The sequence below is a fragment of the Pleurodeles waltl genome, chromosome 3_1 (assembly GCF_031143425.1).
Source record: "Pleurodeles waltl isolate 20211129_DDA chromosome 3_1, aPleWal1.hap1.20221129, whole genome shotgun sequence".
In the NCBI taxonomy this organism is placed as follows: domain Eukaryota; kingdom Metazoa; phylum Chordata; class Amphibia; order Caudata; family Salamandridae; genus Pleurodeles; species Pleurodeles waltl.
Genome location: NC_090440.1, coordinates 1,395,500,777 through 1,395,644,955, shown reverse-complemented (window position 1 = coordinate 1,395,644,955; position 144,179 = coordinate 1,395,500,777).

The following is a 144,179-nucleotide window of genomic DNA, read 5'->3' as shown; positions in this document are numbered from 1 at the left end:
CCAGGCCTGGCCCAGGATGGCAGAACAAAGAACTTCCTCTGAGAGAGGGTGTGACACCCTCTCCCTTTGGAAAATGGTGTGAAGGCAGGGGAGGAGTAGCCTCCCCCAGCCTCTGGAAATGCTTTCTTGGGCACAGATGTGCCCAATTCTGCATAAGCCAGTCTACACCGGTTCAGGGACCCCTTAGCCCCTGCTCTGGCGCGAAACTGGACAAAGGAAAGGGGAGTGACCACTCCCCTGACCTGCACCTCCCCTGGGAGGTGTCCAGAGCTCCTCCAGTGTGCTCCAGACCTCTGCCATCTTGGAAACAGAGGTGCTGCTGGCACACTGGACTGCTCTGAGTGGCCAGTGCCACCAGGTGACGTCAGAGACTCCTGCTGATAGGCTCCTTCAGGTGTTAGTAGCCTATCCTCTCTCCTAGGTAGCCAAACCCTCTTTTCTGGCTATTTAGGGTCTCTGTCTCTGGGGAAACTTCAGATAACGAATGCAAGAGCTCATCGAGTTCCTCTGCATCTCTCTCTTCACCTTCTGATAAGGAATCGACTGCTGACCGCGCTGGAAGCCTGCAACCCTGCAACATAGTAGCAAAGACGACTACTGCAACTCTGTAACGCTGATCCTGCCGCCTTCTCGACTGTTTTCCTGCTTGTGCATGCTGTGGGGGTAGTCTGCCTCCTCTCTGCACCAGAAGCTCCGAAGAAATCTCCCGTGGGTCGACGGAATCTTCCCCCTGCAACCGCAGGCACCAAAAAGCTGCATTACCGGTCCCTTGGGTCTCCTCTCAGCACGACGAGCGAGGTCCCTCGAATCCAGCAACTCTGTCCAAGTGACCCCCACAGTCCAGTGACTCTTCAGTCCAAGTTTGGTGGAGGTAAGTCCTTGCCTCACCTCGCTGGGCTGCATTGCTGGGAACCGCGACTTTGCAGCTACTCCGGCCCCTGTGCACTTCCGGCGGAAATCCTTTGTGCACAGCCAAGCCTGAGTCCACGGCACTCAAATCTGCATTGCACGACTTTCTAAGTTGGTCTCCGGCGACGTGGGACTCCTTTGTGCAACTTCGGCGAGCACCATTTCACGCATCCTTGTAGTGCCTGTTTCTGGCACTTTTCCGGGTGCTACCTGCTTCAGTGCGAGCTCTTTGTCTTGCTCGACGTCCCTTCTGTCCTCAGGTCCAATTTGCGACCTCCTGGTCCCTCCTGGGCCCCAGCAGCGTCCAAAAACGCCAAATGCACGATTTGCAGCTAGCAAGGCTTGTTGGCGTCCTTTCGGCGGGAAAACACTTTTTGCACGACTCTCCAAGGCGAGAGGGATCCGTCCACCAAAGGGGAAGTCTCTAGCCCTTTTCGTTCCTGCAGAAACCTCAGCTTCTTCTGTCCAGTAGAAGCTTCTTTGCACCCGCAGCTGGCATTTCCTGGGCATCTGCCCATCTCCGACTTGCTTGTGACTTTTGGACTTGGTCCCCTTGTTCCACAGGTACCCTAGATTGGAAATCCACAGTTGTTGCATTGCTGGTTTGTGTCCTTCCTGCATTATTCCTCTAACACGACTACTTTGTCCTTAGGGGAACTTTAGTGCACTTTGCACTCACTTTTCAGGGTCTTGGGGAGGGTTATTTTTCTAACTCTCACTATTTTCTAATAGTCCCAGCGACCCTCTACAAGGTCACATAGGTTTGGGGTCCATTCGTGGTTCGCATTCCACTTTTGGAGTATATGGTTTGTGTTGCCCCTATCCCTATGTTTCCCCATTGCATCCTATTGTAACTATACATTGTTTGCACTGTTTTCTAAGACTATACTGCATATTTTTGCTATTGTGTATATATATCTTGTGTATATTTCCTATCCTCTCACTGAGGGTACACTCTAAGATACTTTGGCATATTGTCATAAAAATAAAGTACCTTTATTTTTAGTATAACTGTGTATTGTGTTTTCTTATGATATTGTGCATATGACACTAAGTGGTACTGTAGTAGCTTCACACGTCTCCTAGTTCAGCCTAAGCTGCTCTGCTAAGCTACCATTATCTATCAGCCTAAGCTGCTAGACACCCTATACACTAATAAGGGATAACTGGGCCTGGTGCAAGGTGCAAGTACCCCTTGGTACTCACTACAAGCCAGTCCATCCTCCTACATTGGTTGTGCAGTGGTGGGATAAGTGCTTGAGACTACTTACCACTCTTGTCATTGTACTTTTCATAAGAGAAAAATATACAAAACAAGGTCAGTGTATATACACATAGCCAAAAAGTTTTGCATTTCCTCTTTTCACTCTTTTCTAAGTGCTGAAAAGTACCTCTAAACTTTCAAAAAAGTTCTTAAAAGTTTAAAAAGTTTTTTTCTGTCTTTCCAAAAAGTTCTGAAAACTTTTTTTTCTTTTTCTATCACTTTAACTCTCTCTAAAAATGTCTGGCACAGGCCAAAATGTTGATCTGTCCAAACTTGCATATGACAACCTTAGCTGGAAAAGAGCAAGGAGTCTCTGTATAGAGAGAGGTTTGAGTGTAGGGAAGAATCCTTCCTTGGAACTGTTACTTAACATGCTTAGAGAACAGGATAAGGCCATAGGTGCCTCATCTGTTGAAAAAATACCTAATAGTTCCCAATCTGATTCAGGGACTCCCCCAGGAAAAGATTCAGGAAAAAAACTTCCTAGCCTGCCCATTACTAGACAATCTAGCATAGATGGTAATGATGATGAGCCACACCATATAAATAGTGTTGTCTCACATCATAGCAAAAGCATTTATTCTCACCATACTGGTAGTAATGTTTCTGTTAACCAAGCTGTTAGGGTGGCTTCTGTAAGGGACAGGTCTCCTTCTGTTCATTCCCATCATAGCTCTGTTTCTAGGAATGTCCTTCCCACCAACCCTGATGACAGAATGTTAGAGAGGGAACTCAATAAGTTGAGGGTGGAACAAACCAGACTGAAGCTTAAAAAGCAACAGCTGGATTTGGATAGACAGTCTTTTGAATTAGAGAAGGAAAGACAGAAGTTGGGTTTAGATACCCATGGTGGCAGCAGCAGTATTCCCCATAGTCATCCTGCAAAAGAGCATGATTCCAGGAATCTGCACAAGATAGTTCCCCCTTATAAGGAGGGGGATGACATTAACAAGTGGTTTGCTGCACTTGAGAGGGCCTGTGTTGTACAGGATGTCCCTCAAAGGCAGTGGGCTGCTATCCTATGGCTATCATTTAGTGGAAAAGGTAGGGATAGGCTCCTTACTGTGAAAGAAAATGATGCTAATAATTTCCAAGTTCTTAAGAATGCACTCCTGGATGGTTATGGCTTAACCACTGAACAGTACAGGATAAAGTTCAGAGAGACCAAAAAGGAGTCTTCACAAGACTGGGTTGATTTTATTGACCATTCAGGAGGGGTGGTTACATGGCAGTAAAGTTACTGATTATGACAGCCTGTATAACTTAATCCTGAGAGAGCATATTCTTAATAATTGTGTGTCTGATTTGTTGCACCAGTACTTGGTGGACTCTGATCTGACCTCTCCCCAAGAATTGGGAAAGAAGGCAGACAAATGGGTCAGAACAAGAGTGAACAGAAAAGTTCATACAGGGGGTGACAAAGATGGCAACAAAAAGAAGGATGGTAAGTCTTCTGACAAGGGTGGGGACAAATCTAAAAATGAGTCTTCATCAGGCCCACAAAAACACTCTGGTGGGGGTGGTGGGTCCAAATCCTCCTTTAATCAGAACAAGGGAAAGAAACCATGGTGCTATTTATGTAAAATAAAAGGCCATTGGACAACAGATCCCAGTTGTCCAAAGAAAGGCACCACAGCTCCTACCACTACAACCCCTACTGCTACACCTAGTATCCCTACTAATAGCAGTGGTGGTGGGAGCAAACCTACTAATAGCCAATCCAAGGGAGTAGCTGGGCTCACTATTGGTAACTTAGTTGGGGTTGGTCTGATTAGGGAGACCACAGAGGCTACATTAGTCTCTGAAGGGGCTATTGATTTAGCCACTTTGGTTGCTTGCCCCCATAACTTGGAGAAGTACAAGCAACTAACCCTAATAAATGGTGTTGAGGTCCAGGCCTACAGGGACACAGGTGCCAGTGTCACAATGGTGATTGAGAAACTGGTGCACCCTGAACAACACATACTTGGACACCAGTACCAAGTAACCGATGCTCACAACATAACACAAAGCCACCCCATGGCTGTTGTAAATCTCAACTGGGGGGGGTAACTGGTCCAAAGAAAGTTGTGGTAGCTTCAGATTTACCTGTAGACTGTCTATTAAGGAATGATTTGGAGACATCAGCTTGGTCAGATGTGGAGTTGGAGGCCCATGCAGCAATGCTGGGCATCCCAGGGCATATTTTTGCTTTGACAAGGGCTCAGGCCAAAAAGCAAAAAGAACAGGGAAGCTTGGATCCTGGAACAATGGACCAAGTGCTCCCTAAAGCTAGGGCTAGTAGAAGCAAACCACTTCCTACTATCCCTCCCTCTACAGTGGATTCTACTTCTGAGGAAGAAGAATTCCCTCCCTGTGCAGAACCTACACCAGAGGAGCTGGAAGCAGACACTGCTGAGCTTTTGGGTGAAGGGGGGCCTGCCAGAGAGGAGCTGAGTGTGGCACGGCAAACCTGTCCCACATTAGAGGGTCTCAGACAGCAAGCTGTCAAACAGGCTAATGGGGATGTCAGTGACTCTCACAGAGTTTACTGGGAGGACAACCTCTTGTACACTGAGCATAGGGATCCTAAACCTGGAGCTGCCAGGAGATTAGTGATTCCTCAGGAGTACAGAAAGTTCCTCCTAACACTGGCACATGACATTCCCTTAGCTGGGCATCTAGGACAAATGAAAACTTGGGACAGGCTTGTTCCCCTGTTTCATTGGCCTAGGATGTCTGAGGACACAAAGGAATTTTGTAAGTCCTGTGAAACCTGTCAAGCCAGTGGCAAGACAGGTGGCACCCCAAAGGCACCCCTTATCCCACTGCCTGTGGTTGGGGTTCCCTTTGAAAGGGTAGGGGTTGACATAGTTGGCCCCCTTGACCCTCCTACTGCTTCAGGCAATAGGTTTATCTTGGTGGTAGTGGACCATGCCACAAGATATCCTGAAGCTATTCCTTTAAGGACCACTACAGCTCCTGCAGTGGCAAAGGCCCTCCTGGGAATATTTTCCAGGGTGGGCTTCCCAAAGGAAGTAGTATCAGACAGAGGAAGCAATTTCATGTCTGCATACTTAAAGGCCATGTGGAAGGAGTGTGGTGTAACGTACAAGTTCACAACACCCTATCATCCACAAACAAATGGACTGGTGGAGAGATTTAATAAAACTCTCAAAGGCATGATTATGGGTCTCCCTGAAAAACTCCGCAGGAGATGGGATATCCTTCTACCATGCCTCCTTTTTGCCTACAGGGAGGTACCCCAGAAAGGAGTGGGCTTCAGCCCCTTTGAACTTCTTTTTGGACACCCTGTTAGGGGTCCACTCACACTTGTAAAGGAGGGTTGGGAACAACCTTTAAAAGCTCCTAAGCAGAATATTGTGGATTATGTACTTGGCCTCAGATCAAGGATGGCTGAGTACATGAAAAAGGCCAGTAAAAACCTTCAGGCCAGCCAAGAGCTCCAGAAGCAATGGCATGATCAGAAGGCTGTTTTGGTTCAGTACCAACCAGGGCAGAAAGTGTGGATCTTGGAGCCTGTGGCCCCAAGAGCACTCCAAGATAAATGGAGTGGTCCCCACACAATTGTTGAAAAAAAGGGAGAAGTCACCTATTTGGTTGACTTAGGCACTGCCAGGAGTCCCCTTAGGGTGCTCCATGTCAACCGCCTGAAACCCTACTATGACAGGGCTGATCTCACCCTGCTCATGGCAACTGATGAGGGACAGGAAGAAGACAGTGATCCTCTACCTGATCTCTTCTCTTCCACAGAACAAGATGCTCTTGTGGAAGGTGTAGTTTTGGCTGATTGTCTTACTGCTGAGCAGAAAGACAATTGCATAAATCTCCTAGATCAATTCTCTGAACTCTTCTCTACTGTGCCAGGTACCACTTCTTGGTGTGAGCACACTATAGATACTGGAGACAGCTTGCCTGTCAAAAGTAAGATCTATAGGCAGCCTGACCATGTCAGGGACTGCATAAAGCAAGAGGTCCAGAAAATGTTAGAACTAGGAGTGGTTGAGCACTCTGACAGTCCATGGGCTTCTCCTGTGGTACTGGTACCAACACCCCATTCCAAAGATGGAAAGAAGGAAATGCGGTTTTGTGTAGACTATATAGGTCTCAACTTGGTAACCAAAACTGATGCTCACCCTATACCCAGGGCAGATGAGCTCATAGATACACTGGCATCTGCCAAGTATCTAAGCACTTTTGATTTGACTGCAGGGTATTGGCAGATCAAATTATCAGAAGATGCTAAACCTAAGACTGCATTTTCTACCATTGGAGGACATTACCAGTTTACTGTAATGCCTTTTGGTTTGAAAAATGCACCTGCCACTTTTCAGAGGTTGGTGAACACAGTCCTGCAAGGGCTGGAAGCTTTCAGTGCAGCATATTTGGACGATATAGCTGTCTTTAGCTCCAGCTGGGATGATCACCTGGTCCACCTATGGAAAGTTTTGGAGGCCCTGCAAAAGGCAGGCCTCACTATCAAGGCTTCAAAGTGCCAGATAGGGCAGGGTAAGGTGGTTTATCTGGGACACCTTGTTGGTGGGGAACAGATTGCACCACTTCAGGGGAAAATCCAAACAATTATTGATTGGGCTCCCCCTACCACTCAGACTCAGGTGAGAGCCTTCCTAGGCCTCACTGGGTATTACAGGAGGTTCATTAAGAACTATGGCTCCATTGCAGCCCCTCTTAATGACCTCACATCCAAGAAAATGCCTAAAAAGGTATTATGGACAGCAAACTGTCAGAAAGCTTTTGAGGAGCTGAAGCAGGCCATGTGCTCTGCACCTGTCCTGAAAAGCCCTTGTTACTCTAAAAAATTCTATGTCCAAACTGATGCATCTGAATTAGGAGTAGGGGCAGTCCTATCACAACTTAATTCTGAGGGCCAGGATCAACCTGTTGCTTTTATTAGTAGAAGGTTGACCCCTAGAGAAAAGCGTTAGTCTGCCATTGAGAGGGAGGCCTTTGCTGTGGTCTGGGCTCTGAAGAAGTTGAGGCCATACCTGTTTGGCACTCACTTCATTGTTCAGACAGACCACAAACCTCTACTTTGGCTAAAACAAATGAAAGGTGAAAATCCTAAATTGTTGAGGTGGTCCATATCCCTACAGGGAATGGACTATACAGTGGAACATAGACCTGGGAGTAGCCACTCCAATGCAGATGGACTCTCCAGATATTTCCACTTAGACAATGAAGACTCATCAGGTCATGGCTAGTCTTATTGTCCTTCGTTTGGGGGGGGGTTGTGTAGGAAAGTACCATCTTGCCTGGCATGTTACCCCCATTTTTCACTGTATATATGTTGTTTTAGTTGTATGTGTCACTGGGACCCTGGTAACCCAGGGCCCCAGTGCTCATAAGTGTGCCTGAATGTGTTACCTGTGTAGTGACTAACTGTCTCACTGAGGCTCTGCTAATCAGAACCTCAGTGGTTATGCTCTCTCATTTCTTTCCAAATTGTCACTAACAGGCTAGTGACCATTTTTACCAATTTACATTGGCTTACTGGAACACCCTTATAATTCCCTAGTATATGGTACTGAGGTACCCAGGGTATTGGGGTTCCAGGAGATCCCTATGGGCTGCAGCATTTCTTTTGCCACCCATAGGGAGCTCTGACAATCCTTACACAGGCCTGCCACTGCAGCCTGAGTGAAATAACGTCCACGTTATTTCACAGCCATTTTACACTACACTTAAGTAACTTATAAGTCACCTATATGTCTAACCTTTACCTGGTAAAGGTTAGGTGCAAAGTTACTTAGTGTGAGGGCACCCTGGCACTAGCCAAGGTGCCCCCACATTGTTCAGAGCCAATTCCCTGAACTTTGTGAGTGCGGGGACACCATTACACGCGTGCACTACATATAGGTCACTACCTATATGTAGCTTCACCATGGTAACTCCGAATATGGCCATGTAACATGTCTATGATCATGGAATTGCCCCCTCTATGCCATCCTGGCATAGTTGGCACAATCCCATGATCCCAGTGGTCTGTAGCACAGACCCTGGTACTGCCAAACTGCCCTTCCTGGGGTTTCACTGCAGCTGCTGCTGCTGCCAACCCCTCAGACAGGCATCTGCCCTCCTGGGGTCCAGCCAGGCCTGGCCCAGGATGGCAGAACAAAGAACTTCCTCTGAGAGAGGGTGTGACACCCTCTCCCTTTGGAAAATGGTGTGAAGGCAGGGGAGGAGTAGCCTCCCCCAGCCTCTGGAAATGCTTTCTTGGGCACAGATGTGCCCAATTCTGCATAAGCCAGTCTACACCGGTTCAGGGACCCCTTAGCCCCTGCTCTGGCGCGAAACTGGACAAAGGAAAGGGGAGTGACCACTCCCCTGACCTGCACCTCCCCTGGGAGGTGTCCAGAGCTCCTCCAGTGTGCTCCAGACCTCTGCCATCTTGGAAACAGAGGTGCTGCTGGCACACTGGACTGCTCTGAGTGGCCAGTGCCACCAGGTGACGTCAGAGACTCCTGCTGATAGGCTCCTTCAGGTGTTAGTAGCCTATCCTCTCTCCTAGGTAGCCAAACCCTCTTTTCTGGCTATTTAGGGTCTCTGTCTCTGGGGAAACTTCAGATAACGAATGCAAGAGCTCATCCGAGTTCCTCTGCATCTCTCTCTTCACCTTCTGATAAGGAATCGACTGCTGACCGCGCTGGAAGCCTGCAACCCTGCAACATAGTAGCAAAGACGACTACTGCAACTCTGTAACGCTGATCCTGCCGCCTTCTCGACTGTTTTCCTGCTTGTGCATGCTGTGGGGGTAGTCTGCCTCCTCTCTGCACCAGAAGCTCCGAAGAAATCTCCCGTGGGTCGACGGAATCTTCCCCCTGCAACCGCAGGCACCAAAAAGCTGCATTACCGGTCCCTTGGGTCTCCTCTCAGCACGACGAGCGAGGTCCCTCGAATCCAGCAACTCTGTCCAAGTGACCCCCACAGTCCAGTGACTCTTCAGTCCAAGTTTGGTGGAGGTAAGTCCTTGCCTCACCTCGCTGGGCTGCATTGCTGGGAACCGTGACTTTGCAGCTACTCCGGCCCCTGTGCACTTCCGGCGGAAATCCTTTGTGCACAGCCAAGCCTGGGTCCACGGCACTCTAACCTGCATTGCACGACTTTCTAAGTTGGTCTCCGGCGACGTGGGACTCCTTTGTGCAACTTCGGTGAGCACCGTTTCACACATCCTTGTAGTGCCTGTTTCTGGCACTTTTCCGGGTGCTACCTGCTTCAGTGAGGGCTCTTCGACTTGCTTGACGTCCCCTCTCTCTTCAGGTCCAATTTGCGACTTCCTGGTCTCTCCTGGGCCCCAGCAGCGTCCAAAAACGCCAAACGCACGATTTGCAGCTAGCAAGGCTTGTTGGCGTCCTTTCGGCGGGAAAACACTTCTGCACGACTTTCCAAGGCGAGAGGGATCCGTCCACCAAAGGGGAAGTCTCTAGCTCTTTTCGTTCCTACAGAAACCTCAGCTTCTTCTGTCCAGTAGAAGCTTCTTTGCACCCGCAGCTGGCATTTCCTGGGCATCTGCCCATCTCCGACTTGCTTGTGACTTTTGGACTTGGTCCCCTTGTTCCACAGGTACCCTAGATTGGAAATCGACAGTTGTTGCATTGCTGGTTTGTGTCTTTCCTGCATTATTCCTCTAACACGACTACTTTGTCCTTAGGGGAACTTTAGTGCACTTTGCACTCACTTTTCAGGGTCTTGGGGAGGGTTATTTTTCTAACTCTCACTATTTTCTAATAGTCCCAGCGACCCTCTACAAGGTCACATAGGTTTGGGGTCCATTCGTGGTTCGCATTCCACTTTTGGAGTATATGGTTTGTGTTGCCCCTATCCCTATGTTTCCCCATTGCATCCTATTGTAACTATACATTGTTTGCACTGTTTTCTAAGACTATACTGCATATTTTTGCTATTGTGTATATATATCTTGTGTATATTTCCTATCCTCTCCCTGAGGGTACACTCTAAGATACTTTGGCATATTGTCATAAAAATAAAGTACCTTTATTTTTAGTATAACTGTGTATTGTGTTTTCTTATGATATTGTGCATATGACACTAAGTGGTACTGTAGTAGCTTCACACGTCTCCTAGTTCAGCCTAAGCTGCTCTGCTAAGCTACCATTATCTATCAGCCTAAGCTGCTAGACACCCTATACACTAATAAGGGATAACTGGGCCTGGTGCAAGGTGCAAGTACCCCTTGGTACTCACTACAAGCCAGTCCATCCTCCTACATTGGTTGTGCAGTGGTGGGATAAGTGCTTGAGACTACTTACCACTCTTGTCATTGTACTTTTCATAAGAGAAAAATATACAAAACAAGGTCAGTGTATATACACATAGCCAAAAAGTTTTGCATTTCCTCTTTTCACTCTTTTCTAAGTGCTGAAAAGTACCTCTAAACTTTCAAAAAAGTTCTTAAAAGTTTAAAAAGTTTTTTTCTGTCTTTCCAAAAAGTTCTGAAAACTTTTTTTTCTTTTTCTATCACTTTAACTCTCTCTAAAAATGTCTGGCACAGGCCAAAATGTTGATCTGTCCAAACTTGCATATGACAACCTTAGCTGGAAAAGAGCAAGGAGTCTCTGTATAGAGAGAGGTTTGAGTGTAGGGAAGAATCCTTCCTTGGAACTGTTACTTAACATGCTTAGAGAACAGGATAAGGCCATAGGTGCCTCATCTGTTGAAAAAGTACCTAATAGTTCCCAATCTGATTCAGGGACTCCCCCAGGAAAAGATTCAGGAAAGAAACTTCCTAGCCTGCCCATTAATAGACAATCTAGCATAGATGGTAATGATGATGAGCCACACCATATAAATAGTGTTGTCTCACATCATAGCAAAAGCATTTATTCTCACCATACTGGTAGTAATGTTTCTGTTAACCAAGCTGTTAGGGTGGCTTCTGTAAGGGACAGGTCTCCTTCTGTTCATTCCCATCATAGCTCTGTTTCTAGGAATGTCCTTCCCATCAACCCTGATGACAGAATGTTAGAGAGGGAACTCAATAAGTTGAGGGTGGAACAAACCAGACTGAAGCTTTAAAAGCAACAGCTGGATTTGGATAGACAGTCTTTTGAATTAGAGAAGGAAAGACAGAAGTTGGGTTTAGATACCCATGGTGGCAGCAGCAGTATTCCCCATAGTCATCCTGCAAAAGAGCATGATTCCAGGAATCTGCACAAGATAGTTCCCCCTTATAAGGAGGGGGATGACATTAACAAGTGGTTTGCTGCACTTGAGAGGGCCTGTGTTGTACAGGATGTCCCTCAAAGGCAGTGGGCTGCTATCCTATGGCTATCATTTAGTGGAAAAGGTAGGGATAGGCTCCTTACTGTGAAAGAAAATGATGCTAATAATTTCCAAGTTCTTAAGAATGCACTCCTGGATGGTTATGGCTTAACCACTGAACAGTACAGGATAAAGTTCAGAGAGACCAAAAAGGAGTCTTCACAAGACTGGGTTGATTTTATTGACCATTCAGGAGGGGTGGTTACATGGCAGTAAAGTTACTGATTATGACAGCCTGTATAACTTAATCCTGAGAGAGCATATTCTTAATAATTGTGTGTCTGATTTGTTGCACCAGTACTTGGTGGACTCTGATCTGACCTCTCCCCAAGAATTGGGAAAGAAGGCAGACAAATGGGTCAGAACAAGAGTGAACAGAAAAGTTCATACAGGGGGTGACAAAGATGGCAACAAAAAGAAGGATGGTAAGTCTTCTGACAAGGGTGGGGACAAATCTAAAAATGAGTCTTCATCAGGCCCACAAAAACACTCTGGTGGGGGTGGTGGGTCCAAATCCTCCTTTAATCAGAACAAGGAAAAGAAACCATGGTGCTATTTATGTAAAATAAAAGGCCATTGGACAACAGATCCCAGTTGTCCAAAGAAAGGCACCACAGCTCCTACCACTACAACCCCTACTGCTACACCTAGTATCCCTACTAATAGCAGTGGTGGTGGGAGCAAACCTACTAATAGCCAATCCAAGGGAGTAGCTGGGCTCACTATTGGTAACTTAGTTGGGGTTGGTCTGATTAGGGAGACCACAGAGGCTACATTAGTCTCTGAAGGGGCTATTGATTTAGCCACTTTGGTTGCTTGCCCCCATAACTTGGAGAAGTACAAGCAACTAACCCTAATAAATGGTGTTGAGGTCCAGGCCTACAGGGACACAGGTGCCAGTGTCACAATGGTGATTGAGAAACTGGTGCACCCTGAACAACACATACTTGGACACCAGTACCAAGTAACCAATGCTCACAACATAACACAAAGCCACCCCATGGCTGTTGTAAATCTCAACTGGGGGGGGTAACTGGTCCAAAGAAAGTTGTGGTAGCTTCAGATTTACCTGTAGACTGTCTATTAGGGAATGATTTGGAGACATCAGCTTGGTCAGATGTGGAGTTGGAGGCCCATGCAGCAATGCTGGGCATCCCAGGGCATATTTTTGCTTTGACAAGGGCTCAGGCCAAAAAGCAAAAAGAACAGGGAAGCTTGGATCCTGGAACAATGGACCAAGTGCTCCCTAAAGTTAGGGCTAGTAGAAGCAAACCACTTCCTACTATCCCTCCCTCTACAGTGGATTCTACTTCTGAGGAAGAAGAATTCCCTCCCTGTGCAGAACCTACACCAGAGGAGCTGGAAGCAGACACTGCTGAGCTTTTGGGTGAAGGGGGGCCTGCCAGAGAGGAGCTGAGTGTGGCACAGCAAACCTGTCCCACATTAGAGGGTCTCAGACAGCAAGCTGTCAAACAGGCTAATGGGGATGTCAGTGACTCTCACAGAGTTTACTGGGAGGACAACCTCTTGTACACTGAGCATAGGGATCCTAAACCTGGAGCTGCCAGGAGATTAGTGATTCCTCAGGAGTACAGAAAGTTCCTCCTAACACTGGCACATGACATTCCCTTAGCTGGGCATCTAGGACAAATGAAAACTTGGGACAGGCTTGTTCCCCTGTTTCATTGGCCTAGGATGTCTGAGGACACAAAGGAATTTTGTAAGTCCTGTGAAACCTGTCAAGCCAGTGGCAAGACAGGTGGCACCCCAAAGGCACCCCTTATCCCACTGCCTGTGGTTGGGGTTCCCTTTGAAAGGGTAGGGGTTGACATAGTTGGCCCCCTTGACCCTCCTACTGCTTCAGGCAATAGGTTTATCTTGGTGGTAGTGGACCATGCCACAAGATATCCTGAAGCTATTCCTTTAAGGACCACCACAGCTCCTGCAGTGGCAAAGGCCCTCCTGGGAATATTTTCCAGGGTGGGCTTCCCAAAGGAAGTAGTATCAGACAGAGGAAGCAATTTCATGTCTGCATACTTAAAGGCCATGTGGAAGGAGTGTGGTGTAACGTACAAGTTCACAACACCCTATCATCCACAAACAAATGGACTGGTGGAGAGATTTAATAAAACTCTCAAAGGCATGATTATGGGTCTCCCTGAAAAACTCCGCAGGAGATGGGATATCCTTCTACCATGCCTCCTTTTTGCCTACAGGGAGGTACCCCAGAAAGGAGTGGGCTTCAGCCCCTTTGAACTTCTTTTTGGACACCCTGTTAGGGGTCCACTCACACTTGTAAAGGAGGGTTGGGAACAACCTTTAAAAGCTCCTAAGCAGAATATTGTGGATTATGTACTTGGCCTCAGATCAAGGATGGCTGAGTACATGAAAAAGGCCAGTAAAAACCTTCAGGCCAGCCAAGAGCTCCAGAAGCAATGGCATGATCAGAAGGCTGTTTTGGTTCAGTACCAACCAGGGCAGAAAGTGTGGGTCTTGGAGCCTGTGGCCCCAAGAGCACTCCAAGATAAATGGAGTGGTCCCCACACAATTGTTGAAAAAAAGGGAGAAGTCACCTATTTGGTTGACTTATGCACTGCCAGGAGTCCCCTTAGGGTGCTCCATGTCAACCGCCTGAAACCCTACTATGACAGGGCTGATCTCACCCTGCTCATGGCAACTGATGAGGGACAGGAAGAAGACAGTGATCCTCTACCTGATCTCTTCTCTTCCACAGAACAAAATGCTCTTGTGGAAGGTGTAGTTTTGGCTGATTGTCTTACTGCTGAGCAGAAAGACAATTGCATACATCTCCTAGATCAATTCTCTGAACTCTTCTCTACTGTGCCAGGTACCACTTCTTGGTGTGAGCACACTATAGATACTGGAGACAGCTTGCCTGTCAAAAGTAAGATCTATAGGCAGCCTGACCATGTCAGGGACTGCATAAAGCAAGAGGTCCAGAAAATGTTAGAACTAGGAGTGGTTGAGCACTCTGACAGTCCATGGGCTTCTCCTGTGGTACTGGTACCAACACCCCATTCCAAAGATGGAAAGAAGGAAATGCGGTTTTGTGTAGACTATATAGGTCTCAACTTGGTAACCAAAACTGATGCTCACCCTATACCCAGGGCAGATGAGCTCATAGATACACTGGCATCTGCCAAGTATCTAAGCACTTTTGATTTGACTGCAGGGTATTGGCAGATCAAATTATCAGAAGATGCTAAACCTAAGACTGCATTTTCTACCATTGGAGGACATTACCAGTTTACTGTAATGCCTTTTGGTTTGAAAAATGCACCTGCCACTTTTCAGAGGTTGGTGAACACAGTCCTGCAAGGGCTGGAAGCTTTCAGTGCAGCATATTTGGACGATATAGCTGTCTTTAGCTCCAGCTGGGATGATCACCTGGTCCACCTATGGAAAGTTTTGGAGGCCCTGCAAAAGGCAGGCCTCACTATCAAGGCTTCAAAGTGCCAGATAGGGCAGGGTAAGGTGGTTTATCTGGGACACCTTGTTGGTGGGGAACAGATTGCACCACTTCAGGGGAAAATCCAAACAATTATTGATTGGGTTCCCCCTACCACTCAGACTCAGGTGAGAGCCTTCCTAGGCCTCACTGGGTATTACAGGAGGTTCATTAAGAACTATGGCTCCATTGCAGCCCCTCTTAATGACCTCACATCCAAGAAAATGCCTAAAAAGGTATTATGGACAGCAAACTGTCAGAAAGCTTTTGAGGAGCTGAAGCAGGCCATGTGCTCTGCACCTGTCCTGAAAAGCCCTTGTTACTCTAAAAAATTCTATGTCCAAACTGATGCATCTGAATTAGGAGTAGGGGCAGTCCTATCACAACTTAATTCTGAGGGCCAGGATCAACCTGTTGCTTTTATTAGTAGAAGGTTGACCCCTAGAGAAAAGCGTTGGTCTGCCATTGAGAGGGAGGCCTTTGCTGTGGTCTGGGCTCTGAAGAAGTTGAGGCCATACCTGTTTGGCACTCACTTCATTGTTCAGACAGACCACAAACCTCTACTTTGGCTAAAACAAATGAAAGGTGAAAATCCTAAATTGTTCAGGTGGTCCATATCCCTACAGGGAATGGACTATACAGTGGAACATAGACCTGGGAGTAGCCACTCCAATGCAGATGGACTCTCCAGATATTTCCACTTAGACAATGAAGACTCATCAGGTCATGGCTAGTCTTATTGTCCTTCGTTTGGGGGGGGGGTTGTGTAGGAAAGTACCATCTTGCCTGGCATGTTACCCCCATTTTTCACTGTATATATGTTGTTTTAGTTGTATGTGTCACTGGGACCCTGGTAACCCAGGGCCCCAGTGCTCATAAGTGTGCCTGAATGTGTTACCTGTGTAGTGACTAACTGTCTCACTGAGGCTCTGCTAATCAGAACCTCAGTGGTTATGCTCTCTCATTTCTTTCCAAATTGTCACTAACAGGCTAGTGACCATTTTTACCAATTTACATTGGCTTACTGGAACACCCTTATAATTCCCCAGTATATGGTACTGAGGTACCCAGGGTATTGGGGTTCCAGGAGATCCCTATGGGCTGCAGCATTTCTTTTGCCACCCATAGGGAGCTCTGAAAATCCTTACACAGGCCTGCCACTGCAGCCTGAGTGAAATAACGTCCACGTTATTTCACAGCCATTTTACACTGCACTTAAGTAACTTATAAGTCACCTATATGTCTAACCTTTACCTGGTAAAGGTTAGGTGCAAAGTTACTTAGTGTGAGGGCACCCTGGCACTAGCCAAGGTGCCCCCACATTGTTCAGAGCCAATTCCCTGAACTTTGTGAGTGCGGGGACACCATTACACGCGTGCACTACATATAGGTCACTACCTATATGTAGCTTCACCATGGTAACTCCGAATATGGCCATGTAACATGTCTATGATCATGGAATTGCCCCCTCTATGCCATCCTGGCATAGTTGGCACAATCCCATGATCCCAGTGGTCTGTAGCACAGACCCTGGTACTGCCAAACTGCCCTTCCTGGGGTTTCACTGCAGCTGCTGCTGCTGCCAACCCCTCAGACAGGCATCTGCCCTCCTGGGGTCCAGCCAGGCCTGGCCCAGGATGGCAGAACAAAGAACTTCCTCTGAGAGAGGGTGTGACACCCTCTCCCTTTGGAAAATGGTGTGAAGGCAGGGGAGGAGTAGCCTCCCCCAGCCTCTGGAAATGCTTTCTTGGGCACAGATGTGCCCAATTCTGCATAAGCCAGTCTACACCGGTTCAGGGACCCCTTAGCCCCTGCTCTGGCGCGAAACTGGACAAAGGAAAGGGGAGTGACCACTCCCCTGACCTGCACCTCCCCTGGGAGGTGTCCAGAGCTCCTCCAGTGTGCTCCAGACCTCTGCCATCTTGGAAACAGAGGTGCTGCTGGCACACTGGACTGCTCTGAGTGGCCAGTGCCACCAGGTGACGTCAGAGACTCCTGCTGATAGGCTCCTTCAGGTGTTAGTAGCCTATCCTCTCTCCTAGGTAGCCAAACCCTCTTTTCTGGCTATTTAGGGTCTCAGTCTCTGGGGAAACTTCAGATAACGAATGCAAGAGCTCATCGAGTTCCTCTGCATCTCTCTCTTCACCTTCTGATAAGGAATCGACTGCTGACCGCGCTGGAAGCCTGCAACCCTGCAACATAGTAGCAAAGACGACTACTGCAACTCTGTAACGCTGATCCTGCCGCCTTCTCGACTGTTTTCCTGCTTGTGCATGCTGTGGGGGTAGTCTGCCTCCTCTCTGCACAAGAAGCTCCGAAGAAATCTCCCGTGGGTCGACGGAATCTTCCCCCTGCAACCGCAGGCACCAAAAAGCTGCATTACCAGTCCCTTGGGTCTCCTCTCAGCACAACGAGCGAGGTCCCTCGAAACCAGCAACTCTGTCCAAGTGACCCCCACAGTCCAGTGACTCTTCAGTCCAAGTTTGGTGGAGGTAAGTCCTTGCCTCACCTCGCTGGGCTGCATTGCTGGGAACCACGACTTTGCAGCTACTCCGGCCCCTGTGCACTTCCGGCGGAAATCCTTTGTGCACAGCCAAGCCTGGGTCCACGGCACTCTAACCTGCATTGCACGACTTTCTAAGTTGGTCTCCGGCGACGTGGGACTCCTTTGTGCAACTTCGGCGAGCACCATTTCACGCATCCTCGTAGTGCCTGTTTCTGGCACTTTTCCGGGTGCTACCTGCTTCAGTGAGAGCTCTTTGTCTTGCTCGACGTCCCTTCTCTCCTCAGGTCCAATTTGCGACCTCCTGGTCCCTCCTGGGCCCCAGCAGCATCCAAAAACGCCAAATGCACGATTTGCAGCTAGCAAGGCTTGTTGGCGTCCTTTCGGCGGGAAAACACTTTTGCACGACTCCCCAAGGCGAGAGGGATCCGTCCACCAAAGGGGAAGTCTCTAGCCCTTTTCGTTCCTGCAGAAACCTCAGCTTCTTCTGTCCAGTAGAAGCTTCTTTGCACCCGCAGCTGGCATTTCCTGGGCATCTGCCCATCTCCGACTTGCTTGTGACTTTTGGACTTGGTCCCCTTGTTCCACAGGTACCCTAGATTGGAAATCCACAGTTGTTGCATTGCTGGTTTGTGTCTTTCCTGCATTATTCCTCTAACACGACTACTTTGTCCTTAGGGGAACTTTAGTGCACTTTGCACTCACTTTTCAGGGTCTTGGGGAGGGTTATTTTTCTAACTCTCACTATTTTCTAATAGTCCCAGCGACCCTCTACAAGGTCACATAGGTTTGGGGTCCATTCGTGGTTCGCATTCCACTTTTGGAGTATATGGTTTGTGTTGCCCCTATCCCTATGTTTCCCCATTGCATCCTATTGTAACTATACATTGTTTCCACTGTTTTCTAAGACTATACTGCATATTTTTGCTATTGTGTATATATATCTTGTGTATATTTCCTATCCTCTCACTGAGGGTACACTCTAAGATACTTTGGCATATTGTCATAAAAATAAAGTACCTTTATTTTTAGTATAACTGTGTATTGTGTTTTCTTATGATATTGTGCATATGACACTAAGTGGTACTGTAGTAGCTTCACACGTCTCCTAGTTCAGCCTAAGCTGCTCTGCTAAGCTACCATTATCTATCAGCCTAAGCTGCTAGACACCCTATACACTAATAAGGGATAACTGGGCCTGGTGCAAGGTGCAAGTACCCCTTGGTACTCACTACAAGCCAGTCCATCCTCCTACATTGGTTGTGCAGTGGTGGGATAAGTGCTTGAGACTACTTACCACTCTTGTCATTGTACTTTTCATAAGAGAAAAATATACAAAACAAGGTCAGTGTATATACACATAGCCAAAAAGTTTTGCATTTCCTCTTTTCACTCTTTTCTAAGTGCTGAAAAGTACCTCTAAACTTTCAAAAAAGTTCTTAAAAGTTTAAAAAGTTTTTTTCTGTCTTTCCAAAAAGTTCTGAAAACTTTTTTTTCTTTTTCTATCACTTTAACTCTCTCTAAAAATGTCTGGCACAGGCCAAAATGTTGATCTGTCCAAACTTGCATATGACAACCTTAGCTGGAAAAGAGCAAGGAGTCTCTGTATAGAGAGAGGTTTGAGTGTAGGGAAGAATCTTTCCTTGGAACTGTTACTTAACATGCTTAGAGAACAGGATAAGGCCATAGGTGCCTCATCTGTTGAAAAAATACCTAATAGTTCCCAATCTGATTCAGGGACTCCCCCAGGAAAAGATTCAGGAAAGAAACTTCCTAGCCTGCCCATTACTAGACAATCTAGCATAGATGGTAATGATGATGAGCCACACCATATAAATAGTGTTGTCTCACATCATAGCAAAAGCATTTATTCTCACCATACTGGTAGTAATGTTTCTGTTAACCAAGCTGTTAGGGTGGCTTCTGTAAGGGACAGGTCTCCTTCTGTTCATTCCCATCATAGCTCTGTTTCTAGGAATGTCCTTCCCACCAACCCTGATGACAGAATGTTAGAGAGGGAACTCAATAAGTTGAGGGTGGAACAAACCAGACTGAAGCTTAAAAAGCAACAGCTGGATTTGGATAGACAGTCTTTTGAATTAGAGAAGGAAAGACAGAAGTTGGGTTTAGATACCCATGGTGGCAGCAGCAGTATTCCCCATAGTCATCCTGCAAAAGAGCATGATTCCAGGAATCTGCACAAGATAGTTCCCCCTTATAAGGAGGGGGATGACATTAACAAGTGGTTTGCTGCACTTGAGAGGGCCTGTGTTGTACAGGATGTCCCTCAAAGGCAGTGGGCTGCTATCCTATGGCTATCATTTAGTGGAAAAGGTAGGGATAGGCTCCTTACTGTGAAAGAAAATGATGCTAATAATTTCCAAGTTCTTAAGAATGCACTCCTGGATGGTTATGGCTTAACCACTGAACAGTACAGGATAAAGTTCAGAGAGACCAAAAAGGAGTCTTCACAAGACTGGGTTGATTTTATTGACCATTCAGGAGGGGTGGTTACATGGCAGTAAAGTTACTGATTATGACAGCCTGTATAACTTAATCCTGAGAGAGCATATTCTTAATAATTGTGTGTCTGATTTGTTGCACCAGTACTTGGTGGACTCTGATCTGACCTCTCCCCAAGAATTGGGAAAGAAGGCAGACAAATGGGTCAGAACAAGAGTGAACAGAAAAGTTCATACAGGGGGTGACAAAGATGGCAACAAAAAGAAGGATGGTAAGTCTTCTGACAAGGGTGGGGACAAATCTAAAAATGAGTCTTCATCAGGCCCACAAAAACACTCTGGTAGGGGTGGTGGGTCCAAATCCTCCTTTAATCAGAACAAGGAAAAGAAACCATGGTGCTATTTATGTAAAATAAAAGGCCATTGGACAACAGATCCCAGTTGTCCAAAGAAAGGCACCACAGCTCCTACCACTACAACCCCTACTGCTACACCTAGTATCCCTACTAATAGCAGTGGTGGTGGGAGCAAACCTACTAATAGCCAATCCAAGGGAGTAGCTGGGCTCACTATTGGTAACTTAGTTGGGGTTGGTCTGATTAGGGAGACCACAGAGGCTACATTAGTCTCTGAAGGGGCTATTGATTTAGCCACTTTGGTTGCTTGCCCCCATAACTTGGAGAAGTACAAGCAACTAACCCTAATAAATGGTGTTGAGGTCCAGGCCTACAGGGACACAGGTGCCAGTGTCACAATGGTGATTGAGAAACTGGTGCACCCTGAACAACACATACTTGGACACCAGTACCAAGTAACCGATGCTCACAACATAACACAAAGCCACCCCATGGCTGTTGTAAATCTCAACTGGGGGGGGTAACTGGTCCAAAGAAAGTTGTGGTAGCTTCAGATTTACCTGTAGACTGTCTATTAGGGAATGATTTGGAGACATCAGCTTGGTCAGATGTGGAGTTGGAGGCCCATGCAGCAATGCTGGGCATCCCAGGGCATATTTTTGCTTTGACAAGGGCTCAGGCCAAAAAGCAAAAAGAACAGGGAAGCTTGGATCCTGGAACAATGGACCAAGTGCTCCCTAAAGCTAGGGCTAGTAGAAGCAAACCACTTCCTACTATCCCTCCCTCTACAGTGGATTCTACTTCTGAGGAAGAAGAATTCCCTCCCTGTGCAGAACCTACACCAGAGGAGCTGGAAGCAGACACTGCTGAGCTTTTGGGTGAAGGGGGGCCTGCCAGAGAGGAGCTGAGTGTGGCACAGCAAACCTGTCCCACATTAGAGGGTCTCAGACAGCAAGCTGTCAAACAGGCTAATGGGGATGTCAGTGACTCTCACAGAGTTTACTGGGAGGACAACGTCTTGTACACTGAGCATAGGGATCCTAAACCTGGAGCTGCCAGGAGATTAGTGATTCCTCAGGAGTACAGAAAGTTCCTCCTAACACTGGCACATGACATTCCCTTAGCTGGGCATCTAGGACAAATGAAAACTTGGGACAGGCTTGTTCCCCTGTTTCATTGGCCTAGGATGTCTGAGGACACAAAGGAATTTTGTAAGTCCTGTGAAACCTGTCAAGCCAGTGGCAAGACAGGTGGCACCCCAAAGGCACCCCTTATCCCACTGCCTGTGGTTGGGGTTCCCTTTGAAAGGGTAGGGGTTGACATAGTTGGCCCCCTTGACCCTCCTACTGCTTCAGGCAATAGGTTTATCTTGGTGGTAGTGGACCATGCCACAAGATATCCTGAAGCTATTCCTTTAAGGACCACTACAGCTCCTGCAGTGGCAAAGGCCCTCCTGGGAATATTTTCCAGGGTGGGCTTCCCAAAGGAAGTAGTATCAGACAGAGGAAGCAATTTCATGTCTGCATACTTAAAGGCCATGTGGAAGGAGTGTGGTGTAACGTACAAGTTCACAACACCCTATCATCCACAAACAAATGGACTGGTGGAGAGATTTAATAAAACTCTCAAAGGCATGATTATGGGTCTCCCTGAAAAACTCCGCAGGAGATGGGATATCCTTCTACCATGCCTCCTTTTTGCCTACAGGGAGGTACCCCAGAAAGGAGTGGGCTTCAGCCCCTTTGAACTTCTTTTTGGACACCCTGTTAGGGGTCCACTCACACTTGTAAAGGAGGGTTGGGAACAACCTTTAAAAGCTCCTAAGCAGAATATTGTGGATTATGTACTTGGCCTCAGATCAAGGATGGCTGAGTACATCAAAAAGGCCAGTAAAAACCTTCAGGCCAGCCAAGAGCTCCAGAAGCAATGGCATGATCAGAAGGCTGTTTTGGTTCAGTACCAACCAGGGCAGAAAGTGTGGGTCTTGGAGCCTGTGGCCCCAAGAGCACTCCAAGATAAATGGAGTGGTCCCCACACAATTGTTGAAAAAAAGGGAGAAGTCACCTATTTGGTTGACTTAGGCACTGCCAGGAGTCCCCTTAGGGTGCTCCATGTCAACCGCCTGAAACCCTACTATGACAGGGCTGATCTCACCCTGCTCATGGCAACTGATGAGGGACAGGAAGAAGACAGTGATCCTCTACCTGATCTCTTCTCTTCCACAGAACAAGATGCTCTTGTGGAAGGTGTAGTTTTGGCTGATTGTCTTACTGCTGAGCAGAAAGACAATTGCATAAATCTCCTAGATCAATTCTCTGAACTCTTCTCTACTGTGCCAGGTACCACTTCTTGGTGTGAGCACACTATAGATACTGGAGACAGCTTGCCTGTCAAAAGTAAGATCTATAGGCAGCCTGACCATGTCAGGGACTGCATAAAGCAAGAGGTCCAGAAAATGTTAGAACTAGGAGTGGTTGAGCACTCTGACAGTCCATGGGCTTCTCCTGTGGTACTGGTACCAACACCCCATTCCAAAGATGGAAAGAAGGAAATGCGGTTTTGTGTAGACTATAGAGGTCTCAACTTGGTAACCAAAACTGATGCTCACCCTATACCCAGGGCAGATGAGCTCATAGATACACTGGCATCTGCCAAGTATCTAAGCACTTTTGATTTGACTGCAGGGTATTGGCAGATCAAATTATCAGAAGATGCTAAACCTAAGACTGCATTTTCTACCATTGGAGGACATTACCAGTTTACTGTAATGCCTTTTGGTTTGAAAAATGCACCTGCCACTTTTCAGAGGTTGGTGAACACAGTCCTGCAAGGGCTGGAAGCTTTCAGTGCAGCATATTTGGACAATATAGCTGTCTTTAGCTCCAGCTGGGATGATCACCTGGTCCACCTATGGAAAGTTTTGGAGGCCCTGCAAAAGGCAGGCCTCACTATCAAGGCTTCAAAGTGCCAGATAGGGCAGGGTAAGGTGGTTTATCTGGGACACCTTGTTGGTGGGGAACAGATTGCACCACTTCAGGGGAAAATCCAAACAATTATTGATTGGGCTCCCCCTACCACTCAGACTCAGGTGAGAGCCTTCCTAGGCCTCACTGGGTATTACAGGAGGTTCATTAAGAACTATGGCTCCATTGCAGCCCCTCTTAATGACCTCACATCCAAGAAAATGCCTAAAAAGGTATTATGGACAGCAAACTGTCAGAAAGCTTTTGAGGAGCTGAAGCAGGCCATGTGCTCTGCACCTGTCCTGAAAAGCCCTTGTTACTCTAAAAAATTCTATGTCCAAACTGATGCATCTGAATTAGGAGTAGGGGCAGTCCTATCACAACTTAATTCTGAGGGCCAGGATCAACCTGTTGCTTTTATTAGTAGAAGGTTGACCCCTAGAGAAAAGCGTTGGTCTGCCATTGAGAGGGAGGCCTTTGCTGTGGTCTGGGCTCTGAAGAAGTTGAGGCCATACCTGTTTGGCACTCACTTCATTGTTCAGACAGACCACAAACCTCTACTTTGGCTAAAACAAATGAAAGGTGAAAATCCTAAATTGTTGAGGTGGTCCATATCCCTACAGGGAAAGGACTATACAGTGGAACATAGACCTGGGAGTAGCCACTCCAATGCAGATGGACTCTCCAGATATTTCCACTTAGACAATGAAGACTCATCAGGTCATGGCTAGTCTTATTGTCCTTCGTTTGGGGGGGGGTTGTGTAGGAAAGTACCATCTTGCCTGGCATGTTACCCCCATTTTTCACTGTATATATGTTGTTTTAGTTGTATGTGTCACTGGGACCCTGGTAACCCAGGGCCCCAGTGCTCATTAGTGTGCCTGAATGTGTTACCTGTGTAGTGACTAACTGTCTCACTGAGGCTCTGCTAATCAGAACCTCAGTGGTTATGCTCTCTCATTTCTTTCCAAATTGTCACTAACAGGCTAGTGACCATTTTTACCAATTTACATTGGCTTACTGGAACACCCTTATAATTCCCTAGTATATGGTACTGAGGTACCCAGGGTATTGGGGTTCCAGGAGATCCCTATGGGCTGCAGCATTTCTTTTGCCACCCATAGGGAGCTCTGACAATCCTTACACAGGCCTGCCACTGCAGCCTGAGTGAAATAACGTCCACGTTATTTCACAGCCATTTTACACTACACTTAAGTAACTTATAAGTCACCTATATGTCTAACCTTTACCTGGTAAAGGTTAGGTGCAAAGTTACTTAGTGTGAGGGCACCCTGGCACTAGCCAAGGTGCCCCCACATTGTTCAGAGCCAATTCCCTGAACTTTGTGAGTGCGGGGACACCATTACACGCGTGCACTACATATAGGTCACTACCTATATGTAGCTTCACCATGGTAACTCCGAATATGGCCATGCAACATGTCTATGATCATGGAATTGCCCCCTCTATGCCATCCTGGCATAGTTGGCACAATCCCATGATCCCAGTGGTCTGTAGCACAGACCCTGGTACTGCCAAACTGCCCTTCCTGGGGTTTCACTGCAGCTGCTGCTGCTGCCAACCCCTCAGACAGGCATCTGCCCTCCTGGGGTCCAGCCAGGCCTGGCCCAGGATGGCAGAACAAAGAACTTCCTCTGAGAGAGGGTGTGACACCCTCTCCCTTTGGAAAATGGTGTGAAGGCAGGGGAGGAGTAGCCTCCCCCAGCCTCTGGAAATGCTTTCTTGGGCACAGATGCGCCCAATTCTGCATAAGCCAGTCTACACCGGTTCAGGGACCCCTTAGCCCCTGCTCTGGCGCGAAACTGGACAAAGGAAAGGGGAGTGACCACTCCCCTGACCTGCACCTCCCCTGGGAGGTGTCCAGAGCTCCTCCAGTGTGCTCCAGACCTCTGCCATCTTGGAAACAGAGGTGCTGCTGGCACACTGGACTGCTCTGAGTGGCCAGTGCCACCAGGTGACGTCAGAGACTCCTGCTGATAGGCTCCTTCAGGTGTTAGTAGCCTATCCTCTCTCCTAGATAGCCAAACCCTCTTTTCTGGCTATTTAGGGTCTCTGTCTCTGGGGAAACTTCAGATAACGAATGCAAGAGCTCATCCGAGTTCCTCTGCATCTCTCTCTTCACCTTCTGATAAGGAATCGACTGCTGACCGCGCTGGAAGCCTGCAACCCTGCAACATAGTAGCAAAGACGACTACTGCAACTCTGTAACGCTGATCCTGCCGCCTTCTCGACTGTTTTCCTGCTTGTGCATGCTGTGGGGGTAGTCTGCCTCCTCTCTGCACCAGAAGCTCCGAAGAAATCTCCCGTGGGTCGACGGAATCTTCCCCCTGCAACCGCAGGCACCAAAAAGCTGCATTACCGGTCCCTTGGGTCTCCTCTCAGCACAACGAGCGAGGTCCCTCGAATCCAGCAACTCTGTCCAAGTGACCCCCACAGTCCAGTGACTCTTCAGTCCAAGTTTGGTGGAGGTAAGTCCTTGCCTCACCTCGCTGGGCTGCATTGCTGGGAACCGCGACTTTGCAGCTACTCCGGCCCCTGTGCCCTTCCGGCGGAAATCCTTTGTGCACAGCCAAGCCTGGGTCCACGGCACTCTAACCTGCATTGCACGACTTTCTAAGTTGGTCTCCGGCGACGTGGGACTCCTTTGTGCAACTTCGGCGAGCACCATTTCACGCATCCTTGTAGTGCCTGTTTCTGGCACTTTTCCGGGTGCTACCTGCTTCAGTGAGAGCTCTTTGTCTTGCTCGATGTCCCTTCTCTCCTCAGCTCCAATTTGCGACCTCCTGGTCCCTCCTGGGCCCCAGCAGCGTCCAAAAACGCCAAATGCACGATTTGCAGCTAGCAAGGCTTGTTGGCGTCCTTTCGGCGGGAAAACACTTTTGCACGACTCTCCAAGGCGAGAGGGATCCGTCCACCAAAGGGGAAGTCTCTAGCCCTTTTCGTTCCTGCAGAAACCTCAGCTTCTTCTGTCCAGTAGAAGCTTCTTTGCACCCGCAGCTGGTATTTCCTGGGCATCTGCCCATCTCCGACTTGCTTGTGACTTTTGGACTTGGTCCCCTTGTTCCACAGGTACCCTAGATTGGAAATCCACAGTTGTTGCATTGCTGGTTTGTGTCTTTCCTGCATTATTCCTCTAACACGACTACTTTGTCCTTAGGGGAACTTTAGTGCACTTTGCACTCACTTTTCAGGGTCTTGGGGAGGGTTATTTTTCTAACTCTCACTATTTTCTAATAGTCCCAGCGACCCTCTACAAGGTCACATAGGTTTGGGGTCCATTCGTGGTTCGCATTCCACTTTTGGAGTATATGGTTTGTGTTGCCCCTATCCCTATGTTTCCCCATTGCATCCTATTGTAACTATACATTGTTTGCACTGTTTTCTAAGACTATACTGCATATTTTTGCTATTGTGTATATATATCTTGTGTATATTTCCTATCCTCTCACTGAGGGTACACTCTAAGATACTTTGGCATATTGTCATAAAAATAAAGTACCTTTATTTTTAGTATAACTGTGTATTGTGTTTTCTTATGATATTGTGCATATGACACTAAGTGGTACTGTAGTAGCTTCACACGTCTCCTAGTTCAGCCTAAGCTGCTCTGCTAAGCTACCATTATCTATCAGCCTAAGCTGCTAGACACCCTATACACTAATAAGGGATAACTGGGCCTGGTGCAAGGTGCAAGTACCCCTTGGTACTCACTACAAGCCAGTCCAGCCTCCTACAGCAACCAATCCCATGATTCGTGAAATATACCGGCACTGGACAATCCAACTGCAATTGCTTATCAAAAGTATAACTTGAGCTTTGGGAGGGATTTATCCTTTATCCTTTGAGAATTATAGTATCGTTATTGCACGTCAAGGATGCTTACACTGCTAAATAAACGTGCTCCATGAGTTCGCAACCTTGTAAAAAATACCACAGTTAGAGGGAAATTTCTCAGAACAAATACAACCATTTAGGAAGAATCTGTATTATTTCAGACTGCAAAGTCCCAAGGGTAATCTATTGTATTTCTCGAATACTTGCCTAGACTAGGCGACTAGAGGATTGTAATTCAACAGTTTAATGTCTTTAATCACTTGAGATAGCTAGGCTGCCAAATAACATACTGCTTGTTCCCCACCGGTTTAATGTGATTATACAATATTTGCGTTTGGGCTGTATTATGAGGCATATTTACAAGAAACTGGTGTATCAGTGGTGATGTACCAATTTTCTTGCGTCGCCCCTGCCCCACCTGACCACACCATCTTTTGTAATGTCCACAGGTTCAGGATCAGGAGTATACTGATGAGTAGCTCAGGAGGTCCAATATTTATACCTGTTGCCAACTTTTAAAGTGGGGAGAACTTCTAGTCCACCCCCACGTCTTGTTTTGGAATGTTCTTTCTTTTCCCGTTCTTCTCCTGCCCAGGCTTCAACCAGCCTAGGGTGACAAAAAGCTGGTATCAAGTTTCATTGTGAGTGTGCTGGTGCCAGCCCTTTAAATTGTATGTGATGAAGGGAACAACTCTGCCCGTCCCATTCAGGCACAATGTCCCTTTTGTAGCTACATCTGTGTCCTATTTTTCACTGTCTGGGCCCAGTATACATTTCTGATGGGGGGCAATTAAGAGGCCAGAAAGCTAGAAACTCCCAGAAGTCCTCAGAAAGTTTAGTGCAGGAAAATTCCAACTTTTTTTAAAAGTGGCATTTCCAAAATTGTAATCTAAAATCCACCTTTACCATTAATGAGGATTTAAAATTACAATGTATTTGAATCTAAACATGATATTTCTACCTATTCCAAACCAAACATTAGCAATTCAATAAGGTAGCCCAATGTTATCTTATAGGAGAGGTAGGCTTCACAGTAGTGAAAAACGGGTTTGTGACCAAAACTGTGGCACAATAAGTGCTGCAGGCCCACCAGTAGCATTTAATTTACAGACATAGGCAATCATTCTGACCGCGCCGCCCGCCAAGCGGTTCCCGCCGAATGACCGCTCCGCGGTAAAAAGACCGCGGCGGCCATTCCAGCTTTCCCGCTGGGCCGGCGGGCGACCGCCAGAAGACCGCCCGCTGGCCCAGCGGGAAAGCCCCTTCAACAATGAAGCTGGCTCTGAATGGAGCCGGCGGAGTTGAAGGGGTGCGACGGGTGCAGTGGCACCCGTCGCGATTTTCAGTGTCCGCTTTGCAGACAATGAAAATCTTTATGGGGCCCTGTTAGGGGGCCCCTGCACTGCCCATGCCAGTGGCCAGTGGCATGGGCAGTGCAGGGGCCCCCAGGGGCCCCACGACACCCGTTCCCGCCATCCTGTTCCTGGCGGTAATTACCGCCAGGAACAGGCTGGCGGGAAGGGGGTCGGAATCCCCATGGCGGATTCCCTGGGCCAGGGGTAAACCGGCGGGAAACCGCCGGTTGCCCTTTTCTGACTGCGGCTTTACTGCTGCAGTCAGAATGGCCCAGGAAGCACCGCCAGCCTGTTGGCGGTGCTTCCGCGGTCCACGGCCCTGGCGGTCATGGACCGCCAGGGTCGGAATGACCCCCATAGTGTACATATAATACCATATACTAGGGAATTATAAGTAAATTCAGGCCCATATTTATACTTTTGTTGCGCCACATTTGCGCCTCTTTGTGACGCAAAAGCTGTGCAAACTTACAAAATACAATTGTATTTTGTAAGTTTGTGCTGCTTTTGCATCAAAAAATTATGCAAATGCGGTGCTAAAAAGTATAAATATGGGCCTTAATGTGGCAATCAAGTGTAGGCCGAATGTACCATGTTCTAGGGAGAAAGGGAGCACAAGCACTTTAGCACTGGTTAGCAGTGATAAAGTGCACAGAGCCCTAAATGCCAACAAAAACAAGTTCAGCAAAGGAAGGGAGCGAAATCAAAAAGTTTGGGGGTGACCCTGAAGAGAGGGCCACGTTCAATACCCTGGTTCAGTACCCTGGTTCAGTGTGCTATTCTATTCCTCATTTCTTTCTGATAGACACATCATGCGCTCCTTTTCAGGAGGTTTGTGCCATGAGTTATGTGAGTGGTTGTCCTGATTTGCTTATTGAGTAGGTTTAAGACTCTCTGGTCCAAAAGGGCTACAGAGTAGTACTGTATCTATCATGAGTGTTAGGTTAATGGTTGTTGGAAAGCGATCTGTAGTTGTGGGGCAAGGACCTTTTTACCTCAACCCAAATGGGAAGGATGCCTCCAAGATTTACCTGTGTAAATCCATGCAGTCTATCATGACTCTGCCCCTTAGGAGCCAGTAGTGTTGGGTTACATAAAATAGTGTACCCCTAGTTTTATCCTCCCTGTATATGTGTTCTTGTTGAAGATGTAAACTATTTCGTAGGGTCAGTGGTAAACAGAGATGCTGCCTGCATGTCCCAAAGGACTGATTCCTCCTCGTCCCCATTTGCATCCATTGGAAAGCCAAGTGCGTGTTTCCTTGAATTCCAAACACTATCAATCAAGTAGGAAGAGCAGGAAGAGAAGAGAAATGAGACTCCTGAATAAAGGTCCGTGGACAAATCACAGACACTGCAACACAAGTACACAAAGGAGATTAGTTGCCTGTCTTTCCTCAGTGGCGTAACAAAAACAAGAGGGGCTCCTCTGTAAGCTACACAAAGGCTGCTCCCCCCACAATATGTCTTCCTCCAACCTTCATTAAATCACACATCTCTAAAAAATGCAAATCCATTGAGCTTTAATGGTATGGCTTATTATTTCCTTGCTCATTACAAGATCAATTCAAACAATTTTAACTCAGGGTTTTCAGAAACACTGATGTCTGCATACTATGTTGGAAAGATGTGATTCAAGAAAACGAAAGGAGCATCACCCTCCTGATGAAGGTCAGTGGTAACGTAGACCAGAAGAGGATCCCCAACACAGTTAAGATGTACACAAAATACCTATTTTCCCAGATTTGGCTTTGGATACTGCAAGAAGAAGGATTCAAAGCTGTAGGTATTTCAAAATATACCCTCATTGGAATACACTGTACATGACAACTGAAGAGGACATACACGATTCATCCAGAACTGAATAGGAACAATGCTTTAGCCATGTGAGGACGATGCAGGATTAATACCACCTCCAACAGATGCTTTTAAGTGTGAGCAGGTACAGGGACTGAGTTTTACCTGAATTGTTATTTGTTTGATGCTACAATGTAATAACACAGAGCAGCAAATCAACCCTCTCTCACTGAAGGAACAGATGCAACAATCACAAATTGCTTTGAAGTCTCTCACTCTCAGCAGCCCTTAAATGGGGAGCCCACTTATTGATAATCATGATACAAAAGTCAAATAAACCATTGTGCTATGCTTACTGTTTGGGTCAGTGCTTAAGAGAAGCGCTGGAGAATGTCGGGGTGTCTTAATACCAAGGCTGTGCAGTCTTGATTCTACCTCATGCATCTTTCATACACCATCATACACTTAGAGCTAGATGTATCATTCTTCACAATAGCAATTACCTAATTGCGATTTTTAGGGAATCGCAATTATGTAATCACTATTCAAATGTATGAAACTCCAGGAGTTTCACACTGCGATTCGCAAGGGCTTGCAAATGGACCTGCCTCATGAATATTCATGAGGTAGGTTGCAATTTGCGAGCCATTGCAAATGGGTGCAATCACAAGGGATGGTGTCCTGCTGGGCTCCGCAGACCACCATGTCTGTGATTGCTTTTCAATAAAGCAATCTTTTTTTTTTCAATGCAGCCCGTTTTCCTTAAAGGAAAACTGGATGCATTTAAAAAGGAAAAAATTTAAAGTTTTCTTTTTCTTAAAAAAACGTTTTTGCATGCATTCACAAAGGGGAAGGGGTCCCTCCGGTCCTTGACAGGCCCCTTCCTAAGACCGAATTGGTATGAAGTCGCAAATCCAATTTGCGATTCAGTAACAAGTTACCAAATCTCAAATTGGACTTGTTACATATCAAACTGCATTTTTGCGATCTCAAACGACCCGTTGGGCCGTTTGCGATCGCAACAATGTTTGATACATCTGGCCCCAGCTTCCTCTTTAGCTCACCCTTGCAGGTTCATTTTCATCCTCATTTTCTCTCTTTCTCACTCTTCTGTCTTTCTCTTCATCCTTCTTTCCCATTTTTGTGTCTTTCTCTATATTGCTTTGGGTCAAAGTCTGATGAGGAAATATAAGTGCTGGTCCCTAAAAATACATGCTGGTGGGCCACTCTGCAACCAGTGGCTCAAATGATAAGTACTGTTTGGGGTGAGAGGACAGTGAGATAGAGTCAAAATGGAGAACACAGTGGGTAGTAGCATAGGTATGGGGGGAAATGCAGTGGCAGGAGGTCGCAAGGCCACAGTAGCAAATTAGGTAAAAGGAAAGTGCATTGAGATTTGGAGCTCACGGAGGCACAAGAGGAGGACCAAGTCAGAGAGGAACTCCTGCTTACACCTTGATGAGGAATGGAGCGTTAACTGGGTATGATAATGGGCTGTATCAGGGCTTCATTATCACCTGCCAGAAGCGTGGTTGTAGGATGTTTCAATTTAGCAAAGGGCAGACATCAGTTTCCCAAACAAAATTCAACTCTGCTCTCTCTTTATTTCTGATGCAATCTCTAAGACTGACTCCAAATGAGAAGCAGATGGTGGCCTCCTAGTTGCAACATGGGGCCTATCTAAATAGTCCACCTCCAATGCCAAGGTGCTTACTTTGTAAAAACTAAATAAATACAAAATTAAATAGGTGCCCAAAGTATTTCTTAGGAGTCTATCTCTCACTTCCCCGTCTACCGCAGCCCACTTTCAACATTGATACCAACAGTTTGCATTGACCAGTATCTAGAACAGATTACAGCAAACAATCTTGGTCTTGTTTTTTTCATTAAACTAAGTTCTATATTTCAAACAAGGTTTGGCACAAATACTTTACACATTGCCTCCTAAATTACACCAGCCTGCTCTGTGCCAAGCTACTAGAGGGTGAGCACAGGTTAATTTATGGTTTGTATCTGACTTAACGTGACTAGGAGTGTCGTTCCTGTTTGAACAGGGTGCATACCTCTGCCAAACAGAAACCCAATTTCTAACATGGGTGATCACCGGTGAGGATAGGATGTGTTCGTGCGGTTCCTTATAGTAATTTGTTTTACACTACCATCCACATAGCAGACCAATTTGTATCAATTGTCTCTGATCCTCTTGGCACTTTTTATTTCCCTACACTCTCTGATTGGCATTTGACATTTTTCTACCCTCCCTTATTGATATTTTTGTTCCCCTCTAAACACATGTGTCTGTTTGAAGGTCCTACATTTGCACCAGCACCTGCAAAAATGGACTGTGATCTGGCCCAGCTGGAGAGTTACACTGTGGTCCAGCTCAAAGATTTCTGGAAAGGGTTTGGGCTGTCTACATAAAGCTTCACTAGGAAAGTGCAGCTGCAAATGTCACTGAGGGCCTGGGTAACAGCTCGGGATACACCTGAGACCACAGAGGAAGAGGATGACATAATGGATGATGATGTAGAACTTGATCAGGATTCACTGCCTGGATTGAATGGAGCCAATTGAGTGGATGGTCCTCCACAGGGCAGGGAGCAGTAGTTAATCTAGAGACTTGTCCCCAGAGAAGCTGGGTGGTAGGAGGGAGAACAGAAAAATAAAATTGGAACTGTCGAATGTTACATTGGAGGAGAGGCTTGCTCCAGAGCAGTTGGCTCATGAGAGGAGTCTGAAGGAACTGTACATCAAGACTATGCAAGTAGAGTCCAGTGGTGGCATCAATTTAGCAGTGCCCTCTGACAGGAAGTTCAACATACCCAAGGGTCTGGTGTCTGACTTTGTGAAAACAGAGATAGATGACTTGAGGTCTGCCTTACTGATGCATAAGGTCCCTGAGGAGCATTGGGGAGCGAGCCTATGGAGGCACATTCCTATTCAAGGGAGGAACACTCTACTGGCCCTAGAAGGGAGAGATAGGATGAGATATCACCTCATGAAGGAGGCTCTAATCTGGAAGTTTGGTCTGAACCTAGAAAAGTACAGGCATAATTTCAGGGGCAGGCAGTCAGAAGCTATCCCAACAGACCTGGGTGGATTGTGTGGAATCTTTATGCAAGGCACAGTATGGTTGGGTGAAGGGCAGTGAGGTAAAAATAACCAGCGGGTGCAGAACTTGATTGCAAAAGAGCAGATGTTCTGTCTTTGTTTTGCCAGTGAGCTCTCTGACCCCAGGGAGCTTGCTAAGGAGGCAATATACTGGGTCAGCACCAGGCTCTATAAGACGGTGTGGGGGGGAATTCACCACAAGGGTGTGCAGGGTCCTCACCGGAAGATTGAGGAGGGAATAATAGCAATGAGGGTTAAGAGACACAAACTAGTTCTGTGGGTCAGGGCTCCCATCTCCCTATTGAGAAGAAGAAGTGGTTGCCTGACAGTAAGTCTGCAGGAAAGGCACCCCCTAAGTGTTATGAGTGTCAGCAGGAAGGACACTACAGGGGGAATGCCAAGTGTCCCAAGTGGGCATAGCCCCCTACTAGTGGGCAGTCACTGGGGCTGGCGAGTGTAGCTCTTGGGGAGGAGATTGTCCCAGATAGTTTGGGGACAATGTACAGGTAACCCAAGTGTCCATGGGTGATGGGGAGATGGTACTGGGATCCCACATGCCTGACAATACTAAGAAATACAGTCAGTTGGTCACCATCAATGGGCAGAGGCTGGAGGCTCTGAGAGACACAAGAGCCAGTATGACAACTGTCAGGTGTCACCTGGTGTCTTCAGAGCAGGTAGTCTATAATGTGTAACACCAAGTTGTTGCTGCTGACAACTGTGAGAAACACTACCTAGTGCCTCTGGTCCCCTTTGAGTGGGGGAGGGTCTCAGGTTCCTTGAGGGTAGCTGAAGGAGCCTCCCGAAGGAGGATGAACCTGAGGAAGAATCCCTAGTGCCTACAGGAGAGGAAGTGGCTGAACTGGAGAACCTGCCTGAGCAGTCCAACTGGCAGCAGGAAGGGGGTTCCACCAAGAGGGAGATCTGCAAGGTGCAGAAGGCGTGCCCTACTCTTGTGGCTCTTCATTAGCAGGATGAGGCCCAGGCTGCTGGTGATGCTTCTGGCAAGCTTCTGATATACTGGCAGAATGGTGGCCTGTATGGCAAGCCTAAGGCTCCTGAGCCTGGTGCAACACATGTGTTGGTGGTCCCCAGTACTACAGGGACTGGCTCATGATGTGCCACTGGCAGGTCATTTGGGGCAAGACAAGACCTTTAACAGGCTAGTCACCCACTTTTATTGGTCTCAAATGAGGAAGGCCTCAGTTGCATATGGTAGGTCCTGTCCTTCCTGCTAGGCGAGTGGCAAGATGGGGAAAAGTGCAAGCCCCCTTGCAACCTTTCCCTGTCATTGTCACCACCTATGAGAGGGTGTACATCAACAGTGTTGAGCCTCTAAGCCCTATGACAGCCATGGGCAACAGATATGTTCTGGACTTGGTGGATCATGCCAGCTGGTACCCTGGAGCTAACCTGCTGTGTAAGCCCCCTGTGGTCAGGGCACTGATGGGGATCTTTACCTGTGTGGGTTTCCCCAAGGAGGAGGTATCTGACAGGGTTACTAAATGTCTAACTCCATGAAGGCCTTATTTAAGGAGTGTGGGGTAACCTACAAGTTCTCCACTCTTTACCACCACCAAACCAATGAGTTGATTGAGAGGTTCAACAAACCCTTAAATGCATGATTAGGGATCTACCCGAACCCATGAGGTGTAAGTGGGATGTCCTCCTACCATGTTTGTTGTTTGCATACAGGGAGGTACTGCAGAAGGCGGATGGCTTCAGCCCCTTTGAACGTCTGTATAGGGCCTCTCAGTTTGGTAAAGGAGGGCTGGGAACAAGCTCCTGAGAGAGCCCCCCAGGATGTGGTCAGCTACATGCTGGGCCTCCTCAACCAGATGGCATGCTTCAGGAAACTCATCAAAACGATCTTGGAAGCCAGGCACGAGGATATGAAACACTGGTATGACCAGAATGCCACTATGGTTGAGTTTCAGCCTGGCCAAAAAAGTGTGGGTCATGGAGCCAGTGGAGCTCTGAGCACTGAAAGACTTCTGGTCTGGGCCCTATGAGGTAAAGGAGCATAAAAGCGATGCCACTTACCAGGTGGACCTCAAAATTCCTAGGAACTCCATGAGGGTCCTACATGTTAATGATCTCATGCCCCACCTTTTGAGATTAGCATGCTCCTGGTCACTGTTGATGGGGTGGAAGAGAAGAATGAACCTCTACTCAACCTCCTATCTTCCACGAAGCAGAATGTGTCAGTGGAGGATGTCAGCCTCTCCCCTACACTGACCTTAGATCAACAGAGAGACTGCCACCAGCTGCTGGGGTAGTTTGCCTCTTTGTTCTCCCTTACCCCAGGACTCACTATATGGTGTACCCATGATATTGATTCTGGGGAAGCACACCTTAAATAACAAAATGTACAGGTTGTCTGAAAAGGTGAGAGCTGGCTTTAAGCTGGAGGTCTCCAAGATGCTGGCATTAGGAGTAATTGAGCCCTTTAAAAGCCATTGGTCCAGCCCAATGTGTTGGTCACCAAGGCTGCCCCTCCAGGTGTCACACCTGAACTTAGATTCTGCATGGACTACCATGGGCACAGTGCGGTCAACAAAACTGATGCACACTTCATCCCTAGAGCTGATGAGCTCATATATCTGCTTGGAGCTGCCAAGCTCCTCAGTGCATTTCACATAATGTCTACGTACTGGCAGATTGCCTCGACTAAGGAGGCAAAAGAGAGGTCTGCCTTCTCTGCACCAGACGAGCAGTTCCAGTTCCGAGTCATGCCCTTTGGGTTGAAGAACACCCCTGCCACCTTCCAGTGGATGGTCAAACATGTCCTAGTTGAACTGGAAAGCTTCCTAGCCAACATTGCGGTCTTCAGCTCTAGCTGGGAGGACCACCTGTGCCACCTTAAGGAAGTGCTTCAGTCTCTGCAGACAGCAGGCCTGACTACCAAGGCCAGTAAGTGCTGGATAGGGAAGGGTTCAGTAGTCTACTTGAGTCACCAGTGGGAGGTGGCAAAGTGCAGCCCCTCTAAGCCAAAACTGAGACTGTTATAGCTTGGGAACCCCCCCCAAGACCCAGACGGAAGTGAGAGCCTCAGGCCTCACTGGTTATTACAGGAGATTTGTCAAGGAGTATGGCAACATTACCCCTTGACAGAGCTGACTTCCAGGAAGCAGCCAGGTCAGGTGATCTGGACAGAGACGTGCCATCAAGCTGAGGCCACATGCACAGCGCCCGTGCTTACGGCCCCTGACTTTTCCCAATAATTTATTGTTCAAACGGACACCACGGAGCATGGTGTAGGAACCAGGCTCTCACAGCTAAATGAAGAGGACCTGCATTAACCTGCAGCCTTTATCTGTAGGAGACTACCTACCAGGGAACTGAGATAGAGTGCAATAGAAAGGGAAACAAGCCTTTGTTGTGGTCTGGGTGCTGAAGAAGGTAAGGCTATCCCTGTTTGACACTCACTTCTGGATTCAGACAGAATACAGGCCTGCAGATGATTAATGCAGATGATGGGTGAGAATATCAAACTGTTGAGGTTGTCCATGTCGCTATAGGGAATGGACTTTATTGTGGAACACCATCCTGAAACAGACCACACCAGTGCTGATGGGCTCTCCAGGTTCCTCTATCTTAGTGAAGAGAACTCCCAAGGGGTTGAGTAGCTCTACCCACTTTCAGCTGGAGGGGACCCGTGTTAGACCTGGCATCCTAAGCATCGCATCTTTGACGTGGTTTCCCCTAAACATTTTGCCTTCTCACCTCCTTTTCTGCTGGCTTTAGGACTCTGGGCATTTAACTACTGCTGACCAGTGCTAAAGTGACATTGGCCTATCCACAATTGGCTTCTTTAATATGTTTGTAAGTCCCTAGTAAAGTGCAATACATGTGTTCAGGGCTTGTAAATTGAATTCTACTAGTGGGCCAGCAGCACTGATTGTTCCCTTCACTTCAATAGCCCTTTAAACATGTCTCAGGCCTGCCATCGCATAGCCTGCATGTGAGGTTTGAAACTGCCATGGCAACCTGGCATGATTGCCCACTTGCCAGGCCCCAACCCTTCCTTTGTAATACATTTTAATACATATAAGTCACCTCAAGGTAGGCCCTAGACAGCCCCAAGGGCAGTATGCAGTGTATTTAAAAAGGTGGGCATGTACTTTTAAGTTTTACATGTCCAGATAGTGACACACTCTAAAATTTGTTTTTCATTGCTGCAAGGCCTATCTCTCCCATAGGTTAACATTGCGTAGGAAAGTCCTCCTTTTTGCCTTGGTCACTCCCAAACTTTCTGGACAGATACTGGTGGTTACTGACTCTTGGCTGTGCCCTGGGTACTGCTTACCAATCCCAGGGCCAGTGCTCTGTGTAAAGTGGATATGCAAATTAGGCTAGTTATAATTGGCAATATTAACCTATCTACAAGTCCCTAGTATATGGTAGGGCATGTTGGTTTAGGGACCCCAGCATAGATAGTGCACCCATAGGTACACTGCTGAGGTGCCCAGCATAATTCTAAAGGCAGGCCTGCCTTGCTGGCTGCTTTTAAACTAAAGTTACATGCAAATTCGACATTGGAATTAAAAGTACTTTCAAAGTCTTAAGCTACCTTACTTTTACATATAAGTCATTTCTAAGGTGTGCCCTATGTGCCCCTAGGTTTGGGTGCCATGTAACTATAAGCATGGACCTTCTAAAAATAGTTTTATAAGCCCTGGTGAGGTAAAACAGGCAAATTAATTTTCCCTCATTGTAGTGAATGGCCTCCATAGGCTAGAATGGGGAGACTTTATTTTAATTTAGAAAGTTCCCTTAAGTGACAGATACCTCAAGTTTGGTATTGAATTGATTGTTAAAATAAACCCCACAACTTACAATTGTTGGATTTAATATAACTAGTTCAGGTAAAGAGTTTTAAACTTTACCTAAAAAGTTGCCAGCTTCAGCCCTGTAGTGCTTTGCTCTGATTGGCCAGCCTCTGGCAGCCTGGCCAGGCTGTTTTGATGAGGTGTGAAGTAGCCTGGGCTCAACACAAAGAGATGTGCCTGGGGGAGGGGATCTTCCCTTAGCAGATAGAGAAACAGGAAGGGGTGAGGGCTGCCAAACTGGTCAATGTCAAATGAGAAGGTAAGGTTGATGTTTCGGCCTGTAGTGGCAGTCAGAGGTCCGTCATCAGGACTCAGTGTTGTTAAATAATACAACAGGTTGCAAAAATAGGCTCTGTAGCAACACAGCAGGGGACTTTGAAGTCTGGCGGACCTCTGATTGCCACTACAGGCCAAAACATCAACATTACCTTCTCATTTGACAAGCTGAATTGAAAGTCCATGATATTGCTTGAACTGGGACTGAAAACAAGGAAATTATTGTGCAGAACTGTGTCACGAGGAGGGTTTAACCCCTTCCTGGATCTGTGGTTGAGATTCAATCTTATGATCTAGAGGGGTTATATACAATGTTGTTGTTAATGAAATGGACATTTGTTGGAATTGTTGTACATTGTTTTGAACTTCCTGAATCCTATTAAGTAATATATTGGGTTTTAACAATAGGGAGTTGTCTTATTAATTAATTGAAGACTGGATCATATGTACGCATACTATATCTAAATAATTCCTCTGGAAGCATTTTTAAGTGAGACATTGTCTGTACCCAGTTCCTAGGGGAATACTGGGTTGCCCCTAAGTGTGTTCATTCACTTTTAGGAAGTTGGCATTTTCTTAATTGAACCATTCTGTGTCTCTGTCTCTCTCTGAATATACATCTGGGTAGGTGACAGCTGGGCTCTTGTGCATTCCCTCTAGACTGTCACACACAAATGGAGCTAGATGTGCCTGATTAGTCAACCACATCCTGATGTGCCATCCACATCCTGATAGGCCAATAACATCTTGATGGGTCATCCCGGACAGGATGAGTGGGAGGAGCTGACACTTACACCTGAACAGGCTGGGTCTTGAGCCCTCATAAAGGGCTGCATAACCCATTTTAGTGCGTCTGGAGCCAGGAAGGGAAGGGAAGGGTCTTTGTACTATTCAAATGCCTCTCTTTGAGGTCTCGCACACTTCAAAGGCACAGCTGGGTATGAGTACTGGACCCCAGACACCACCAAATCAGTACACTTCTAGACCTGAGGACATTTTGCTTTGCTATGCCTGCCCTGCTGTCTGCTGCAGTTGTCTTGGAATGAGAAAGGACTGAACCTGCATCTCTACATCCCCAGAACCAAAGTGATTCGAAAGGCTCTCTGGCTTGCCTCCTGCTATGAAGTCTCAGGGACGTCAAATACTTCCTTCAGATCTGCTACAGCTTCTGAACTGTGGGTCATACCCTGCCAAGTGGGTCTAATCCAGTCCTGGGCCCATGGAAGTGGGTTCTGCAGGTGTCATTGACACTGGAGACAGCTTACCTGTCAAAAACAAGCTAGACAGGATGTCTGACCAGGTCAAGGCCAACATCAAAGCTGAAGTGGCCAAGATGTTGGAGCTCAAGTTAATTGAGCCCTCTGACAGTCCTTGGTCCAGTCCAGTGGTACTGGTACCCAAACCTAATCCCCAGGGTGGGAAAAAGGAATTGAGATTCTGTGTGGACTACTGAGGTCTAAATGCAATCACTGGGACTGATGCTAACCCCATACCTAGAGCTGATGAGCTCATTGATAGGTTGGGGCTGCCAGATTCCTGGGCACCTTTGACCTCAGGATACTGGCAGATTGCCTTAAATCCAGGAGTTAAGGAGAGGTCAGCATTTTCCACGTTACAGGGCCACTTTTCAGCTCAAGGTGATGCCCTTTGGCATGAAAAATGCTCCTGTCGCCTTCCAACGGTTGGTGAATAGAGTCCTGTCTGGGTTGGAATCTTTCACTGCAGCTTACTGTGGGTCATTCCCTGCCAAGTGGGTCTAATCCAGTCCTGGGCCCATGGAAGTGGGTTCTGCATGTGTCGTCCACAGAAATCCACGCATCAACTCCACTGTGCCAATTGGAACCACCCCATCTCTCCTTCACACATTGCCCCTGAGGACAAAGACACTGCAGCACCAACTGCGCAGCTTGGAATCGACGCATAACACTCGGCCCGATGCATCACCAGCTGCGCGGCTCAATAACAACGCATCACCTTCATTGTAAAGGGTTCGATGCTGCACCTCGACGACTGCAAGGCTCGACGATGATGCAACCCTGACTGCACAGATCAGAACTGATATCCTGAAACTTGGCCAGTACCGCTGCCATCGTCTCCTGGGAATGATGGTAAGCTCCCATGATGTTGGAGAGGGCCTCGTGGAGAGTGGATTCCCTGGGCCTGTCCTCCCCCGTTGCACAGCAGTCCTCCCAGCTTCCCAGCTTCCCTGTTTTCCTGAGCCTCTGTCCCCTGAACCGTGTGCCCACTGCCACTGCCCCCAGGTCCCTGATTTTCTTGGGTTGGTGGGTTTGCCTGGGTTCCCTGTAGTGGTGGACACACTGCTGATTAATGTGTCCTGGGGACAGAGGGATGGGCCCACTGGGTGGGTGCTGTGCCGGTGTTTCCTGAGGGGGAGGCACTGTGGTGGCTTGTGCCAGTGTCAGAGGAACCGACTGTCCCGAGGTCCCTGATGGGCCGGGCTGGTCATCTTGATCCAGTTGTGCAAAACTGCTGTCGTCACTGCGGGTCTCTTCTGTGGGGGGACTGCATATGTCTGGTACCTCTTGTCCGGTAATGTTGGGTTGGGGTCCTGCAGGGGTGTAAAGGCATGATTATTGCATCTGTGTGTGCCATTGTGTGCAATGGGTGAGTGACCCTGTACTCCAGTGCTTGCATTCTTGTCTTTGTCCTTGTGTGATATTTGGTTTGGGGTCTGTGTGGGTATCTGTAGTGGACATGCTTTGGTGATGGGTGTCCATGCTTTGGTGTTGCATGCAGGGCTTGGTATTGGGATGGGTGGGTTGTGATAATGAGCATATGTGAGGTGTTGGAGTGATGGGGGTGAGGGTGAGGGTGGGAGTATGTGATGGCATGCAGGTAGGGGGGATGAGGTAGTAAAGATTTGACTTACCAGAGTCCAGTCCTCCTGCTACTCCTGCGAGGCCCTAAGGATGCAGTATTGCCAAGACCTGCTCCTCCCATGTTGTTAGTTGTGGGAGAGAAGGTGGGGGTCCACCGCCAGTCCTCTGTACAGCAATCTGGTGTCTGGAGACCACGGAACGCACCTTCCCCCGTAGGTCGTTTCACCTCTTCCTAATGTCATCCCTAGTTCTTGGATGCTGTCCCACTGCGTTGACCCTGTCGTCAATTCTGTGCCATACCTTCATCTTCCTTGCAATGGAGGTGTGCTGCACCTGTGATCCGAATAGCTGCGGCTCTACCCGGATTTCCTCCACCATGACCATGAGCTCCTCCCCAGAGAACCTGGGGTGTCGTTGAGGTGCCATGATGTGGTGTGGGTGATGTGTGAGGTAGTGTGTGTTGTGATGTGTGAGGGGATGTGTTGGTGTGTGTTATTTGAGGTGTGTGGATGTTGTCTAAGTGATGATGTTGTGTGTCTGTGGATGCTGGTGTTGTTTATGGTGGTGTCTCTCTCTGGCGTGGTTTCAGAAATCTGGTAGTAAGGGTTTGTGGGTGATGTGGGTGTGTGCTTTATATTGGATTGGGTGTGTGGGTGTGGTGTGTGTATGTGTGTCAGGTGTGTGTATTTTGAATTGTCCAATGTGGTTGTGTTTTGTAAATGTGTGTGTATTTTGAGCGTGGCAGTGTGTACCGCCAATGGAATACCGCGGTTGAAAGACCGCTGTGTGGATTCGTGGGTCGTGATAGTGTGGGCGTATTCCTGTTGGCATGACGGTGGAGGTTTTGTTATGGCCAGTTTATCACTGACCTTTGGTGTGGCGGACTTGTGTGGGTGTCTGGATTATGGCAGATTCCGAGGTGTGGGTCGTAATAGTTGTAGCAGAATTCCGCGGCCGCAGCGGTATGTTGGCGGTCTTCTGCACAGCGGTAAGCGGCATTTACCGCCAGGGTTGTAATGAGGGCCTTAATGTGGATAATAGAGAAGACAGAGATCATTTACCATTGTGCCTAGCAGTGTCAGGTACCTGTGCCCTTAAGTTTAAAAAATGTGGCTCTCAAAAGAAATTTCAATTGTTGTACTGCTGATATTTGGCTCTGTTGACTAATGAGTTTGCCGACCACTGCCCTAGATAAAGCTAGTAATCCTGCTGAACCGACAGTTGGTAACAACCCAAGGTCAGATAAATGTCTGTTTATTGTAAATAAACCAGATATTATGATTGAGATTTGCAACTCATTTTCTAATGCCTTATCACATTTCATTGGCAAATTCTCCTCTGCCATCCCTATTATAGATATTCATTGCGCTCTTGTTAAGGCTACACAACTGGATCTGACTAAGATCTATTTGAGATGTTCGAAAACAGGTACATCTATGTGCCTAACGAATAATCCCTGGTACACTAAGGATTGCCAAGCAGCTAAGAAGCGAATATTGGGGGCCATGAAGACTAAAAATATGAAGTTAGTGGGAGATGCCAGGTCAGAGTATAAGAAAGTTCTAGTTTTTTTCTAAAAAGAAATTGGATGGGACCAACTGGAAAAATGTGATTTCGGCAGCAAGAAATAAAGATAATGCCACATTTTGGAAAATAATAGCTCATGGTAGTAAGGATGTTATCCAAGCACTGATTATTACTTGGACCCTGGGACCAGGAGCAGGCATTTTCCTCACTTATATCATGAAGTATATGGGTCCTCGAATACCTCACAAGGGCTAAATAATGCTGAAGTAAACTGGGCCACAGCATATGTCTCCTATTTTAACTTAGACAAGACCAAAGAAGCAATGTATGCAATTAAGCCAGTGAAAGCACCAGGTCCCAACAAAATATTGGGCAACATTTTAAGATGATAAGGCAGTGTGGGCCTCATATGTAAACTTGCTATGCAATGCAGTGGCCTCAGGAGCCCTAGTATCAGATACATGGAGAGGAGCTGATATTGTCCCTATTTTTTAAAAGGGCAACAAGCATAACCCTGCTAACTATAGGCCGATCAGTTTAATTGATACCTTGCAAAAATTATATGCAAAACAAGTTTTAACTAAACTCAGCAATTGAATAGGTGAGAATAATATCTTCTTACCATACCAAGTAGGATTTAGATCAAGAGTTAGCACAATTGATCAGATCTTTAAGATTTTATATATAGCATGGAAATCCACAAAATTGAGGGAGGGACACTGTATATAGCTTTCGTTGACTTGAAAGCAGCTTTTGAGTTGGTCCCAAGAAGCTCTTTATGTGACTCATTGAAAACCCAAGTTGTTCCCAATGGCCTTTTAGTACTGATAGACTCCACCAAGATAATTATACCAAGGTTCGCTGGGAACTTGGAGGTGAACTCACTGATGATATGCCCAATAATAGGGCTGTGAGGCAGGGATGCGTGTTGGCACCTATCTTTTTTCACGATACTCAATGAGGTTGTGCAATATTTACAGAAGTGCAATCACTATTTCCCAAAATTATAATAATATCTCCATTATTGTTTTCCTGAGGATACTATTTTATTATCTCAAACACCACAGAGGTTGCAAAGGCTATTAGATAGCTTTAATGATTACTGTTATTTAAAGAGTCTAGAAATCAACTTTAATAAGACAAAATATATTGCCATCAGACCGCACAAGATCTTTAGGAAAAATAATGCTTGCTGTCCACCAGCAACAACTGGTGACTACGTGACTAATTTTAATTATCTGGGTATTACCATAGATGCAAAATTGTCATGGAAGCCCAAAAATACCTCCAAAACGGTTCTGCTCCAGAATTCCATGGCAATTGTTAAAAAAAGCACCCAGCTACCAAATCAAAGGCAGTTTCACCAGCTTTGGAGGTATACAAATATAGGGCCCAACTAGTGGCTTTTTATTAGCGGAACTGTGAGGTGGGAATGATATGGATACACTCACTACGGGCGAAAATACATTTGTAAGGATGCTACTATCCCTCCCTAAGAGCAAACCTGTGATACTGGTGTATTATGACACTGGTATCAGGAGATTAGAAAATCGAGCAGCTGAAAGACCCCTATTATTTTTGGTAAGACTCTGGGTCATGCATGAACTTACTTGTTATAAAGAGGGACTGAGGGAACATTAGACGCTTGATTTACACATCATCTTGCCATGGGTTCGCCATATACAGACCTGGTTTAGCAAGCTAGAAGTGAGCTGCTTCTGGAATGACCCTACTTCATTGACAGTCCATTCCAAGAATGTCCTGAAACAAACCTACTGGGAATGCATATCAAAGAGCGTCCATTGTAATCCTAGTTTAGGAAGGGTTTCAGTATAATTTTAAAGTTTTAAACCGCTTCCAAGCTTGGAACTTTATATGGACATTGTGCAACCGCAATTAGCAAAGACTCTTTTCATGCAGTTTTGTTTTGATATTCTTCAGATCAGTTCAAGCACGGCCAGATGGTCATCTAGTCCCACTGTAGGGAGGGAAGCAAATTGCACACTATGCAATTTTAACACTGAAAAAAACCTTGCACTCGTCTTGTTCTTTTGCTCGGCGTATACTAACCAGTGCATCAAACCACTATGTTGTAATATGGGGACCAGGAAATCTTTATAGGCATCGAGAATCTTAAAGTCTGGCATGTGGCAGCTCACAGTTTTTGGCCTTAGTAGATATTGCTTGCTGTGAGTGTAGTATGGAAGAAAACGGGCTTGAAATTTTAATGTGTTGATTTAATGTGACTTTTATAGTGTTTTTAACACATTTTATTCAATGTAGTACTACCATGATTTTCATCTGCAATTATTTTGAAGTGATATGCTAACTTGCACTGTATTGTACTTCATTAAATTATGTATGTTGGTTTAATGTTTTTTAAACCAAAATAAAAGCTATTTTGATTGATTGAACAAATATATAAATCCACCTAAAAACTCCTAGAAGTCCAGTTTAATACAAAGCGTAATCAAAAAAGAGCACTAAAATCAATGTTAAAACATACAAAATACAAATTAACATTATATTTCACAATAAGGCCTGCCACAAATACCATAAACTAACACAACACTAAAACACTAAAACAACATCCTAACTGTAAAGGTGAAGGAGAACAACTTCAAAATCAAAGAAACTGGAAAAAATGGTAGAAAAATAAAAATAAAAATACAAAAAATACTAAAATCATATAGAAGTTGATGTTAAAAAGTTATTTTATTTATTAACATTAATACAAAATAAACAATATTTTAAAAATATTTTAGAAAGTCAGACTAGAAAGCAACATGTGAACAAATTAAAATGATATCCTCTAATGTTCCGTTCAATGTTACACAATTTTGCTCTGTACACAGGACATATCTAACAGCTATGAAGATTGGTGTGATACATCCATGCAGATCATCAGCATACGGTTGAGGGATGCTGATTTCCTGTACATAGTATGGGGATATTCAAAGACTGAGGCCCATGTTTATACTCAGTTTGCACTGAATTAGCGCCATTTTTTTTTTACGCTATTTAAGCACAAACCTAACTCTATATTTATACTTTGGTGCTAGACAAGTCTAGCGCCAAAGTTATGGAGTTGACGTCATTTTCTGGGTGTGGAAACCTACCTTGCATCAATGAGATGCAAGGTAGGTGTTCCGGTGCAGAAAACGACGATATGGCGGTAGTGCCATATTTATCCCCCTCCGTGCTAAAATCTATCATGGGGAATGGGAGCCCTAAATAATCACACAAATAATGGTGCTAAGCAGACTTAAAGGCCTTGGTCAGGGCAGGCATTAGGGAACCTGTTGGCCTTTTTCCAAGGTCAGGACCACTGACTGCCAAGCAAAAAAGGCAGACTCCCAGTGGCGCGGCCGCCTGGAAATAGGCAGTCTGACCTCTAGTACCGAGAGCACCACGCGATCAACCACCGAGCATATTACAAGCACATAGTCGCCATGGCAGACCCGTCATTGTGGTCAGCCAATGGCGGTCCGAACCACAGTGGTTTGCAGTCATCAAAGTAATACACAACTGCACATTGGATGAACTTGAAACCAAGACAGCTGACACACATTGCCACATTGGACACACCTGCAAAGAACTTTATAAAACGCAACCCTTCACAGACTACAATCCTTTACATTTCCAATGCCAAACACTGAAACCAGTGCACCTTATTTCCCATACACTACATAGATTAAACAACCTTTTTTCACCATCCTATAGAACACACTGAACACACTTTTGTCCATTCACATCCTATTGCACTTTCCCTGTTAAGTAGGTGACTGTCATCTCTTTTTTTTTTTTTGTTCCACCATGTCACAGTCGAAAAATCCACATTTTTCAGAAGATGAGTTAATAGTCATGGTGGATGAAATCATTGAAGTAGAGCCAAAGTTGTTTGGAACACAAGTCCAGCATACTGCTCACAGTAGGAAAATAGAACTGTGGGACAAGATAGTCAACAGAGTCACTGCTGTCGGCACCACCCTGCGCACAAAGGAGGTCATTAGGAAGAGGTGGAATGAGCTTAGGGGCAAGGTCCATTCTCTGGTCTCCATAGGCCAAGAAGACTGGCCGTGACCCTCCCAGTGCCCCATAACATCTCCTTCCCTGGGAAGAGAAGGTCTTAGTCATCCTCATCCTGAGGACTTGGCAGGAATACCTGGGGGAGTGGAGCCTGGTAAGTCACAACACAAAAAAAATCACCAAAATGCTATGTCATGCATACACATAGCTCATCTTTTGCCCCTGGCTTGTACATGTACCACACCAAAAATTCAATACCCAGAGTATCTGAGTCTAAACACTGTCAATGTGTATTGTTGGACCCAACCTCACAGCTACCAAGGCCCATCACATGCCTTAAGTCGAAATAGGGGCTGTAAGTCTTTCATTACCAAAAAATGGTATGTCTTAATAGGTAAATATATGCCCAAACCCAAATACAGTTTGAATACAGATACATAATAAACAACATTTGTATACTGACTGTAGTACAGAGAGTTACCAGACTGCAACTCCCAGGAGGCACTGTTTCAGCAACTCCAGACACCAGACCAGTGGTCACTTGTCCAAATACCCCTGTTTGGCAACTCACACATGAAGTGTACTAACCTGGGAGGATACCATTTATATATCTATATATATATGGGATAATTAAGAGTTTGGCGATACCAGGACTGCCATGTTGGTAGCGGCAGCTGTACTGCCAATGGGCCAGTGGGGAAGACTGCCAAAATATATAACCATGGCGGTCTTCCCAAAAAGATACAGTCAAACAACCTCCAGTATCACCAGTGCGGACATGCCCCCACGGATGGCGGTAGGCACCTTCAAGCCGGTGGGGACCATGTTTCCGCCGGACATATTACAAGGCTGCACACTGCCAAGATTTCTGCCACGACGCACCGCCACAAAACCCCCGGCGGAAATCAACTCCATAAAAGGAGTCACTCACCTTCTGGAACACATACCTGATTGGAGCCTCCATGGAATCTGAACTGAAAGTTCTCTCACTGCTCCTGATCGCAAAATGACTCTCGAACTAGCGATGAAGACAACAATCGTGAGTACACACACTTACCTCACACTGGAGGGGACACCCAAACTACATGCACACCACATACACATCCGGGACGGCTTGCGACACGACACACACATGTAACCACACACCCATACTCACATACACACACACCTACATACACACCCATACTACACACACTTGTACTCCACACATGCACACACGTGCTACACACACCATGGCCAACACACATGTGCCATACACACTCCAGCCCACAGACACACAGCACCGTCACTGTCTAACACAACCATCCACAACTATACCGATTCACACAACAACATCACAACCGCAACTACACAAACGCATTGCACACCTTCACATGACAACACTTACTACCAACAACACTTAACAACACCAGACAACCAATAAACACAATCACATTGCCATACAACGAAGCATATGTCACACCGCGCTAATAACCCACACAACGCATATGACATAGCCATCACCACACACACGTACTCACACACTACAACCACACTAGGGCACACAACACCAACATTACACGTCAACACGAACAACACACAAGTTTGCTACATACATGCATGTAACAAACACAAACATATCCTACGCATATTGCACATCAATGACAGTGGGACAAATGGCAGGGCCACACCCACACAAGCAGCCCAGGCAAAACAGTTAGCAAATTCAACCCTCACACATCACGCATGCACAAACCAAAGCCCACAAACACTAAACAGCAACATAGAAAGAAAGGCAGGACAAGTATGTAACCATCGAATCCAAGAACAGGTTGGGCCAGATGTATTAAAAATAGCTAAATACTATGAAACCAACATATTTACATTTAAAAGGCCATAGGGACAAATGGCACCTCAGTGTGCCCCTACTTGACTCCTGACTGCAAGATGACCTCCACAGGGTAGGGGCATCAAGATGGCAGGCAGGTATCTTAGGGGGTGGGGGTGGAGGGGGTGTTGGGCTTGGGTTTGGGAGGGGGATCTTTGGGCTTGGGATGGGGTTCATTGGGCTTGGCCTTGGGAGGGGGGGATTCCTGGACCTGGGCTGGGAAGGGGTAGACTTCTTGGCAGGGAAAGGGGCATGGGCAATAGCAGGGGAGCAGGGGAGCACTTGGAGGTGGAAGGGCTGGACCTGGGGAGAGGAAAACACCTCTTCGAGGTATCACTGGGTGGGAGGGGAGTAGGGAACAAGGATAACTCCGGGAGGAAATGCTTCTTAGACACACGGGGTGGTCATGGCAAAAGTGTTTGGGAATGGAGGGAGAGGGAGTGGTTGTAAGATGTGTCCGTGCGGATGTCTTGAGCGCAAGTGCATGCGTGGAATGCTTGTGGGTGCTGGGTGTCTGGTGGGTGGGTATGTGACTGAGTGTGGGCGTTTATGTGTCTTGGGCAGGTGGGAGGAGGAGGTGCAGGGAGATGCCATGCTGGATGGCTGTCCGTCTGTTGGGGTGGTGTCTGCAGGTATGGTAGATGTGCTGCATGTGGGTGTCGGTGGTTGTGGTGGGTGCGGATGCAGTGACTGGAGTAGATGTCTGCGTGTCTGATATTGTGCTGACTGTGGGCAAAACAGGTATAGTAACTGGATCCGTGAATAATGGTGTGGTGGCTGCAGGCATGTCTGGTGTAATGTCTGTGTAGTGGGGGAGTCAGTGTAGGTAGTGGATGTTGGTGTGTCCACAGGTGGGTGTTGTTTGTGTGCATGCCAGTTGTGGATCTTGTGGTGCTTGTGTTTGTCAGTGGTTCCCTTGTCTGTTAAGGTGGATTCATGCCTGTGTGTATGTGTGCTTTGGCAGGTTTGGGTAGAGGGGTTTGGGATTAGGAAGAGGTAGGTGGAGGGGAATGGTAGACAAAGGGAGACTGGCTGCCATCAGTGAGGAGGCCAGAGCCTGAAAGGATCTTGAAGGCCAGCATGGCACCGTGAATGCCCTCCAGGAACGCATTGCTGTGTTGGACTTGAGCTGCCAGTCCCTGGACGGCATTCACGATGGTGGACTGACCCACAGAGATGGACCTTAGGTCAATAGCCTCCTCACTGAGGACAGCAGGGCTGACTGGTGCAGTGGCAGTGGTGCCTAGGGCGAAGAAGATGCCCACCCTCCTGGGTGAGTGGGCACAGGCAACTGAGTCAGGAGCTACAGGGATGGCAGTGCTTCTAAGGGGGGTGGCAGACAGAGATGGTGTTGGAGTGGTCCCAGATGGGTCTGTCACTGCCAGGGAGTGTCCACTGGAGGAGGATTCTGAAGAAGACGTGGTAGAGCCAGTCTCCCTCGTGGCACTCCCCTTTTCCTCTGTCCCACTGGGTCCCTCGCTCTCGCTGGTTACAGCTTTCTGGGTCCCGTGTTGCTTCCCCACCTGCTTTGCCCCTTCTCCTTTGCCTGACGATGCTGATGCACACAAATAGAGAGAGAGGGAGGGAGAGAGAGAGAGAGCGAGAGCTCGGGAGAAAATGGGTTAACGTATAGCTCTAATACAAACTGGTAAACATGCACATCTATGACAATACATATCCTTGCTAGGTCATCGCAGGTGCCAATAGACATAACCTACATCATGTCACAACATGTCACTACTACCCACACCTGTATGCCAACCCTTACACCTACATCAATATCTAAGTAGGGCAGCACAACTGGAGTCATCCACATGATGACAACCAAAGCCATATTTGCTGCCACACCATGCCCTGGATACAGTATCAATTGAATGCCTGATTATACATCATACATCTCCATACTCCTATAACCCATTGGATGTGCAGCTGACTGAACTAAACACTTCAGGCCTCTGCAATTACAACACCTGCCCAGTCCATGCTCTCTGTAACATATCCATTACAGTGAAGTCAACTCCACTCACAGACCACACAGCACCTGCCTGGCACATTACATGGCAGACCATACAGTCTGTAGAGTGATGGCAATATAGATATCAACTCTGATTTAGCCATTACAAGTCAGACACACAAACAAGTTACATCTGATGTGTACAATATGAATCTAAGGTATAGCCATATGCATAGTCTGACCCAATCACAGAGCCAGATCAACAGACACCAAACACATATATCATAACTTATCATACTGCTACGTGCATCTACAGTGGCCCATGTAGCACATGTAACACATCCATACTCAATCACTGAGTGTAGTGTGACAACAGATGTACTTCATGAACACACATATTACATCATGGTCCACTTACAATGCCATCACACATGCGGCTACTTCAGTTTGACTACACAACATGACAATGCCACCATCACACACCATTTCAGAACTGACAATACCTGTCACAGAGCCCAGACAACACACATCTCAGACGGTAAATGTCTGGATGCATTACGCACACATGGACCAACACCAATGCCTGTACACCAATTACACATCCCACTACTACATGAGGCAGCCTGAGGAGACTAAATGCAAAATTTGAATCACATCAACATGCCATGTGTCATGCAATAGCCCAACCTCTCCTAATCTGCCACTTCAGCTGAGCCAAGGCAAGCAGAAAAGTCCCAGCTCAACAGATGTGCCCCCAAATACCCATTAGGCCCTGATGTAGGCAGTAACTCAGCAATGTAGCATAGCAATTGCTAGGGCATTGTCATAGATGCCATATACATACCATGGTGACAAATAAGAGATCTGCCAAGGCATTTACCACCTTTAGTACCATCCCATTGGTTTAACAGTTACATCCTCACACGTCTTGCACCTAGGAAAGCATGATGTCTGCAACCAGACCTCATCAATAGAACATGTATCAGTATCCCAGTTTGGCTCTCTACATATACCCTACAGGCAGCAGATCACCTATATATGGCTTTACAGCTATAAAGCCAATAATCCTGTCCCATGAACGCCTAATCTGTGCTGGAACTAATTGGCAGCCCCACATTCAGTCAATACCATTACCAGTACATGATGTGTATAGTCCCTGTGAGAAAATGAGAGTCACACAGTACCATATACATGTATGCTACACAGATGGGAGTGGACTGACACCTCAGAGCCACAAATGCAGATGGATGGAGCTGGTCATATTAAATGCTTAGGGTGATACAAATACTCACATCGATTGTATAGTCAGGATGGAGTCACACGTGTGCCTATGTCATTAGATCATCTCAACATTCCAGACTTGGAGAGGACTAGAAATGGGAGATGTACATCCACTGACAGTAAATCATGCCAAAACAACTAGAATTATATTCAGCCAGGGTGCATAATACCCATTTACAATAGATGAAAAACAGGATGCTGTTACTACAATGTCACAGTGCCTTCAGTGAGCCACCTGATCCCCTTTAAGCCCAGCTAAGCACCAGGATACTATCAGTACTTCCCCTTTTGTGGCTGCTGTGCTGCCCTCAAATTCCTATCCACCTCAGCGTAGGCCACAGCCAAAATGTGAGCCATTAGGGGGGTCAGGGTCCAACGGGCAACCCTCCCTCGTTGGGAGGACATCCCCAGCTGGGCCTCTGAGGTCTTCCGGCCCAGCGCCTCAGGTACTCCCACAACTCTGCAATGGGTGCTCCGCTGGCTGTGGACTCGCAGGGTCTGCACTTGTTTGGCTATGGCACGCCAGATTCCTTTCTTCTGATGGGTGTTCACCTGCAAGGATGACACAGACAGAAGGAGAAAGTCATGTACACTAGCACCATACCAACAGCAGTCGACAATACACATCTAACTCACCAAGTGCCTACACATATCCTTCATTTTGGCTCACACGCCTTAACTCCATTCCCCTGCATGCATGTACTCCCTCCCTGGGACACTTACTCCTTACACCATCAGACACACCCCTATCACACATGACTATGGAATTGGGTTCACCTGCTCTTCTGGTGCCCATAAAGCTCTCCATACAGGGGAAGGACCCTTTCCACAAGCTTCTCCAGCTCTTCTGCGGCCAACGCAGGGACCCTATCATATGCAGGATGTGGCATGATGGCTCCCAGAGACAGTACACAGCAGCTCATGTCAAGGAGGTCTTGCTTGCAAGAGCGTCAGGAGTCAAGTGAGCAAGGCTGCAGAAAATGGAGGTCACGGCTGCAGCATACAGGATCGTCACCGCAGGCGGTGATTGCCATTGGCCCCAGTCCCCCTCTGGGCACAAATGTAAACCAATTAGAAGTTGCACAGCAGTTGCAACCGCCATGACAACATATGCCGGAGGACTTAGGTCACTTCCAACCATCCTGTGCAGCAGGACAGTCGGCTTCCATTTTATACACATATCATGCCTTGCTGTCCCTAAATAAGCGCACGATACACATGTGTACCCAAACTGTGGAGTAGGCCTATGTTGTGCCATCATGGTTTTGCATGTAACAGTGACGTGATATGGCCTGATATCAGATGATGGGCATGTCGAGATACTCAGAGGCACGTAGGCGGTGTAACCATGTAGGTATGTAGCATGACTATATTAATGATCAGTGCAGGACAGGTCAGTGTGCCACATATGACACATTACACATGTGATGTGTGTCACTAACGATTTACAGGAACCGCAATGTTCAGCAAGAATGGTGTCCAAGCTGTTTCAGCATGCCCATTATAGTATGTGTCAGCAGAGCGAAACATGTATACAGTGTTAGGTGTGTGCGATGATGACATGTTATGCTTACATGTGTGAAGTGCTTATCACTTTCTACATTTTCTCCTCTCTATCCTTGATACCCTGCCATAAGGAGATTGAGACATGCACCAGTGTACCATCCACTTGTTGACCTTGCAAACCTGGTGGGCAGGCATATCATCCAGACCTATTGTCTGAATCGTCAGACCATCATAGATCTATGTACCCATTTGGAGCCTGATCTATTGCCTGCAAGACGTAATCCTTATCTGTGCATGATTCCTACATTCTGAGGAACAGCAATGTCTTCCACATGATGGCACAACTGCACACAGAGAGGGCGTGGCTCATTAGTATGAATGTATTTGGATGTGTGTCTCTGTTATGGCACCTGCCATCACATTCTTCCCTGTGGCTGTACCTGTATAGTAACAGGTCCTACTTTTGTGCACACAGGTGACTCTGGTTATTCTATCTTTCCTTGGCTGTTGACACCACTAAGGTACCCTGTCACAGAAGTTGTACTCTATTTTAATGAGACTCACAGCAGGATGAGGCGTGTTAATGAAAGGACATTTGGCCTTCTAAAAGCCAGATTCAGGTGCCTGGACGTCTCTAGAGGTGCCCTCCTCTAACCTCCACAAAAGGTATGCCAGATCATAGTTGCCTGCTGCATGCTCCACACTCTTGTCCTGAGACGTCAGATACCATTGATAGCTGATGATCAGAAGGAGCTGGACCAGTGGCTGGTAATGCAGACATGGAAAGTGATGAGGAAGAAGATGACTCTAGGACTGAGATCATCAATCAGTACTTCCAGTAACATACAGGGATGCTGACTGTGTATTTGCAAGTGTTGTGTGTCCACATTGATTGGTGACAGTGGTCCTCCTCATTTGAATCATCAGTGGTGTTGTAATGTGTTCCTATCCCTATGTGTGTGTTGGGGGAGGTGGCTGATTGAATGTAAGGTGTTGAGTTAAAATACATCTTCTCTAACATGTGCCCTAACTGTAGGTTGCTAGATTCACATTTCCTATGGACAGACCTGTATTTAGCTATGTGCCCTGCATTCTCCTGTTCTCATGTCATACCACCGACTGTAGGAAAGTACCATCTTGCCTGGTATGTTACCCCCATTTTTCACTGTATGTATGTTGTTATAGCCCTTGTGTCACTGGGATCCTGCTAGGCTCATAGTATGTGCCCTGTATGTGTTCCCTGTGTGGTGCCTAACTGTATCACTGAGGCTCTGCTAACCAGAACCTCAGTGTTTATGCTCTCTCTGCTTTCTAAATGTGTCACTGCAGGCTAGTGACTAAATTTACCAATTCTCATTGGCACACTGGTACACCCATATAATTCCCTTGTATATGGTACTTAGGTACCCAGGGTATTGGGGTTCCAGGAGATCCCTATGGGCTGCAGCATTTATTTTGCCACCCATAGGGAGCTCAGGAAATTCTTGCACAGGCCTGCCACTGCAGCCTGAGTGAAATAACATCCATGTTATTTCACAGCCATTTTTCAATACACATAAGTAACTTATAAGTCACCTATATGTCTAACCCTCACTTAGTGAAGGATGGGTGGCAAGTTACTTAGTGTGTGGGCACCCTGGCACTAGCCAAGGTGCCCCCACATCGTTCAGGGCAAATTCCCCAGACTTTGTGAGTGTCGGAACACCATTACACGTGTGCACTATACATAGGTCACTACCTATGTATAGCATCACAATGGTAACTCCGAACATGGCCATGTAACATGTCTAAGATCATGGAATTGTCACCCCAATACCATTTTGGTATTGGGGGGACAATTCCATGATCCCCTGGGTCTCTAGCACAAAACCCGGGTACTGCCAAACAGCCTTTCCGGGGTTTCCACTGCAGCTGCTGCTGCTGCTGCTGTCAACCCCTCACACAGGATTCTGCCCTCCTAGGGTCTGGGTAGCCCCAGCCCAGGAAGTCAGAACAAAGGGTTTCCTCTGAGAGAGGGTGTTACACCCTCTCCCTTTGGAAATAGGTGTGAAGGGCTGGGGAGGAGTAGCCTCCCCTAGCCTCTGGAAATGCTTTGATGGGCACAGATGGTGCCCATCTCTGCACAAGCCAGTCTACACCGGTTCAGGGATCCCCCAGCCCTGCTCTGGCGCGAAACTGGACAAAGGAAAGGGGAGTGACCACTCCCCTGACCAGTACCTCCCAGGGGAGGTGCCCAGAGCTCCTCCAGTGTGTCCCATACCTCTGCCATCTTGGAAACAGAGGTGTTGGGGGCACACTGGACTGCTCTGAGTGGCCAGTGCCAGCAGGTGACGTCAGAGGCCCCCTCTGATAGGCTATTACCTTTCTTGGTAGCCAATCCTCATTTCTTGGTAGCCAACCTCCTTTTCTGGCTATTTAGGGGCTCTCCTCTGGGGTATTCTTCAGATAACAAATGCAAGAGCTCACCAGAGTCCCTCTGCACTTCCCTCTTCGACTTCTGCCAAGGATCGACCGCTGACTGCTCCAGGACGCCTGCAAAACCGCAACAAAGTAGCAAGACGACTACCAGCAACATTGTAGCGCCTAATCCTGCCGGCTTTCTCGACTGTTTCCTGGTGGTGCATGCTCTGGGGGTCATCTGCCTTCACCCTGCACTGGAAGCCAAGAAGAAATCTCCCGTGGGTCGACGGAATCGTCCCCCTGCTAACGCAGGCACCAAAAGACTGCATCACCGGTCCTCTGGGCCCCTCTACAAGCTCCCATAGGTCTGGGGTCCATTCGTGATTTGCATTCCACTTTTGGAGTATATGGTTTGTGTTGCCCCTAGACCTATGTTCACCTATTGCATCCTATTGTCATTCTACACTGTTTGCATTACTTTTCTTACTATTACTATTACATGTTTTGGGTTTGTGTACATATAACTTGTGTATATTACTTACCTTCTAACTGAGGGTACTCACTGAGATACTTTTGGCATATTGTCATAAAAATAAAGTACCTTTATTTTTAGTAACTCTGTGTATTGTGTTTTCTTATGATATTGTGTTATATGATATAAGTGGTATAGTAGGAGCTTTGCATGTCTCATAGTTCAGCCAAAGCTTTGCCACAGCTACCTTCTATCAGCCTAAGCTGCGGGGAACACCTCTATTCTACTAATAAGGGATAACTGGACCTGGCACAGGGTGTAAGTACCACAAGGTACCCACTATAAGCCAGGCCAGCCTCCTACACCGACTGACTGTGTAATGTCAATGAATGCCTCTATTACATATAGCTTGAGGGATTCATGGTCATTAGCCTTTGGTAACTGTTTACAGAATAGAGTTTTGCACATGACAGATTCCAGCTACAGTGATTTGTGATGAATTTCCTGAGACTGGTGATATAGAAATAATATCTGTTCTTCCCTGCTTTGGTGGCAATCTACACTGGCCAGGACAACTATGTACTGCATATTTGCTTTGTGTGGCACCATTCCTTCTAACCTGATGGAACTCTCTGTCATGGTCTCTTTTGCAGGTTGGATACATGAATATTCTCTAGTGTGTGGCTGGAATAGTGACTCGCTTACATCTGCCCTGGGACATATCTGTTGTACTGTGTCTCCTGCAGAGGATGCCTCCCTCTGCTGTCCAGTACACTGCCTGTTGGTTTAGGGGGCCATACGCACGTAACATTTTACAGACAGAACATTTGTATATGTTTAAATAAAGACACATATGCAGATGCTGTGATCAATAGTGTTTATTGGGCATACATGGGAAATATGATTTATCAATCTATGGTACATAGTGTGACAAACAGGTGATGAGTGGGGTCACGGTAGTTGGAATAATCAGAGTAGGTGGCACATCTGTAGGTAGCACAGGTCCAGTGTCCAAGGGCCATGGGAAAATGGAGTTATATCATTCAACAGTCAACAGGGTGTCTCCGTGGCACACAAGGGAGAGAAATCAGGAGAGTTTTAATTTCTGGCAGTGGATTTGGTCTTGGCATCTGATCCAGCCATATGTCTGGATGGACGTCCTTGTTTGCGGGGGTGTTCTTCAGCCACAGAGGGAGTGGTGCCAGAGGCCTGTGGTTTCCCTGGCCGGGCCTCCATTCCACTAGCTGCGGCAGAAGTGGAAGGCTCAGATGTGATGTGGCAAGTGGAAGGGGGCTACTGATGGGTGGAGGAAACAGACAGGGTGGTGTTGAGGTCCCTGAGCACCCCTGCAATGGAGGCCATGGTGGCATTGTGGGCCTACCACTGCTGTATGACCTCCTGGTAGTATTCCCTCTGAAGCCTTTTGTTTTCCCCCAACATGGTAATTATCTGGATTGTCCTGTCCTGGGATTGTTGGTATGCCCCCAGGACTTGGGAGATGGTTTGCTGGTCAGTTGAGTCCCTTGGGTGTTCCATCCTCTGGCCCACAGGTTCTCTCCCATGCCTCCTGCCCCCATGTGCCTGTACCCCTGTCATGGTATACCTACTCCCAGCGCCACCAGGACCTTCATTGTCTTGGGTGTGGGGGGTTGACTCAGGTCCCTGTACTGTGGGGCACACAATAGATTGACCTGTCCTTGGAGCACAGGTTTGGGGAGAAAGATTTGGCTGTGATGTTGATGCCACAGGGTGGGAGGGGGTTTGATGTGGGCAGGGTGAGACAGGGAGTGGTAGACTGACCACGTGTCCCAGATGGGCCAGGTAGGTCGTCAATGTCCAGACATCCAGAGGCTTTGTCCTCACTGGGGCTCATCCTAAGAAGGGCTGGCTGTCTCTGGTATCCTCTCCACTGTGGCACTGGTGGATGGAGTGAGAGAGAGTTAAATGGTGGATGGGTAATTGGATATCTTTGTCTGATGCATAGAGTGGCTTGACATGATTCCCAACAATGGCAATGACAGATGCAGCACTGCAAACATTGTTTGTGGATAGTGCAGTGTGACGTGTAGCATGCTGCATTGAGGGTGGTATCAATCAGGCTAGGTAACTTTTGCTCAGTGAGTGGGTTTGGGTCCTGTGTCATGGTTCACATGACAGGTGTGCCCTGTTAGCTCGTGAGAAATCAAGCTTACTAGATGTGAGTGGGAATGGCAGTACATTTTGGCAGGGTGTCCAAGTGGGAGGAGGGTATGTGTGCTGGCAAGGTTGCTTGTCCTGTCTGTACACAATGTGCATGGAGTTTGGCTTCTTAATTTCAAGTCCATGATCAGTCCATTTCAGGGTTATTGATCTGGATAGTTGGCCATTAGGTTTGGTGACAGTGCTGTAGCTGTGTTTGGCCTTGTTTGACATTGTTGTGCCACTGCATTGCTGTCATTGCAATGTATTGGCCCTCAGTCAAAGCATCCAGTTGTTGTAGCTAGTGCAATAGTCATACATGCAAGAGATGTGATATGAAGTGCACATTGCAGGTTTTGATATAGATGGGCTAGTGCACTGTGGGAGTTGTAGTGCTTATTATTGGCACTGCTATCCGTGCACTTGCCAGGAACTGTGTGGGCATTGGGGCTCGGTGGTGGTGTGGCATGCAGGAGAGGGGCATTAGGTGATTAGGTGGGAGATGTAGTATGAGATAGAGTGAATTGGGGAGTGTTTAGGTAGTGTGGAATCATACTGGACAAAACAAATGCGTGCCAAGGGAGTGGTAGTTACTTATCAGAGTCCAGTCCTCCGGGTATTCCAGGCCTTCTGTATGCAGGATGTCCAAGATCTTCTCCTCCCAACATATGAACTCTGGGGGAGGAGGTGGGGGCCCACCGCCAGTCTTCTGCATGGCAATCTGATGATGTGATGCCATGGAGCACACCATCCCCTGTAGGTCATTCCACCTCTTCCTGATGTCTTCCCTTGGGCGTGGATGGTTGCCTACTGAGTTCACCCTGTCGACAATTCTCAGCCATAACTCCATTTTCCAGGCAATGGATGTTTGCTGGACCTGAGCTCCAAACAGTTGTGGCTCTACCCTGACTATTTCATCGACCATGACCCTCAACTCATCGTCTGTGAAGCGTGAGTGCTTTTGTCGGGACATGGTGATGGGTGTGTTGTGGGTAGGGGTGGGTGTTGTGTATATAAGGGTGCAGTGTAGGGTACTTGGTGGAGTGGGGTGTTTCGTTTTGTGTTATGGTCTGTTGTGGTGTTTGTGTATACTCATTATGTGTGTATTGTGTTGTTCATGTTCATGCAGTTGTGCAGTGTGTGCTTAGAGGGAAATGAAAAAGTCCCTATGGTGTACAAGTGCTAAATCATATGGTTTTTGGTCCTTGTTGTCTGTGAATGTCGTTCTGTTAGCAAAGGATTGTGGGTTGTGTTATATAGTGCAGTGAGTAGGTTTTTCTGGTGTGTTTATGTGTGTCAGGTGTGGGGTATTCGAACTGTCTAATGTGGTGGTGTGTTCTGTCTGAAGTGAGTTTTGGAGCTTGGCGGTTCATACCACCAATGGTTTTCCACCATTGAAGAACCGCTTTGGTGATTTGTGGCTCGTAATCTGGTGGGTGGAAAGTTGTCAGGCTGGTGGTGCTGGCAGTGGAAGTGCTTCTTTGCCACCCTCCTGTGTCTAAGCGGTTTTGGATTTGTGGCTGTTTAGTGGCAGTCCTCAGTGTGTGACTCTTAATACAGCAGTTGGATTACCGCCCTCATGTGGGTCTTTCGGCAGCCACCATGGCAGTGGTCTTCCGAAATGACCGCCAAAGTCGTAATGAGGCCCGTAGTGTATGTAGTAGAAAGAATGACATGACAGCAAATCCCAGGACGAACTGTTTCACTGACCCCAAACACCAGACCAGTGGCCACTTGTCAAATGTCTCCTGTTTGGCAACTCCCAATTGAGGTTTACTCACCTGGTAGGATACTATTTGCCAAGTGTGGGAAGTGAAGGGAGTGATATGACTGCTATGTTCAGAAAGGCCCTGTATCTGTAAATCCAACCACCTTGTATTTACTAGCCCAAATAGCGCTATTTCTTAACTCCCAATTAAAGTGCACACTCCTGGGAGGATACTATTTGTATAGTGTGGGAAGTAGAGGGAATAACCTGACTGCAACTCCCAGGAGGCACTATTTCACCAGCTCCAAACACCAGCCCAGTGGTAACTTGTCCAAATGTCCCTGTTTGGCAACTCACACATGACGTGTACTCACCTGGGAGGATACCATATGTATAGTGCGAGTAGCAGAGGAAGTGACATGACTGCAATTGCCAGGAGGGTCTGTTTCACTAACTCCAAACACCAGACCAGTGGTCACTTGCCCAATACATCTGTTAATGAACTCTCAAATGAAGTTAACTCACCTGGGGAGTGAACATTTGCCAAGTGTGTATATTAGAGAGAATTACCTGACTGCAACTCCCAGGAGGCACATTTCTACCAACTCCAAACACCAGGTCAGTGTGCACTTGTCATTAGACCCCTGTTTAGTAACTCTCAATTGAAGTGCAGACACCTGATAGGATACTTTTTGCCAAGCGTGGAAAGTAGAGGGAGTGACATGACTTTTAAGGCCAGGAGGGCCCTGTGTCTGTAAATCCAACAGACAGCTAGCTCAGTGTTCAAGTGTCCGAATACTATTGTTTGGTAAACCACAAATCAAGTGTACATACCTGGGGAGATCACATTTGTATTGTGAGTGTGTTACAGAGAGTGACATGACTGCTGGGGCCAGATGGCTTTTTTGCTGTTACTCCACTCACCAGCCCAATGTTCTCCTGTCCATATACCATTGTTTGGTTACCTACAAATAAAGTGTACTCACCTCGGAGGATACTATTTGTCAAGTGTGTGAAGTGGAGGGAATAACATGACTGCAACTCCCAGAAGGCACTGTTTCTCTGGCTCCAAATACCAGAACATTGTTCACTTTTCTAAAGACCTGTGTTTGGTAACTCTTAATTGAAGTGTACTCACCTGGTAGGATAGCATTTTCTAAGTGTTGAGAAGTAGAGGGAGTTGCATAACTGCAAAGCCCATTCTACCCTGTAACTCTAACTCTAAACACCAGCACAGTGGCCACACGTCAAAGTACCTTTTTTTGTCAACTCTCAAATGAAGTATACTCATCTGGGACTGATCAAGCACAGATCATGACCAAATTAGAGACGTATCTGTCAACATAGCTCCATCTTGAGTTGTTAACCCGAGATGAAATATTGGAGGACAAGAATGGCACCTTACCCACTGTGTATAACAAGTATTCATAAGGTCTCAAGATGCCACACCAGATTGTTATTGGCAGCAGACACCTTCACACTGCACTAGGCACATGATGACTCCAGTCTCATATACAAAAAAGTCCAGGGTTAGTCTCCATCACACTCAACTAGCCTCCAAATGGGCAAAGCCATATCTTGCTTAGCCACTGATCTACCTGCTCTGGTGGCAAGATGTAATTTTCAGGCCATCCTCCCAAGTGCTAACATTCTGCCCATTTCAGGTGCTTCTTGAGTCAAAATGAATTGGCATGCTCCAGACATGGCATTTCAATACACCCAATACCATGGTTTCAACAGGGTTAACTGCAACTTAGCTTTGTACAAGGTCTCTGCTTACCATAACTCTAAATCATTGGAGGTAGATATCACAATACAACCAGTAACATTGTGTGTTTCACATCAACAGGTTGAGCTGCCACTAGGCACACAGAGGCCACGGAAGAGACTGCCACTACCCCCCAAACCCCCCCCGGATGACGTCCTCAGTCGAGAAAACACTCCTGGATCTCGGGTCATGGAGGACAGTTCTCGCCCCCATCTGGGCAACCTAGTCATATGGCAACAAGGAGTCTCACTAAGGCCACTACATCACCTCCCAGTTCTGTTGCCTCAACATCACAGGCAGCCATTCATCCCCCAACCTGTGTACCGAGCACAGTGTCTACCATATAATGCCCCACAATCCTGGATCCTGAGTTGCAGTGCAACAGTTCTGACAATAGGAGTCCAGGAACAAGATGAAGAGGGCACCCTGTGGCAAGGGCACAGGCCCATGGGGGTACGGTGCGTGGGACGGATGCTGTGGGCCAGCGAAGTAAGGTCACTGGGGCTGATTTTGGCCAAGTCACCATCAACCAAGTCTTGGGGGCCTATCAGGAGTCCCAAGGCATGAAGAGGACATGCGCAGAGAACATGCGGGAACAGATGGAGGCACAAAATACCAACTTGGGCTCCCTAACAGGGATGCTGATAAAAATTCACACCACCCTGAGCAGTGCTTTCCAACATCAGTTTACCCCTGCTCTTTGGCTCATCAACATGAGGCCCCTCAACATTGGTGCCAGCCACTGGAAGGGAGGCCCTGCCAAAGGAGGAACCCACCCCAGACACCCCTGTCTCTGTAGCAGCAGATTCCTCCCCCCCCACACACACACACACAGGGACGTACAGCAAAGAATCCAGGAGGTGCAGATGGCAAGACACCCACAACTGATAGTAAGTGACGTCTTAATAAAGGACCTCCTTTGTGTGCCACACATTCACTCTGTTGACTGATCCTGAACCACCTACCAGCTCCAATGGGAGGAGTACTCTGGATTTTTCGACTTCCAACAGTGTGGCATCTACTCCAATGATTTCATTCACTATGACTGACCCCTTCACTTTTTATTTTGTGTCTTTATGTCCACAATATATTTCCAGATTTAGCATTGTGATACACTCCCCATCACAAACTCACTGACTGCTTGTTTAATTTTCACATTTCTCTATGTAGAGATGTAAGACCATGTGAACCATATGATGAAGACACAAACTACTTGTGAAAGCAGTAGTATGTTACAGGTACACAGTGTCCTGCTCAGGATTGCATACATTACACACCAACACATCAATACAAGTGTCTGGTCAAACCCAAACTTTTATTCTAGTGTTCAGCACATAGGCTGTCAATATGCCTGGACTCTTAGAAACTAGAATGTGTGTCTCATACTGAGTCAAATAACATATTTCAAGGTACAGACTCCCAGACACGGTAGGAAGGGATTTGTCAGACGCTGTCCTGTAGAATAGGCAAACATTGAAGTGATGGATGTCATCACGTCAAAGTAATCCAACATCACATAATCCAAGATACAGACAGATGGCAGTACAGCAGTCCATAATCACAGGTCCATCATAATCCAATGCCCATGGATCTGGTGGTATGGCAAAAATATATGTCAGTGTTGTGGGACACACACTGTGGCCTGCAATGATAAAACACTTCTGCAGCCCTTACAGGTCATACAAAGAGTGGTTAGCCAATGTGAAGGGGAAAATGTATTGATGAAATGCTAGGATTACAGATTTTCAGACCACCTGATGACACAAATGATGCATCTGGCCCACCACAAGACAAAAAACAACTACAATATGCCCAACTGTACCTCTACCCAAACACTGTGCCAATTGTCAAGATACAGGTCTCCTACATTCACACTCTGTGACCTACATTACCTGAAACAGTCCATGCCCACTTGCTATGTCACAACAAAATCAGATACCTGCCAATATCACAACTATGAGATGCTATGGTGAAGGTTTCCGTACAAAGAACAAAACAAGGAGTATAGGCTTGAAACCATACCTGTGACACAAGTCACATAGCAAGGAAATGGAAAAGAAAGTACCTTTCAAGGAAACTGACACAAACAAAGCAATATCATCAAGGTGAGGATGTGTCAAAAGCTATTTTAACAAGCAGACTTTGGCTGAATATTGCAGAGTATCAACTCCCAACTTATTTACAAAATACTCAACTCCACACATTCTCAAAACTACAGTTAGTTGTACAGTCACAGTCATGACATCACATGATATACTTGCCCTCATGAAAAGTAGCTGTTGATAAGATCTTTCCGCTGGTCAGCTTCTTCTTCTTTAACAAGGTCATCCTCACTTGGTGTTTCAGGAGTCTAACCCAGTGGCACTGCATTCTCCCCCAACTCTGGGATGTACGGGATATTTCTCCATAGGGCAAAGCTGTGAAGCATGCTGCATGCCACAGAAATCTGACAGACATTCCTGGGTGAGCACAGGAGGGCTCCACAAGTTCGGTCCAGACAGCGGAATCTGGCCTCCAGAAGCCCAAAAGCCTGCTCCACAGGCTTCTGTGTTCTTCCATGGGCCTCAGTGAAGCGTACTTTCTCTAGCGTAGTTAGATTCCTCAGCGGCATCAATAACCAAGGATGGTTTGGATGTGCTGAGTCTCCTGTCGAGGAATGGGGCATAAGTGCAAATCACTTCATGATTGTAGCACCTGACATTGCACACACACATCTGGGGCAAACATGACTTACCAACCAGCCAGACCTTCTTTGGGTGTAGTTGTGACATCAGCTGGGGTATGGTGCTGTTCCCAATCATGAAGGAATCATGGGCTGAACCTGGATGACGGGCTAAGATTTGTGAGATGTACAAATCCACCAAACAGCCAACTTGCACGGTGATGGAACGGAAGTTCTTTCTGTTGCAATGGACTTGTTCAGTGGCCTGCGGTAGGAGCAAGCCAATATGTGGGCCATCAGTGGCCCCCACCACATGTGGGAGGTGGCTAAAATGATAAAAGTCAACCTTCACATTGCCTAAATCCTCATGTCGGGGGAACCTGATATAGCTGTCAATGTGTTTTAATATTGCTGAGAGGAAATCCTTCAACACTTGACTGGAACATACCAGCGGATGTGGCCACTGTATGTTGGAAGTGTTGGAAGGACCCTGAGGCTAGGAAGTGCAATACCAACATGACTTGTGCAATGGGTAGTATGCTGGTTGGATAACTGACAGCTGGGATCAGATTTGGCTCCAACTAATGGCATAAGTCCACTATTGTTTGCATATTCAGATGAAGAGCAGGATGATGTGGAATTCTTCCATGGACTGAAGGTCTGGCAGTGGACGGTAGAAAGGAGGTTGCTGCATCCTCGCTCTCCCAGGGTACCTGTGTGTGAAAAGACCTGATTTCTAACATTAGTCACTGTGTCCCCAGCAACATACATGATGCATGCCAACAATATCACATGACAAAGCATTTCAGACTGAATAAACATAACACCCAGTACAGCTGGTAACCACACCAGGGTCACATGTGACCACATGGTTTTCAAGTCGTGTCTACAACATGGATTTGGACAAAACTCAAAGATGTGCTACACAATTGCACCTCGTAACAGGACTACAGTGGTCATTACAACCCTGGCGGATGGTGTTAAAGCGGCGGTAAGACCACCAACAGGCCGGCGGTAAAACAAATGGAATTAAGACCGTCGCGGAAACCGCCAACAAAGACAGCCACTTTAACACTCCGACCGCCATGGCGGTACAGACAAAAAGCTTGGTGGTCACCGCCCACAGACAGACGAAAGTCAATGTACCGCCCACAGTATCACAACCTACCAATCCGCCACCTTTTCCGGGGCGGATTCACCACGGACAAAAACACAGCGGAAACAGGACTTCAAAGGGAAAACGCTCCCCTCTACACACCCCACGAGGAATACGGACGCCATGGAACCACAGCTGCACATTTTTCCAACCCTCATCTTCTTGCTCCTCTACCAGGGGGCCGGCGGCGAAGACAATGGTGAGTACTGCACCTACGACATAGGGGAGGGTGGAGGGAAAAAACAGGGACACACACACACAACAACCCCCACCCCCACCCTCACCCACTACAACACACTAATACATATTTATACATTATAGTCACACCCCCAAGCCCCCCGGAAGAATGCTAAGTAAATAAAGTGTGCAAAAATATATATACACCATAAACAAAATATACACCAATCTTAGTAGTCCAGGTAGTGCTCCAATGAAGTCCGTGGAACACTGGGCCCACACGGTATGGGCGAGGCCCACACAAGATCCCCGACCATGATGGAGAGAACACTGCAGGGGCATCAGAGAGCAAGAAAATAGGCACCTTAGGGGGAGGGAAAGGGGGGGCACCTCAGCCAGTTGAGTGCACCACACCAAATCCACGAGGGGGCCACATGCCCACTGTTCAATCCTGGGGAGTGCAAAGCCACAGTCTCTCAAGTCTCTACAGTGGGTGGGTTGGCCACTGTTCCATCCTGGGGAATGCAAAGCCACAGTCTCTCAAGTCTCTACAGTGGGTGGCTTGCCCACTGCTGCATCCTGGGGAGTGCAAAGCCACAGTCTCTCAAGTCTCCACAGTGGGTGGCTTGCCCACTGTTCCATCCTGGGGAGTGCAAAGCCACAGTCTCTCAAGTCTCTACAGTGGGTGGGTTGCCCACTGGTCCATCCTGGGGAGTGCAAAGCCACAGTCTCTCAAGTCTCCTACAGTGGGTGGCTTGCTGATGCTGCATCCTGGGGAGTGCAAAGCCACGGTCTCTCAAGTGGATAACAGTCTCCACTGGTTCTGGAGGGGGCCTGGTGCCCAGAGTGCTTGATCCTGCTAAGGATAGAGGTAGTGGATGTATCTCTCCCCAGGTTCTGGAGGGGGCCTGGTGTCCAGAGTGCTTCATCCTGTTAAGGACAGAGGTAGTGGATGTGATATCCCACTGGTTCTGGAGGGGGCCTGGTGCCCCGAGTGCTTCATCCTGCTAAGGACAGAGGCAGTGGACGTATCGCTCCACTGGTTCTGGAGGGGGCCTGGTGCCCAGAGTGCTTCATCCTGCTAAAGACAGAGGTAGTGGATGTGATACTCCCTGGTTCTGGAGGGGGCCTGGTGCCCAGAGTGCTTCATCCTGCTAAGGACAGAGGTAGTGGATGTGATACTCCACTGGTTCTGGAGGGGGCCTGGTGCCCAGAGTGCTTCATCGTGCTCGTGACTGACTCAGTAGCATTAGTGCCCTTGGCGCTCATGGGCCAGTGGTGCTTGTGGCGGCAGTGCCCTGTTCAGCAGTGCTTGAGGCGGCGGTGCCCTGTTCAGCTGTGCTTGAGGCGGCGTTGCCCTGTTCAGCGGTGCTTGGAGCTGCGGTGCCCTGTTCAGCGGTGCTTGAGGCGATGGTGTCCTGTTCAGCGGTGCTTGGGGCGGCGGTGCCCTGTTCAGCGGTGCTTCAGGCGGCGGTGCCCTGTTCAGCGGTGCTTGAGGTGGCAGTGCCCTGTTCAGCGGTGCTTGAGGCGGTGGTGCCCTGTTCAGCGGTGCTTGGAGCGGCGGTGCCCTGTTCAGCGGTGTTTGTGTTGGCGGTCCTCTCTGGCCCAGCGGGGCTTGTGCTGGTGATCCTTTCTGTCCCAGCGGGGCTTGTGCTGGCGGTCCTCTCTGGCCCAGCGGGGCTTGTGCTGGTGGTCCTCACTGGCCCAGCGGGGCTTGTGCTGGCGGTCCTCTCTAGCCCAGCGGGGCTTGTGCTGGCGGTCCTCTCTGGCCCAGCAGGGCTTGTGCTGGCGGTCCTCTCTAGCCCAGCGGGGCTTGTGCTTGCGGTCCTCTCTAGCCCAGCGGGGCTTGTCCTCTATAGCCCAGCGGGGCTTGTGCTGGCGGTCCTCTCTGGCCCAGCGGGGATGATGGCGGTGGCCTCCTGGGCAGCGGGGATGATGGCGGTGGCCTCCTGGGCAGCGGGGATGATGGCAGTGGCCTCCTGGGCAGCGGGGATGATAGCGGTCTCCTCCGCCGTGCTGCTCTTCCCAGACTTGCCGGGTTTCTTGTGGCCCTTCCCCACCTTTGAAGGTGTCACAGCTGACTCCACACTCCCACTGGAACCCCTGGGAGCGGCTTTGGTGGCTAGAGTCTTCCCCCTCTCCCGCCGGGCACTGGCCAACATCTGATGCTTGACAGGTGGGGGACTGTCCGTGCTGTGGCTCCGTGCCACACTGGCTGCCCTAGTGGCCGGTGCACTCCAGATTCTGGTGACTACAGGTACCACTGGTCCCGGGGATGTTGTGGCTGAGGTGCTAGGTTGGGACCTGAAGAGTCAGGACCTAGGAGACGGACGGGGTGGAGGAGGTGTGGGAAAGAGGTCAAGGTTGGACAGGAAATGTTTTTTGGAGACACTGGGACGGGTAGCTGGAGGGGGTTTGGGAGTGGAGGAAGAGGTTGTGGTTGTAGGAGGTGTTTGTTTGGTAACTTTGAGTGAAGGTGCATGCGCTGGAGGCTGTTGTGAGGTGGATGGCTGTTGGGTGGGTGTGCGCCTATGTTTGTGTATCTTGGGAGGTGGCGTCACAGACACACTGGGAGAGGACACAGGGGACGTGTGGATGGTAGAGGGGGTGGTGATTGCACGTGAGCGAGGTGTGGTGGTTTGTGTGCTGGTGATGGCAGTAGTGGCTGTAGATGTAGTGCATGCAGGTGTGAGTGTAGACGAGACTGGGAGGGAGGAGGGAGACGGGGAGGAGGGGGACACAGTGGAGGCAGTGGATGTTAGTGTGTCTGCATGTGTGTGATGCTTGCGTGAGTTCCTGTGGGATGTGTGATGCTTATGTCTGCCTGAGCTTCCCTTGTGTGTTTAGGTGTGTGCATGCTGGTCTGAAGGTGTGCTTGGGATTGGCTGTGGTGCAGAGGATTGGGTCTGGGTGGAGGAAGTCGGAGTGAGGAGGCTAGAGACGGGGACAATGGCTGCCATCAGTGCTGAGGCCAGAGTCTGAAAAGCTCGCTGAAGGGACGTCTGACCAGAATGAGTGCCCTCCAGGAATGCATTTGTTTGTTGCAACTGCCTTTCTACACCCTGGATGGCATTCAAAATGGTAGACTGCCCAACAGTGAGGGACCTGAGGAGGTCAATGGCCTCCTCACTGAGGGCAGCAGGGGTGACTGGGTCAGGGCCTAAGGTGCCTGGGGCGAAGGTGATGCCCGCCCTCCTGGGTGAGCGGGCACGGGGCAAAGGCTGAGGGGCTGCTGGGAGGGCGGTGCTGGTAGGGGGGTCGGCGGCTGTACCTGTAGATGCGGGGGCACAGATGTTGCCGCCACCACAAGGGAGCTCCCATCAGAGGACGAGTCTGTGTCGCTGGTGTCAGCTCCTGTCCCCGCTGTGGAGCTCCCCTCACCCTCCGTCCCACTGGTGAACTCTGAGTCCGTAGTTTCGCCTTCCATGGACATGTGGGATGCAGCTCCCTCGTGCTCCGGTGCCACAGCTCCTCCACCTGATGATGCTAATGCACACAAGAACAGGGAGACCACAAAAAGGGGTGGGACGACAGAAGAAAGACATGTTGAGTGCATGCATTACCGCTACCGTTGGCGGACACGACAGACACAGAAGCCCCCTGCACTACGCCGCGCTCTTGGGCTCCACTGTGCAATCCCTGTGACATGGCCTACTAGGCTATGGACTACATCTGCACACATGGATGACACAGGGGCATGACTAGGTGTACTTGGCACTCTACAGAGGTGGGGTGGGGTGACACATGGCCTGCCTTATGGAGGGACCTTGCCTACTAAATTCGCCCTGGCCTAGGGAAACCCACAGCCCACCTCCCCCACTCAGACACCTCCACTACGCGCTAAATCAGCAGGATGAGAGTGTACTCACCCCCTTGTGGCTGCTGTGATGCCTATCCAACTCCGGGTACGCCACCGCCAGGATCCTGAACATCAGGGGGGGTCATGGTGCGACGGGCACCCTCCCACGTTCAGAGACCATCCCCAGCTGAGCCGCCGCCGCCTTCTTGCTCCAGCGGCGAATGTCCTCCCATCTCTTACGGCAGTGGGTGCTCCGTCTGTGGTAGACCCTCAGGGTCCGGACGTCCTTGGCGATGGCACGCCAAATATCTTTTTTCTGGTGGGCGCTGACCTACACGATTTGTACAGGGGGAAGAGAAACTTATTACCAACTGCACCGTCACAGTCATTGGCCCCCATCCCTACCCTTGGCATGTGGCACATGTACTCACTGTTGTTTCACGCCGCACTCTCCCCCTTCCTTCTTACATCCACCCCTCTCCACACAGGCATAGCCCATACAGCATGCTCCCAGTGTACTTACCTGTTTGTCTGGAGGGCCGTAGAGTAGCGTGTACTGGGGGAGGACCCCATTCACAAGTTTCTCCAACTCCTCCGATGTGAAGGCAGGGGCCCTTTCCCCAGACACTCGAGCCATTGTCTCTTCCAGACCGAGGTCACAACAGCACTTGCAGTGAGGTCATCTCCTGTCGAAGATCAGGTATTGAGTGATTGAACAGATAGAAAATGGCGGTCACGTCCGCGGCGGTGCATACCATCACCGCCGGCGTACATCATCATTGGCTCCTGGGACCCATAGGGTCCAATGTTAACCAATGCAGCATTGCGCCGCGGTCTTCGACCGCCTACCGCAACGGTGTACAACGCCAGCGCAGTTACCTCACATCCCATTGTCCCACTTTAGTGGTCAGGCACCCACCATTTCAGGGGCCCACATGGCTTTATTTGTAACTGCGTCACGCATACTTAAGGCCTAGACTCTACACACATACAGGCCACTTTTTGGATTATGATTTGTGTTCTGTGTAAGCTGTGGGTACGTACCTCTGAGTTGGTTGACTCTGTGCTCGCTGTTGTCCTTCATAGGCACCGTCCGCTGGGACATGTGAGGAGATCATCACATACAGGCTTGACCGTGCCACAATCCATGAACTGTGTACCCAGCTAGAGCCAGACCTGATGTCAGCTATCTACCATCCCACAGGAATCCCCCCTCAAGTGCAGGTGCTGTAAGTGCTCCATTTCCTTGCAAGTGGGTCATTTCAAACAACAGTGGCCATAGCATCAGGGATGTCCCAGCCTATGTTTTCCAATGTGTTGTCCAGAGTGTTGTCTGCCCTGCTGAAACACATGCAGAGCTACATCGTTTTCCCTCAGGTGGAGGATTTGCCTACAGTGAAAGGTGATTTCTATGCCCTGGGACATATCCCCAACATCATAGGTGCCATTGATGGGACACATGTGGCTTTGGTCCGCCCCCGCAGGAGTGAACAGGTGTACAGAAACCGGAAGAGTTATCATTCCATGAATGTGCAGATGGTATGTTTGGCCGAACAGTACATCTCCCATGTTAATGCCAAGTTCCCTGGCTCAGTGCATGACGCCTACATCCTGCGGAATAGCAGCTTCCCTTATGTGATGGGCCAACTCCAGAGGCACCGTGTGTGGCTATTAGGTGAGCACCTGGAAGCAAGTCAGTGCGAATGGTTGTCTGGGTCTGGGGATATCCCTACAGGTTAGTGTGTGTCTAAAAGTTGTCCCTCGCCATTTGCAGGTGACTCTGGTTACCCCAACCTGTCATGGCTACTGACCCCAGTGAGGAATCCCAGGACAAGGGCAGAGGAATGCTACAATGAGGCCCATGGGCGAACAGGGCGGATAATCGAGCGGACCTTCGGCCTCCTGAAGGCCAGCTTCCGGTGCCTCCATATGACAGGTGGATCCCTATTCTACTCACCAAAGAAGGTGTGCCAGATCATCGTGGCCTGCTGTATGCTTCACGACTTAGCTTTGCTAAGACAGATGCCTTTTCTGCAGGAGGATTGTCCAGATGGCAGTGTTGTTGCAGCTGTGGAGCCTGTGGACAGTGAAAGCGAGGAAGCAGAAGAAGAGGACATCGACAACAGGGACTCGGTGATCCTGCAATATTTCCAGTGAGACACCGGTAAGAATACAACCTGCCTACTACATGTACTTTAACATTACTACCTCTCTACTGTCTGTCGTTTTCACCCAGTGTATGGTCACTGAGTTGTCACTTTCCCTTACGATTTCAAAGATGTGCGTCCCACTGTGGGACATCTGCTTTGATTCCTCATGGACTAGAGCTGTGTGACATAGGTATGTTGACATTACAAATGTAAGAGCTTTTTGCCACAGTAATTGATAATACACTAATTCGAAATCACAGACTGACTCCAGATTGCTTTGTACTTCAAGGGTGTTTATTTAAGTGCTCAATATTGGAGGGGGTTGCAAAATGGGGAGGGGTGATGGTGGAGGTATGTCCATGGCAGAGTCCAGTCTATTGGTCTCACAGGTGCATTGCCCAAATTGGCATAGGAAGTGGAGCTGGGGCAGTTTGAGGATGGACAGGGTGACAAAGTGGGACAAAAAGATGACATGCAGGGTGGTCTCATTTCTTGTCGGGGGTCTTGGCATCGTTCTCTGTCTTTGTCCTGGATCTCAGGGACCGTTTGTGGGGTGGTTCTCCCTCTGCAGGGGGTGGGGTGCTGGTGTGGTGGTCCTGTGGCGGTGCCTCCTGTCCACTAGCGCTGGCGGAGGTGGTGGGCAGTTCATCGTCCAGGCTAGTGTCAGGGGCCGCTTGTTGTTCCCCAGTGACCCTCCTGGTGTTGAGTGCTTCCTTCAGCACCCCTACGATGGTGCCCAGGGTGGAATTGGTGGCTCTGAGTTCCTCCCTGAAGTCGCTGGGTCTCCTGAAACTTGGCCAGTACCGTTGCCATCGTCTCCTGGGAGTGGTGGTAGGCTCCCATGATGTTGGAGAGGGCCTCGTGGAGAGTGGGTTCCCTTGGCCTGTCCTCCCCCTGTCGCACAGAATCCCTCCCCGTTCCCCTGTGTTCCTGTGCCTCTGTCCCCGGAACGGTGTGCCCACTGCCACTGCCCCCAGGTCCCTGTTGTTGTTGGGGTGGTGGGTTATCCTGGGTTCCCTGTAGTGGTGGACACACTGCTGCTTGATGTGTCCTGGGGACAGAGGTATGGGCCCACTGGGTGGGTGCTGTGCTGGTGTTTCCAGATGGGGGAAGCTCTGTAGTGGCCTGTGACTGTGTGATGGGAACCAACTGTCCGAGGTCCCCGATGGGCCAGGCTGGTCATCTAGATCCAGTTGGACAGAGTTGCTGTCATCACTGTGGGCCTCTTCTGTTGGTGGTGTGGACATGTCTGGACCCTCCTGTGCGGTGATGTTGGGTAGGGGTCCTGCAGGGGTGTAAAAGCATGATTATTGCATCTGTGTGTGCCATGGTGTGCAATGGGTTGTTGACCGTGTACCCCAGTGCTTGCATTCCTGTGTGGGACCTTGTGTGAGGATGGTTTAGGGGGGTGTATGGGTTTGTGCAGTGGGCATGCTTTGGTGCTGGTTGTCCATGCTTTGTTGTTGCATGCAGGGCTTAGTGTTGGGATGTGTGGTTTGTGATATTGGGACATTTGTGAGGAGTTGGAGTGATGGGGTGAGGGTGAGGGTGGGGGTATGTGATGGCATGCAGGTTGGGTGGGGGATGAAATAGTGAGAGATTTGACTTACCAGAGTCCATTCCTCCTGCTACTCCTGCGAGGCCCTCAGGTTGCAGAATCGCCAAGACCTGCTCCTCACATGTTAGTTGTGGGGGAGGAGGTGGGGGTCCGCCGCCAGTCCGCTGAACCGCAAGGTGGTGTCTTGAGACCAGGGAACGCACCTTCCCCCGTAGGTTGTTCCACCTCTTCCTGATGTCATCCCTATTTCTTGGGTGCTGTCCCACTGCGTTGACCCTGTCCACTATTCTTCGCCATAGCTCCATCTTCCTAGCAATGAAGGTGTGCTGCACCTGTGATCCGAATAGCTGTGGCTCTACCCGGACGATTTCCTCCACCATGACCCTGAGCTCGTCTTCCGAGAACCTGGGGTGTCTTTGCCGTGCCATGGGGTGGTGTGGGTGATGTGTGGGGTGGTGTGTGTGGTGATAAGTGTGCTGATATGTAGTGGTGTGTAGTGTGAGGTGTGTGGAAGTTATGTGGGTGATGATGGTGTGTGCCTGTGGATGCTAGTTTGTTGATGGTGGTGTCTCTCTCTGGCCTTCTCTCAGTGATTCTGGTCATAGGGGTTTGTGGGTGATGTGGGTGTGTGTTTTATATTGTATTGGGTGTGTGGGAGTGGTGTGTGTATGTGTATCAGGTGTGTGTATTTTGAATTGCCCAATGTGGCTGTGTTTTGTAAATGTGTGTGTATTTCGAGCGCGGCGGTGTCTGCCACCAATGGAATACCGCGGTTGAAAGACTGCCGTGTGGATTCGTGTGTCGTGATAGTGTGGGCGTGTTTCTGTTGGAGTGACGGTGGAGGTTTTGTTTTCACCAGTTTATCACTGACCTTTGGTGTGGCGGACTTGTGTGGATGTCTGAATTTTGGCTAATTCCGTGCTGTGGGTCATAATAGCTGTGGCGGATTTCCGGGGGCGCGGCGGTGTGTTGGCGGTGTTCTGCACGGCGGTAAGCGGCTTTTACCACCAATGTTGTAATGACCACCTATATATTCCGACACACAAAAAGACCTTTGACAGTGGTGGCCTGTGCACCACTGTTAAATGCCATCTGTTCCAACAAACTACAATGGTGGTTGAGTAGAAGGTACTACATGACAACTCAACATATAGGGGGTCATTACAACATTGGCGGTAAAAGCTTACATCTCGGAAACCTCCAAAATTCAGACACCCACACAACTCCGCCACACCAAAGGTCAGTGTTAAACTGCCGAAAACAAAACCTCCACCTCCACGGCAACAGAAACACGCCCATGCTATTACGACCCACGAATCCACGCGTACACACCGCCGCGCTCAAAATACACACACACATCTCCAAAACACCGCCACATTGGACAAATCCAAATACACACATCCACGCACAAAACACCACACACCACTACACATCACTACACTCATCACCACATACACCACCTCACCCATCACACACCACACCCCATGGCACGCCAAAGACACCCCTGCTTTTCTGAGGAGGAGCTCAGGGTCATGGTGGATGAAATCGTACGGGTAGAGCCACAGCTATTTGGATCACAGGTGCAGCACACATCCATAGCCAGGAAGATGGAGCTATGGCGCAGAATAGTCGACAGGGTCAACGCAGTGGGACAGCACCCAAGAAATCAGGACGACATCAGGAAGAGTGGAACGACCTATGGGGGGAGGTGCGTTCAGCAGTCTCCAGGCACAACATCGCGGTACAGCGGACAGGCGGTGGACCCCCACCTCCTCCCTCCACAATTAACAATATGGGAGGAGCAAGTCTTGACCATCATGCATCCAGAGGGCCTCGGAGGAGTCGGTGGAGGAATGGACACTGGCAAGTCTAATCTTAACTATCAGATCCCCCACCCTACCTGCATGCTATCACACACCCCCACCCTCACCCCCTCACCTATCACTCCAACTCCTCACTAATGTACTAATAACACAAACCACCCATCCCAACACCAAGCCCTGCATGACACAACTAAGCATGGTCACCCCTCACCAAAGCATGCTCACTGCACATACCCAGAACAACCCCCAACCATCATCACACAAGCCCCCACACAGGAATGCTAGCACTGGGGTACACAAACACCCACCCATTGCACACCATGACACACACACATGCAATAATCATGCTCTTATGCCCCTGCAGGATCACGAAGGACCGTCACCACATCGGAGGGTCCAGACATCTCCACTCCACCAACAGAAGAGGCCCACAGTGACGATAGCAGCGCTGCCCTACTGGAGCCTGATGACCAGCCCGGACCATCGTGGGCCTCGGGACAGTCGGTTCCCCTTGCACAGGCACAGCCCAACACTGACCTTCCACCCTCTGGTAATACCAGCACAGCACCCACCCCGCGGGCCCAAACCTCCGTACCCAGGACAGGTCAATCAGCTGTGTGTCCACCACTACAGGGAACCCAGGATAACCCACCACCCCACCACCCCAACAACAACAGGGACCTGGGGGCAGTGGTAGTGGGCACACGGTCCAGGGGGCGGAGGCACAGGAACACAGGGGAACTGGGAGGGCTGTTGTGCGACAGGGGGCGGACAGGCCAAGGGAACCCACTCTCCACGAGGCCCTATCCTCCATCATGGGAGCATACCACCACTCCCAGGAGACAATGGCGACGGTCCTGGTCAAGTTTCAGGAGACCCAGCGCCTGCAGGAAGAACAGTATTTGGGCTTCAGGGAGGAGCTCAGGACCATCAGCTCTGCCTTGGGCACCATCGTAGGGGTGCTGAAGGAAATACAGCAGACCTTGAGGGACACCGTGGCACTCCAACGGGCCCCTGACACTAGCCAGGACGATGAACTGCCCACCACCTCCGCCGGCACTAGTGGACAGGACGCCCCGCCACAGGACCACCACACCAGCATCCCACCCCCTGCAGACGGACAACCACCACGCAAGCGGTCCCTGAGATCCAGGAACAGGACAGAGCAAGATGGCAAGACCCCGCCAGGAAATGAGACCACCCTGATTGTCTCCCCACCGTCCCACTTTGTTACCCTGTCCATACTTTAACTGCCCCAGCTCCACTTCCTATGCCCAGATGGGCGGTGCACCTGTGAGACTAATAGACTGGACTCTGCCATGGACATTCCTCCACCATCACCCATCACCATTTTACAACCCCCTCCATTTTTGAGCACTTAAATAAACACCTTTGAACCACAAAACATTCTGGAGTCAGTCTATGATTTTGTAAAATGTATTATCAATGACATTGTCAAAATGTTTAGTTGTTAAGGCAACGTACCAATGTCACACATCACAAGTCCTTGAAGGATGTATGCAGATGACACACGTTGGTAACCACACCTGTGAAACGGTAATGGAAAGGAACAACTCAGTTACCAAATAATCCCATTAAATTACACACAGGATAGAGTAAGACGTGTGACAGTGAATGTAATGTTAAAAATGAAAATGTTCTCACCTGTGTGTCACTGGAAATATTGCTGTATGACTGACTCCCTGTTGTCGTCTTCTTCCTCAGCTTCCTCCTCATCACTGTCCACAGGCTCCACAGCTGCCACAACACTGTCATCTGGACCATCCTCCTGCAGAAAAGGCACCTGGCGTCGCAAAGCAAGATTGTGAAGCATAGAGCAGGCGATGATGATCTGGCACACCTTCTTCGGTGAGTAGAAGAGGGAACAACCTGTCATATGGAGGCACCTGAACCTGGCCTTCAGAAGGCCGAAGGTGCGTTGGATCACCCTCCTAGTCCGCTCATGGGCCTCATTGTAGCGTTCCTCTGCCCTGGTCCTGGGATTCCTCACTGGGGTCAATAGCCAGGACAGGTTGGGGTAACCAGAGTCCCCTAATAGCCACACACAGTGCCTCTGGAGTTGACCCATCATATCAGGGATGCTGCTATTCCGCAGGATGTAGGCGTCATGCACTGAGCCAGGGAACATAGCATTTACCTGGGAGATGTACTGGTCTGCCAAACAGACCATCTGTACATTCATGGAATGATAACTCTTCCGGTTCCTGTACACCTCTTCACTCCTGTGGGGGGGGACCAGAGCTACATGGGTCCCATCAATAGCACCTATGACGTTGGGGATATGTCCAAGGGCATAGAAGTCACCTTTCACTGTAGCTAAATCTTCCACCTCAGGGAAAATGATGTATCTCCTTACGTGTTTCAGCAGGGCAGACAACACTCTGGACAGCACGTTGGAAAACATAGGCTGGGACATCCCTGATGCCATGGCCACTGTTGTCTGAAAAGACCCACTAGCAAGGAAATGGAGCACTGACAGCACCTGCACGTCAGGGGGGATTCCAGTGGGATGGCGGATTGGTGACATCAGGTCTGGCTCCAACTGGGTACATAGTTCCTGGATTGTGGCACGGTCAAACCTGTAGGTGACGATTAAATGTCGCTCCTCCGTTGTCAACAAGTCCACCAGCGGTCGGTACACCGGAGGATTCCGCCATCTTCTCAAATGTCTCAGCTGACGGCGCCTAAGAAGGACAACAGCGAGGATCGAGTCAACTTTTTTCCAGGTATGTACCCACAGTTACACAGAACTCGACACCAAACACAAAACCCTTCCTGTATGTGTGTTGAGTGTAGGCCTAGCTATGTGTGACGCAGAAGTAAATGAAGCCATGTGGGCCCCTGAAATGGCGGCTGCCTGACCTCTAAACTAGGACAATGGGATTGTGGGGTAACTGCGTTGCTGTTGCACACCGTCGCAGTAGGCGGTCGTAGACCGCGGAGCAATGCTGCATTGCTTAACATTGGACCCTATGGGTCCCAGGAGCCAATGAGGAAGTGCGTCGGCGGTGATGATACGCACCGCCGCGGACGTCACTGCCGCGCACGTCACCGCCATTTTCTTGCTGTTCAATCACTAGATACCTGATCTTCGACAGGAGAGGACCTACACTGCAAGTGCTGCGGTGACCTCGGTCTGGAAGCGACGATGGCTGCTGCGTCTGGGGAAAGGGCCCCTGCCTTCACTGCTCAGGAGTTGGAGAAACTGATAGACGGGGTCCTCCCCCAGTACACGCTACTCTACGGTCCTCCAGACCAACAGGTTAGTACACAGGTAGCACGTTGTATGGGCTAGGCCTGGGTGGAGAGGGCTGGTTGGAAGAGGGAAGGGGGCAGAGTTCAGGGAACATTAATGCATGTGAATTAATGTGCCACATGGCTAGGGTAGGGAGGGGGGCCACGCACATCGACGGTGCGGTTGTTAGTGACTTCTCTTCTTCCCTTGTGCATGTCATGTAGGTCAGCGCCCACCAGAAGAAGGACATTTGGCGTGCCATCGCCAAGGACGTCTGGACCCTAGGGGTCCACCAGAGACGGGGCACCCACTGCCGGAAAAGATGGGAGGACATTCGTTGCTGGAGCAAGAAGACGGCGGAGGCTCAGCTGGGGATGGCCTCCCAACGTGGGAGGGGTGCCCGTCACACCATGACCCCCCTGATGTTCCGGATCCTGGCGGTGGCCTACCCAGAGTTGGATGGACGCTTGAGGGCATCACAGCAGACACAAGGGGGTGAGTACAACATCATTCTGTGGACTTTGCGCGTAGTGGAGGGGTCTGGGTGGGGGAGGAGGCCTGTGGGTGTACCTAGGCCAGGCAGAAATAGGTAGACTAGCCCCTCCGTAATGCAGGCCATGTGGCACTCTACCCCACCGCAGTAGAGTGCTAAGTACAGGTATAGATGCCCCTGTGGCATCCATGTGTGCAGATGTCCACCATAGCCATGTAGGCCAGATCTCAGAAATTGCATATGCAGAGGTCAGGAGCACTGCGTAGTGCAGGGGGCTGCTGTGTCTGTATTGTCCGCCAACGGTAGCGGTATGCCATGCACTCAACCTGTCTTTCTTCTGTCTTCCCCTCCCCCCTTTTTGTGCTCTCCCTGTTTTTTTGTGCATCAGCATCATCAGGCGGAGGTACATTGGCACCGGAGCACGGGGGAGCTGCATCCCACCACGGACTCAGAATGCACCAGTGGGACGGAGGGCGAGGGGAGCTTCACAGCGGCCACCGGATCACCAACCAGCGACACGGACTCGTCCGCCGATGGGAGCTCCCTTGTGGTGGCGGCATCATCTGTGCGCCCCACTTCCACAGGTACAGCCGCCACCTCTACTACCAGCACCGCCCTCCCAGCAACCCCTCAGCGTTTGCCCCGTGCCCGCTCACCCAGGAAGGTGGGCATCACCTTCGCCCCAGGCACCTCAGGCCCTGCCCCAGTCACCCCTGCTGCCCTCAGTGAGGAGGTCATTGACCTCCTTAGGTCACTCACTGTTGGGCAGTCTACCATTGTGAATGCCATCCAGGGTGTAGAAAGGGAGTTGCAACACGGTAATGCATTCCTGGAGGGCATTCATTCTGGTCAGGCTGCCCTTCAGCGAACCCTGCAATCTCTGGCCTCAGCACTGATGGCAGCCATTGTCCCTGTCTCTAGCCTCCCCCTCCAACCTCCTCCACCCAGACCCAATCCCCTGTACCCCAGCCCATCCCAAGCACACCTACAGACCAGCATGCACACACGTCAACACACAAGGGAAGCTCAGGCAAACATAGGCACCACACAACCCACAGGCACACACACAAGCATCACCCACGTGCAGACACAGCAACATCCACTGCCTCCACTGTGTCCCCCTCCTCGTCGTCTCCCTCCTCCCTCCCACTGTCGTCTACACCCTCACCTGCATGCACTACATCTACAGGCACTAGGACTCGCACCAGAATACCCAGCACCACACCCCGCTCACCTGCAATCACCACCTCCACTCCCACTTGCATGTCCCCTGTGTCCTCTCCCAGTGTGTCTGTGACGCCCCCTCCCAAAGTACACAAACGCGGGCACCCACACACCCAACATCCATCCACCTCACGACAGCCTCCAGTACCTGCACCTGCACCCAAAACACCTAAAGTGACACCTCCTACAAACACCTCCTCTTCCTCCACTCCCAGACCCCCTCCAACTACCCACCCCAGTGTTCGTCAGAAACTGTCCCTGTGTAAAGTTGACCTTTTTGCCCCCACCCCCCCTCCAATTCATCAGTCCCGTCGTAGCGCCTCAGTCAAAAAGCCTCCAATACCAGTGGTGCCTGTTCAAGGTGTGTGGAGTGCACCGGCCACCAGGGCAGGCAGTGTGACCCGGAGCCAAGGCACTGGCAGCCCACCCCCTGTAAAGGCTCTGAAATTGGAAAGTGGCAGACGGGACCCTGTGAAGACTCCTGAAGGCAAAACAACTCACAAGGGTTCCAGGGGGGATTGCAGAGTCAGCTGTGACTCCTCCAAAGGTGGGGAAGGGCCAGAGGAAGTCTGCACAGCCTAGTGTGAGCAGCACGGCGGAGAAGGGCGGCATCCTTCCCGGCGGTCGGGACGCCACTGCCAGCACCGTCGTCACTGGTCAGGAGACCACCGCCGGAGTCAGTGTCCAGGAGGGCCCAAGTATCGTTACTGGTCAGGAGACCACCGCCAGAGTCAGTGCCCAGGAGGGCCCAAGTATCGTCACTGGTCAGGAGACCACCGCCACCGCCGGAGTCAGTGCCCAGGAGGGTTCAAGTATCGTCACTGGTCAGGAGACCACCGCCAGAGTCAGTGCCCAGGAGGGCCCCGGCTGCCACAGCCCCGCTGAGCAATGAGGGAACGTCATGCCACACACCAATGCCCAGTCCAGAGAACGTCATGCCACACACCAATGCCCAGTCCAGAGACCGCCATGGCAAAGCACCGCTGAACAGTCCACAGACCGCCATGGCAAAGCACTGCTGAACAGTCCAGAACCGCCATGGCAAAGCACCGCTGAACAGTCCAGAGACCGCCATGGCAAAGCACCGCTGATCAGTCCAGAACCGCCATGGCAAAGCACTGCTGAACAGTCCAGAACCGCCATGGCAAAGCACCGCTGAACAGTCCAGAGACCGCCATGGCAAAGCACCGCTGAACAGTCCAGAACCGCCATGTCAAAGCACCGCTGAACAGTCCAGAACTGCCATGGCAAAGCACCGCTGAACAGTCCAGAACCGCCATGGCAAAGCACCCCTGAACAGTCCAGAGACCGCCATTGCAAAGCACCGCTGAACAGTCTAGAACAGTCATGGCAAAGCACCTCTGAACAGTCCAGAGACCGCCATGGCAAAGCACAGCTGAACAGTCCAGAGACCGCCATGGCAAAGCACCGCTGAACAGTCCAGAACCGCCATGGCAAAGCAACGCTGAACAGTCCAGAAACCGCCATGGCAAAGCACCGCTGAACAGTCCAGAACCGCCATGGCAAAGCACCGCTGAACAGTCCAGAGACCGCCATGGCAAAGCACCGCTGAACAGTCCAGAACCGCCATGGCAAAGCACCGCTGAACAGTCCAGAGACCGCCATGGCAAAGCACCGCTGAACAGTCCAGAACCGCCATGGCAAAGCACCACTGAACAGTCCAGAGACCACCATGGCAAAGCACTGCTGAACAGTCCAGAGACCGCCAGGGCAAAGCACCGCTGAACAGTCCAGAGACCACCATGGCAAAGCACCGCTGAACAGGGCATGCACCGGGGAAGAATGAAAAGGCTGCCACATCAAGCATCGTTATCCCATGTGCAGGTGGGACAGTGACGGGACAGGAACTTCCACGGGGAGACTAATCCAGTCTGGGCACCAGTCCCCCTCCAGAACCAGTGGAGGCTATTATCTACTTTGGAAACTGTGGCTTTGCACTCCCCAGGATGGAACAGTGGGCAAGCCACCCACTGTAGAGACTTGAGAGACTGTGGCTTTGCACTCCCCAGGATGGTACAGTGGGCAAGCCACCCACTGTAGAGACTTGAGAGACTGTGGCTTTGCACTCCCCAGGATGGAACAGTGGGCAAGCCACCCACTGTAGAGACTTGAGAGACTGTGGCTTTGCACTCCCCAGGATACATCAATGGGCATGGAGCCCCGTCGTGGATCTGGCTTTGCACTCCTCCGGCTGAGGTGCCTGTAGTATTTCTATCTGATGCCCCGGCAGTGTTCTCTCCGTGTGTGGACAGTTATCTTTTGTGGGCCTCGCCCATGCATTTTTGGACTAGTGGTGCACGGCCATAGTTATGTGCATATCTGCACTACTTCTCGGAATGTATATACTTTTGTATGATTTTCTAATATATCTGTATATTTTTGAGACATGTATATTGATACATTACAATGTTTGGACTGATTCCGTTTTGTCTTTGCATTCTTCCGGGGGGGTTGTGGGTTGTTACTGTGATTTTTGTGAATGCATTGGTGTGTGTGTTGTAATATGCGAGGGTGGGGTGGGGGTGGGGGTGTTGCGTGTGTGTCCCCCTAACTTTTGCCTCCCCCCCCCTATGTCATAGGTGCAGTACTCACCGTTGTCATCGCCGGCGCAGGAGTTGCTCTTCGTAGATGAGTAGGAATACAAGGGCCGGTAGGATTTGGAGTTCCGGCTCCATGGTGTCCTCCTTCCTCGTGGGATGTGTTCAGGTGAGCATTTTCCCATTGCAGTAACTGTTTCCGCCGTGTTTTTATCCACAGTGAATCCGCCCTGGAAAAGGTTGTGATACTATGGGTGGTACATTGTCTTCCGCCTGTCTGTTGGCGGTGACCGCCGCGCTGCTTGTCTGTACCGCTGTGGCGGGCGGTGTGTTAAAGTGGCTGTCTTTGTTGGCGGTTTCCGCCAGGGTCATGATTCCTTTTTTTTCTCCGCTGGCCTGTTTGCGGTATTACCGCACCTTTAACACCGTCCGCCAGGGTTGTAATGACCCCCATAATCTAGGTGTGACACAGTTTATAACATGAAATAGGGGATTGCCTGACCTACTCCATTGGAGATTAGGAACCACCCGCGACCGATGGTAGAAGTCGTCAGGGTGGTAGGTGTTTGCAACCATGGCGGACATAGCCATAGGCTAACTATGTTTCCTGTGTCCACCGGGGGTGATGACTGCATATGTGGTGGACGTGACCGCCATGTTGCGCAGATTCACTCACCTGACTTCTGACACTGCTGTCAGCAACAACTCCATGACCTGAACTTCTGTGTGCTGCCTCTGAAAGCAATCACGCCACATCAGCAGGTGATAGGGCCCCTACCTTTTCTCCAAAGGAACTGGAGAGGCTGGGTGATGAGGGTCTTCTCCTGTATGGACAGCTCTATGGCTTACCAGGTGAGCAGACAGGAATCTCATAGTCAAAATTGATAATATTCGACCCCAGCTTTTCACTCCTCACAGGCCACAATGTACCCCTGTGTGCCAGTTAAACTTCATGTGTGCCTGTTGTTGCAGTCTGTGTGACATCAATAGGATGTACACTGGGCAGGTATTAGCGGCCAGTAACATATGTTAAGTTCAGTCACATTGTGTTGTGTGAGGTGTTTTGGTGTCCTAGATCCTCCTTGTGTTGGATGCACATACTAGGTAAAGAGACTTTACTTCCATCCACTGACATCTTTTTTTAATGATGTATTTAAATGTTAGACAATATGTATGTGCATAACAGCATGGGTTGTGTATGCATTTTTTAGGAGTCATTTGAGGATCTTGTTATCAATGTGTATGGTACAAAATATCTTTCACCTCATATCTGGCCTTGCCATACTGTAGTCTGGAAGGCATATCATGAATCATTCTGCCCTTCAGGTTGCCACACACACCACGTACCAAATTGTTGATGGCACCATGATATACTGTCATGCATGGAAGTGAGGGAAATGGAGCATCATGTAGGTTCTGTATGCTCAGCCTGCAGTGACCACGGGGCATGTCAAATGCTCTCTAGGGACAACATATGGTTGTGTACTTTGATCAATCAAGTACTGTTTGTTGTTGTAGTGGTTGTAAAATCTATGCAACAGATTACTCCTCAGTGTTACAGGCCAAAGTAATTGAAGTGATGGATCACTGTCCTCAGACATGTGTCTGGTTAAATGAGTGTATTGGCATCTGTCACCCAGAGGCTCCTTGTGTTCAGTGCATGACGAGTGCTGGCACCTCACCACTGTCTGTAATGTGAAGATGGCCATTGTACGTGTGACAGAGCATACATTTTTGTTTGGGTGCAGCTACAGATAAATACTTTCCCTTGTTAAGTGGGGATTGTCCATGGACATGATTTGTGTGCCATCACTTATCGCAACATTCCTTGTGCCTATATGTTAACATGTGTCTCTTTCTCTTTACAAAGTGTGTACATTGCTGTTTTATTCATGGTCTACCTTTGTTCACAGGACGATTCCTGTATTCCTTCACATATATGTGCATGCCAACCTGTGTTTGGAATAGGGCATTTGTAGGGGGGGTATATTTCATGTGGGGCCACAGACAGGGGTGGGTGACCATTGATTGTTGGCTGACACATACCCTCAACCTTAATTGCATGTCATTTGGCATGTACAACTGTAGTAGCAATGAAGGACAAGACTTGCATGACTAGATTTTTTAGCCACAACGTGCATTTTCATGCCATTGATGTGGCATAGTGTAGCAAAGTGCACTGCATATGTGTAATGGGAAGGCATTTTAGCTGAATGCTAGCATGCATCAGGAAATGTCTTGCAGTTATGTTAAAATCACATGTTTTTGAGTGCAGTCTTTCATCCACAGACATCTGGGTTTGCAGGACCAAAATAGAGACAGTGATGTAGCTTCCCATTGGGAACATGCTGAGGGCCTTCTACAGCTGCTTGCAAATGTTTATGTCTCTCTCTAACATACAAAGGGCAATTGGCTTCTACTGAAGCAATCAGAGTATGCAATTGTATGGGGTGCTAGACATTAGTGGTGATTTCCCTGAGGCTTGCTGATTCATTGTGTTGTAGATTTTATGGTCATATTTCCCTGTGAATTTGCACATGATGTCTACAGTGTATGTTACCATGCCAAATGTGTGGCCGATCAGAGCAACATTGGTACTACCTTCATGACTCCACTGAGACAAATTGCACTTGGTGAAGTGTGCATTGTGGATCTGTTTCCAGTGTGACATGAGTATTTCCATGTCACCTTCTATTGCACTGTTATCAGCAACATGGTATGTTACGGGAGCATAATTTCTTATTGTTGTGTTACTGTGTATGTGTAGGGGGCTGGCCTGGTTTGTAGTGGGTACCTTGGGTACTTACACCTTACACCAGGTCCAGTTATTCCTTGCTAGTGAATGTAGTAGAGTTCTAGCAGCTTAGGCAGATAGAGGTAGCTATAGCAGAGCAGTTTAGGCTTAACTAGGAGACATGCAAAGCTCATGCAATACCACTTCTAGTTACACAGTACTTATAGACAAGTAAAGACAATACTCAGTGTTACCAAAAATAAAGGTATTTATTTGGGTGACATAGTACCAAAAATCACTTAGAGACAATACTCCTTCTGGAGGTAAGTAATTTACACAATATATACACTAGACACCGAAAGGAGACAAGTACAGTAAATAGTCATAGAACAATTCAAACAGTAGGAAATCCTATAGAACGCAATGGGAGAAAATAGGTCTAGGGGCAACACAAACCATATACTAAAAAAGTGGAATGTGAATACCAAATTCCCCCCTAGACAAGTGTAGTGTGTACAGAATTGCTGGGAGAGTAAGAATACAGTAAAGGTAAGTTAATGACATGCATGCAAATGGTATGGTACAAGTGAAGAAAACAGGGCACAGCCGAGTGGGGAAGCATTTTGCCACAGAGCCTTGGGTCAAGACACCGCCGACATAGAGGGACCCAATGGCCCGGAGTGTGAGGAGAGTGCCCTGGAGAAGACTGTATCTACATCCTCATCATCAGCTCTTCCTCCAGTGGCCACTCCCTAGTGGTGGCAGACCCATCGGGACATACTCCGGTACCATCCTTGTCTACCACCCCCAGTTTGATCGCCACCCTCTGTGTTGCTTCCCACCCAGTGGGCGGTGCCCGCTCACTCAAAGGGGTGAGCATCTCCTTTGCCACAGGCACCTCTGCCCCAGCCCCTGTTAACCATGCTGCCCGGAGTGCAGAAGCTATTGACCTCCTGAGTAGTATCTCTGTGGTTCAGACTGCCATTGTAAATGTCATCCAGGGGTTTGCCTGCCAACTTCAGCAGACCAGTGCCTTCCTGGAAGGCATTCATTGTGCCATGTCTGGCCTACAGAGATCTTTTCAGGCTCTTGCTCCTTACTGGTGGCACCCAGTCACCCCCACCTTCCGTCCCCTCTCTCCACCTCCCTCTTCCCAATCCGAAATCCTTATTCCCATACCTATCGCAAGCATACAGACAGATCCACATGCTCCCACTTCCACACACAAAAGCAGCACACATAAAAACAAACATCACAAAACACACCAGCATGCAAGCACTCAATATACATCCAACACACATCAGCCACCACTTCCCCAGACACCCCCAACACCCCTACCGGCCCACACACCACATCAAGCATATCCACAGGCACCACTGAAACACACAGTGTCACACCCACCATATCCGTAGACATCACCCCACCAGACTCACAGATATCCACCACACCCACCATACCAGTAGTCACCACTCAAACAGACTTCCACAACATCCACCATACCATTTCTACATCACCAAGCACCTCTACCTCCTAACCCCTGACATGCAAATCCCCACACATACATGCAACAGACAGCACCCAAATATAAACACATCTTACACACGCACATGGCCAAGACACTCACACCGACACACCAGACAACCTCTACTTCAGCCTCCAAATCCCCAACCCCTTTTGATAATCATCCCCGTGTTCCCAAGGAAAGTTTTTTTTTTAAACTTGCCCCTTCCCCTGGTCCCTCCACCCCAATACAAACCCAAGAGGCCCCAACCCATCCCTTCTACCTCCACATCTTCCCCGTCACACCTGCCCCAGGCCCTGCAAGCATCCATACCCCCTGCCCCAGAACAATCCCACCCCTCCAAAGAAACAGTCCACCGCTCCCAAACCACCCATCCCAAATCCAAAACACCCCCCATGATCTCTGAGGTGCCTGCCGACCCACTTAAATCCCTTCCTGTCAGTAATAGGAGTCAAGTGTGGACACAGTACAGTGCACTTTAAAGACTGATGGACTGCCCAATGTCCTTGAACATTTCCCATTTGCTATACAATAAACCCAAACAGGTGCTTTTTTGGGGCATATATTTGTCCTGAAATTCCTTTTCTACCTTTTGTGTTGTTCCTGAGTACCTTGTATTGTCTGCCTACATGTGTGTGTGTTTCAACTTGCCTACTGATCCTTCTGTTGTTTTCAATATCTGACTTTGTGGGCAGGTGTCACCCAGGGCATGAGTATATATTGACTGTATAGATGTGTGTTTGTTTATACAATTGTGGTGTCATTGCATTGTATTCTGTTTGGTACAGTAAGTTTTTTTTATCTTGTGTGGTCCAATTTCAGCATGTATGGTGTTAGACTGATATGGATTGTATAGACATCTAATATGTGACATCTTGTGTTTGGTTTGTGCAGACATGGAGGGTGTTCAATTATGCTAACTTTGTTTGCATTTGACTGTAATGTCTCCATTTAGCTGTGTGCACCTTGCAGCTACTTCATCTACATTTATGTCCCATGCATTTGCAGCTGTATTTTCTTTCTTGATTTGCACTTCCACATTGTACAGATAGGCATGTCACTTGGCTCTAGTATTGTTTGTCCCTGAGATACATGTATGGCCAGTTCCTGTGTAAATGTTGTTTTACAGGCATGTGCAAAGTGTAATGTGTCCCAGTGCAGCATCCTTCCCTGAGTGCTCCTGATGCCTTCACCCTATTTTGCAGGTATTGTTTGCATAGTAAACTTTGTATATTTGTCTCTCTGACTATTATGCATCTCCTTTGTCCTTCCATTATGTTGCAATGTGGGTGATGTGTGGGTCCATCGCAGGGCTTGTTCATGGGAGAGAAGTTTGTGTTCCATGACACATCCATACATATGTGTTTTGTAGCTGACAATAGTCCATGACATGTGTGCAATGCAAGGGTGTCAGTTGTATTTATAGATGTGCTGTTGATGTGTTGTTGGTGCTGTGTGACACAATGTTGTGTCCCTGTGCTTGAGTTGGTCAGACATGTGTTTTTGTGTTGTGGTGAAGTGTGAGTGACCTGCCCAAAGGGGCTGTTTTGTGGCTGTTTTGTGGCTGTGAATGTGTCATTCTTTGTAAATGACTTAGGGGGGGTAGCCGCCCGCCTGGAGGGAACCGCCAGAAGACCGTACCGCGGTCAAAAGACCGCGGCGGTCATTCTGGGTTTCCCACTGGGCTGGCGGGCGACCGCCAAAAGGCCGCCCGCCAGCCCAGTGGGAAACACCCCTCCATGGGGATGCCGGCTCCGAATGGAGCCGGCGGAGTGGAGGATGTGCGACGGGTGCAGTGGCACCCGTCGCGTATTTCAGTGTCTGCAAAGCAGACACTGAAATACAAAGTGGGGCCCTCTTACGGGGGCCCCTGCAGTGCCCATGCCATTGGCATGGGCACTGCAGGGGCCCCCAGGGGCCCCACGACACCCCTCACCGCCATCCTGTTCCTGGCGGGCAGAACCGCCAGGAACAGGATGGCGGTGAGGGGGTCGGAAACCCCATGGCGGCGCAGCAAGCTGCGCCGCCATGGCGGATTGCCATGGGCAGCGGAAAGTCGGCGGTACACCGCCGGCTTTCCGCTTCTGGCCACGGCTGTACCGCCGCGGTCAGAATGCCCGGCGGAGCACCGCCAGCCTGTTGGCGGTGCTACCGCCGACCCTGGCCCCGGCGGTTCTTACCGCCGGGGTCAGAATGACCCCCTTATTAGACTGTGCACACAGTGACAAGTTACTTGGCCCACGTAGCGTGATCTCCCCATATCATGGTGATGACAGTGCAATAATCTGTTGTTGAGCTTAATGACTCAGGCATGTGTGTGTACTTGTGCTCAGTTGCGTCCACAACTGGATTTTGTGCACCACCGATGAGCAGCACCAGCGGCATGATGTGTGTGATGGGCCAATACATAGGAGTACACAGTGTACTCTTATGTGTTGGATCATTAATAGGGAGTCTGTACATTGGACCATTAATCTCCCTGTCCTTCTTTTGATTGTGTGTGTGTGTGATGGGCTCCATGGCGACACAGGATGTGTAACGCTGCCTCCAGGTGAGTTGCTCCCTTTACAGTCTCTGTTTCCACCTGCTTACACTTGGTGGATGGACCGCCACGGTCACACTGGCCGTGTACAACCTCATAATGTGTCCCATGGCAACACAGGCTCCCCTGACATGTTTGTGCTGCCTCATGACTGCGGCAGTTTGTGCTGCCTGGCAGAACTGGTGGTACCGCAGCGGTCTTTGCTCCCTAAGCCCATATGATTTGTATTACAGTGGTCCCCCCGCAAAGCTGATGGCGGTCGGACTGCCAGCGCAGCCATGACGGTGCATGGACTGCCAAATTCGTAATGAGGCCCTAAGTTCGGTAGTCAGACAGAAACATTTCATAAAGATCTCATATTACAGAAAGGCCCAGAATTTGTTTTTCAATACTAAAAATAGCCTTTGTTGTGTGTAACCAATAAATGTGACTTGTGACCTTTGTCAAAATCAATTAGCAGTAAAACTAATATCCACAGCCTGCAAACTTTCACTATGACCCAAACACAAAAACTTGGAAAAATTAACAAAAATTAATATTAACTTCGAAGGTCTGCAGACAGGCACCTGGTCCCAAACACAAATAAAAAACATAATAAAATCAACAAAAATATCTGGGAGCACTTAAAGGGCCCTAACAACACATCAATACCACTGCAGAAGGCCTTCAGAAATGGACAAAAATGAACATCAGTCAAACAGCACACACAAGCATATATATTTGGCAAAATGCTGGACGAGCAAAGGTAAAACAAAGTGCTAGAAATGGGGCTTTTGGTTGGCAGTCAAGATACCCCCTGTCCAAGCAAGGACCCTCACTCTAGTCAGGGCAAAGGAGAAACACACCTGGTCAATCCCCACTCACCTCCTTGGCAGCTTGGCACAAGCAGGCAAAAGCAATGTGTAAAGTATTTCTACCAACACACACAGTAATACAGTGAAAACTGTCAGAGTCACCAGATCCTCGGGGACTGCGCCCGTTCCCAACATGTCCACCATGAGACAGCTCCAGTACTCTGATTAGAATGTCACAGAGTCTAAGAGAGTCCAAGTGGGGAAAAGGGGATTAGGTAGGGAACAGCTGGGAAGGAGACCTGTAGGAAGCAAAAGGTTAAAACACACACTATCAAGATTATATCATATTATTCTTTACTAGACTATGATTCTAAGCATCTTCATACTGTAACCATGGATAACTTAAGCATGGACTAAATAACTAGGCCTCAAGACGTCTGGTTACCTGGGAAGGAATTAAGAATGATTAATACAACTTCTCAATTAATCTCTTAATGAAATATTACACATTGACTAGAAACATAAGAACCCTCTAGAATTATGTTTTCAAAATCAAACATAGGTGGTCATTACAACCCTGGCGGACGGTGTTAAAGCTGCGGTAATACCGCAAACAGGCCGGCGGACAAAAAAAAAGAATCACGACCCTGGCGGAAACCGCCAACTAAGACAGCCACTTTAACACACCGCCTGCCACGGCGGTACAGACAAACAGCGCGGCGGACACCGCCAACAGACAGGCGGGAGATAATGTACCGCCCACACTATCACAACACACCAATCCGCCACCTTTTCCGGGGCGGATTCACCGTGGATAAAAACACGGCGGAAACAGCTTTTGCTATGGGAAAACGCTCACCTCAACACATCCCATGAGGAATGAGGACACCATGGAGCCGGAACTACAAATACTCCCAGCCCCTGCATTCCTGCTCATCTACGACCAACAGCGACGTAGGCACAGAAGATACCGGTGAGTACTGCACCTACGATACGGGGGAGGGGGGAGGCAAAAGTTAGGGGGACACCCACCAAACACCGCCACCCTCGCATATCACAACATACACACCAATGCAGTCACAAAAATCACAGTAACAACCCTAAATCCCCCCAGAAGAATGAAAAGACAAAGCGAATTGCAGTCAAACTTTGTATTGTGCCAATATACTACTAATAAAAAAATATACTGATATATATCACGAAATCTGTCAAAAATAAATGTACAATACAAGAAGTAGTGCAGATATGTACACAACAATGTCCGTGCACAAACAGTCCAAAAATGCATGGGCGAGGCCCACAACAGATACCTGACCAAAATCCGAGAGAACACTGCCGGGGCATCAGATTGAAACAATACAGGCACCTCAGGGGGAAGGGAAGGGGGGGCACCTCAGCCAGATGAATGCGAAGCCAGATCCACGACGGGGCTCCATGCCCATTGATGTATCCTGGGGAGTGCAAAGCCACAGTCTCTCAAGTCTCTACAGTGGGTGGGTTGCCCACTGTGCCATCCTGGGGAGTGCAAAGCCACAGTCTCTCAAGTCTCTACAGTGGGTGGGTTGCCCACTGTGCCATCCTGGGGAGTACAAAGCCACAGTCTCTCAAGTCTCTACGTGGGTGGGTTGCCCACTGTGCCATCCTGGGGAGTGCAAAGCCACAGTCTCTCAAGTCTCTACAGTGGGTGGGTTACCCACTTTGCCATCCTGGGGAGTGCAAAGACACATCTTCGCAAGTAGATGCAGTTCTCTACTGGTACTGGGTGGGACTGGTGCCCAGACTGGATGAGTCTCCCCGTGAAAGTAAATGTCCTGTCACAGTCCCAGCTGCACATGGGAGAACGATGCCTGATGTGCCGGACTATTCATACCCACACAGTCTTTGGCCTGTTCAGCGGTCTTCACCATGGCGGCCTTTGGCCTGTTCAGCGGTGCTTTGCCATGGCGGTCTTTGCCCTGTTCAGCGGTCTTCACCATGGCGGTCTTTGCCATGTTCAGTGGTGCTTTGCCATGGCGGTTCTGGTACGGATATTGGTGTGTGGCATGAGATTCTGGACCCTCCTGGGCTGTGACTCCGGCGGTGGTGGTGGTCTCCTGACCAGTAACGATACTTGGGCCCTCCTGGGCTATGACTCTGGCGGTGGTCTCTGGACCAGTGACGATACTTGGGCCCTCCTGGGCTATGACTCTGGCGGTGGTTTCTGGACCAGTAACGAAACTTGGGCCCTCCTGGGCTGTGACTCCGGCGGTGGCGTGGTCTCCTGACCAGTAACGATACTTGGGCCGTCCTGGGCTATGACTCTGGCGGTGGTCTCTGGACCAGTGACGATACTTGGGCCCTCCTGGGCTATGACTCTGGCGGTGGTTTCTGGACCAGTAACGATACTTGGGCCCTCCTGGGCTGTGACTCCGGCGGTGGTTTCTGGACCAGTAACCATACTTGGGCCCTCCTGGGCTGTGACTCTGGCGGTGGTCTCTGGACCAGTAACGATGGTGCTGGCGGTTGTGTCTGGACCGCCGGATATGATGGCGCACTTCTCCGCCGTGACACTCACAACAGGTTGGGGAGACTTCCTCGGGACCTTCCCCACCTTCTTTGGAGTTATAGATGACTCACCAATCGCCTTGGATCCCATTTCACTTTTTGTCCCACCAGGAGTCTTGACACGGTCCTGTCGTCCACTCTCCAATTTCAGAGCCTTTACAGGGGGTGGGCTGACAGTGCCTTGGCTCCGGGTCCTACTGCCTGCCCTGGTGGACGGGGCACTCCAAAAACCTGGAACACGCACCACTGGTACTGGAGGCTTTTTGGCTGAGGCGCTACGACGAGACTGATGAACTGGGGGGGGGGGGCAAAAAGGTCAATTTGACAGAGGGACAGTTTCTGACGGACACTGGGATGGGTAGCTGGAGGGGCTCTGGGAGTGGAGGAAGAGGAGGTGGTTGTAGGAGGTGTCACTTTAGGTGTTTTGGGTGCAGGTGCACGTACTGGAGGCTGTCGTGATGGGGATGGATGTTGGGTGAGTGATTGCCGGCGTTTGTGTACTTTGGGAGGGAGCGTCACAGACACTCTGGGAGAGGACACAGGGGACGTGTATATGGCAGTGGAGGTGGTGAGTGCAGGTGAGCGGCTTGTGGTGCTGGGTGTCCTGGTGTGAGTCCTAGTGCCTGTAGATGTGGTGCATGCAGGTGTGTGTTTAGACGACACTGGGAGGGAGGAGGGAGAAGAGGAGGAGGGGGACACAGTGGAGACAGTGGATGTTGCTGTATCTGTATGAGTGTGATGCTTGTGTGAGTGCCTGTGGTGTGTGTGGTGCCTATGTTTGCTTGAGCTACTTGCGTGTGTTGATTTGTGTGCATGCTGGTCTGTAGGTGTGCTTGGGATGGGCTGGGGTACAGGGGATTGGGTCTGGGTGGAGGAAGTTGGAGGGGGGTGGCTGGACACAGGGACAATGGCTGCCATCAGTGCTGAGGCCAGAGATTGCAGGGTTCGCTGAAGGACAGCCTGACCAGAATGAATGCCTTCCAGGAATGCATTACCGTTTTTCAACTCTCGTTCAACACCCTGGATGGCATTCACAATGGTAGACTGCCCAACAGTGAGTGACCTGAGGAGGTCAATGGCCTCCTCACTGAGGGCAGCAGGGGCGACTGGGGCAGGGCCAGAGGTGCCTTGGGCGAAGGTGATGCCCACCCTCCTGGGTGAGCGGGCACGGGGCGAACGCTGAGGTGCTACTGGGAGGGCGGTGCTGGTAGGGGAGGTGGCGGCTGTACCTGTAGAAGTGGGGCGCACAGATGGTGCAGCCACCACAGGGGAGCACCCATCGGCGGACGAGTCCGTGTCGCTGTTTGGTGATCCTGTGGCCGACGTGAAGCTCCCCTCGCCCTCCGTCCCACTGGTGAATTCCGAGTCTGTGGTGTGGCCCTCCATGGCCATGTGGGATGCAGCTCCCTCGTGCTCCGGAGCCACTGTACCTCCGCCTGTTGATGCTGATGTACAGAAGGACAGGGAGAGCAGGAAAAGGGGGGAGACAGAAGAAAGAGAGTTTTAGTGCATTGCATACCGCTACCGTTGGCGGACAAGACAAACGCAGCAGCCCCCTGCATTACGCCGTGCTCCCGCCCTCTGCACATGCAATTTCTGGGATTTGGCCTACATGGCAATGGTAGAAATCTGCCCACATGGATGGCAAAGGGGCAACTATACATCAATTTGGCTCATTTTTGAGCTGGGGTAGAGTGCCACATGGCCTACATAACAGAGGGGCCTTGCCTACCTAACTCGCCCTGGCCTAGGGACACCCACAGCCCACCACCCCCACCCAGACAGCTCCACTGCACGCAAAGTCCATAGGATGAGGTTGTACTCACTCCCTTGTGTCTGGTGTGATGTCCTTAAGCACCCATCCAACTCCAGGTAGGCCACTGCCAGGATCCAGAACATCAGGGGGGTCATGGTGCGACGGGCACCCCTCCCACGTTGGGAGGCCATCCCCAGCTGAACCTCCGCCGTCTTCTTGCTGCAGCGGCGAATGTCCTCCCATCTCTTCCGGCAGTGGGTGCCCCGTCTCTGGTGGGCCCCCAGGGTCCGGACCTCCTTGGCGATGGCACGCCAAATATCCTTCTTCTGGTGGGCGCTGACCTACATGACATGCACAAGGAAAGAGGAACAGTCATTACCTACTGCACCATCGTTGTAATTGGCCCCCTCCCAACTCTATCCCTATGGCCCATTCATCCCCATGCATGACTGTTCTATGTACTCTGCCCCCTTCCCTCATCCACCCAGCCCTCTCCACCCAGGCCTAGCCCATACAACGTGCTCCCTGTGTACTAACCTGTTGGTCTGGAGGACCGTAGAGTAGCGTATACTGGGGGAGGACCCCATCCACAAGTTTCTCCAACTCCTGTGCAGTGAAGGCAGGGGCCCTTTTCCCAGACGCAGCAGCCATCGTCGCTTCCAGACCGAGGTCACAGCAGCACTAGCAGTGTAGGTCCTCTCCTGTCGAAGGTCAGATATCTAATGATTGAAGAGATAGAAAATGGTGGTGACGTCCGTGGCGGTGACGTCCGCGGCGGTGCGCATCATCACCGCCAGCGCACCTGTTCATTGGCTTCTGGGACCCATAGGGTCCAATGTTAACCAATGTAGCATTGCGCCGCGCTCTACGACCACCTACTGCGATGGTGTCCAACGCCAGCGCAGTTACCCCACAATTCCATTGTCCCAGTTTAGAGGTCAGGCAGCTGCCGTTTCAGGGGCCCACGTGGCTTCAATTACTACTGCGTCACACATACCGAGGCCTACACTCAAAACCTTTCCCGGATGGGTTAATTGTCTGTTGTAGTCTTGTGTGTAACTGTGGGTACATACCTGGAGGAATGCTGACAGTTTCTTCGCTGTTGTCCTTCTTAGGCACCGTCAGTTGGGACATATTGGAAGATGGCGGAATCCTCCGGTGTACCGACCGCTGGTGGACCTGTTGACAATGGAAGAGCAACATGTCATCGTGACCTACCGGTTTGACCGTGTCACAATCCAGGAACTATGTACCCAGTTGGAGCCAGACCTGATGTCACCAATCCGCCATCCAACTGGAATCCCCCCTGACGTGCAGGTGCTGTCAGTGCTCCATTTCCTTGCAAGTGGCTCTTTTCAGACAACAGTGGCCATGGCATCAGGGATGTCCCAGCCTATGTTTTCCAACGTCTTGTCCAGAGTGTTGTCTGCCCTGCTGAAACACGTAAGGAGATACATTATTTTCCCTGAGGTGGCGGATTTGCCTACAGTGAAAGGTGACTTCTATGCCCTTGGACATATCCCCAACGTCATAGGTGCCATTGATGGGACCCATGTAGCTCTGGTCCCCCCGCAGGAATGAACAGGTGTACAGGAACAGGAAGAGTTATCATTCGATGAACGTCCAGATGGTCTGTTTGGCAGACCAGTACATCTCACAGGTAAATGCAATGTTCCCTGGCTCAATGCATGACGCCTACATCCTGCGGAATAGCAACATCCCTGATATGATGGGTGAACTCCAGAGGCACCATGTATGGCTATTGGGGGACTCTGGTTACCCCAACCTGTCCTGGCTACTGACCCCAGTGAGGAATCCCAGGACCAGGGCAGAGGAACGCTACAATGAGGCCCATGGGCGAACTAGGAGGGTGATCGAGCGGACCTTCGGCCTCCTGAAGGCCAGGTTCAGGTGCCTCCATATGACAGGTGGGTCCCTATTCTACTCAGTGAAGAAGGTGTGCGACATCATCATCGCCTGCTCCATGCTCTATAACTTGGCATTGCAACGCCAGGTGCCTTTTCTGCAAGAGGATGATCCAGATGACGGTGTTGTTGCAGCGGGTGAGCCTGTGGAGCCTGTGGACAGTGATGAGGATGAAGCTGATGAAGATGAAAACGACAACAGGGAGTCAGTCATACAGCAATATTTTCAATGAGACACAGGTGAGTACAATTTCATGTATCACATAATATTAATTTCACACGTCTACCTCTTTCCTGTACCTACATTTCACTCCCTATTTGATAACTGAGTTGTCCCCTTCCATTTCAGTTTCAGTAATGTGGTAACCTACGTGTCAACAGCTTGCACCCTTGAAAGGCTTGTGATGTGTGACATTGGTATGTTGGCCTTCCAATGGGTAACCTTTTTTAACACTGTAATTGACAATACAAAGTTCACAATCATTGACTGACTCCAATATTATTGAGATTTCAAGGGTGTTTATTGAAGTGCATACAAATGTAGCGGGGTTGTGAAATGGGGATAGGTCATGATGGAAGAATGTCCATGGCAGAGTCCAGTCTATTAGTCTCACAGGTGCACTGCCCATATGCGCATAGGAAGTGGAGCTGGGGCAGTTTAAGTATGGACAGGGTAACAAAGTGGGACAGTGGGGGAACAATCCGGGTAGTCTTATTTCCTGGCGGGGGTCTTGCCATCTTGCTCTGTCCTGTTCCTGGATCTCATGGACCGCTTTCGTGGTGGTTCTCCATCTGCAGGGGGTGGGGTGCTGGTGTGTTGGTCCTGTGGCAGGGCGTCCTGTCCACTAGCGCCGGCGAAGGTGGTGGGCATTTCTTTGTCCTGGCTAGTGTCAGGGGCCCCTTGGAGTGCCACGGTGTCCCTCAAGGTCTTTTGAATGTCCGTCAGCACCCCTACGATGGTGCCCAGGGCGGAGCCTATGGTCCTGAGCTCCTCCCTGAACCCCTAATACTGCTCCTCCTGCAGACGCAGGGTCTCCTGCAACTTGTCCAGGACCGTTGCCATCGTCTCCTGGGAGTGGTGGTATGCTCCCATGATGGAGGAGAGGGCCTCGTTGAGAGTAGGTTCCCTTGGCCTGCCCTCCCTCTGTCGCACAGCAGCCCTCCCAGTTCCCCTATGTTCCTGTGCCTCCGTCCCCTGGACCGTGTGCCCACTACCACTGCCCCCAGGTCCCTGTTGTTGTTGGGGTGGTGGGTTACCCTGGGTGCCCTGTAGTGGTGGACACACCGCTGATTGACCTGTCCTGGGTAGGGAGGTATGGACCCGCTGGGTGGGTGCTGTGCTGGTGTTCCCAGAGGGTGGAAGGTTGGTGTTGGGCTGTGGCTGGGCAAGGGGAACCGACTGTCCTGAGGCCCACGATGGTCCGGGCTGTTCATCAAGATCCAGTAGGGCAGAGCTGCTCTCGTCATTGTGGGCCTCTTCTGGGGGTGGAGTGGTGTTCTCTGGACCCTCTGGTGTGGTGACGTTCCTGCGGGGGTATAAGTACATGATTATTGCATGTGTGTGTTTCATGGTGTGCAATGTTTGGGTGTGCGTGTACCCCAGTGCTTGCATTCCTGTGTGGGAGCTTGTGTGGTGATGGTTGGGTGGTGTTCTGGGTCTGTGCAGTGGGCATGCTTTAGTGATGGGTATCCATGCTTAGTTGTGTCATGCAGGTCTTGGGGTTGGGATGGGTGGTTGGTGTTATGGGTAGATTACTGAGGAGTTAGGGTGATAGGGGAGGGTGTGAGGGTGGGGGTGTGTGATGTCATGCAGGTAAGGTGGGGGATATGATAGTGAAGATTTGACTTACCAGTGTCCGTTCCTCCAACGACTCCTGCGAGGCCCTCAGGATGCAAGATGGTCAGGACTTGCTCCTCCCATGTTGTTAGTTGTGGGGGAGGAGGTGGGGGTCCGCCGCCAGTCCGCTGTACCGCGATGTGGTGCCTGGATACCGTTAAACGCACCTTCCCCCGTAGGTCGTTCCACCTCTTCCTGATGTCCTCCCTATTTCTTGGGTGCTGTCCCACAGCGTTGACCCTGTCCACTATTCTTTGCCATAGCTCCATCTTCCTGGCTATGGATGTGTACTGTACCTGTGAGCCAAATAGCTGTGGCTCTACCCTGATGATTTCCTCCACCATGACTCTGAGCTCCTCCTCGGAGAAGCGGGGGTGTCTTTGGCGTGACATGGGGTGGTGTAGGTGATGTGTGGGGTGGTGCATGTGTTGATGAGTGTGGTGAGTGTAGTGGTATGTGGTGTTTTGTGTGTGAATGTTGTGTGGGAGACGGTGTAGTGTGCCTCTGTGTGATGGTGTTCTCTATTCTGTGCTGTCTCTCTCTGGCCTTCGTCTCTAATTTTTGGTCGTAGGGGTTTGTGTGTGATGTGGGTGTGTGTTTTATATTGTGTTGGGTGTGTGGGAGTGGTGTGTCTACGTGTATCAGGTGTGTGTATTTGGATTTGTCCAATGTGGCGGTGTTTTGGAGCTGTGTGCGTATTTTGAGCGCGGCGGTGTGTACCGCCAATGGAATACCGCGGTTGAAAGACCGCCACGTGGATTCGTGGGTCGTAATAGCATGGGCGTGTTTCTGTTGGCGTGGAGGTGGAGGATTTGTTTCCGCATATTTATCGCTGACCTTTGGTGTGGCGGTCTTGTGTGGGTGTCTGAATTTCGGCGGATTCCGTGATGTGTGTCATAATAGCTGTGGCAGTCTCCCGCCGCGGTGTATTGGTGGTCTTCTGTACGGCGGTAAGCGGCTTTTACCACCACTGTTGTAATGACCCCCAAAGTGTGGCTTTCTACAAGACATATAGGGCCTGATTACAACTTTGGAGGGGGTGTTAATCCGTCCCAAATGTGACTGATATACCACCAGCCGTATTACGAGTTCCATAGGATATAATGGACTCGTAATACGGCTGGTGGTAAATCCGTCACTTTACCGTCACTTTTGGGACGGATTAACACCTCCTCCGAAGTTGTAATCAGGCCCATAGACTTCAAGAAAAAGCATGTTTAATCCCAAATTCAGTCAGAAACTGTCCCTCTGTCCGCCGGACATACACTGGGTGAAAACGACAGACAGTAGGAAGTAGTGTAAAAGTACATGTAGTAGTCAGGAATGTATTCTCACCTGTGTTTCACTGGAAATGTTGCTGGATCACTGAGGGGGTGATTCTAAGTCTGGCGGGCGGCGGAGGCTGCCCGCCAGACTTCCCCCTCCAAAATACCGCTCCGCGGTCGAAAGACCGCTGAGGGTATTTTGGGTTTTGCACTGGGCTGGCGGGCGACCGCCAAAAGGCCGCCCGCCAGCCCAGTGCAAAACACCCTTCCCACGAGGACGCCGGCTCAGAATTGAGCCGGCGGAGTGGGAAGGTGCGACGGGTGCAGTTGCACCCGTCGCGAATTTCAGTGTCTGCAAAGCAGACACTGAAATTCTTTTTGGGGCCCTCTTACGGGGGCCCCTGCAGTGCCCATGCCATTGGCATGGGCACTGCAGGGGCCCCCAGGGGCCCCGCGACACCCCATACCGCCATCCTGTTCCTGGCAGGAGAACCGCCAGGAACAGGATGGCGGTATGGGGTGTCAGAATCCTCCATGGCGGCGCAGCTTGCTGCACCGCCATGGAGGATTCATTTGGGCAGCGGAAAACCGGCGGGAGACCGCCGGTTTTCCACTTCTGACCGCGGCCGAACCGCCGCGGTCAGAATGCCCAGCGGGGCACCGCCAGCCTGTTGGCAGTGCCCCCGTCATTTTAGCCCTGGCGGTCTTGGACCGCCAGGGTTAGAATGACCCCCTGAGTCGTTGTTCTGCATTACTTCTTCCTCTGCTTCATCCTCATCACTGTCAACAGGCTCCACAGCTGCCACAACACCGCCATCTGGACCATCCTCCTGCAGAAAAGGCACCTGTTGTCGCAAAGCCAAGTTGTGAAGCATACAGCAGGCCACGATGATCTGGCACACCTTCTTTGGTGAGTAGAATAGGGATCCACCTGTCATATGCAGGCACCTGAACCTGGCCTTCAGGAGGCCGAACTTCCGCTGGATCACCCTCCTAGTTCACCCATGGGCCTCATTGTAGCATTCCTCTGCCCTGGTCCTGGGATTCCTCACTGGGGTCAGTAGCCATGACAGGTTGGGTGCCCAGAGTCACCTGCAAATGGCGAGGGAAATATGTTAGGCACACACTAACCTGTAGGGATAACCCCAGACAACCATTCCCACTGTCTTGCTTCCAGGGGCTCACCTAATAGCCACACACGGTGCCTCTGGAGTTGACCCATCACATAAGGGATGCTGCTATTCCGCAGGATGTTGGCGTCATGCACTGAGCCAGGGAACATGGCATTCACATGGGAGATGTACTGGTCTGCCACACATACCACCTGTACATTCATCGAATGATAACTCTTCCGGTTTCTGTACACCTGTTCACTCCTGTGGGGGGGGACAAAAGCCACATGTGTCCCATCAATGGCACCTATGATGTTGGGGATATGTCCCAGGGCATAGAAATCACCTTTCACTGTAGGCAAATCCTCCACCTGAGGGAAAAGGATGTAGCTCCGCATGTGTTTCAGCAGGGCAGACAACACTCTGGACAACACGTTGGAAAACATAGGCTGGGACATCCCTGATGCCATGGCCACAGTTGTTTGAAAAGAGCCACTTGCAAGGAAATGGAGCACTGATAGCACCTGCACTTGAGGGCGGGATTCCTGTGGGATGGCGGATTGCTGACATCAGGTCTGGCTCCAACTGGGTACACAGTTCCTGGATTGTGGCACGGTCAAACCTGTAGGTGATTATCAAATGTCTTTCCTCCATTGTCGACAGGTCCACCAGCGGTCGGTACACCGGAGGATTCCGCCATCTCCTCACATGTCCCAGCTGACGGTGCCTATGAAGGACAACAGCGACCAAAGAGTCAAACAACTCAGAGGTACGTACCCACAGTTTACCCAGAACACCAATCCTACACAATAGGTGGCCTGTATGTGTGTTGAGACTAGGCCTAGGTATGTGTGACGCAGTTGGAAATTAGGCCATGTGGGCCCCTGAAATGGCGGCTGCCTGACCTCTAAAGTGGGACAATGGGATGTGAGATAACTGCGCTGGCGTTGTACACCGTTGCGGTAGGCGGTCGGAGACCGCGGCGCAATGCTGCATTGGTTAACATTGGACCCTATGGGTCCCAGGAGCCAATGACGATGTACGCCGGCGGTGATGGTACGCACCGCCGCGGACGTGACCGCCGCGGACGTGACCGCCGCGGACGTGACCGCCGCGGACGTGACCTTAATTTTCCATCTGTTCAATCACTCAATACCTGATCTTCGACAGGAGAAGACCTACACTGCAAGTGCTGCTGTGAGCTCGGTCTGGAAGAGACAATGGCTCGTGCGTCTGGGGAAAGGGCCCCTGCCTTCACATCGGAGGAGTTGGAGAAGCTCGTTGATGGGGTCCTCCCCCAGTACACGCTACTCTACGGTCCTCCAGACAAACAGGTAAGTACACAGGGAGCATGGTGTATGGGCCATGCCTGTGTGGAGAGGGCTGGATGTAAGAAGGAAGGGGGCAGAGTTCTGCGTGCTGAAAGACGGTGGGTGCATGTGCCACATGGCAAGGGTAGGGATGGGGGCCACTCTCTTTGACGGTGCAGTTGGTAATTACTTCTCTTCTTCCCCTGTACATTTCATGTAGGTCAGCGCCCACCAGAAGAAAGATATTTGGCGTGCCATCGGCAAGGATGTCCGGACCCTGGGGGTCTACCACAGACGGAGCACCTACTGCCGGAAAAGATGGGAGGACATTCGCCGCTGGAGCAAGTAGACGGTGGAGGCTCAGCTGGGGATGGCCTCCCAACGTGGGGGGGGGCCGTCGAACCATGACCCCCCTGATGTTCAGGATCCTGGCGGTGGCCTACCTCGAGTTGGATGGGCGCTTGAGGGCATCACAGCAGACACAAGGGGGTGAGTACACTCTCATTCAGCTGACTTTTCACGCAGTGGAGTTGTCTGGGTGGGGGAGGAGGGCTGTGGGTTTCCCTAGGCCAGGGCGAGTTCCGTAGGCTAGGCCCCTCCGTGAGGCATGGCCCTGTGGCCCCCCACCCCACCTCTGTAGAGTGCCATGTACAGCTATTCATGCCCCTGTGTCATCTATGTGTGCAGATGTCGTCCATAGCCTTGTAGGCCATTTCCCAGGAATTGCACTGTAGAGCCCAAGAGCGCGGCATAGTGCAGGGGGCTTCTGTGTCTGCCATGTCCACAACGGTAGCGGTAATCCATGCACTCAACATGTCTTTATTCTGTTCCCCCCTCCCCTTTTTGTGGTTTCCCTTCTCTTGTGTGCATTAGCATCATCAGGCGGCGGAGCAGTGGCACCGGAGCACGAGGGAGCTGCATCCCACATGGCCATGGAGGGCCACACTACGGACTCAGAATTCACCAGTGGGACGGAGGGTGAGGGGAGCTCCACGGCAGGGACAGGAGCTGAGACCAGCGACACAGACTCGTCCTCTGATGGGAGCTCCCTTGTGTTGGCGGCAACATCTGTGCCCCCCGCATCTACAGGTACAGCCGCCACCCCCCCTACCAGCACCGCCCTCCCAGCAGCCCCTCAGCCTTCGCCCCGTGCCCGCTCACCCAGGAGGGTGGGCATCACCTTCGCCCCAGGCACCTCAGGCTTTGCCCCAGTCACCCCTGCTGCCCTCAGTGAGGAGGCCATTGACCTCCTCAGGTCACTCACTGTTGGGCAGTCTACCATTTTGAATGCCATCCAGGGTGTAGAAAGGCAGTTGCAACAAACTAATGCATTCCTGGAGGGCATTCATTCTGGTCAGGCGGCCCTTCACCGAGCCTTTCAAACTCTGGCCCCAGCACTGATGGCAGCCATTGTCCCTGTGTCTAGCCTCCCCCTCCAACTTCCTCCACCCAGACCCAATCCCCTGTACCCCTGCCTATCCCAAGTTCACCATCAGACCAGCCTGCACACACCTCACCACACAAGGGAAGCTCAGGCAAACATAAGCACCACACATCCCACAGGCACTCACGCAAGCATCACACACATGCAGACACACCAACATCCACTGCCTCCTCTGTGTCCCCCTCCTCGTCGTCTCCCTCCTCCCTCCCAGTCTCGTCTACACACACACCTGCATGCACTACCTCTACAGCCACTATGTCCCTCACCAGCACACCCACCAGCATACCCCGCTCACGTGCAGTCACCACCCATACTACTATTCACACATCCCCTGTGTCCTCTCCCAGTGTGTCTGTGATGCCCCCTCCCAAGATACACAAATGCAGGCACACACCCACCCAACAGCCATCCATCTCACAACAGCCTCCAGCACATGCACCTGCATCCAAACTCACCAAACGTACACCTCCTACTACCACCACCTCTTCCTCCACTCCCAAACCCCCTCCAGCTACCCGTCCCAGTATGTCCAAAAAACGTTTCCTGTCCAGCCTTGACCTTTTTCCCACACCTCCCCCACCCTGTCCATCTCATAGGTCACGAAGTAGCACCTCAGCCACAACATCTCCGGGACCAGTGGTGCCTGTAGTCACAGGTATGTGGAGTGCACCGGCCACCAGGACAGCCAGTGTGGCAGGGAGCCACAGCACAGCCAGTCCTCCCCCTGTGAAGCATCAGAAGTTGGCCAGTGCCCGGCGGGAGAGGGGGAAGACTCCAGCCACCCAAGCCGCTCCCAGGGGCCCCGGTGGGAGTGTGGACTCAGCTGTGACACCTCCCAAGGTGGGGAAGGGCCACAAGAAACCCGGCAAGTCTGGGAAGAGCAGCACAGCAGAGAAGACCGCCATCATCCCCGCTGCCCAGGAGGCCACCGCCAGCCCCAGCCCAGCCCAACTGCCCAGGAGGGCCCCGCCAGCCCCATCCCAGCTGCCCAGGAGGGTCCCGCCAGCCCCATCCCAGCTGCCCAGGAGGGCCCCGCCAGTCCCATCCCAGCTGCCCAGGTGGGCCCCGCCAGCCCCACCCCAGCTGCTCAGGAGGGCCCTGCCAGCCCCAGCCCAGCTGGGCCATGAAGGACCGCCAGCACAAGACCCGCTGGGCCATGAAGGACCGCCAACTCAAGCACCGCTGGGCCATGAAGGACCGCCAACTCAAGCACCGCTGAACAGGGCAAGCACCGCTGAACAGGGCACCGCCAACTCAAGCACCGCTGAACAGGGCACCGCCAACTCAAGCACCGCTGAACAGGGCAAGCACCACTGAACAGGGCACCGCCAACTCAAGCACCGCTGAACAGGGCACTGCCAACTCAAGCACCGCTGAACAGGGCAAGCACCGCTGAACAGGGCACCGCCAACTCAAGCACCACTGAAAAGGGCAAGCACCGCTGAACAGGGCACCGCCAAATCAAGCACCGCTGAACAGGGCACCGCCAACTCAAGCACCGCTAAACCGGGCAAGCACTGCTGAACAGGGCATAGCCAACTCAAGCACCGCTGAACAGGGCAAGCAACGCTGAACAGGGCACCGCCAACCCAAGCACCGCTGAACAGGGCAAGCACCACTGAACAGGGCAACGCCAAATCAAGCACCGCTGAACAGGGCACCGCCAACTCAAGCACTGCTGGGCCATGAAGGACCGCCAACTCAATCACCGCTAGGCCATGAAGGACCGCCAACTCAAGCACCGCTGAACAGGGCAAGCACCACTGAACAGGGCACCGCCAACTCAAGCACCACTGAACAGGGCACTGCCAACTCAAGCACCGCTGAACAGGGCAAGCACCGCTGAACAGGGCACCGCCAACTCAAGCACCGCTGAACAGGGCAAGCACCGCTGAACAGGGCACCGCCAAATCAAGCACCGCTGAACAGGGCACCGCCAACTCAAGCACCGCTGAACAGGGCAAGCACCACTGAACAGGGCACCGCCAAATCAAGCACCGCTGAACAGGGCAAGCACCGCTGAACAGGGCACCGCCAACTCAAGCACCGCTGAAAACGGCAAGCACCGCTGAACAGGGCACCACCAAATCAAGCACTACTGAACAGGGCAAGCACCGCTGAACAGGGCACCGCCAACTCAAGCACCGCTGAACAGGGCAAGCACCGCTGAACAGGGCATCGCCAACTCAAGCACCGCTGAACAGGCCACCGCCAAATCAAGCACCGCTGAGCAGGGCACCGCCAACTCAAGCACCGCTGAACAGGGCAAGCACCACTGAACCGGGCACCGCCAAATCAAGCACCGCTGAACAGGGCACCGCCAACTCAAGCACCACTAGCCCATGAGCGGCAGGGGCACTGACGCAACTGGGACCGTCACGGGGTGAGTGATGCACTCTGGGCACCAGTCCCCCTCCAGAACCAATGGAGGCATGCATCCACTACCTCTGTCCTTCACAGGATGAAGCACTCTGGACACCAGTCCCCCTCCAGAACCAGTGGAGACATGCATCCACTACCTCTGTCCTTCACAGGATGAAGCACTCTGGGCACCAATCCCCCTCCAGAAGCAGTGGAGACATGCATCCACTATCTCTGTCCTTCACAGGATGAAGCACTCTGGGTACCAGTCCCCCTCCAGAACCAGTGGAGACTGTTATCCACTTGAGAGACTGTGGCTTTGCACTCCCAGGATAATGCAGTGAGCAACCCACCCACTGTAGAGACTTGAGAGACTGTGGCTTTGCACTCCCCAGGATAATGCAGTGGGCAACCCACCCACTGGAGAGACTTGAGAGACTGTGGCTTTGCACTCCCCAGGATTGAACAGTGGGCATGTGGCCTCCTCGTGGATCTGGCGTCGTGCACTCATCCAGCTGAGGTGCCCCCCATTCCCTTCCCCCTGAGGTGCCTGTTGTTTTTATATCTGATGCCCCTGCAGTGTTCTCTCTGTTTTGATCTGGTATCGAGTGTGGGCCTCGCCCATGCATTTTGGGCCCAGTGGTCCACGGACTATAAATGGTGCAATACCTCGACTACTATTCTTGGTGTATATTTTGTTAATAGTGTATATATGTATATTTTTGCATACTGCATTTTAATAGATTACAATGGTTACACTCATTTCCTTTTGTCTTTGCATTCTTCCAGGGGGGTTGGGGGGTGTAACTATAATGTATAGATATGTATTAGTGTGTGTGTTGTAGTGTGTGAGGGTGGGGGTGTTGTGTATGTGTGTCCCTGTTTTTTGCCTCCCCCTTCCCCTGTGTCGTAGGTGCAGTCGTCACCGTGGTTTTCGCCGCCGGCATTCGTGCTCCTGGTACAGGAGCAGGAAGACTATCGCAGGTAGGATTTGCAGTTCTGGGTCAATGGTGTCCTCGTTCCTCGTGGAGTGTGTAGAGGTGAGTGTTTTCCCTTAGAAATTCCTGTTTCCGCCGTGTTTTTATCCACGGTGAATCCGCCCCGGAAAAGGTGGCGGATTGGCCTGTCATAATAGTGTGGGTGGTACATTTTCTTCCGCCTGTCTGTTGGCGGTGACCGCTACGCTGTTTGTTTGTACCACCGTGGCGGTGGGAGTGTTAAAGTGGCTGTCTTTGTTGGCGGTTTCCGCCACTGTCGTAATTGCACATTTTTTCCGCCGGCCTGTTGGCAGTCTTACCGCCGCTTTAACACCGTCCACCAGGGTTGTAATGACCACCATAGTCTTTTTGCATGAGGACAAAGAAATAATCTGAACTTTTTCTGGAACACCATAGGAGTTGCATTAAGGGACTTATTATGCACATATAATGTAACATCTAGAATTCTAACACTTAGGGGGTGATTCTAAGTCTGGCGGGCGGCGGAGGCCGCCCGCCAGGCTTCCCCCTCCAAAATACCGCTCCGCGGTCGGAAGACCGCTGAGGGTATTCTGGGTTTTGCACTGGGCTGGCGGGCGACTGCCAAAAGGCCGCCCGCCAGCCCAGTGCAAAACTACCTTCCCACAAGGACGCCGGCTCCGAATGGAGCCGGCGGAGTGGGAAGGTGCGACGGGTGCAGTGGCACCCGTCGCGAATTTCAGTGTCTGCAATGCAGACAGTGAAATTCTTTGTGGGGCCCTCTTACGGGGGCCCCTGCAGTGCCCCACGACAACCCATACCGCCATCCTGTTCCTGGCGGGCCAACCGCCAGGAACAGGATGGCGGTATGGGCTGTCAGAATCCCCATGGCAGCGCAGCGAGCTGCGCCGCCATGGAGGATTCAAATGGGCAGCGGAAAACCGGCGGGAGACCGCCGGTTTTCCACTTCTGACCGCGGTCAAACCGCCACGGTCAGAATGCCCAGCGGGGCATCGCCAGCCTGTTGGCGGTGCCCCCGTCATTTTAGCCCTGGCGGTCTTGGACCGCCAGGGTTAGAATGACCCCCTTAGTTTGTTTAAATGCAGAAACATGAATTGCGCACATTGCTGATTTCAACAAGAATATGCAAATAACATGAAATGATCACGCACACTGCAAATGATCTGAAACATCAAGTTCAATTGCGGGAAATGAATCGCGCGTCTTGCCGATTCGAATGGCACCTTGTAAGTGCCAAGAAATGGTTGCGCACAATGAGCATCAAGAGTTAAACACAAGGAATGAATCGCACGTCTTGCCGATTCGAATGCCACCTTGTAAGTGCCAAGAAATGGTTGCGCACAATGAGCATCAAGAGTTAAACACAAGGAATGAATCGTGCGTCTTGCCGATTCGAATACCACAATGTAAATGCCATAAAATGGTCGCGCACAATGAATATCGCGAGTTAAGCACAAGAAATGAATTGCGCGTCTTGCCGAATCGAAAACCACCATGTAAATGCCATGAAATGGTAGCGCACAGTGAATGTCACGAGTTCAACATAAGAAATGAATTGCGTGTCTTGCCGATTCGAATGCCACCATGTGAATGCCAAGAAATGGTAGCGTACAATGAATATCACGAGTTAAGCACAAGAAATAAATCACGCGTCTTCCCGATTCGAATGCCACCATGTGAATGCCAAGAAATGGTAGCGCACAATGAATATCACGAGTTAAGCTCAAGAAATCAATTGCGCGTCTTGCCGATTCGAATATCAGCATGCAAATGCCAGAAAAAGCCAAGCGCACATTCACACGCACAAGGTAAAATCTTTTATCCATGAAAATTAGGCCCAAGAACTTGAAAGCCTCCGAGAACAGGATCGGGGGCCCAGCCCGACCTCCGTTTTACCCCCCTGGTAAAGGATCACCAACACAGTGAAGGGCAAGGCCTGGAAGATCAAAGTAGGCCTCCGGAACAGGAGCTCAGGAAGTGGCTGCTGCTCTGCACCGGGACCTCTGAATAGTGAGCACGTGGAGCTGGGCTGGCTCCCTTATATAGAGTTTTGGCCCAGCCCACAAACCACACCCAGTCATCCTGCAGAGGAAGCTTCTAGAAGGCCCTGGAAAGGGACCACACCCTGACACACTCTGAAATCCTGCAGCAATACATTGCAAATGAACAGTATTTATAAGCACCTTGAATATAAGTCTTCAGGATTAAACTCTGCAATTCAAAAGGTTAAACAACAGCACATCAGCATAATGCATGTATTACGTTGTCTTGGAAGTGCTGGGTTTTTGCATTCCAGTCGCCCTTAGAGCGTGCACTGCCCTGATGTTGACAAAAATGCTATCAAATGGACACCACACCAGTTTAGAAAAATAGTCTTACTCCATAGAAAACAATGGAAACTATGATTTTGTACAAAGAACCTAGTTTGCGTCAAAAATAAAGCGGCACGTGCTAGGGTTCGTCGGAAAAGTCAGTGATGTGTTGATTCCTTCTTCGCAAGGGAGGCCGTGCTTTGTTTCTTCTCCAGTCGGGTCAGCTATGCATCGTTTTTCTCCCTCACAAGAGAGCGATGTGTCGATTTCCTGATGGGGCACCTCAGAACCGCACAGAGTCAGGATGACTTTGACGCCCAGGGATGATGCGTGAAAAATCCTGTTGCACGGTGTTAGAAAATGTGCTGCATGGGGTTTACGTCATTTGCGTCATTATCAGTATCAGTAGCCACAAGCAAGCGTTGTTTTAGCCGCAAGGCCGGCGGTGAGTAGTTTATCAGCTGCATTGCAGATGGTGCTGTGAAAACTTCCCCACACAGCATTCTGTGCGTGGATTTTCAGCTCTTGTCTGCCAACTTTACCTTTCAAGGGCCCAGGGTCTGGATAGGGCACCACTTGGCAGGGCAGGAGTCTAAGCAGAGAGTCCAGATGTTGGCTGAGGAGGTCTTTGATGACCCTGAGGCTTCAAAACAGGAGGCAAGCTCAGTTCAAGCCCTTGGAGATTCTTTACAAGCAGGAATGCACAACAAAATCCAGTCTTTGTCCCCTTTCACAGACCGAAAAAGCAACTGCAGGATAGTCCAACAAAGCACAGTCACAGGCAGGGGCAGCACTTCTGCTCCTCTCCTTGGCAGAGGTTCCTCTTGGTTTGAGAAGTAATCTAATTTTCAGGGGTTTGGGGATCAATACTTATATCCCTTTCTGCCGTTGAAGAAGGCCTACTCCAAAGGAAAGTTTCTCTTGTTCACAAGATCCTGCCTTGCCCAGGCCAGGCCCCAGACACACACCAGAGGTTGGAGACTGCATTGTAAAAGGGCAGGCATAGCCCATTCAGGTGTAAGTGACCATTCCTCCCTCCACTCTAGCACAGATGGCTCATCAGGATATGCAGGCTACACCCCAGCTCCCTTCGTCTCACTGTCTAGAGGGGATTCACAAACAGCCCAACTGTAAAACTGACCAAAACAGGGAATCCACAAACAGGTAGAGTCACAGAATGGTTTAAGCAAGAAAATGCCCACTTTCTAAAAGTGGCATTTTCAAACTAACAATCTAAAAACCAAATTCACTAAAAGATGTATTTTATAATTGTCAGTTCAGAGACCCCAAGCTCCATATTTCTATCTGCTCTCAAAGGGAATCTGAATTTTAATAACATTTAAAGGCAGCCCCCATATAACCTATGAGACAGATATGCTTTGCAAAAGTGAAGACTGAATTTAGCAGTATTTCACTGTTAGGACATGTAACATATACTGCAAGCTGCCTATGGGGCTACCTAGGGCCTACCTTAAGGGTGCCTTACATGTATGAAAAGGGAAGTTTTAAGCCTGGCAAGTGGGTACACTTGCCAGGTCGAATTGGCAGTTTAAAACTGCCCACACAGACACTGCAGTGGCAGTTCTGAGCCATGTTTACAGGGCTACTAATGTGGGTGGCACAACCAGTGCTGCAGGCCCACTAGTAGCATTTGATTTACAGGCCCTAGGCACCTCTAGTGCACTTTACTAGGGACTTACTAGTAAATCAAATATGCCAATCATGGATAAGCCAATTGCACATACATTCTACATAGGAGCACTTGCACTTTAGCACTGGTTAGCAGTGGTAAAGTGCCCAGAGTATAAAAACACCCAGCAAAAACAGAGTCCAGCACACATCAACAACCTGGGAAGCAGAGGCAAAAAGTTAGGGTAGACCACGCCAAGGATGCCACGTCTAACACTAAACCATGCAGGAAATTAATGAAATCTAGTCCCATCCCTCCTGGCTCTCAAAGAGGAGCAACAGCAGTAGCAATACTGTGAAAACCTCAGTATAACTGTGATTAATATCTGCTGACTACCAGTACCTCAGACCCTATTAGTACCTTGGAAAAAGCCATTGGCAAAGCCAATAGGTCTCACCTTTCGGGCCTATAGATTTTGTTGATGGTTTTTAGTTTTGCTGTGCAGCATGACAAGAGTTTTTAGAAAACCTATGACACACCCAACCACATCATTTTAGTGGCACATGCAGCAAGTATGCAGTTGCCTATAGAATGGGCAAGGAGAAGCACATGTTGACAGAAAGTAACATGGAGTGCAGGGAGAGAGAAGTACGCAAGGAAGATGACTGGAAAACACATGGACTCTCATGGAGAGCTTTGCTCAGAAAAATACAGCTGTGCTTTAAGAGCAAGCAGTTAAAGCATACTGTAGAAGCTAGCTAATTAACATAGAAGGTACAAAGGCTATGGTCCATGGAAGGAACAAACACAAGATTGACAAGCTGGAACACAAATAAGTAGAAGGAAAACAAGGGTAACAGGAAAGCCTATCAATGGTAAACAATGGGCAGGCTCCAAGCCCCCTATATTCTTAGTAAGCCAGCAATATGTCTTGCAAAAGGCCATGCATGTGCTGTCTAGTAGGGATTACCTAATGAACTACCTAACCCTGCCGCGCATGATGGGACAATGTAGCTTTTAAAATTCCTTAATGGAATCCATCTTTATGTTAAAAGCAATGGCTGGTGCATTTTCTGTTTTTTCAATATAAGAGAATGTTGGGAAAAAAAGTGTTTTCCATCAGAAATCTAACCTAGTGTTGCTTTAAGAAATAGAAAATGTGTGTAAAAAACCATAATAAACAAATGTTGCAAAAATAAAGAAAATGTTGCTGTAAAGGCATTTTTCCATTGCATCCTCATAAAAATGAGAATGTAACAGTTTAAAATGTGTTCTGGGATCCCTCGCACGGTCAGGGGGTGGTACTGGCATCAATCTGGAAAGCTGCCCAGGGTCCAGCACTCAACCCACCATCATGGGTCCTTGCGGCAGTGTCCCCACCTGATCTGAGCCTTCCACGTATGCTTCAGCACTGTGAGGCCCAGGGGAGGGGCACCTCTCTCCTTGGCCTTGCAGACATGTGTAGCCTTTCTTTCAAAGGACAAGCAACGCTCACGCTTTCAGCCCTTGATGAGCTGTGAAAGAAATGCTTGTCAGTGCCTGAGAGGGGGCGTTGCAGCTCAGGTGGGATCCAGCACCATGCAAGTTCAAGATTACCTTTACCTATTGGGATGCAAATAGGGGTGCCGCCTTTCAAGAGAAAAATATCTGCAAAGAGACACAATACTCTGGACTTTAAAGGAAGTTGTATGTATTCATGTGTAAAATTTATTTTCTGCCTTTGTTTTCTTTAATTATTAGTCAGGATCCGCTAATACAACCCTAGATGACATTTAATTTAAACTTGTTTTCTGTTTATATTTGCTGTTTGATGTATGTACATATAAAGGCTAATAATACGGCTTTAGGTGATTTTTCTTATTTTTCTACTGGCGGGGACATTAAAATACCAGTTATGCTGGTAGAGAACCAGCTGGGTGGCAACCCTAGATGCAAACAGCCTCATGTGAGTGAATGAAACCCATTTTGTGCAGCTTTATATTGCATGAACTGTTTAAACACAGGGAGATTAAGGGCTTAATTATGATTTTGAAGGGCCATTCATCAGCCAAACTCGCAGTGGTGGTCAGACTGCCACAATCTGGAACTCTGACTGTCGGATTACGACTGGAGATCACCGCCTCCACCTTGATCAGGGATCCCCATGGTTTGGCGGTGGTCAAAGTTGTGGTCAGCCACGGCAGTGCAAAGTTCAGCACCACCGTGCTGATCACAACTTTAATTTCTGCCAGTCTTTTCATGGCGGGGTACCCTCCATGAAAAGGCTGGACGAAAGGCATTGCTAGGGGTGCCAGGGGGTTCTTGCATTGCCCACACCCATGTTGTGGGCAGTGAAGGGGCCCCCTGGCGAGCACCCTCAGAATGGGCACTGTCTGCTATTGACCTGCTTCGGGTCCCGCAACAAACTGAGGCAGCTAGTGAAATTGTTTGATTGCTGACACAGGTGCATGAAGGTACCTGTGCCAGCCATCAGAGATACTGTTCAGAGGGAGTGAAATCCCATCACTGTGAGCAGGTCTGTGTGTCTCTGTGTGTGACTTGATCTGCATAGTCGTTTCCCTTTGACACAAAGTCCTGTGACTTAACATGAGCATTGCATTTCACCACGGCAATTTCAAGAGGTAACTGAATCGCATGCATCAAATCCTTAGGCCCATATTTATACTTTTTGACGCTAAACTGCGCTAACGCAGTTTAGCGTCAAAAAGTTTAGCGCCGGCTAACGCCATTCTGAAGCGACATGCAGGCGCCGTATTTATTGAATGGCGTTAGCCGGCGCTAGCAGACCGGCGCTGCCTGGTGTGCGTGGAAAAAAACCACGTACACCAGGCAGCGCCGGCGTTGGGGAATATGGCGTTAGGGCGTCTTAAAATGGTGCCAGTCAGGTTGACGCAAAAAAATCGCCTCCACCCGATTTGCGCCATTTTTAACGACGCCCAGACGCCATTTACATGACTCCTGTCTTAGTAAAGACAGGAGTCATGCCCCCTTGCCCAATGGCCATGCCCAGGGGACTTATGTCCCCTGGGCATGGTCATTGGGCATTGAGGCATGTAGGGGGGCACAAATCAGGCCCCCCTATGCCAAAAAAAAATAATAAAAAAATAAAAAATTATACTGAACTTACCTGAATGTCCCTGGGATGGGTCCCTCCATCCTTGGGTGTCCTCCTGGGGTGGGCAAGGGTGGCAGGGGGGGTCCCTGGGGGCATGGGAGGGCAGCTGTGGGCTCATTTTGAGCCCACAGGTCCCTTAACGCCTGCCCTGACCCAGGCGTTAAAAAGAGGCGCAAATGCGGGGTTTTTTGCCCCGCCCACTCCCGGGCGTCATTTTTGCCCGGGAGTATAAATACGACGCATTTGTGTCGTAGTCATTTTTTTGGACGGGAACGCCTACCTTGCATCTCATTAACGCAAGGAAGGCGTTCACGCAAAAAAATGACGCACTTTCCTCATACTTTGGCGCTAGACGCGTCTAACGCCAAAGTATAAATATGGCGTTAGTTTTGCGCCGAATTTGCGTCGAAAAAAACGACGCAAATTTGGCGCAAACGGAGTATAAATATGCCCCCTAATCTTTTCGCCATTTTTCACTGGTGAGCCAGAAGAGGTCATAAAACCCCTCTGTGACCACAATTGGCCAAAATAATGTACAATTCCGACTCCGTATCTGCTGTCAGTATAGATAGTGACTTTCTGGTTTTCAGCTGCGTGGCATGCCTTAGTAGGGGCAATTAATTCAGCCACTTGTGCGGAGTACACTCTTTCGAGCCAGGAAGCTTCTAGGATACCGGTGATCATACACACGGCATAACCAGCTCTCAATATTCCGACTGAGTCTCTCAAGCATGAACCATCAACAAACATAATGTAATCATTTTCTTCTAACTGGGTATCCTTAATGTCAGGTCTGGGTTTGGTGCATAGTTTGGTTACCTCAAGACAATCATGTTCTACTTCCTCAGTATTATTAATCTCAGCATTTTCAACAGGAAGTAAAGTTGCTGGGTTCAATACAGTACACCTCTTGAGAGAAACATTTGGAGACCCCAGTATAATGGTCTCACATCTTGTCAGCCTAGCATTTGTCATGTGCTGAGACTTAGTTCGGGTTAACAGAATTTCAACTGAATGTGGAACCATTACTGTTAAGGGATGTCCCATCACTATGCCTTCACACTGTGTGACGCTCTGACCAACGGCTGCAACTGTGCGCAAACAACCCGGTAAGTCTGCTGCGAATGGGTCCAAAGTAGCTGAAAAATATGCTACTGGGTGGTTTGCACCTCCATAGACCTGTGTTAAGACAGACAAAGAACAGGCATCACGTTCATGACAAAACAGTAAAAAAGGCTTCGTGTAGTCAGGCATACCTAAAGTTGGCTACTTGCACATACACTCTCTCAATTCCATGAATGCCTCAATCTCTTCCTTTGACATGATTATGGTACCTGGGTCATCCTTAACTTCTTTACCAGTCAATTTCACCAAAGGTTTGGAGATAATCGAGAAGTTGGGAATCCACTGACAACAGTAGCCACCATTCCCAAAAACATCCTAACATCTCTTTTTGTTGTCGGGGGATTCATCTGCAGTATGGCTGTCACCCTTTCTTTTGATATTCTCCTGAATCCCTTTTCAATTAAGTGACCTAAATACTTCACCTCTTTCTGACAGTATTGCAGCTTCTTTGGGAACACTTTATGTCCGTTCTTTCCCAAGTGGTTCAGTAAGGCAATTGTGTCATACCTGCAGTCGTCTTTTGTTCTGGATGCGATCAACAAATCATCAATGTACTGTAGTTGAACTGAAAGGTAGTTCTAACGACTCCAAGTCCTTCTTCAATATCTGATTGAAGATGGACGGTGACTCAGAAAACCCTCGAGGAATTCTGCACCAACTGTACACCTTATCCAGGAATTTGAAACTGAAGAGAAATTGGCTGTCCTCATGAAGAGGCACCGAAAAGAATGCTTGAGACAGGTCCACAACTGTGAACCACTCTGCATCACATGGAACTGAAACATGATTACTGCTGGGTTTGGCACTATGGGGCAACACTTTACCACAATCTTGTTTATTTTCCTCAGGTCTTGAACAATTCAAACCTTCCCACAAGGCTTTTTCAAACCCATTATTGGTGAATTACACAGACTGCTCATCACTTTTTTCAGAACCCCTTGCTTCACAAAGTCTGCAATTATCTGTGATACCCAGTGCTTTAAATGGGCCGGTACTCACAGGTACTGAGTACCGGCACTTCTTATTTTCTTCACTCTGAGTACCGGCACTTCTCTGCTGCCAAGGAGAGTACCGGTACTCATGAACGGTAGGCTCATTAGCTGCTAGTGCTGGTGAGCACCAGGCTGTCAGAGTTGAACCTGCCTCTGACAGCTAAGGTTCTTCTGTAGCCCTAAACTGACTCCCGCTGAGTTATTCAGCAGGCATTAAGTGCCTAATGTCAGGGTATTCACCATCACGCTGTGTTTGACAGAACAGGTCCATTCAGGCCCTGTGCTGTCAATCATATTTACACTATCGTATGCATTTGTGCAAACACAGGAATAGAGGCAGCCCAGCTGAAAGTGACAACTAAGAAAGCCATGGGAGGAAAGAAGTTTACAATGGCAGTAATCCCACCTGAGTCTTTTGAACGAGGGTCTGCTTATGTATGTGTGTTTGCCTGCTTGTATGTGCGTGTTTTTGTGTGAGAGAAAAGCGAATGAAAGAGGGAGAGAATCGGAAGACTTTAAGGAGGACTGTGTGGAGCGCTTTGTGTGTGCATGTCTGCTTGTTTCTTTCTGTGTGTGTGCACGTTCAATAATATATAGTATTGTACAAAACAGCAGCAAATAACAGTATGGTATTAAGAAGCTGCAAATATTACAAAACAAAAGAAATGTTAAAATATCATTGTGTTTAGCTTTCGTTTTGTGTAACGAGTTAACTTTTTTTGTTTATTTAAATACATTTCTCATGGGCCTTTGGGATGTGCTGCAACTGGTATATAAGTCATAAAGTACCCTCATGTCTTGCTCTAAGCCCCGCCCCTAGCCCCACCCACCACACTACTAGTTCATGCTAATGAGTACCTGCACTTATTTTTTCCCATTTAAAGCACTGGTGATACCTGAATGAGGACATCTTGTGCCATGTGGTACTGTGATACCTGAGGAAACACTGTGTTCGGCTTAACCTGTACCTTAACCGGTTCTACTCCCTTTATCAGTCCTACTTCTTTTCCTGTCAGGTCACACACCTTCTCTGTCACTGTCCCCTGCAACTCAGGTGGCAAGTCAGTCACTGTAAGCATTGGGAATAAGGCTATCAAAGGGCATTCCTCATTTGTACTTTCCGTCTCTAGATCTGTAAATTGTCCATCGTACCCTTCATCATCACTGTTTGTCTGCACTTCAATCCCTTCATTAGAACAGGTAATCGAACATTTCGTTTTGCACAGTAAGTCTCTTCCGAGTAGGGACACAGAACTAGAATCACAGACTACAAACTTGTGTAATCCCTGGAAGTTTCCAATCTCAACTTGAACTGGGTCTGTAATCAGGTTTGTAAAATACTGATTTGCCACTCCTACCTTATGGTACGCCCTGAAAGTGGCAATTTTGGGACCTCTGCACTTCTGACTGTGGAGCGTGGAGCTCCTGTATCAACCAGGAATTAAACCTTGTGACCCAATGCCTTTCCCTCTACATAGGGTCCCCTCTGATCTACTTCTAGGGATGCTGAAAGCCTGCACTCCTCACTGTCTGAACAATCATCTGACCATTCATCGTTTAATCCATCCTCACCACGCAATGGAAATTGCTGTACTGTATTATTTTGACTCAACATTTGGCCTGTGACCTGCTGAGGAAGCATCACTTGTTGCTGTCCCATTGGAGCTATTGGTAATTGCATTTGCTGTCTAGGTACCATGGGAACCTGCTGTTGTACCTGCTGCATTTGTACTGGTTGAACACGAGGCATTTGTATTTGCTGCATAGGCTGTAACTCCTGCATCTGAACCATGTTATTCGGGAAATTCTGATTTTGGCCCCTCACCTTTGGACCTCTCACATTTTGAAATGTACTGACATCACTGCTTTGTTGAACAACACCATCCTGCACCACATTTGGGCATTCCCGCTTCCAATGCCCCACACCCCGCACGCGTGACATGGTGACATCTTTTTCATCCCCTGTACATCAGTTTGAGCCACAACAGTATTCAAGTCTGGACCGCGATTCACAAAACCCCGACCTCGGCTTCTCAGCTGTGCCTGAAACATGCCATTCCCTTGCAGTTGCTGCTGTACCATTTGCTGGATTCCATTTCCCTGCATCCCTGCCTGCGCTGCCTTAATCTGTATCACCACCACTTTCTCCTTCAACTTCCTCTGTTTCAATTCAATCTCGTCACTACAGTATTTTGCATACTGCAACACCTCATCAATCAGCTTTGCCTGCCAACAGATCAAATGATTCTTAATCATCTGGCTAATCTCTGGTCTCAGCCCTTCAACAAATCTGAACACAAGATGATTCATGTCTTTCGGCTATATGGTTTCAGTGCCACTGTAGTGCTTGAACGCTTTCAACAATCTCTCATAATAAGCATGAATTGACTCTTTAGCTTCCTGTGAGCTTCGATCGATTTTCTGCCAATCAGTCACTTTCGGCGACACTTTCTGCTTCAAAAACTCAATCACTTTATGATAGTACTTCATCACTTCCTCAGATGGTGCTCCAGTCACCATATCCCTTGCTGGCTCCTGTGTCGGCCAGACCACACCCCTCTTGCACTCGAGGCATAAATCAGGTGGAACTATAATCTCAAACCGGGTATTCAAGTCCTCCCAGAGACATTTCGCAAGTTTCACAAACCTGTCTGTCTGCTGGTACCATTCTATCGGCTTCTCCCTCAACCTGGATAATCATTTGTAAATGATAGGATGTCTCCCCTAGACCATGATACATGGACTAGAACCCCTCCTGATGTTTCTCTCATTGGCAACATCTTTACTGTCCCCGTGTCCGGTGCGGCTTTAGCCTGATTTGGTTCCGGACCTTCACTTTTCTCTTTATCTCTTTTCTTTGCCCATCTGCCTTCCCACTTGGGAAACATCCTTTTTTATGACTTTTTTTTTTCCGAAAGTCGTGGTTAACGAAAGCGCAACAATGCTTTTTTTAACCATGACTCTGATTTTTTGTGCCTTAACTACGTATGTTCTGAACAACGAACATGCGTGGTTAAGGTACAAAGAAGGGAGTTGGCAAAGGTAAGTGGTGGGTTTAGGTTTTGGGGAGGGGGTGGGGGGTCAGGGGGTTTTAGGTTTTGGGTTTTAGGGTGGGGTTGGGGGGGTGGGGTGTTTTTGGCTTTGGGGAGTGGGTGGGGGGTCAGGGGGTTTTAGGTTTTAGGGTGGGGTTGGGGGGTGGGGCGTTTTTGGTTTTGGGGAGTGAGTGGGGGGTCAGGGGGTTTTCAGGTTTTGGGGTGGGGTTGGGGGGGTGGGGCGTTTTTGGTTTTGGGGAGTGGGTGGGGGGTCAGGGGGTTTTAGGTTTTAGGGTGGGGTTGGGCAGGTGGGGTGTTTTTGGTTTTGGGGAGTGGGTGGGGGGTCAGGGGTTTTTAGGTTTTGGGGTGGGGTTGGGGGGGTGGGGTGAGGGATGTAGGGTGAATGGTGCCTATTGCTAATGATTTTATCAGGAATGCCTTTACAACGAAATATCGTTGTTAAGGCATTCGTGGTAAAATCATTAGTAGTAGCAACGAGGTCGGTGTTCCGACCTCGTTGTTAAGGCAGTAGTTGTTTTTGAAGTCGTTGTTTCATCGTACAATCTTCCCACTTCTCTAAAGCTCCCCAGATTTGCGCACTTTGCAGTATCTCTTTAAGATGTGCTTTCATTCCGGTAGATCTCATGTGCTCAAAATCTTTAGAATCAAAGTCTAATCTGTAGCTTTTTTTCAAATGTTTAGTATTCCCAATGTCTATGTTGTACTTGTCTGCCAGGTTTGCCAACCTCTGATGCACCTTGCCCACTTCTTTAGTGATCTTGGGGCACAGAAACCTCAATTCTGCTTCTGTGTATGACTCTAATCTATTTACCCCCCATTGTAAATTCCACTAGTTCCGCAGCTTCTACACCCAGTCTCACAAAATTCAGGTATTCTTCCTTTTCTGGCTTATCTGCGGATACTGCAGTATTCTGTGAAGCATAAGTCCTTTCTAACCACTCATTCAATTGTTGCGCAGAAAAACCTTGCAACAAAATGTTCCCTGAATGCATCAGTGGTGACTGTGATGTATTTGTACTCATTGTTTGTGGGGCTAGCACACTTAACCCTGCTTGTCTCATTGCCTCCAAAGGAGCCCCAATCGGACTGAGGTCTAACAAGGACAGGAGCCTTCTGCTGATTGTTCTCTTGATGTTATTGGCTGGGGAGTTCCTGTGAACCCTCCTCTTACTACCTCTAGGGTTCTTACTCCCTGATCACACACATCAGGCTTACCCTGCGCATACAATGGTATTGGGGGACCAACAGTAGTTGGTAATGATATGGCAGCTGGTGTCTGACCAGGTCCTAAACCCCATGGAGCAGTAACTCCCAACGCTTGACTCACTGTGGCTGGTGCAGGCACTGACGGAGGCCCTGTCGCCGGATTATAACCCAGAATCAACTGTTGCTGCGGCTGGGGCAACAATTGCGGAGTTGGCTCAATCTGCACTAGCTTTGATCTCGTATATATCGGATCATGCGGCACCATCAGACTCGTATTCGTCTCTAGTACTGGGACGTCTGGATAAATTCTCTGTATCTGTGGCGGAGGTTGCAACGGTATCTGCGCGTCTGGTGCAGTGGGTACACTGACACCATTTTGTATCAAAACCGTATCACTTGTCTGCATTGCATTTGTAACCTCCTTACCCTGTGTCAGATTCCCAGGACCCTCACTAGTGCTTGGAGCAGTGTAATTTATGACATATGGTGGCGGGCGATCATGTAACAACTGGTTAAGAAACTCTTCAACGTCTGAATCATCTTCGTCTACCGAAGACCTCTGAGTCTCCTTCGACTTATTAGAGCCCTTGTCTGTCTTACAGGTGGCTTTCTTTCCCTGTGTCTCATCTTCTTGTTTAATTGCCAGAAACAATTTAAGTCCGTCAACTAGTCCCCTTCTCCACATTTTGCTCTCATTGTCCCATCTAGCCTAGGCTAAAGTCTTTTCTGCCCTTTTTATTCTCCTTTCAAGTTTTTGCTGTCTTTGTCGTATGGTGATTAAATCCCAGACTGCTAACGCCTCATACTTAGCTGGTCTCGGAGGCGGCTTTTGTACACTTAACATCCACCTCAAATTCTCTAAAATTCTTGTATTGAACGTTCCATGCTCCGGAAACACCAAAAATCCCTCCTTCTCTGTTAATTTGCGCCACTGCTTCATCCACAGGCAAGGCGCAACTCCCTTTTCCTCCATTACTATATAAGCTGGAGTACCCTCAGGCGGTGTAGGCTCCCCTTAACCTGCCATAATGTATGTGTCTCCTTTCAGAGCACTCTTTAAAGCCTTGAAAAAATTCATTTTTACGTCCTTTTTTTTTGTTTTGAATCTAATCAGGAAGTGACTTTAATTCCCAGGACACTCTTCACCCACCTTTCTCAACCTATTGCCTCTCACGAACGGCTGCCAATCCGTGCGCGACCCCTCTCGGCAACTGACCTATCCCAGCGCGGCACCACTGATGTCACACTCACAAACACTGCAGCTGACAAAGTCTTGCGGCTTGTCCTCCTTACACTGGATTCACACCAAACGAATGCAATATTGCGAGCACCTTCAACAACAAAAATACCCAAATTTGCCGGTCTACTACAGGAAGGGTACACATTCGCTTCAGAACTTTACAGAGATTTCACTTGAAGCCTCGGCCGCTACTCTTTCCTTCTCAGCTCCCACACCCACAAGCAGAATTCGACCTGCAAATCCTACTCCCGACTTGTCAATGGTTTGTTCTAGTGCACTATAGAACTTGCCAAATCTCAATCGAAGGTTTCACTCATACATTTTGACTCAAACTCGACTTGTCAACCATGCCCGATTGACCTATTAAACCGCACAAATTACAACATAAACCCAAGTGTCTCCTACACTTGTCGATAAACTCCGGAGTCTTAGACCACGACGGGTCCGTACATCACCAACCAACCACATGGATAATTGTTTAGCACAAAGCACCATACTCACATGAAGTACGCCGACTTCCCTACTCTCATACTGCAGAGTACGCCTACTCCTACTAAAACAACATTACCTGACCTATACATACAAACTTCACAAATCACCTGCAATGTGCATAAGCTAAGCAAGTGCAAATTCTACACCATACATGCTAAAACGCCGGGAACATTCCCAACTCACTTAGGCAGGCTTCCGAGGTCCCGGGAAAGTCATGGAGAATTTAGAAACACATCATACCTCCAATTTGCATTATCTCGAAAAACAAGTCTAAACAATAATTCTCCGTCCTAGGGCCCCAAAGGGCCTAAACCGTCACTCTGCTACCAGAACTGTTAACGCATCCCTTTATGACTAATTATTACACATTGGGACTCATTATAGGCCAATTAATCTTTTGACCCTGTTGAAAGACACCTTAGGACGAGATAGCTAATCAACATGTCAATCAATACGTCAATAATGTCATCAATATTTTTCACAACAATGCATTTCACCTTAGTCAAAGACATTAATCAAACTCAGGACACCACCATGACCTTGCAGTCATGAATAACCACACTAGTTTAGTATGAATTTAGTGATATTTATTCCCTATTTGGTTACAATACTGCTAGCAAGTTTATTAATCTCAAAACCAGGAAACACAAAGGCATAGTCACAATATGGCAACTCTGATAAGATTTCATCAAAGCAAGAATCACAAACATTAGAATATAACACGACGTCAGCATAGATTATTCTTAAGCAGAGTATATTAGCGCATTGTTCAACAAAACATAGTTTCAGTCATTTGTCTATTTGCGTCAGTTCAGTGAACCCTCTCAACTAACCTCGAATTAGCATTGGCAAGTTGGGCTTCATGCAAAACAATTTAGTAACACCAATTTGGAAAACATCTAACTAAGGTCCCTGTCAAAAGAAAAGCAGTTGGTACCTAGAAAGGAAAAGCAAACAGACAATCACAATTTCATTGTCATATAGTTACCCTCCAACTTTGGGTCAGCACTCAGGTTCGGCCTTCGTCTTCAGGACATCAGTTGGTTCGCCATCAGTCAGGAACTCGGCTCAGGTAAAAGGGGCACTTCCCTCATAAGGAGGTAAAGTGTAAATAGGCAATCTAAGGAAAAGGATGGTTCTAAATAAAATCAGCAAGTCACCAAGCAAAGTGAAAAAGTCTCTGGATCATAGCAAATCGCATCAGCATCTCTCCCTCTCCTAGTCTCCTACTCCTTAGTTCTGATTTACTTCCTTGTGTCAAGGGCTTTTATCCCTTTTTCGTTGTACATTCCCCTAAAATCTAATTGGACAAGGGGTTGCACCCTACTATCTTTAACCAATTTAAATCAAATTAGCTCATCAAATGTGTTACCCCATAACAGTTCTCATGTATTTTATTGGTGCTTATGATTGACGTCTTTAGCGAGTGGAATGTCCGGTATGATTTCATCTTCTTGTGGTCCTTTGCACATCTTCGGTCAGTGGCTCCATTGTCCGTACCGGTTTAGGCGACCTTGTACTTTGCATTAATCTACACTGTTGCATTCAGCTAAAATGTTACTACAAGCAGGATGAATTTCATGAGAACGGATCTACTACAGTTACATTCAGCTTCTAACTTTTGGAAAAAACAAGAGTTCATGTCCTTTAGCAAGTCAGGACACTGCACGTTAGAAAAATACATTTAATTAGCAAAACTTTAATAACATAACCATTAATAATTAGTGTAAAACCATCTTTAATTATAATAATTCATCAACATTAGTCATTTTTATTAGTCCCCGTATACATTGGCGGCCCCTCCCCGTGGGCACATTTCAAGTGGACGTTTTAGCAAAATATGTTAATACAGTTTCTACACAGCATTATTGTACATTAGTTCATAAACATTTCATGTTAATATAGATTATATAAGCTACGCTCTCTCATAACTATCCAATTTTATGGGGTCTTGGTTAAAAATTATTTTCATTTACTCAATATCTATATCTTGTCAGTCATTAACAAAAGTTAATACTAGAAGATAGTTGCATGTTTTGAAAAAGACAAAGGACAACTTAGGCAATCCTTCTCCTATTCGATCATAGAAATTGTGAGATCAGGCATCCTTGGTGTAGTTTCGCCCCTAACTTCTTGCCTTTGGACCTCCTGTTTTAGCTAACTTTGTGTTTGCTGGCATAGGACTCTGTACACTTTACCACTGCGAAACAGTGCTAAAGTGCTTGAACTCTTGCCTTAAAACTTGTTGAATTGGCTCATACCCAATATATAATATACTACTATGTCCCTAGTAAGGGGGCACTGACTGTGCCCAGGGCCTGTAAATTATATACAACTAGTGGGCCTGCAGCACTGGATCTGCCACACCCTTGTATAGCACTTTAAACATGCCTCCGGCTGGCCACTGCAGCCTCTGTGTGCACCTTTAAACTGCTATCTCAATCACCTGGCAATATAAACTTCTTGCCAGGCCCAGTCCTTCCTTTTAATACATATAGGTCACCCCTAGGCTAGGCCCTGGACAGCCCAGAGGTCAGGGTGCATTGTATGTAAAAAGTAGGACATGTACTTTTAAGTCCCACATGTCCTGCTAGTGGAAAACTCTTACATTTGTTTTCACTACTGTAAAGCCTATCTCTCCTATAGAATAACAGTGGAATTACCTCATTATATTTGATGAGTGTAATTCCAAAATGGGAACAGTTACACCCTTTATGTTTAGTGTCTCTGGAATTGCAATTTAAAATCCTAATTTATGGTGAAGTTGGGCTTTAAATTAAAATTCAGAAAATGACACTTTTAGGAAGTTGGCATTTTCTTTCCTTTGCCATTTGGTGCCTGCAGTCTGTCTCTGTGACATATGACTAGATGTTGGTGGTCGTTGGGCTTTGTTTATTCCACATACATAACCACACACAATGAGGAGCTTAGGTGTGATGGGATGTGCCATCACCTGCAGTGTGGTGGAAAGGAGCTGGCCCACTTACATTGTGACCTGTCTCCACACAAAGGGCTGCATACACCCTGTAGTTAGTCTGGGACAGGAAGGCAGGACACCTGCCTCTTCAAAGGCATCCACCTAGAAGTGTCTCCCCACTTCAAAGGACAAACTGGTATAAATACTGGACCTCAGACACCACCTCTTCAGTACACTTCTGGACCTTGAGATACTCTGGCAGGAAGAAGGACTGCAGTACTGCTACAAGGATTGCCACTCTGCTGGACTGCTGCTCTGAAAGAACTGCTGCCCTCCTCTGCTGATTGCTGCCTTCTTGCCTAGTTGAGAATGAATGGGCCTGCATATCTTGAACCCTGAACCCAGAGTGACTCCAAAGGCTAGTTGGCTGATTTCCTGATCGGAAGTTTCAGGGGCACCACATGCTTCCAACAACCGTGCACCTGCACCTGGACTCTGCAAACTGTGAGTGTAACCTACTAAGAGTTGCCACCGGAGTTCTGGACTGTGGAAATGGGCTTAAGGTATTCTGCTAGCCACTGTGGTCTCAGAAGAAGAAACACATCTCCATTGCTGTGTGGCACAGACCCAAGCAGAACTGATGCATCTCTGCTGCTGCATGGATTGGACCCATCACAAAGACCTGCATCACCTCCCCAGTCCAACTGAACCACCACTGAGTGACACATCTTTGGAGCAGGTCCTCTCATCCTTCATTGACGGCAGCCTCAAAGACGACTTCAGACTTCGCATTGCAGCCTTGCAGCTCTTCAGAACCAATGCATTGCCCAGACTGCTGACCCCATCCTTCGATGCTGGACTTCACATTGCAAGCCCAGTCAACAGGATCCTCAACGATGATGCAGTACCTTGCACTGCAGACTTGTTACATCTGGAAATTTATGCATCACTTCAGCTGTACAATGCATCTTTGACATGGATCTTCACGGAGCTCTGCAAACCATTGGTTAAGGTACTTTGTTCAGCAGACCTAACCAGGTCCCTGTAGCCAGTCAGTGCTCCATTGCAGTTGACCTGAATATGTAATTTTGTCCAGGTCTGGTGCAACCAGATATCTACAGTTGGTGCTTTGAACCTATGGCGCTATTTTTACTAAAATATTCAAAACTGCATAAATAGCCCAAATTAGATTTGTTTCAATTTGGTCTTAGTGTATTTATTAAAATATGTTCTATTTTTCTAAATTGGTTTGGGATCCTATTTGTGTGGTGTTTTTGCTTTGTTACTCTTTGCAGTGGTGCACAAATATTTTACACAGTGCCTCTAAGTTAGGCCTGACTGCTCTGTGCTAAGCTACCAGATTGTTGAGTACAAGTTAATTTAGGGGTGGCTTGTGCATCACTCTGAAGGGGATTGTGGTTGCTGCTTGACCAGGGCTCACACCCCATTAAACCAACAACCTAATTTCTCACAGTAATAGTTTGTACTTTTAATTAATGTATCACAGCCGACTGGTTATTAGGAGAGTATGACAAATGCGAAGTATCGACATTAGAAGTTTCTGAGGTTGTGACAAAATAGTTCTTTGAGCAGCCATATGCAGCCTCATTGGAAGATTTGTGCGTGAAACCCCAGTCAGGTATAGTTACTTTCATATCGCCACTGTCTCTCCAAGTATTTGTCTTGTGTTATAGCATGTACTCTTTAAAACTTAATTAACTTTAAGGTCATAGCACTTGAGGGATCCACCTGCCAACAGCAGTTCGTTATTGGCTGCCTAGACAGCAGATAAACAAATCTCAACGTTACACAAAATCTTCCCAAAATAAATTTACAACATATTGAGTATAAAGCTAAGAGCAAAGCCAAAGCCTGAAAGCAGACCAATAATTAAGTTAGTTAGTAAAATATGAACAATTTATTTTCATTTTCTTAAGCAATTACTGGCAAGTACCCTAGTCCTACTTAGACCTGTTGGGAGTAAAAACTGGATTAATAAAGAACTAAGGCCATTCAGAATGCAGCTATGCAGAAAGGTATGGTGTTGCTTAGCCACTCACTCGGTTAATGACTTGACTGAATACGCGAGCAAGAAATAGAACCAGAAGTTAATTCATTTCAAGAAAATAGAGGGATGAGAGCAAGCCTGGTTAGATACGGATTTGACCATTGAAAAAAGTGATGCTAGAAAATTCTGGAAACTAGTGCCCTATCCACCAGGCTAGTCCACACCTTATTATAACAGAACAAGCAAGGGTCCACTATCTTTTGCAATTACTTAAATCTTTGAAGCATGCCTATCCAGCAATGGATCATGAGATTCATACATGTCAGTGGGATGAATTATGGTGTCAAACATAACTAGGAACTAACTCCACTCAAGAGAACACCTCAGTGGTGGGCAGGATCCCACTTCATTTAGGTGGATGCCTCTTCTGGATTCGGCCTGAAAATATTTTACCTGCCTTGATTTGCAACATCTTGAAGTATAGGATGCCAAAAGAAAGATTATCTTGATGAATGAGCAGATTTCCTCCATAGAACTGGCAAAACATTTGATAATTTTGCATTGTGGTACTTAGCATGGAGGTTCCGAGCAGGAAATAATCAAAACGTTTCCTATGGCTGTGGACATACGTGCTACTTTAGATACCATTGACAATGTCCTTGTATGATATAAACAGAACTCTTTGGTCTTTCCTTAGGCCAATCATTCGTGATAAAAAACTAAACAAATACTATTGAGTCAATATCCATTTAGGCCAGAATGTCCGCCTGAGTTCCAGATGCCAATGTCAAATGGCTTAACGCATGCATGCTTGTTGACACTCCTGCTTTTCTCGCTGTTTGGACTCGATCTTCAATCAGCCCTGTCTGTTACAAGAAGCTTTCCTCTTTAGATTCTTACTTATTTCATTAACTTAATGCCTTACGCAGATGACCTAGTAATCATGGGTAGATTTTCAATACCGCTCCAGTGGCAACTGAACATTTTAGCACATTATTACAAAGCCAACATCTGAAAAACGAACATAAGCAAGACCTAAGTCATAGTCTTTGCAGAAAAAGGTAATAGGTTCATACTGTATCTTTAGGGGTAGTGAGGAAAATGGCAACTACCCAGTACCAGTAATTGGGACAACTGTGTACATGCAGCTCATCCTGGAAGTGACACAAACTAAGAGAATCTCTGTAGTGTCAGGAGGAAATCGATTTAATGGAGGCCTATGAAGTAGTTCCGCTCACAGAAATGTATCAATATATCCTATAGTCATGTGGGACTACTGTATTAAAATGCTCCGTACAAACTTTTGTTAACGTGTCCTTTTATGATACTTTATTACACATCAGGACTCTTTTTAGGCCAATGAATCTTTTGACCCAGTTGAGAGACACCTTAGGACGAGATAGCTAATCAATATGTTAATCAATACATCAATAATGCCATTAATATTTACCACAACAATGCATTTCAAAGTCATTAATCAATTCAAGATTCTACCATGACCTTGCTGCCATGAATAACCACACCAGTTTAGTAGAATTTTATGAGTTTTATTCCCTATTAATTACAATCTAAGAGCAGATGCGTTAATCTCAAAACCAAGAAACATAATAGCATAGTCATGATATGGCAACTTTGATAAGATTTCATTAAAGCGAGAATCACAAACATCAGAACATAACACAGCGTGAACATAGATCAATTTAGCAGAGTGTCAATAATGCTTCAGTTCAACAAAGCATAATTTGGTCGTTTGTCTATTTGCGTCAGTTTAGTGAACACCTGTCCTAACCACTGATTAGCATTGGCATGTTGGGCTTCATGCAAAACAATTTAGAACACCAATTTGGAAAAACATCTAACTATGGGCTCTGTCAAAAGTAAGCAGTTGGTACCTAGAAAGGAAAAGCAAACAGACAAATCACAATTGCATTGTCATAATTACCCTCCAAAGTTTAGGTCTGCGCACAGGTTCAGTCTTCGTCTTCAGGACATCAGTCAAATCGCCATCAGTCAGAACTCAGCTCCGGGGCAAAAAAGGCACTTCCCTCATAAGGAGGTAAAGTGTAAAAATGGACAATTCTAAGGACGAGGATGGTTTTAAGTAAACCAACAAGTCACCAAACAGAGCAACAGAGTTTCTGGATAAAATCAATAGCATTCCCTAACCCACCTAAATGACTCCCCGTGACATGGGTTTTTATACCTTTTTCGTTGTACATTCCCCCAAAATTTTATTGGACATTTGTTATACCCCACTATCTTTAACCTATGAGAAAACACATTAGGTCACCTAACTCTTCACCCCATATTATCTTACAGACATTTTATTGGTCTCCATAATTGACGTCTTCAGAGGTGGCACGTCTGGTATGATTTCATCTTTCTGTAATTCTTTGCACATCTTTTGGTAAGTAGCTCCATTGTCTTCACCGGTTTGAATGAACTTGTACATTACATTAATCTACACTGTTTCATTTTGTTTTAACATTATTCTGCAAGCAAGGAAAAGTTATGGGAACGGATCTAGCATGGTTACATTTGTCTTCTAGTTTGAAGAAAAAAACATACGGGTCATGTCCTTTTGTGAGTCAGCACACTGCAAGATAGAAAAATACATTTAATATGAGAGCCAAGCAGCTAAGCTTCGGCTCATGTTAACTTAAGGCCTATGAGGATTTCAGCACAGATTCAACAACGTAATCATTAGTATAAACTTATTTAAACATAATATAAACATTTTAGTCATCATTATTAGTCTACGTATACATTGGCGACCACTCCCGTGGTCACATTTCAGGTGCACATTTAAGCAAAATTACTATTACAGTTTCTATGCGGCATTATCACACATTAATTCATAAACATTTCATGTTAATATAGATTATATAAGCTACGCTCTCTCAGTCCCTCCTCTGATGACGTTCGTCATCACACAAACCTTTCCCTTTCGACCTTTCACTTAATTTTTCACTTTACACATAATACGCATTTCAACATCTTGTCCCTTGTGTGAACTTTCCAAAATTTCATTAAACATTTTCTCCCTTTCATTTTCTTCGTTCCTTTTATTCCTCTTTGTCCAATTCCTTTTAATTTTGTCATTTATTTTGCATGTTCCCCATAATCACAATAGAAAGGCCAGAACAATTAATAGACCCCCTAATATTTTTGCAAGTACCCCATTCCAAATATTGCTAAACCAGCTCCCTACTCTGGCAATTCCCTTTCCAAATTTCTCCCACACTCCAGGTTCCTTCAAATCCTTCAAATCTGCACTATCTTTAGTTAGGTTAGTAAGCATACTTCTAATCTTTTTACTATTGTCAGGTATATATGAGCAACAATGACGCTCGTTGAGCATCTTGCAGACTCCGCCGCTCTTTGCTAAAAGAATGTCTAAAGCAAGCCAATTTTGAATAGTCATAGCTCTTTCTGCAGCAAGTTCAGTATCCATCAGGAGTATGGCCCCTGTAAAATTTGTCAGCATGTTATCCACAATAGTGGACAACTTTTGAATCTTTATGGAGTTTAAGATAACCCCTACTGAAGGAATTATGGCTCCAAATATGTCACCAACGACAGCAGCCACTGTCTCTCGTTTTTGTCTAGCATGTTGTAATTCAGACGTTTTAGGTACTTGTTTTAAGTCATCAATTTGGTAGATCTTTGGGAAAACTATTCCCAAATAACATGTCCCATACCATCCCTTAGGGAGACGGTAATAAGCATTAAGTCCACAGATATAATAGATCCCAGGGATCGCTGGATCCTGTCCATTTAACATGAATGTCCATCTACTCTGAAACAAAAACACATGCCTCCATTCACTCGTTCCCACAAATAAAGTGTCATGTTCAGATTTTGGCCTATATATACAAAGCCTTCCTACATGTAATGCATCTATAGCTAATTTGCCTTGCGTCTTTATTGCGGTGTAAGCATAATCATTTGCATATGTTCGTTTTTCTAGCCCCTTTTCTAATCTTTCCTTCAGTGCTTTACATCTATCATCAGTGTGACCTACAAAGCTTTTCTCTACAGGTGTCAATAAGCAAGTCAGATTGTTGCCGTGTGCATAAGCTGTCCCAAATTTAAGGTCAGTTCAAAGAAACCTCTAACTAATTTTATACTATGCTCCTTAGCTAACTTATTAAGAAACTCAATCACAGGCACAAAGGAAAACACTACATCCAAATTTGAATAAAAATATTGCACATGCTCTTGATTATAGAATCTTGTTAGTAGCAAACTGCAACTTATCCCGTAGATTAGTGGAAGACTATGATAGGTGACCCCTTCTTGCACTGATAAAGGAATCTTTGTGCACACATAACAGTTTTTCGCATCCATTGTTTCAACATACTCAATCAGCAAGCAAGTCATTAGTAGAAAGTTCCCCCTTTAAGTTAGTTCCCTCATGCAAGTGTCTTGCATCCTGCTCAAACTTTTCCCACGTGTTAGTGTTGTAGTCTCAGGTTTTGAAGCATTGTTACTTGCTTGCTTATCCAACCACGGCATTCCCACAATCACACATACAATTATTATTGCACACACAATACCTAATATAAGACGTAACCAACCACACACCTTACCCCTTTTGCTACTACTTCTATTATAAGCCATGTCTGTAAAGAATCAGATAGCAGAACAATAATCAACTTGAGGACGATATCAAAACTCTCTTTTCTTTTTTTTTTTTTGATGCAAAAGTCTCTCTCTCTCTGCGTATATTTACAGCGTTTCACTCACTCCAGGACCCCTTTTGTCAATCAGGTTAGCAGCTTGTCATAATCAAGTTTTTAAAGTCAATTCAGGTTATCAGTGTCACATCCGGTAATTTATAAGTCTCTTTCTCTTAGTTTTTCAGTTTTAACACAGTTCCTTTCCCTGATTGATTTTAGGTACCGTTGTATTGGCCTGGTACTTCTCGATCAAAACAGAACGCTAAGAATTCTTGTTGCCATTCAGATGTTGTTGCATATGCCCACTCAGGACCTGCGTACCTTCTATTGGCGGTTCTTTTCCTTTTTCTATCTGCGTTCGCCTTGCAATTCTCCTTCACTTAGGTCCTCTATTCGGGATGTATCAGTTTCTTCTGTTATTGTTTCACCTGGTACGGCCCTTTCTTTCGCAGCCTGCTTCTCTGGCCAGTTGTCTCCCTTATGCATCTTTTTACTTCTTGTCCTTTCAGGACGCTGAACAGCACCCTCCTCTTGTGCTATGGTGTTTTCTCTTGATGGACCTGCAACTGGCTCAGGGGATGCCGGTGTACTTTGATCTCTCTCTACTATTTCCCCTTCTTCTTCTTCTGGATCTGTAACGGGTTCAAGCTCTAACCCGTATCCGTCCGCTTCTGGGAGAACCTCTCCTTGATTTAGTTCTCCTGCTGCCTCTACTGAGATAGGCACATTGTCATCTCTCTCGAACTCGTTCACTGTTTGAGGGACTAGGCTGTTCTCAGTGGGCTCTCCTATAGTCTCAGTTCCCCTTTGGCTATTTTCAGGCCCTAAGACTACCTTCTCTGGAACTGTTGAGTCGGAAACTTCAAGTTCTTCCTCAGTGGGACACGTTACCTTCTTTGTGTGACTGGCATGTATCCAGTTTGGAACGCCTGCACATTTCACAGCAATGGTTGTTGTCAGTATTACTTGATATGGCCCCTTCCAGCGCGGCTCCAAACACGACTTTCTCACGTGCTTCTTGACAATTACCCAGTCATCGGCTTGCAGGGTGTGTCCTGGATCACTGATCGGTGGCAATGTGTTGGGTTCTACCTGGTGAGAAAAAGAGCGAACCACATCAACCAAACCTTTGCAGTAGTCCAACATCATATCATCCGTGATATTCACAAGAGCATTTGCAGGCACTGCGGGTAGCCTCATAGCTCTACCCATAAGGATCTGGTGGGGTGATAGTCCTGTCTTCTTATCAGGGGTGTTCCTCATTGACATCAGCACTAAGGGCAATGCATCTGGCCATTTCAAATTGGTAGCTGCGCACATCTTTGCCATTCTCGACTTCAAGGTACCATTCATTGTTCTACTAGTCCTGATGCTTCAGGGCGGTAGCTACAATGCAGTTTCTGTTCAATTTCTAATGCAGCACACAAGAGCTTAATCACCTCATTGTCGAAGTGTCTGCCACTATCTGATTCTATAGAGACCGGAAACCCGAACCTGGGTATTAGTTCCCTAAGCAGCAGCTTTGCAACTGTGAGACTGTCGTTTCTACGTGTGGGGTAAGCTTCAATCCAATGGCTGAAAACACACACAATCACCAACACGTACTTCAATCCTCCACAAACAGGCATTTCAATGAAATCCATTTGCATCTTGCTAAATGGACCACCAGCTCTCCCTATGTGGCTCAGAGTTACCACAGTCCCTTTCCCGGCATTCATCTGTTGACAGATGATGCACCTGTGACACGTAACCTCTGCGGCATGTCAGAATATTGGGTTAAACCAGTCAATCTTGAATGACCTGATCATTGCGTCTCTCCCAAGATGTGCCTGCCCATGATAAAGCCTCACAAATTGTGACAGTAGACTGTTTGGCAAAACCAGTTTCCCTTCCTCTGAGACCCACAAGTCATCAGCTCTTTGTACGCATTGCATTCTTTGCCAGGAGCGTTTTTCCTCTTTGCTAGCATGACCCTGTAGTGTTTTTAGCTCATCTAGTGTATCAACCACCCTTAATGCAAAGTTCAAACATGTGTCATTTCCGGTTTGGGGTAACAATTCCCACTGATCCTTGAATGATATACAGTTCAATACACAAAACCTTGCGACTTGATCTGCATAGCCGTTTCCCATGGACGCGAAGTCTTGTGACTTAACATGAGCATTGCATTTTACCAAGGCAATTTCAAGAGGTAACTGAATCGCATGTAACAAATCCTTAATTTGCTCACCATTTTTCACAGGAGAACCAGAAGAGTTCATGAAACCTCTCTGTGACCACAATTGGCCAAAATCATGTACAATTCCAAATCTGTATCTGCTGTCAGTATAGATAGTGACTCTCAGATTCTCAGCTGCATGGCATGCCTTAGTAAGGGCAATTAACTCTGCCACTTATGCGGAATACACTCTCTCAAGCCAGGAAGCTTCAATGATACCAGCTATGGTACACACAGCGTAACCGGCTCTCAGCATTCCGAGTGAGTCTCTCAAATAGGATCCATCAACAAACATAATGCAGTCATTTTCTTTTAACTGCGTATCTTGAATATTAGGTCAGGGCTTGGTACATAGTTCTGTTACCTCAAGACAATCATGCTCCACTTCCTCCTCATTATTAATTTCAGTACTTTCAACAGGAAGTAGAGTTGCAGGGTTTAATACAGTACATCACTTCAGTGAGACATTAGGCAACCCCAAAATAATTGTCTCATATCGTGTGAGTCGGGCATTTGTCATGTGCTGGGTTTTAGTTTGAGTCAACAAAATTTCAACTGAATGTGGAACCATTACTGTTAAGGGATGTCCCATCACTATGCCCTCACACTGTGTGAGGCTTTGACCAACTGATGCAACTGTGCGCAAACAACCCGGTAAGGCTGCTGCGACGGGGTCCAAGGTGGCTGAAAAATATGCTACAGGGTGGTTTGCACCTCCATGGACCTGTGTTAAGACAGACAAAGAACAAGCATCACGTTCATGACAAAACAGTAGAAAAGGTTTAGTGTAATCAGGCATACTCAAAGCTGGTGCCCTGCACATGCACTCTCTCAATTCCATGAATGACTCAAGCTCTTCCTTGGATAAGACTATGGTATATGGCTCATCCTTAATCTCTTTACCTGTCAGCTTTATCAATGGTTTTGAGATAATTGAGAAGTTGGGAATCCACTGCCGACAGTAGCCCACCATTCCCAAAAACATCCTGACATCGCTCTTTGTTGTCGGGGGGTTCATTTGCAGAATAGCTGTCACTCTTTCCTTCGATATTCTCCTGGACCCTTTCTCAATCAAGTGTCCTAAGTATTTCACCCCTTTCTGACAGTACTGCAGCTTCTTTGGTGACACTTTGGGGGTCATTCTGACCCTGGCGGTAAAAACCGCCAGGGTCAACGACCGCGGGAGCACCGCCAACAGGCTGACGGTGCTCCCATGGGCATTCTGACCGCGGCGGTACAGCCGCGGTCAGAAACGGAAAACCGGCGGTGTACCGCCGGTTTTCCGCTGCCCTGGGGAATCCTCCATGGCGGCGCAGCTTGCTGCGCCGCCATGGGGATTCCGACCCCCATTACCGCCATCCTGTTCCTGGCGGTCGTGGCCACCAGGTACAGGATGGCGGTAAGGGGTGTCGTGGGGCCCCTGGGGGCCCATGCAGTGCCCATGCCAATGGCATGGGCACTGCAGGGGCCCCCGTAACAGGGCCCCACCATGATTTTCAGTGTCTGCCATGCAGACAATGAAAATCGCGACGGGTGCAACTGCACCCGTCGCACCCCTTCCACTCCGCCGGCTCCATTCGGAGCCGGCATCCTCATGGAAGGGTGTTTCCCGCTGGGCTGGCGGGCGGCCTTCTGGCGGTCGCCCACCAGCCCAGCGGGAAACCCAGAATACCCGTGGCGGTCTTTTGACCGCGCAGCGGTATTCTGGCAGTCCCAGCCAGGCCGGCGGCTTCCGCCGCCGGCCGGGGTCAGAATGACCCCCTATATGTCCGTTCTTTCCTAAGTGATTCAGTAAGGCAATTGTATCATACCTACAGTCATCTTTTGTCCTGGACGCAATCAGCAAGTCGTCAATGTACTGTACTAGAGTCAAATTGAAAGGCAGTACTAAGGATTCTAAGTCCTTTTTCAATATCTGATTGAAGAAGGGCGGTGACTCAGAAAACCCTTGAGGAATTCTGCACCAACTGTACACCTTGTCCAGGAATTTGAAACTGAATAAAAACTTGCTGTCCTCATGAAGAGGCACCGAAAAGAAAGCTTTTGATAAGTCTACAACAATGAACCATTCAGCATTACACGGAACCTGAAACATGATCACTGCTGGGTTTGGCACTATAGGGCAACACTTCACCACAATCTCATTTATTTTTCTCAAATCCTGGACAATTTGAACCTTCCCACCAGGCTTTTTCAAACCCATAATCGGTGAATTACATGGACTGCTCAATACCTCCTTCAGGACTCCCTGTTTTACAAAGTCTACAATTATTTGTGACACCTGAATAAGGACATCTGGTGCCATGTGGTACTGCGGCACCTGGGGAAACACTGCATTTAGTTTCACTTGAACTTTAACTGGTTCCACTTCTTTTATCAGTCCCACTTCTTTTCCTGTCAAATCCCACACCTTCTCCGTCACCGTTCCCTTTAACTCGGCTGGTAAGTCAGTCACTGTAAGCATCAGGAATAAAGTTATCAAAAGGTAATCTTCATTTGCGGTTTCTGCTTCTTACTCTGAGAACTGACCATCATCCCCTTCATCATCACTGTTTGTCTGCACCTCAATTCCATCATTGGAACAAGTAATCGAGCATTTCGTCTTACACAATAAGTCTCTTCCCAGTTGGGACACAGGACTCGAATCACAGACTACAAATTTATGTAGTCCTTAGAAGCTGCCAATCTCTACCTGCACCGGATCTGTAATTGGATTTGTCAAGTACTGGTTTGCTACTCCGACCACTCTTATGGTACGCCCCGAAAGTGGCAATTTCAGAACCTTTGCACTCCTGACTGTGGAGCGTGGAGCTCCAGTATCAACCAAGAATGAAACCTTGTGACCCATTACCTTTCCCTCTACATATGGTCCCATCTGATCTACTTCTAGCGACGCTGCAAGCCTGCACTCTTCGCTGTCTGAACTGTCATCCGACCATTCCTCATTCATTCCATCTTCACCACGCAATGGGAATTGCTGTACTGTATTATTTTGACTCATCACTTGACCTGTGACCTGCTGAGGAAGCATCACCTGTTGCTGTCCCATTGGAGCTGATGGTAATTGCATTTGCTGTCTAGGTACCATGGGAACCTGCTGTTGTACTTGCTGCATTTGCGCTGGCTGAACACGCGGCATTTGCATTTGCTGCATAGGCTGTACCCTTGCATCTGAACCATGGTATTTTGGAAGTTCGGGTTTTCTCAATTTTGGACCTCTCATATTTTGCAACGTACCGACATTAGTGCTTTGTTGAACGACACCATCCTGCACCACATTTGGGCATTCCCGCTTCCAATGCCCCACGCCCCCGCATGCATGACATGGAGACATCTTTTTCATCCCTTGCGTATCATTTTGAATCATCACGTATTCAAATCTGGACCGCGATTCACAAAACCTCGACCTCGGCCTCTTGGTTGTGCCTGGAACACACCATTCCCTTGCGGTTGCTGCTGTATCATTTGTTGAATTCCATTTCCCTGCATTCCTGCCTGCGCAGCCCTTATCTGCATCACCATCACTTTTTCTCTGCTTTAACTCAATCTCGTCACTACAGTACTTTGCGTACTGCAACACTTCATCAATCGGCTTCGCTTGCCAACAGATCAAATGATTTTTAATCATCTGGCTAAACTCTGGCCTCAGCCCTTCAACAAATCTGAACACAAGATGGTTCATGTCTTTCGACTCAATAGTTTCAGTACCACTGTAATGTTTGAATGCTTTTAACAACCTCTCATAATAAGCATGTATCGATTCTTTAACCTCCTGTGAGGTCCGGTCGATTTTCTGCCAATCAGTCACTTTCGGCGACACTTTCTGCTTCAAAAACTCAATCACTTTATGATAGTACTTCATCACCTCCTCAGAGGGTGCTCCGGTCACCTTATCCCTTGCTGGCTCCTGCGTCGGTCAGTCTACCCCTCTCTTCTAATCAAGCCATAAGTCGGGCGGAACAATGATCTCAAACAAGGTATTCAAGTCTTCCCAGAGACACTTCACAAGATTCACAAACCTATCTGTTTGTTGGTACCACTCGATCGGTTTCTCCCTCAACCTGGGAAAGTCATTTGTGAAAGATAGGATGTCTCCCCTGGACCACAGTACATGAATAAGAACCCCACCAGCTGTTTCTCTCATTGGTAGCATCTTTACTGATTCCATATCTGGTGAAGTTTTTGCTTTACTCGATCCCGGACTGTCCCCTTTCTCCTTGTCTCTTTTCTTTGCCCATCTGCCTTCCCACTTTTCTAAAGCTCCCCAGATTTGCGCACTTTGCAATATTTCTTTTAAATGTGCTTTCATTCCGGCAGACCTCATATGCTCGAAGTCTTTTGAATCAAAGTCTAACCTGTATCTTCTTTTCAAATGTTTAGTATTCTCAATATCAATATTGTATTTGTCTACTAGGTTCGCTAATTTCTGATGTACCTTACCTACTTCTTTAGTGATCTTAGGGCACAGATATCTCAATTCTGCTTCTGTGTATGACTCTAATCGGTTTACCCCCATTGTTCCTTCTACTAACTCAGCAGCTTCCACACCCAGTTTCACAAAGTTCAGGTACTCCTGTCTTTGCAACCTTTCCGGTTCCACTGCAGTTACTGTAGTCTCCTGTGAAGCATAGGTCTTCTCTAGCCACTCATTTAACTGTTGTACCGAAAAACCTTGCAGTGAAATATTCCCTGAATGCATCATTGGCGACTGTGAGGCATTCGTACTTATCGTTTGTGGGGTTAGCACACCTAGCCCTGCCTGTCTCATTGCCTCCAGCGGTGCTTCAACCGGGTTAAGGTCTAACAAGGACCTTGGTCTTTCGACCGCTTGCTCTCCTGGGGCCATTAACTGGGGGGTTCCTATGGACCCTCCTCTGATTACATCTTGGGTCATTACTCCCTGCTCACATATACCAGGCTTACTTTGTGCATACAATGGCACCGGTGGACCAACAGTAATTGGCAATGACATGGCAGCTGGTGTTTGACCTGGTCCCAAACTTCGTGGAGCAGCAAATCCATAGGTCTGATCCACAGAAGCTGGGGCAGGTATTAATGGAGGACCTGCTGCTGGATTATACCCTGGTATCAGTTGTGGCTGCGGCAGCAATTGTGGAGTCGGCTCAATCTGCAGTAACCTCGATTTCGTATATATTGGGTCTGGCGGCACTATCAGATTTGTAGTAGTCTCTAGTACTGGGACGTCTGGATAGATTCTCTGTATCTGTGGTGGAGGTTGCAACTGTATCTGCATGTCTGGAGCAGTGGGTACACTGACACTATTCTGTATCGAACCCGTATCACTAGTCTGTGCTGTATCAGTAACTCCCTTCTCCGGCGTCTGGTTCCCAGGATCCGCACTAGTGCTCAGGACTTTGTCGCTTACCGCATAAGGTGGCGGGCGATCATGCAATAGCTGATTTAAAAATTATTTGTTATCTGAATCATCTTCTTCTTCCCAAGATCTCTTAGTTTCTTTAGGATTACTAGAGTCTTTGTCTGTTTTACATGTGGCTTTCCTCCCCTGCGTCTCATCTCCCTGTGTTATTTCTGGGAGCCATTTTAATCCGTCAACTATTCCCCGTCTCCACATTTTGCTCTCATTATCCCACCTACCTACCTTCCGCTAGAGTCTTTTCTGCCCTTTTCAGTCTTCTTTGGAACTTCTCTTGTCTCTGTTAAAGAGCCATTAAATCCCAAATTGCTAAAGCCTCACACTGAGCTGGCCTCAGAGGTGAATTCTGTACACTTAACATCCACCTTAAATTCTCTAGAACTCTCGTATTGAACGTCCTGTGTTCTGTGAATGCCAAACATCCTTCTTTTTCTGTCAATTTGCGCCACTGTTTCATCCATAAACAAGGCGCAACACCTTTTTCCTCCATGACAATGTAAGCTGGAGTTCCCTCAGGCGGCGTAGGCTCCCCTTCACTCGCCATAATGTATGTGTCTCCTTTCAGAGCGCTCTTAAAAGCTTTGACAAAATTCATTTTTACGTCATTCTTTTGTTTGTATTTAATCAAGAAGTGACTTTTTAGTTCCCAGGACACTCTTCACCCACCTTTCTCAACCTATTGCTTCTCACGGACGGCAGCCAATCCATGCGCGACCCCTCTCGACAACTGACCTATCTCAGCGCGGCACCACTGATGTCACACTCACACACTGCAACTGACAAAGTTTGGCGGCTCGTCCGCCCCTCACTGGATTCACACCAAACTAATTGCAAAAATTACTGTGAGCACCTTAACAACAACAACACAAATTTGCCGGCTTACTACAGGAAAGGTAACACATTCGCTTCAGAACTTTACAGAGATTTCACTTGAAGCCTCGGCCGCTACTTTCTCCTTCTCAGTTCCCGCACCCGCAAGCAGAATTCGACCCGCAAATCCTACTCTCGACTTGTCAATGGTTTGCTCTAGTGCACTTTAGAGCTTGCCAAATCTCCATCGAAGGTTTCATACGTACAATTTGACTCAAACTCGACTTGTCAACCACGCCTGATTGACCTAATTAAACCGCACAAATTACAACACAAACCCAAGTGTCTCCTACACTTGTCAATATTACTCCGGAGTCTTAGACCACGACGGGTCCGTACATGAACAACCAACCACATGGATAATTTTGAGCACAAAGCGCCACACTCATATGAAGTACGCCGACTTCCCTACTCCCATACTGCGAAGTACGCCGACTCCTACTAAAACAACATTTACCTGGCCTAAATACACACAGACTTCACACATCACCTGCAAGATGCATAAGCTGAGCAAGCGTAAATTCTACGCCACGCATGCTATGACGCCGAGAACATTCCCAACTCACTTAGGCAGGCTCCGAGATCCCACGAAAGTCATGGTGAATTTAGAAACACATCATACCTCCAATTTGCATTATCTCAGAAAAACAGTCTAAACAATAATTCTCCGTCCTAGGGCCCCAAAGGGCCAAACCGTCGCTCTGCTAACAGAACTGTTAACGCGTCCTTTAATGATACTTTATTACACATCAGGACTCGTTTTAGGCCAATGAATCTTTTGACCCAGTTGAGAGACACCTTAGGACGAAATAGATAATCGATATGTTAATCAATACATCAATAATGTCATTAATATTTACCACAACAATGCATTTCAAAATCATTAATCAATTCAAGATTCTACCATGACCTTGCAGCCATGAATAACCACACCAGTTTAGTAGAATTTTATGAGTTTTATTCCCTATTAATTACAATCTAAGAGCAGATGCGTTAATCTCAAAACCAAGAAACATAATAGCATAGTCACGATATGGCAACTTTGATAAGATTTAATTAAAGAGAGAATCACAAACATCAGAACATAACGCGGCATGAACATAGATCAATTTAACAGAGTGTCAATAATGCGTCATTTCAATAAAGCATAATTCGGTCATTTGTCTATTTGCGTCAGTTTAGTGAACGCCTGTCCTATCCACTGATTAGCATTAGCATGTTGGGCTTCATGCAAAACAATTTAGAACACCAATTTGGAAAAACATCTAACTATGGTCTCTGTCAAAAGTAAGCAGTTGGTACCTAGAAAGGAAAAGCAAACAGACAAATCACAATTGCATTGTCATAATTACCCTCCAAAGTTTAGGTCCGCACACAGGTTCAGTCTTCGTCTTCAGGACATCAGTCAAATCGCCATCAGTCAGAACTCAGCTCCGGGGCAAAAAGGGCACTTCCCTCATAAGGAGGTAAAGTGTAAAAATGGACAATTCTAAGGGCGAGGATGGTTTTAAGTAAACCAACAAGTCACCAAACAGAGCGACAGAGTTTCTGGATAAAATCAATAGCATTCCCTAACCCACCTAAATGACTCCCCGTGACATGGGTTTTTATCCCTTTTTCATTGTACATTCCACCCAAATGTTATTGGACATTTGTTATACCCCACTATCTTTAACCTATCAGAAAATACATTAGGTCACCTAACTCTTCATCCCATATTATTTTACAGACATTTTATTGGTCTCCATAATTGACGTCTTCAGAGGTGGCACGTCCGGTCTGATTTCAACTTTCTGTAATTCTTTGCACATCTTTTGGTCAGTAGCTCCATTGTCTTCACCGGTTTGAATGAACTTGTACATTACATTAATCTACACTGTTTCATTTTGTTTTAACATTATTCTGCAAGCAAGGAAAAGTTATGGGAACGGATCTAGCATGGTTACATTTGTCTTCTAGTTTGAAGAAAAAAACATACGGGTCATGTCCTTTTGTGAGTCAGCACACTGCAAGATAGAAAAATACATTTAATATGAGAGCCAAGCAGCTAAGCTTCGGCTCATGCTAACTTAAGGCCTATGAGGATTTCAGCACAGATTCAACAACGTAATCAGGACATCAGTCAAATCGCCATCAGTCAGAACTCAGCTTCGGGGCAAAAAAGGCACTTCCCTCATAAGGAGGTAAAGTGTAAAAATGGACAATTCTAAGGACGAGGATGGTTTTAAGTAAACCAACAAGTCACCAAACAGAGCAACAGAGTTTCTGGATAAAATCAATAGCATTCCCTAACCCACCTAAATGACTCCCCGTGACATGGGTTTTTATACCTTTTTCGTTGTACATTCCCCCAAAATTTTATTGGACATTTGTTATACCCCACTATCTTTAACCTATGAGAAAACACATTAGGTCACCTAACTCTTCACCCCATATTATCTTACAGACATTTTATTGGTCTCCATAATTGACGTCTTCAGAGGTGGCACGTCTGGTATGATTTCATCTTTCTGTAATTCTTTGCACATCTTTTGGTAAGTAGCTCCATTGTCTTCACCGGTTTGAATGAACTTGTACATTACATTAATCTACACTGTTTCATTTTGTTTTAACATTATTCTGCAAGCAAGGAAAAGTTATGGGAACGGATCTAGCATGGTTACATTCGTCTTCTAGTTTGAAGAAAAAAACATACGGGGTCATGTCCTTTTGTGAGTCAGCACACTGCAAGATAGAAAAATACATTTAATATGAGAGCCAAGCAGCTAAGCTTCGGCTCATGCTAACTTAAGGCCTATGTACAAATTGTGGCACCCGTTGACCTAAAGTAAACTCCCTAAAGTAAGGACTCTTATTACTTCACATATGTGTGCCCCTTCAAATATGCCAGAGCAACCACTCACTTTAATCAGTAATTATTTGATAAACACGCCCTAGAAATATCTTGAGTCTTAACTTCCTATTATTTGAAATATCTAATTAAATATTCAGTCATTAGTACATTTAACAAGTCCAAATTCCAACAGTCCATCTGATTCCATGTGAGCTGAATACACTAGGGTTGTTGCATTGATTTCCAAAGTCCATTTAATTCAAACACAAATGTTCCTGTAATCCTTATTATCACCTCTAATTCGAGTAGAAATCCATAGTAAAACAAAAATGTCCAAATTTCTTGCAACAACCTCTCAGCCAACACGTGTTTCGTCACTCAACTTCCTCAGGGCTGGAATATAGTTGCTCCTCTTAATATGATTTCTGGAACCCAAGAGTCGTCATAAACATATTACATTAACTCGGTGTAATTTCAATGAGTTCATAGATGGATGTGTAGAATACTAGTGCCAACGTGAAGACCAGTATCCAAGAGAGATTCAGTGTAGTAGATTAGTATCAAAATCTAAATCAGTCCAAAATCATTCAGGTGTTAATTTAACAAACCCCCAAAGAGTGACTTGCCTTATCATGCACACCCAATCATGGTGTCACAAAAGTAAAGAAGAAAAGCGGTGTGCAAACCCTATTTAGTTATATTTAATTGAAAGACCATAGAAAGAAAAGTTAAAGTTATACAACCATACCTATTTGTTTTCACTAAATGAACAGACAGATTAGTATTCAAAGAAAGTCAAAAAATCACCCAAAGAATTAAAAGTAATCGAAAAACTACCTTACAACTTTCCCAAAATATATACACTATGTGTAGTTCCAAATAGTTAACTCCTTCGTTGTCTGGATTAATCTACGAATGGCCTTTCCACTCGACCCGTACGTAAAACACAAGGGAATATCCTGTGAGGAAGGGATGTATATAGATCTTCATTCACTTTCCCCTCGTTCCCAGATACATAATAATGCTACAGATCCACAAGAAAAACTTTTAAAAGCTTTTTTGGTTACATAATCACCTGTGAGATCTGTTCTTAAAAATGCTTCCTTAAGGCCTATGAGGATTTCAGCACAG